This window comes from Bufo bufo, chromosome 6, assembly GCF_905171765.1.
Source record: "Bufo bufo chromosome 6, aBufBuf1.1, whole genome shotgun sequence".
Classification (NCBI taxonomy): Eukaryota; Metazoa; Chordata; class Amphibia; order Anura; family Bufonidae; genus Bufo; species Bufo bufo.
Window position 1 is genome coordinate 102,065,075 of NC_053394.1, and position 144,179 is coordinate 102,209,253.

Below are 144,179 nucleotides of genomic sequence, written 5' to 3' on the forward strand. Positions count from 1 at the left end.
TGGAAAATTTTGGAAATTTCACTGCGGTGCTATCAGAGTATGTGGTGGCTGTGGTGGACTTCCTCCTGAGACGAAATTATTTCATGTTTGATGGAAAATTTTTCCTGCAGACATCGGGGGTGTCGATGGGGGCCAAGTTCTCTCCCTCCATTGCTAATATTTTTATGGCATGGTGGGAGAGAAGCTTTCTCCTCATCGACACCAACCCTTTTTCGGGTCACATAAGGTGGTATGGCCGTTACATCGACGACCTGATCTTTATTTGGTCGGGTAGTGTGGCGGCCATACCACCATTTACTGACTATCTGAATGCATGTGTGAACGGTATCCAATTTACCGTCCAATACAATACTGATAACATCGAGTTCCTGGATCTCAGACTCAGGGGGGACTCCGCCACAGCCTCCATATACACTAGCACATACAGGAAATTAACAGCAGGCAACACACTATTGCATGCACAGTCATGCCATCCCACACATACAATCAGGAATATACCTAAAGGAGAATTAATCAGGGCCAAAAGAAATTGCAGTGATGAATCAACCTACAAAGCGGAGGCCCAAAATATTATAAAAAGATTGACACATAGAGCATATTCGCAAAAAATGATGGAAAAATGCAATAGAGACGTATTAAACATGAATAGAAATCTATTGTTAACCACAAACGCAAAAACAAAGGGTGATAACACTAGAGGGACACCTAATCATGACAGAAAAAATATTTTCGTTACACAATATAGTAAGGAATATTTTCAAATTTGCAACATCGTGAAAAAGCACTTTCCAGTCCTAGCGTGCGACAAAAAATGGGCAGCAATGGCACAAAAAGGCATTAAATGTGCAGCCAAAAAAGCACCTACTATAGCAAGCTCAGTGAGTCCATCCCTTTTCAAAAATGATAAATCCCGTATAACCCAGAGTACCTGGTTGTCTACAAAAGGGAATTATAAGTGTGGTCACTCCGTTTGCACTTGTTGCAAATACATGAAAATCTGTCAAAGTTTTGAATCTACTGTTAATGGCCAGGTTTTTAAAATAAATTCCTTCCTTAATTGCAATACCACACATGCAATCTACTGTATAACATGCATAAAGTGTAGGTTGCAATATGTAGGATGCACAACCAACGCAATTAAAACACGCATCAGAAAACATATATCAGACATACCGCACCATGCGAACCGCAACATATCTGCGGCAAGTCTTCACTTTGCCATGGTACATGGTGGTGATGTCTCTCATATGTCAGTACAAGGTATTGAAAAAGTTAAAAAACCAATAAGAGGTGGTGACAGAAAACGGAAACTTTTAAACAGAGAATCCTATTGGATCTTCCGTTTGGAAAGCCGCCAGCCTCTTGGTTTAAATAAAAGACTGGACCTTATTTTACAGTATTAACTATAAATTCATTTTCCATTTATTTCTCCTTTCTTTCTCCTCCCCACTTTTTTCCTCTATATCTTTTTGAATGTATTGTTTTAATGAACTATATGAAAACGTAACTTTGGTATGTTTTTACCTATGTGCACACCTGTAGTAGGGAGGGGTTGACTCTCAGTCTGATTACTTCAGCTGAATAGCTCTTCCCCTCTCCTCTATAAGAACAACTCACAGTGTATTTGAAATTGTCATGAGTAAGGGCTGAAATTGCATTGTGCCCGAAACATGTAGACTCTGCTTTCTGTACCTGGATTTTACTGATTATTGAATAAAAGCCTTCGGATTGCCACAAATACAAGCTGGACAAAATTCACTTTTTCTTCTTTATCTATGGCATATCCAGAATATAAAATGCATTTTATGTTTTGAATGTGCTATAAACAAAGAAGAATAGAGATGAGCGAATCGAAGTTGACGAAGTGGATTTCGATCCGAATTTAGGAAAAATTTAATTCGCACCGAATCCGAATTTCTTCACACTTCGTGGTAACAAATAGCATTTTTTCCTAAAATGGCTGCTGCACGTGTGAGGACATGAAGCAAGGAACTCTGGGAAATCGGGATCACCCATAATGCCATGCATGCAGCTAATCAGCAGCCAGCCCTGTGATGTCACAGCCCTATAAATAGCCTCAGCCATCTTGGATTCTGCCATTTTCTAGTGTACTTAGTGCAGGGAGAGACGTCAGCAGGCGCTAGGGACAGTGCTTGGAAAAACTTTATTGTGCTAAAAAAAACTATTTACAAGTGCAGGGAAAGATTGTTCAAGGTGTAGGGAAAGGATAGGGCGGAATCATTCCACAGCATTAATGTTGAACAGGGTTCAGTAGGGGAGGTCACAGCCTGGGTAATAGGAACAATCCTATTACACCTTGCTGCACTGACTGGGGATCCAAATTGCCATTATACAGCTCTGTAATTCCAGCAAACCATTGTTATTGGGGTGCAAGTGCCGTTTAATACAACCATTAACAGAATTTATTACAAGGAAATATTTATATGTCTTATTTGCCCTTGTGCGGTGCAGTTATATGTTCTAAAGCATTTTTTGGCTTGTATTAGTGGGGGAAAAAGGGCTTATTAGCGTTGTGTGGTGAAGTACAAAAATTACAGCCTTTTTTGTTGTGTATTAGTGGCAAAAGAAAAATATATTTGCCGTTCATCGGTGTAGTTATATGTTCTAAAGCCCTTTTTGTCGTGTAATAGTGGAAAAATAAAAATATATTTGCCATTCATCGGTGCAGTTATATGTTCTAAAGCCGCCTTTGGCGTGTATTAGTGGGAAAAAAAGGGCTTATTAGCAGTTTTGTGGTGAAGTGAGAAAATTACAGACTTTTTTAGGGTGTTTTAATTTCCTATTTATTTATTTGATCTAACAGTATGTCAGACAGAAGTGCCAGGCCCTGCACAAGGGAGTGGCAGAGGCTTATATGTTTCTGGTGCAGGCACAGGTCGCAGCAGAGAAAGGGGGCGTGGCAGTAGGAGTCGCATCGAGAGGCGTAAACTCCCGGTGTCATCTAGCGGTTGTGTCTTGACCAGCAACCCAGCGGTCCTTGAATGGTTGACTCGGTCATCCACTTCGTCCCAAGTGACATCAGACACCCCCAGCCAAGAGTCGGTGGCTTCATCAGACACAACCCTTAGTGCCCTCACCTGTCCTCAACATGCCTCTGGAGGAGACATCCGCCACTTCCTCCACTAGGCGGGCAAGTAGTGATGAGGAGAGTGGCGTGGGAGCTGGTGTTGCGAGCAGTCAGAGTCCTGACCCAGAGACGGTTGAGGAGGACATCAGTGATGTGCAGACAGTACTCGATGATGATGTAGCTGATCGCACTTGGGAGCCGGGTGACGAAGGGGCTTCCTCATCGGGACAAGAGGGTGGCAGATTGCCCGTGAGGCAGCGGCGGAGCCAGAAAGTCGCTAGTGTGGCCGGGAGTCAGCAGGGTGGCAGCAGTGGGAGGTCGGTAGCCAAACTTGCTCGGGATAGACCACCCGCTTCGCAGGAACCTACCTGCTCGGGAAGAAGCAGTGCACGGGTTCACGGAGACAGCGGCGGTAGCAGTCAGTCAGTGCATAGTGTTGGGGGTAAAATCACCTACTCGGCGGTGTGGCATTTTATTGTTAAGCCGCCAGAGGAGGTGAACATGGCCATATGTAGAATCTGTGGGCAGAAGGTGAAGCGTGGCCAGGGTGCCAATGTTGGCACCACGGCCCTCTGTCAACATATGCAGCGTCACCATAAAGTGGCGTGGGAGAACCGTGGCTCCAATGTGGTGGTCCAGCCTGCCGCAGCAATCGATGCATCACCCAGTGGCACACAGTCGATTTCAGGTAGTCAAGGCTCTACCACCTCAGCCGAAGGGAGATGTCTGTCCTTCCCATCATCTACCGGTCCTGATGCTCCTGCTCCCCGTCCTCCTACTCCTCATCACTCATTCTGTCAGCAAAGATCACCGAAGCGATTGCCAAGAGACAACAGTATGCGTGCACTCATCCAACGGTGCAGAAGCTGAATGTGCTCCTGGCCAAGTTGCTGGTGCTGCAGTCCCTCCCTTTCCAAGTGGTGGACTCTGCACCTTTCAGAGAACTGATGGCTTGTGCCGAGCCGAGGTGGAGAGTCCCAAGCCGTCATTTCTTTGCCAAAAAGACAGTACCAGCCCTGCACACGTATGTAGAACAGAAGGTGGGCCAGTCCTTGAGCCTGTCGGTGTCTCCCAAAGTGCACGGCAGCGCCGATGTGTGGAGCTGTAACTATGAATATATAAAGGAATCCGGCAGCACTACTGTACCCAGAAAACAATTGGGAAACCATGAACAATACCTTTAGTTGCGGTAATAATGGTGCAGGCAGATCGGGATCCTGGCAATTGATCCCAACATCAATGAAAGTACAAAAAATCCGCAGCACTCGTCAATTGTAGCAAATATGGTGTAGGTTTATTCCATAAAAAACAGCAAGATGATGCGACGTTTCGACCGTCCTTGGTCTTTCTCAAGCAATACAGTGAATACAAATCATGTGTCTTATATAGTGCCCAATACACAGGGTAAACCCTCCCCCAGGTGAATCAATACATCCTCATTAGTACATAGTAATAATACGTCACCATACGTAATCATCAATAGACAACTTTCCGGTGCATTATATAATCCATTAGGTTACCTCTCCTATAGGAGTAGTGTCCACTGGGCCTCATTCCCTCTCCGCAAGTTCTTCTAGGACGAACCACACTCGGCATCCCGGAAACTGTGGTGCGCATGCGTCCCCCTCAGTCATCTGCCAGCCAATGAGAAAAATTCCCCAACTGACGTCACCTGTTGTCAATGACGTGGGAGCAGTTTCTGTTCCACGGCATTGCAGTGCGTCCACCTTGTCTCTTGTCAATGACGTGGTTCTCGTCATGGAGACGCGGTCGTTAGCATAAACATCCATGTGACGCACGTGTCGCCCGACTCCTCCCTCTGTTACTATTCAATCGGTTTCCGGACATGTCCTGATGGGTGTAAGTCCTTCCTCCTTAAGTCAAAACACCTCCAATACTTCACTTGGGGTAATTTCTAGACAGAATTCGTTCGAAAATCCCCATATTCACTAAATGTTCAACATGGTTCTTCCAGAGTGATTGCTGTTTTCCTTCAGCCATACACCCCTCTGAAGATACCATATCTCAAACATACCGACCCTTCAGGTAAACAACCCCGTCCCATCCATATTACATGTTGGGGCAGGTGTCTCCTATCAGGATTTCTCTTCAGGTCGTTCAGAGTGTCACGAGGGCCAGCCATGTTTGGTGACAGTAGTCCCCGTGGCACTCCACGTCCATCCATACATACATTATATTCTTCTTTTTAGAGGTAGTAGACCACGGATAGGACTCACCCCCCACTCTGGACACGCCCGTCGACCATATACACTGGACAAACGACTGTATGACATTGGGGACATCAGCATTAAGAGTTGCGGAACAGGGAGAGACCTCAGTGAAGACATCCCTAGGGAGAGATAATAAAATAAAGTGAACAATTAAAAAAAAGTGATTAATTAGTTAAAATCATCACAACATAGTTGGGCACAGTCTTAAGTTACATAAAATAACAAATAAAGGTCCAGTCTACATTTAAGAGGAAGAGATACACAGAATCCCTTATAGGAAGACCCCCAGATTGAAATCTCTATTAAGTCCCCTAGGTTCACGTGTATCAAACCTGTAAATCCATTTTAGCTCTAATTGTTTAAGGAGGGTCTCTCGATCTCCCCCCCTCCGCAGTGATGATATCCCATCTATGACCTGAAACCGGAGTTGCGACAAATTATGTCCCATTTTGTTAAAATGTTCTGGTACTGGGAGATCCAAAGCTTTTTTTCTAATCTTAGACTTCTGTTGTGTGATCCTCTTTTTTATCTCCTGTGTGGTCTCTCCTACATAGAGGAGCCCACACGGACATTGAAGAGTGTAGATGACATAGGATGAACTGCAGGTATAAAACTGTTTGATTTTATATTTTTTCCCAGTATGAGGATGTGCAAACGTTTTTCCTTTTATCATATTGTTACAGTGGCAACATCCTAAACAGGGATAACATCCTACTTGTTTCTGTGTTTGTACGTTTGGAGGTTTATCTGCATGAACCAACCTGTCCCTCACATTAGGGCCTCTCCTGTATGAAAATAGAGGTGGGTTCCTAAACTCTGGGGTATCTGGAAACGCTTGTGTAAGAAGCGTCCAGTTCTTCCTAATCACTGCAGCCACCTGCCTGCTCAACATTGTGTACCTGGAGACAAAGGGGATCCTACTCTGAGTACTTGATTTATCTGTGTTTTTCTCAAGTAATCTCTCCCTTTCCATTCTGTGAGCCCTATCTTGATGTTTATTCGTCAGCTGTTTAGGGTATCCCCGATTCACAAATTTTTTGTTCATTTCCCCCAACCTTATCTCCATAGCTGTAACTATGGTCAGGGACAACACATGTCCTTTACAGCCCACTGGGTAAATGTGGTTCCTGCACAGCCACACCAGCAACTTGGCCAGGTGATGCCGCTTTCGCCTCCTCTGCCTCCTCATCCTACACTGTGTCCTCAGACTCCACTGCAGGGACAATTCACAGTGCCCTTCCAGCATACCACATGTGCAGGGCATGGCGGTGTCACGCTGTTCTGCACTTTGTTTGCCTGGGAGTCACACAGGGGAGGAACTGCTCCGTCCTTCATCAAGAAATCGAATCCTGGCTTTCTCTTCGACAACTGAAAATCGGAACCACGGTGACCGAGAACGGGAAGAACATGGTGTCGGCACTGCGTCAAGGAGGGCTGAGCTATGCGCCCTGCATGGGAAACGTGTTCAATCTGGTTGTCAAGCAGTTCCTGAAGTCTTCCACCCATCTGACAGACATCCTAAAAATAGTCTGGAAACTTTGCATGCACTTCAGCCACTCGTACACCGCAAAGCACACCCTCTTTGAGCTGCAGCGGCAGAACGGCATCACCCAACATAGGCTGATATGTGACATTTCCACCTGTTGGAATTCCGCCCTCCATATGTTGGACTGACTGTCCAACATTATTTGTCAGTTGCCAGGACTACAGGATGAACAATGTCATTCCACTGCTTCATGTCCTAGAACAGATGCTGGTAAATCTGGCTGGTCAGGGGACTGGAGACGTGTTGCCTAGATCTCACGGCCACATGAGACTTGTGAGGGCTGATCTGGAGGAAGAGGAGGACATTGTAGCACAAGGAATGTGTGGTGAAATGGGTGGTTTTTCTACACAGGTGACAGGAGAGGAGGAGCAGGAGCAGTCAGAGGAGCTTCAGGGCAAAGAGTAAGACAAGGCAGAGGACCCAGACACACCGTGGCAGTATGCAGTGGAGATGGAGGCAGGTAGTCCCTCCGAGTCACTTGCACAAATGGCCCGATGCATGCTCACTTGCTTACGTAGTGACAGCCGAATTGTCACCATTCGGCAGAGGGATGACTTCTGGCTCTCCACCTTGTTGGACTCTCGCTACCGTTCCAAAATGGGGGCCTTTTTTACACCCGCTGAGAGGGAGGACAAACTGAACTACTTTAGAGACATCCTATGTTCTGAGGATGCTGGGTGGTGCTCGGCTCCTTCACACTGGACTCATCTCAGGGATATGATTCATCTCAGGTTAATTTGCATATGTATCAAATCTTTTTTTACACAATAAAAGCACACAGATCTATGGGGACTGGATATTGCGGATGGGCTAGCGGCCATCTAGCAAACCATGTCCTCAGCTCTATACACAAAATCCCGGTGACAGGTTACTTTTAAAGTTAATCAAAATGTCATCTGCAACTAAACGGTTCTCTTGAAATGTCCTCCTTTTTAAAGGAAGATAATATGTAAGGTATGTAGCTTTTTATAGTTCTGGTTATGTAATTGCATCAAGTTGAGACAAGCCTCTATCTGCAAAATAGATGAGCAGCATACATATTTCTCCTGTCCTGGTAGCTTGCTAGAATGTAGCAAGATGTTTTTTCTCCACTTGGTTTAGGCCATAGGGTTTTGCCTATGCTACATGCAGTTGCCATCAAAATTATTGAACCCCCATTAAATTTGTTTTATTAGTAAATTTTACAAACTTTCAGCTTCTTGCAAAATAAAATAAGATGAATAAAAAGCAAGAACAATTTAAATAAGTCAGCAAAACTAATATGCATGTTTTTTGCAGTCAATTAAGGATTTTTAACCATCTGCCTTCTCAGGAATCTGGTGGCAGACGTTCATAATTTGCTCTTTCTGCCGCGTCCAGTTTGTATAACCACAGTGTTCCTTTTGAAAACTATGGGTAACATTTATTAAGACCGACATTTTCATTGGTGGTCTTGATTGATTTCCCCTGCGCAATCAAATTTGTGCAGAGGTGCAGGCCACTCATAGATTTGGCGCATCCTCCCGTTGCCCATTCGGCAGACTATCTACCGCAGTTTTCTGTCTTAATTTCCAACAAAAAACTGGCGTGAATGCAGATAAATGTGCGGGCCTACTTCCCCGTCCACTCCCACCCTGACCATGTCCCCTTTTCTCACCACTCATGAGAAGAGGGAAAAGTCACCAAGTTTGCCGCAAATATGGTGTGTGCCAAATTTACGACTTTTTTCTGTCACAAGAGTGGTGAAAATATCATAATGAATGTCCCCCTATGCTTCAAACTGTATATCTAGGAGCATTCAGTGTCTTTTCAATCTTTTTGTATCCTTTTCCTTCTTTGTGCAAGGCAAAGATCTCTTTTTGGGTCTCTCTTGACTTGCCATATTTCCAAACCTCTAGCCAGTCCAGGTATTTGATGCAACTAATGAAGCCCTTGATGAGTTTGTATCAGGTGTGCTCGAGACAACATCTGAACTGCATATGTCTGTTCTTATGAGAGATTCTATTTAGGGGAGTTGAGAATTATTTTGAGACTGCAGTAGTCATCATAAGTGGCATTTTGTGTGGAATTTGGAGAAACCACTTGTGTTCAGCTATGTAAATTGTTCCCGTTTGATTGATTTGTTTATTGCAAACAGCTGAAAGTTTGTAAATTTGGCTAATTAACCTAATTTGTAACAATTGAATAATTTTGCAACTGTACATGTTAGCAAACATTCAGCAACGAGACATATTTGGGATGAGTGGTTTTTCAACTTCTAGATATAAATGTTCCTGCTTACTGATAGCAAATGATATGAATCTGAAACACAAAATATAGTACAAAGTTACATAACTTTTCACTACTCTGTAACTACACTTTATTTACATAAAAGCAAAAAATTCCATTACAGGGGTTATATGAGTGTTTTTCATACCAAACATCACAAGAGGCTGTTTTAAAGTAATTTAGTAATATACAGTGTTTGTAACATAAAAATACTTTTTTATAAATGATGTTTTGCTTCCATATGAGCCCCTCGGTGCTGCTGCTAATCTGTGCTACTGTGGGTGGGCTCTGTACATAATCAGTCTCCTCCTCCTTCTGGCAATGGAGAGTATAGCTCCTTCTCGATTTCTTGCAGAATAAGTCTTTTCAGTTATACTGTCATGTTACTGCAGAGCCTCTACTTCTTTCTGGAAAGCTATGTGTGTCCATCATCACTCCGCTCATTAGTTGGACATGCACATTAATATACACTTTGAACACCAGTTGGCGCCATATTAAATAAGTGAATGTTATAACTCTTCACTGGCTCATTTTAACAGCATGTAAATGAAAGATAATATTTTTTTATAATCCATGTAATGATTTTTTATTTTATTTAAACAGGTATTCTGGGACTTAGAATTGGCTGAAGATATCCTATCCTCAGGTTAGGCCTTCAATATCAGATTGGTGGGGGGCATGCTTTGTAATAAATAAGGTGCAGCCTCGGGCAGTCCGTGCGCCAGCTCCGAGCTGCCATAGATTTCTGTCTTCCATTTGTACTGCCCCCCCCCCCCCCCCTCCATGCACAATTTTCGGAAAAGTGACAAGGGCGGTGTGAAAAATTGCAAAATTTGTCACAAGTGGTGTTTAGAAATACACAAACACTGTTTGCGACTTTTTTTTTTTACGCCAGATGATAAATCTCCCCCTTACTGTTTCCCTGTTATTTCATTAACCTGGTGTTGAAAAATTGTCTGTATATACCTATATGTTTTCATCTAATACATTTTAAGCGTAGGACAGTGTTTCTCAATGTTTGACGCCACGTATCCACTACTGAACCAAATTCTTAATTTTTCAAACTGCAATATTTCTAATTTTTAGATCCTCTCATACTCATTGAAATACTTTGCTATTGCTTTGTTTCCAACGCTTTTATTCATTCTACCCGGTTTCTATGTAGCAGTATAAACAGTAATTCAGAATGTGTTACTCTGTGTTGTCCTTCTTGTCACTCATGTTACCCATGTTGCTGGCAGCTATTATGTGTTTGGTGTGTTCCTGTATTGTACTACATGCTTCTAACTTGCAGCTGCACCCTGTATGCTTGGGAGACTGCCTGCCTTACACACTGAATAGGGGTGGGGAGTCATTCAGTACACATCAGAGCCAGAAAGACCCGTCAGACAGGTGTGAAGTCAGTGGAAATCTGATCACAGACGTGTATCCTGGGACAGTCCTGCCTGTCTGAAGAGTTCTACAGTTGAGAAAGTCACAGAGGAAGACACACAGAAATCATTGAGGGATAATCGCTGAGATAGTAGGGGACAGCGAGATAAACATGTTCACGAAGAAAGGACAAAAGCTACAAAAAAGTAAGTTAATCTCAAAGAAAACAATTTACTGTATGTTATATAAGGAACGGATACATACTCATAGCATAGAAAAGATCAGATAATGTATTGTTTTAGACACGTTTGTAGTTTTTACTAATCCTTTAGCTGATATTTTGTATTAAATGTTCACACCGGTGTAGGTCTTGGGAGATCAAGGATGATTTTCAAGGAGTTGTTGTAGGGTTGATAATAATAACCTGAACTGACACCATTACACAAAATAGTGAAAAGACCAAAAGATCTTTAGAGGTTTTGTGTTATAATTCATTATTTATGATGAATCTTGGATCCTTCTTTTATATAGGAAACAAGACCAGATGTAAAATGAAGGAATGTACAAGAAAATCAAAAATATATATTATGGTAATAGACTTACAAAGTCTACAAAAACACTATACATACTGCTTTGCCCACTTTTTACCACAATAGTTGACAATTTGTATTATAATGTAAATTTTTGAGAAGACCAAACAGAGAGGCACATGGTTTTGTACCTAAGGTAATGTGGAAATATGCACTGATAGGGGCTCTGTTAGGGCTCGCAAATCCAGAGATGCGGAACGGTGTGGAACGGAAGAACGGAACGGAAGACTACGGAAGCACTACGGAGTGCTTTCTGGGGTTCCGTTTCATGCTTCCGCACCGCAAAAAAAAAATAGAACTCACTCTAGCTTTTTGCGGAACAGAAGGATCGCGGACCCATTCAAGTGAATAGGTCTGCGATCCCCATGCGCCTGTCCCACGGATGGTGCCCGTGCACTGCAGAGCGCAATTTGCCGTCCACAGCAAGAGCACGGGCTTCAAACGGTCATGTGAACGAGCCCTTTATGTCACTCACTTTGTATGAATTAGAATATTACTGATGTGTTTAACTGATTCACACATTTAAGAATACAGAAACACGTGTGACTATGTATAGCTGCTTGGTATGCAATAATGTAAGAATGTTAATTGTTATGGTAATAAATTGCTGCGTTCAGCATACTAACAAATAAGGATTGTATATATCCTTAGTACATATTTTACATATTATAACACCTTAGAATCAGCTCAGTATGTCTACCAAGCCTGTTTGGGCCTTAATGACCAAGCCAGATTTTGGAAAACTAACATGTGTCAATTTATCAGAGAATAACTTTGTAAAGGTTTTGCACATCAAAGTATTTCTGACATTGTTTTCTCATAACATATTGTACTTTACTTAGGTAGTAAAATTTTTCCGATAAAATATGTGTATCTTTATTAAAAAACTAAAAATCTATGAAAATTTAAAAAAATTGGCATATTTTCCTTTTTTCAACTGCAATATTTCACATACATACATAAATACTATTCAATATTTTTATTAGAAATATATCCCCACATCTTTATTTTGGCTGCACTTACAAAAAACTTTAACTTTTTTTAAAATTTAGGAGACTTACCATTTTAAAATAAATAAAAACATTTTTGAAGTACATATTTTTCCTGCAACAAGCCAAGTTTGCAGAGGCTTATAAGTATCAGAATATTAGAACCCCCCAAAAGTGATCCCATTTTGAAAACTAGACCCATTAACGTATTCATCTATGGGTGTAATTCGTTTTTTGACCCCCTAGTCTTTTAAAGAAATTAATGCTAAGAAGGTGAAAATAAAAAAAAAATTCATTTTTGCACAAAAGTGTCAATTTAAAGAATGTTTTTTTTTCTACAAAGCACATGAAAATGAAGAAGTACATCCCAAAATGTATCAGCCCATTTCTCCTGTCTTCAGAAATACCCCCATTGTGGCCCTAATCTTATGTCTTGACACACGGCAGGGCCCTAACATAAAGGAGCACCCAGTGACTTTCAGAATGCAAAATTTGCTTGAAAATGGTTTAGACCCCATTGCACACTTGTAATGACACTGAGCTGCCAAAACAATAGAAAACCCCCATAAATGACCCCATTTTGAAAACTAGACCCCCTAAAGTATTCATCTAGGGGTGTAGAGAGCTTGTAGACCCCTAGTTTTTTTCAGAAATTAATGCTAAGCAGGCGAAAAAAATATATTTTTCATTTTTTACACAAAAGTGTCAACTTAAAGACAGATTTTTTTTCTACAGAGCACATGAAAATGAAGAAGTACACCCCAAAATATATCACCCCATTTCTCCTGTCGTCATAAATACCCCATAGTGGCCCTTATCTAATCTCTTGACAAACGGCAGGGCCCTAACATAAAGGAACACCCAGTGGCTTTCAGATAAATTTAAAATGGTTCAGTCCCCATTGCACACTTTTAATGGCATTGAGCTGCCAAAATTATAGAAACCCCCATAAATGACCCTATTTTGAAAACTAGACCCCCTAAGGTATTCATCTAGTGATTTAGTGATCTTTTAGACCCTCTAGTTTTTTTACAGAAATGAATGCTACGCAGGCAAAAAAAATATTTTTTCATTTTTTACACAAAAGTGTCAATTTATTAAAGACAGATTTTTTTTCTACAGAGCACATGAAAATGAAGAAATGTATCACCCCATTTCTCCTGTCTTCAGAAATATCCCCATTGTGGCCCTAATCTTATGTCTTGACACATGGCAGGGCCCAAACATAAAGGAGGTCTTTCAGATAATAAACTGAAAATGGTTCAGGCCCCATTGCACACATGTAATGGCGTTGACCCCATTTTAAAAACTAGATCCCTTAAAGCATGAATGCTAAATTATTATAGGATGATACAATGAGTATGTATGGTTTTATTCAAATTGTTAATAACATTTTCACAGGAAATTGGAGAATTTTTTTTTTTTGATGAGTAACCGTGTTACTGTCTTAGAAATCCGCCTTATCTTTGTGGCGCGTACAGATGAGAAGTGAAGCTGTGCACTTATAAGGGAGGCAGATTTCTAAAAAGGCATTTGCCTGTACTTTTGACTATGTCTCGCCAAACTGAAAAAAAAGGGGGGGGGGGGGATGAACTGTAGTAAAAGGCAACTCCAAGAAAACGGAGCAAAATATCTCCAACTATGTTGCAAATTCCAGTTTGTTCATAAGATACAAGAACACCGATAGGGCTATAATGACAAGCTGGCATTCAAGGACGCTGACTGGTCGTACAACGTCTCTTTAGCCCCATCAATCCCTATATGAGAGACGAATGTGCTAAGTGACGCGGTGCACCATAACAGGCCCCTGCCCAGTAAGGTTGAAACCGCAATGCACACAATCAACCAGTCACCTACAGAATATATAAAAGGACAGTGTCCAGAACCGTCTGTAGGAACAGTAATGGATCACTAATTCCCAAAATTATGTCAATATTTCTAGACGTGTTGTGGGGGGTCCAAAAAAAAAAAGAAATTCTTAATAAAGCCCTTAGTGTACTGGTGAAGAACAACTCAATCATTAGAGATCCTCCAAATAAAAAAATATAATGCCAAAATCATGATACAGTAATGTGAATGGAATTAACAGCTTTGTATGGCAGGACATAGTCATAAAAAATGAAATTAGAAAAATTAAGAAAACAAATCAGAAAAGTTCCAATGTCTGAAAAAAAAATTATCTCCACAACCCATCCCAAAAATAATCCCTCCCTCCATGGAAAGCCCACAAACTAAACAGAAAATGAGAATAAATTGACTTCCTTAAAAGACCCCCCAGCCACCCTTTTTGGTATTAAATAAAATTAATAATTAGCAACTGTATGGTACGTCTCAAAACAGGGTAATTTCACAGGCCTGGTTGTGATGGGCAACTGGGTCAGTAAATTCGGGTGTCCCTCCTCCTTCCATGTTTGCTACACACCCGGCATCGTTTCTGAGGATATGTCTTGCTGGTAGTGGCAGGGACGTGGTGAGGGAAGTGGCGTTCTAAAAGCCTTCGAACAATCTCAGATTCAAAGGCTTGCCCAGGTGCGTGGGACTCAAACAGGACACTCTCAACCACCTTCTCCTGGAACTTTTTAAATAAAACAAAACTATTATAGGTAGCAATCTGAATGAGATAGATTGCTACCTTTTTATACCAGGCCCTGTTTTTTCGCTTCACTGGGTAGGGTTGAAGTGCCTGGTCCGAGAGGTCTACACCTCCCATAAATTTATTGTAGTCTGTCACACAGACCGGTTTGTGCTTGTCAGCAGTAGCCCCCTTCTCCCTAACTGCCACTGTGGTGTCTGCGTGCACGGTGGTGAGCATGTAGACATCCTTCCTGTCCTTTCACTTCACTGCAAGCAGCTGGTCACTTGCAAGGGCGAAGTTGTTACCGCCAGTTCTGTGAGAAGGTCCGGCAGACGTTCTTCTCTACCTCTTGTATGATGTTCTTTGTTTTGGTTTTACTTTCTCATCTCCTTTCCTTCTGCCAGGTGTCACTTATTTAGACTAATCGTCTTCCTTTATATTCCCTCCCATACTGCCTCACTTTGCGGTTTATACTACTTCCTGGATGAAGTGTTCACTGCTGGAGGCTGCTTCTGCTGTTTGCTCAGATAAGTCCTTTACTTTATTGTGTTTCTTTGCTGGCTTGATTCTAGGTGACCCTGACTCCGTCCGTATTAAGTGCAGGGAGCTGGTGGTCGTGTCCCCTCACTATTATAGGGTTTTCAGGTGTCACACAGACTTAGGTACGTGGGCATGCAATCGTCTACCATCGAGACTCTTGCATGTGCATAGCAGTCAGGGAGAGCTCTCAGGGTTTTATAGGGCTCACGTATAAGCTCCTTAGTTTGGGATCAAGTCAGTCGATCATTTATTCATAAGTTCCAGCTATCTGCAAACTTCATGTCACTGCCTATGGTGTGCGCTGTGACACTGTTGCTACACTTGCAGTTGCCCGCGGCAACGTGCTGCTGTGTGTGCATGCGGTGGCAGTGTCTCGGCCTTCTGGGTGATTGCTGTGACATGGTTGCCACGCATGTTGTTGCCTGCGGCAACGTGTAGCTTTCCTTGCTTGTGTGTGCACTTCCCCTTTAAGTGGCTTCCTCCACTTGTCTGGTGTTGGAAGGGTTAACTCCCTTCCTAGTGTTTTAACACTGGGTTTATGTGTGTGTGGGTGTGGCTGCTTGGGCTATTTAGCCTCTGCTGGATGCCTGAAGCTGAGGGGTACTCCAGCTATGGTGTATGCTGGAGTTATCCTCCTGGTCTTCATATGCCATCTGTCCAGTGAGAGACACTCTTGTGCTCATAGAAGATAGTAGATGTTTTTGTGGTGTCTCACGTTATTGCAGCTATGGTGTCCTGCATTCCTATGTGGTTTGTGGTGTGTGCTGTGTCCTTTTATGTTGGTGTGGACATCAGCACTTGTGCACGGGTTCCAGTCAGTGTGTCTGTGTCAGGTAGGTGTGTTACTGGTTTCACTTACCTGCCATCTCCATATGCTGTATGTGTTCCCCTCTCCTTGCAGCCTGGCCTCAGATAGAGACTCCTGTTCCTCCATTACTGGGATGAACAGGTTGTCTCTCCGCTGCTCCTAAGTGAGGGATTACCAGGGCGACTTAGGGTTTCTAGGTATCCTAAGTATGAGTCGTCCTACCATCGGGGTCCGCTCATACAGTGAGGAGTCAGGGAGAGGATTAGGGACGCAGTAGGAGGTGACCTGCTCCCTTATTACTCCTTTTGGCCAGGCTGATCCCCTTTTTCCCTTTGACACCGCACGGTGGGGGGTTTCCCCCACTCCTGCCGTGACACTTCACCTGTGACAGAAGGATGCTCCTTTCTCTAAACGCTTGGACACCAGGGTTGTGGGTATCCCACTCCATTTTTTACGGACTTTCCCACAAGCCCCTGTGTTTGCAGCATGGGCGGATTTATAAAGGGGTATACTAGTGTAAAAATTATTGGTGTACACGTGGTACCCTTCGTGCAGGAATGGATCCCACACAATTTTTTCCCATGTCCCAATATTTTTGGGGCAGCCTGGGAGATTAAGTTGGGAGTCTCTGCCCTCATATACAGATAGACCGCAAGTGTAGCCAGTTGTGCTCTCGCACACCTTATTTAATTTTACCCCATATCTGGCACGCTTGGAGGGAATAAACTGACGGAAGGAAAGGCGGCCTTTAAAACTAAAAAGGGATTCATCGAAGGATAGATTTTTTTCAGGGGTATATAATTTTAAGATTAAATCCATAAGGAGGGAAATAAGGGGCCTCAATTTATTTAGGCGGTCATAGGCTGGGTCAGTTCTGGGGGGGACTTGGGAATTGTCTGAAAAATGCATATACCGTATTAGGGCTTCATAGCAGTTTCGGGACATAACTGCTGCAAACACAGTGGTTGAGTGGACAGTACTCGCAGCCCAATGGGATCGGACAGATGGCTTTTTTACAATGCCCAGGATAAGCCCCAAACTTTTTTTTAATTTCAGGGACACTTGTGGGGGTCCACCGTCTAAGGCTACTTTCACACTCGCGTTTTGGCTTTCCGTTTGTGAGATCCGTCTTGGCCTCTCACAAGCGGTCCAAAACAGATCAGTTTTGCCCTAATGCATTATGAATGGAAAACGATCTGCTCAGAATGCATCAGTTTGCCTCCGATCAGTCTCCATTCCGCTCTGGAGGCGGACACCAAAATGCTGCCTGCAGTGTTTTGCTGTCCGCTTGACAAAACTGAGCCAAATGGATCCGTCCTGGCACACAATGTAAGTCAATGGAGACGGATCCGTTTTCTCTGACATAATCTGGCACAATAGAAAACGGATCGATTCGTCTCCCATTGAATTTCAACGGAGTTCATGACGGATCCGTCTTGGCTATGTTACAAATAATACGAACTGATCCGTTCATGACGGATACACGCGGTTGTATTATTGTAATGGATCAGTTTTTGCAGATCCATGACAGATCCGGCCAAAACGCGAAAGTAGCCTTATATAGATAGACGTGGGCTTTTGTACAGCAAACTGTGTGGCGTACAGATTAGTTTGCTGCACAATTAACTCCAGGACTTTATCGTCCCCAAATAAATGAAAAAAATCATAAGGGGAAAAATTGGTGACGCCCACATTAATTGAAGTAGCAGGAACCCACATAGTAGAATGAATGGGTGGAGAATGAGATGAGGTGGCGACTTCTACCACCAAAGGGCTATGGGGTCTGGGGATGGAAGCGGAACTAGAGTCCCCGCTATCTGAAGATATTTCCGCCTCTGAAGCGGTGTCATATTCAGAGTGGTCAGAACATAGAAATTCATATGCCTGCTCTGCACTGAATAATCTCTGAGCCAGTTTTTTTTATATAAAAAGCTCCGAAAGAAATGAAAATAACTGACCGTCCCTAATAAACTAGTGACGGACTCCTAATGATGGACACCCACTGACCGCCAGTAACAGATGGACACATGGTCCCTAATGAAAATAATTGACCGTCACTAATAGACGCCTAATGACGGACGCATAATGACGAACACCCACTGACTGCCAGTAACAGACCGACACAGGGTCCCTAATGAAAATAATTGACCGTCACTAATAGAAGCCTAATGACGGACGCAGTGGCGTACATAGAGAAGTAAGGGTCTCATAGCAAGGATAAAAACCAGGCCCCCCACACAGGACTGAAGGGTGTCTGCCTAAACCCCTTTCAATGACCCTTGGGCCATTTTTCCCCTGCCTCGATCATTTGCTAAAAGTTGTTTCTTTAGAGGGTAGAGTCCTGACCAAGTTTTCCTCTCCAGTAGAAGAGGAGATGATCCCAACTGGGCCCCTTCTTGCCCTGGCCCCCATAGCAGTCGCATGGTCTGCCGCTATGGTAGTTACGCCCATAGACGGACGCCTAATGACGGACACCCACTGACAAACACCCACTGATGGACACCCACTGACCGTCAGTAACAGACGGACACAGGGTCCCTAATGAAAATAATTGACCGTCACCGACGGACGCCTAATGACGGACACCCACTGACCGCCAGTTACGGATGGCGGTCAGCGCACAACCAGGACAGAAGTCTGATCTCTTTCCTCACAGAACAACTGCACTGAGGAGAGAGAGAAACACAGCCCATGTCCTAGCTGTGTTAGTAAATATAATGGATGTGATCTCTATGATAGGTTTATCATGGAGACCACATGATCAGGGACCATTACTATTGGTCCCTGTTAGTTACTGTGCTGAAGGCAGATCTTCAGCACAGTAACCAGTGCGCATGTCTGCGCCATTTTTATTTTTTTTTACTGGGGGGGTACCTGCCCTTTAATAAATACATTGGAGGCCATATTGCCCCCGATCAGGGTGCTGCAGGACCCGATCAGGGAATAATTACTTATTATCTCTCCTCTCCTGAGGAGAGAGATATACTGCGGGGGCGGCGGCGGCTGGCTTATAGTGTGTGCATGCGCCGGGTCGCCGCCACCATCTTTCTCGAGGGCGGGGGGGGGGGGTGAGGATCGGGACCCAGCTTTCCCTTATGGGGAAGCTGGGGGACCCGATCCCTGCACCGGAGACTTTCTCCCTCCTCTCTTACATGAGAGGAGGGAGAAAGTTTACTGCTGGGAGCTCTGCTGCCGGCATTTTCTCTGATCGCTGTGATACACTGTAACGGTCTCTGATCACTGCCCCGAGCACTCAGCTTCCTCCGGGAGCTGCGGGCACCGGGCTCCAGTGCTTGATTTAAGCGCTAACTTGGGCTGAAGGGCCGCCATAAAAAGGCGGCACTCCAGCCCAAGGCCCCTTAGTGACCGCTGTAAAAAGATGTATGGGTGGTCACTAAGGGGTCACTATTGTGCTCCTGGAGACTTTTAGTGCAGATTTTTTTTTTTAGCACTATATTCCGGATCTGTGCCTCCACACAATCCTGTCTCTGATCTCTATAAACAGTTTTTCCTCCTCATGGCTTGGTTTTTGCTCTGATATGCATTGTCATCTAGGAAGCCTTATATAGACAGGTGTGTATCTTTCCAAATCATGTCTTATCAACTGAATTTACCACAGATGGACCCCAAATCAAAGTGCAGATACATCTCAAAGATGATCAAGAGAAATGGGAGGCCCCAGAGCTTAGTTTCACGTGTGATAGTAAAAGGGTATGGATAGTTATCCCCATGTGAAATTTTTGTTTGGTCTTTGGCAAAAAATCTAAAATTCGGGTTTTCAAATTGCCGTTATGGAGTATTGAGTGCAGACTGATGGAGGAAAACTAGATTTTTTATTTCTTTTTTTATTTTAGTAGAAGGCCGCAACTTAACAAAATGTGAAAAAAAAGTTAAAGTTCCCAAAGACCTGTGTGACACCAAAGAAAAGATCTATGTTTTCACCTGTCATAAAACAAAAATATTTTAGTATTTATTTCCTTCTGTTATATATACACAACATGCAATAAGTGTCCATTGAAGAATCCTGCAAGGCCTGTCTTTAAATATCAGGTACTAACATGAGTCTGGCATATGCTGTCATTTCTACACAATGTTTTTCCAGCTTGAAGTCTAAAGGGCTTGAGGCTAGTGTTGAGTGAACTTGTGTTTTAAGTTCGGCGTCTAAAGTTCGGGTTCGGGTTATTGAAGAATCGCGTTATGGATTCCGCTACTACGGACCAAGTTCTGGTCCGTGGTAGCGGAATCCATAACGCGATTCTTAGATAACCCGAACCCGAACTTTAGACGCCGAACTTAAAACACAAGTTCGCTCAACACTACTTGAGGCATATGGGCTTTCCCTTATAGATCATCCACTATATGTCACAATGGATAGCTGTGATATAAGCGTGGCTCCTGCTCAGAGGACCCAGCTGTTCATTTGGGTGTCACCTTTACAAGATAAAAAACATTAAAAAAGCCCTTGTATATATACACTAAATATACAAAACTAGATATAAATTGTCTACAACTGTATACTTCTCTAGGAATATATATGCACTATTAGATGTTTTGCAATATAGATCTATAAAACAATATTCATCTGGAAATATGACTCTTTAGACAGTATTGCGCTCTAGGGGTATAAATATATAGAAAAAAGTTGGACTGTATAAATAGTAGTCCCCAAATGCCAAATTACAGTGTTAAAATAAATAGAATGTTTGTTAAAACTCCAGTGCTGAATAAATCATCCGGTGCTCCATCGTCAAGAGTCTTTAAATTATGGACAACATATATTGTTTTGCTTTAAATCCTTAGCACAGGTGCATATAATATGTATACTTATAATTCCACCATGTAGCTGCTTTCCAGACAAAAACCGCTCGGTCAGCCTCCTTATTACTGCATATGCAACAGTTCTCCCTTCACATGCACTTACGGTTAGCAGCTGAGGGATCGATATCTCATGCTGGCCGTGGCGTCCCACGTGTCTTTTAGCGTAGAGCGATCTTACCTCAGGTGTTGTATCGGTCGGATCTTGTGCACTGGGGATCGATGGATTCGGCTGTCTACTGTGATGTCTGTGGTCAGCGTACCTCATGGTCTTTGTTGGCAAACCCCCATACATCGACGCCATAATAAATTATAAAATATAAGAAAAAGAACTGAATCGCACATCCTCAATACTATGCTTTTATCTAACTGCTTCTCAGCATAATTAACATTGCTTCTCAGCGCACTATATCGTATACCTACCCCTATGCTACATACTTTACATGAGGCATTAGTATACAATTTGATCAAAAAACATAGGCCCACTCACCGCGACAAGGTTGCCTCTTTGAATGGGACCCTAACCTAAATTTGCCGCAGTGCTGCACAGCGACCACCAATGCCGCAGCACTGCCCCAGCAGGCAGCAGGACCCAGTAGCCAAACAGCGCCCCCATTGTCTGGCAAAGCCACCTTGGCACTGGGCCCCACTAACCCACTAGGACAGCACCAAAGCAACAATGGCCGCCGTGCAGTACTTCACCATGTGAACAGGTGTGGTACTCACCTTATCACATACTATAAGGAACTGAGAGGTAGGAATTTATACCCTTATGCAGACTCCTGCTAATTAAAAGCACCTGGGCGGAATGGGGAGGAGTGCGATCCAGTTCTTTTTCTTATATTTTATATGTATTGTATAATCCATGCTCTTTCCCCCTCTGGTATCAGCGCTGTTTGGCTACTGGGACCTGCTGGGGCGGTGCTGCGGCATTGGTGGTCGCCGTGCAGTGCTGCGCCAAAGTTAGGTTAGGGTCCCATTCAAAGAGGCAACCTTGTTGCGGTGAGTGGGCCTATGTTTTTTGATCAAATTGTATACTAATGCCTCATGTACAGTATGTAGCATAGGGGTAGGTATACGATATATTGCTGAGAAGTGATGTTAATTATGCTGAGAAGCAGTTTGATAAAAGCATAATATTGAGGATGTGCGATCCAGTTCTTTTTCTTATATTTTAAATATATGTTGTCCATTTTAATGTTTTTTATCTTGTAATGGTGACACCCACTAATAAAATTTTTTTTTTTATAATAATCCCCTTCCTCAAGTTGATTCCAGAAATTGAGTGCCAATCCTTTATTATAAAAAGTTAAAATACAACATAGTATATACACCAGGATTTACAAAACTGCTAAATTATCACTGAAAGTGAACAACATGCATATTGGGTAACTGATGTGACATTAAATAAACTGTACAAGCAGCCCTGTGGAAAAATGGTGTCAGCGCATATTGGCAGATTCGGAAGAAGACAGACAGGTCTCCTATCTGCATAGAGTAATTCCTTAAGTGTATGGATTTCTCAGTAGGAAACAGATGTGTTTTCATTAATGTAAATGTTATTTTTGTGCTTTATTTACAAGTTAAGATAAGATTTGTGACCTGATTGAGTTGGGTTATCTGTCATTGCTCTGCACATCTTTGGAGGTAGGAAAAAAAGATGAAAAGAGTCGCACATCTCTTGGGTGTTACTAAACACTGAAAGACCATTGTATTTAATTCATGAGGCTGAAACCTGTTGTAATTCCGTCTTTAGCTACTTCCTGTATCATCATGTACAGCACATGTGCTGAAGCGGTATACTACTACATACACACATACATGAACACCCAGCTAGCTACAAGCAAATGACAATGGCCTGGATTGGAATTAACTCCAATCCTAGTGATTGAACTTCTTTAGCTCTATGATTGGTAGCAATTGTCGTGCTGTCAAAGGTTGGCAGCACTCAACGGTTGTATGTTAAATTGAAGTTCAGTTTGCTAGACTTCATGGTCATTGCTGTGGTGCAGACCCATTTTCATGTGAGGATCTTTGCCCACCTGAGGATCCTTTTGTTCTCTGGTGGGCCAGGTTGACCATAGTTAAATATTTTTAGATAGAAAGGTTTTTTTCTCCCAGGCTGTGAGCTCTGTTATGCGATTGGCCAGCGCTACAGCCTAGGAGAAGGAGACGCCCAGCAGAACCGGCCTACTATAACCAAGTCCCCGAACATACCGGAGGACATAACGGGAGAACGGAGCGGCGCCCAGGGATAATAGTAAGAGCAGTGAGATCCCCGGGCGCCGCTCTACATGTCTGTATACTTAGTTCACAATGTCAGGATCGGTGAAAGGTCCTCTTTAAAGACTGCTGCTACTGTATGTATTTCCAGTTTTACGAGTACACTGTGAAACAACACTTCATGAGGGCCACTACCACTCCTATCCTCTACATTGGATCCTCAAGGTGTCGCTGCATATATTAGTTGCATGTATATTGCAATAATGCTTCATTTGAATATTCCATATTCATTGCATAGTAAGGCCTCCTGCACACGACCTTATGTATTTTGTGGCCCGCAAAAAATAAGGATGACATCTGTGTGTATTTCATATTTTGCGGAACGGAACAGCTGGCCCTTCATAGAACGGTACTATCCTTGTCCGCAATGCGGACAATAATAGGACATGTTCTATTTTTTTACGGAACGGAATGCACACGGAGTAACTTCCTTTTTTTATTGCGGACCCATTGAAGTGAATGGTTCTGCATACGGTCCGCAATAAAAACGGACACGGAAAGAAAATACGTTCGTGTGTAATAGGCCAAATAGTTTTTGTGGGATCATCCCATTAAAATAAAACTCCTAATAGTTGATTAGGGTAAAAATGCAGAAACTCAAGTACTTTTGGCAAATAAACTAAATCTATTCGGATCTAATTGTACTATGTCCTCAGGACAATTTGTGAACATGGCCAGAACAGTTGATGCATCTCAGTTAACACTGTAGATTGTAATTATAACCTGATACTGTAACTATGCACGAAAAGACAATGCGATGTTGAATATTGCACAGTAGGCTATGCCAAGATTAAGCAAATCATGTACCTTTATTCCTGGTAAGAATTAATTCTAGACAATATTACATCAGGAGGTCATTACAATACAATAGTGAGAAGCTGCTGCTACTATACCTACCCCCATCCTATGAACAGAGTAGAAGAAAGCCTTTAAAGTGTTGTCTCGTTAAAGGGATTGTCTGACATAATTACAAATCTCTGACAATCCCTTAAATGGCTTAAACGAGTTGTTTAAAGGTGCTGAACCCGGATATATTTTCTTATTATGCTATTTTGCATAGTACCCACCGCTATAAACCGCCCATGGCTCACTGCTAGGCAGAAGTTTCCGCCTAGCATAGTGTCGTGAAGCCCGATATGTCACCGGCTCACAACAAACAGTGGCTCTAATACATAGTAAGGGAATAGAGAGATGATGACCTATCCTCAGGATAAGTTATAAATAACAGATTGGTGGGGGTCTGACTCCTGGCAACCCGGATTATTTACTATTTGAGGAGGCTGCATTGCTCCAGGGAGCACTGCGGCCTCCTCACAGCTCGCCAAGCACAGCGCTGTCCACTAGATAGTGGCTGTGCTTGGTATTGCAGCTCACTTGAATGGGACTGAGCTGCACCTAGGCCCTGAGCCTAATGAACAAAGACATCACATGCCTGGGAAAAGACCATGGTCCTCACCGGACCCCCACCAATTAGATAATGACCGATCCCAAGGATAGGCTGTCAATATGAAAATTCTGGAAAACCCCTTTAAACTATAAACTGCGGTCGTGCAGTGGTGTATCCCGACACGTCACCGTTGGTGCTTATAAAGCCAAACAGAACAGCACTGGGAAAAGAATTTAGTGTAAAATTCTTTACATTTAATTTTCATTTTAATTATCTCAGTCAACCTCTTTAAGAAAATCCATGTCCATATGTTCTGTATGGGCACAGGGACCTACTTAGGGGCTCAAGGCAGAAAGGGGCGCCAACAGGCACTTTGTCTTGTATATGGTATTTATATACTGGACTAGGGCAGCAAGCTGTATATTTGCCCTGGGGTAAAATATTTGTATGTACATAGAGGGCCTTGCTTGGGACCCCACTCTATGACTCAGAGTGGAGAGATGCTAATCTAGGGCTCATGCATATGAACATATTTTTTGTCCGTGTCCGTTCCATTTTTTTGTGGCCCCATTGAAGTGAATGGTTCTACATACAGGCCACAAAAAATATGTTCGTGTGCATGAGCCCTAAATTAGCATCTCTACACTCTCACTCTGTGTGCGTTCTGTGTCCGTATGTCCTCATATCCAGTCTGCAAAAAAATAAAACATATCCTATTATTGTCCACATTATGGACAAGGATAGAACTGTTCTATTATGGGCCGTCTATTCCATACTGCAAAATGTGGAACGCACATGGACGGGATCCGCAATTTGCGGACCGCAAAACAACAAAGGTTGTGTACATGAGCCCCTAATGATGAATCAGACCCAGACTTGATCCTGTCAATATTAGGCCATTGCTGGGGGCCCCGGAGTCAGATCCATGGCGGGTAACTTTTTTTTAAAGTAAGGATTGTCTTCAATTTTGAGATTCGTAGTTAGTGTCTCACACACACTTATATCAGTTTGTGAACATTTACTCTACATTCACAGACTTAGGCCTCATGCACACAAACGTATTTTCATTCAGTTTTTTTTGCAGATCTTATACGGAACCATTCATTTCAATGGGTCCGCCAAAAAAACGAAGGTACTCCGTTTGCATTCCGTTTCCGTATGTCCGTATTTCCATGTCCTATTATTGTCTGCATTACGGACAAGGAAAGTACTGTTCTATCAGGGGCCAGCTGTTCCGTTCTGCAAAATATGGAATGCACACAGATGTAACATAGTAACATAGTACATAAGGCCGAAAAAAGACATTTGTCCATCCAGTTCGGCCTGTCATCCTGCAAGTTGATCCAGAGGAAGGCAAAAAAAAAAAAAACCCTGTGAGGTAGAAGCCAATTTTCCTCACTTTAGGGGAATAAAAAATTCCTTCCCGACTCCAATCAGGCAATCAGAATAACTCCCTGGATCAACGACCCCTCTCTAGTAGCTATAGCCTGTAATATTATTACACTCCAGAAATACGTCCAGGCCCCTCTTGAATTCCTTTATTGTACTCACCATCACCACCTCCTCAGGCAGAGAGTTCCATAGTCTCACTGCTCTTACCGTAAAGAATCCTTTTCTATTTTCTATGTTTGTGTACAAACCTTCTTTCCTCCAGACGCAGAGGATGTCCCCTCGTCACAGTCACAGTCCTGAGGATAAATAGATGATGGGAGAGATCTCTGTACTGACCCCTGATATATTTATACATAGTTATTAGATCTCCCCTCAGTCGTCTATTTTCTAAAGTGAATAACCCTAATTTTGATAATCTTTCAGGGTACTGTAGTCCACCCATTCTAGTTATTACTTTAGTTGCCCTCCTCTGAACCCTCTCCAACTCTGCTATGTCTGCCTTGTTCACAGGAGCCCAGAACTGTACCCATGTGTGGTCTGACTAATGATTTGTAAAGTGGTAGGACTATGTTCTCATCACGGGCATCTATGCCCCTTTTGATGCAACCCATTATCTTATTGGCCTTGGCAGCAGCCTCCTGACACTGTTTTTTGCAGCTTAGTTTGCTGTTTATTAAAATTCCTAGATCCTTTTTCATGTCAGTGTTACCGAGTGTTTTACCATTTAGTATGTACGGGTGACTTGCATTATTCCTTCCCATGTGCATAACTTTACATTTGTGTTAAACCTCATCTGCCACTTATCTGCCCAAGCCTGCAATCTATCCAGATCCCTCTGTAGTAGTATACTGTCCTCTTCAGTGTTAAAGGGTTTCTACCACCTCATTTTGACCTAATTAGCTCTCAGACACTAGCGATCTGCTAGTGTCTGATCTACCTAACAATGCTATTCTCAGACCTGTGTGTGGATCCGTTTCACTAAAAAACTAACTTTTATTAATATGCTAATGAGCCTCTAGGTGCTATGGGGGCGTCTTTTCAGCACCTAGAGGCTCGGTCTACTCACATTGTATGCCGCCCCGCTCGTCCCTCCAGCCCACCCATCTCCTCTTGAATGCCATCCTCCATCTGAGCCAGCGGACGAATTCTCGCGCCTGCGCCGTGCGCGTCTGTATTCAGCGCAGGCGCAGTGAATGTCTGCCTGCACAGACATCTCGGTCATCGGCGCAGGCGCAGTGGAGATGTCTGTGCAGGGAGCGGTCAGACATTCACTGCGTCTGCGCCGAATACAGACGCGCATGGCGCAGGCGCGAGAATTCGTCCGGTGGCTCAGATGGAGGATGGCATTCAAAAGGAGATGGGCGGGCTGGAGGGACGAGCAGGGCGGCATACAATGTGAGTAGACCGAGCCTCTAGGTGCTGAAAAGACGTCCCCATAGCACCTAGAGGCTCATTAGCATATTAATAAAAGTTCGTTTTTTTGTGAAACTAATCCACACACAGGTCTGAGAATAGCATTGTTAGGTAGATCAGAGACTAGCAGATCGCTAGTGTCTGAGAGCTAATTAGGTCAAAATGAGGTGGTAGAAACCCTTTAATTACTTTACACAGTTTAGTGTCACCTGCGAAAATTGATATTTTACTATGCAAGCCTTCTACAAGATCATTAATAAATATATTGAAGAGAATAAGGCCCAATACTGACCCCTGAAGTACCCCACTAGTGACAGTGACCCAATCTCAGTGTGTACCGTTAATAACCACCCTCTGTTTTCTATCACTCAGCCAGTTACTTACCCACATACAGACGTTTTCTCCCAGTCCGAGCATTCTCATTTTATATACTAACCTTTTATGTGGTACAGTGTCAAATGCTTTGGAGAAGTCCAGAAATACGACATCCATTGATTCGCCGCTGTCAAGTCTAGAACTTACCTCCTCATAGAAACTGATTAAATTAGCTTGGCATGACCGATCCCTCATGAAGCCATTGCTGATATGGCGTTATTTGCTTATTTCCGTTGAGATGCTCTAAGATAGCATCTCTCAGAAAACCTTCAAACAGTTTACCCAAAACTTACCGGCCTATAGTTTCCAGGCTCTGTTTTTGGACCCTTTTTGAATATTGGCACCACATTTGCTATGCGCCAATCTTGTGTATAGAGTCTGCAAATATCAGAAATAAGGGTCTGGCTATGACATTATTGAATTCCCTTAGGATACAGGGGTGTATGCCATCCGATCCTGGTGATTTGTCTATTTTAATCTTTTTATGTCGCTGTTGTACTTCTTCCTGGGTCAGACAGGACACTTTTAATGGGGAATTTATTTTTACATTCTGCATGTCATCTGACCGTTTATTTTCCTCAGTGAATACATTGGAGAAAAAAATATTTAACAGCTTTGCTTTCTCCTCGTCGCTCTCTGCGACTCCCCCTTCATTACTCTTTAAAGGGCCGACACCTTCAGATTTATACTTTTTAACATTTATATAATTGAAGAAAATTTTAGGGTTAGTTTTACTCTCTTTGGCAATTAATCTCTCGGTCTCTAGTTTGGCCGCTTTTATTTGTTTTTTACATGTTCAATTTTTTTCCTTATAGTTTTTCAGTGCTTCCATGCTACCCTCCTGTTTTAGTGTTTTATATGCTTTCTTTTTGTCATTTATTGCTTTCTTTACAGTTCTATTTATCCACATTAGTTTCTTTTTGTTCCTTAACCTTTTATTCCCATACGGTATGTACCTCTCACAATGAGATTTTAGGATGCTTTTAAAGATATCCCATTTTGTGGCTGTATTTTTATTTTTGAGGACTTTGTCCCAGTTAGTTAGGCTTATGGCCTCTTAGTTGGCTAAATTTCGCTTTTTTGAAGTTCGGTATTTTTGTTCCTCCCTGTAGAAACGCTCTTTTGAATTATAATTGGAAGGTTATTACTTTATGGTCACTATTTCCCAGGTGTCTACCAACCTGCACGTCTGTTGTTCTGTCAGGCCTATTGGTTAATACTAAGTGCAGTATGGCTGTCCCTCTAGTCGGGTCCTGAACCGGTTGGGAGAGGTAATTGTCTTTGGTTATTGCCAAGAACCTGTTTCCTTTATGAGATATACAAGTTTCAGTTTCCCAGTCTATATCTGGGTAGTTGAAGTCCCCCATAATAACAACCTCATTATGATCTGCCGCCTTGTCTATCTCATTTAGTAGTAGAATTTCTGTGGACTCTGGTATATTAGGTGGTTTATAGTAAACTCCTATTAGTAATTTATTATTGTTTTTAGCTCCATGTATCTCTACCCACAGTGACTCCACATGTTCATGTCCCTCACTTATATCTTCATGGAGTGTGGGCTTTAGACAAGACTTTACATAAAGGCAGACCCCTCCCCCTCTCCGGTTTAACGATCCTTTCTAAACAGACTGTAACCTTGCACATTAACTGCCCAGTCATAGCTATCATCCAGCCATGTCTCAGTTATTCCCACTATGTCATAGTCCTCCTCACACATCACTAATTCCAGTTTTATTTGTCAGGCTTCTGGCATTAGTATACATACATTTGAGAGGTTTATGAATATTTTTTACCCTACACCTTTCCTTCTGAACTGTATTAGTCCCTCCTTCCATTCCTCCCCCAGTCCCACTACCTTGCCCCCGGTCTCTATCTGCACTATCTTCCCCTCCTATAATGCAATTTCCCTCCCCCAGTCCCTAGTTTAAACACTCCTCCAACCTTCTAGCCATCTTCTTCCCCAACACAGCTGCCCCTTCCCCATTGAGGTGCAACCCTTCCCTACGATAGAGCTTGTAGCCGATAGAGAAGTCGGCCCAGTTCTCCAGGAACCCAAACCCCTCCTTCCTACACAAGTTCTTGAGCCACTTGTTAATCTCCCTAATCTCCCGCTGTCTTTCTTGTGTGGCCCGTGGTACAGGTAGTATTTTGGAAAATACTACCTTTGAGGTCCTTGCCCTAAGCTTTTGACCTAAATCCCTGAAATCATTTTTAAGGACTCTCCACCTACCCCTAACTTTGTCATTGGTTCCGATATGGACCTTGACCGCTGGATATTTTTCGCGGATCCGTTTTTTGCGGACCTCAAAATACATATGGTCATGTGAACAAGCCCTTATATAGATATATATATATAAACAGTACATGTGTGTGTGTGTGTATATAGATATATATATATATATATTATATATATATATTATATATATATATATATATGCCAAAACTTATAAATAGTCTTTTGATAAGAGGTTGACGGACATATTGAGTTCAGACTGGCACTTCCTCCGTGGGAATCTGCAGTCTTAGGCCTCATGCACACAATTTTTTTTTGCGGGGCAACGGAACGGAGCAACGGATGTGGACAGCACATGGAGTGCTGTCCGCATCTTTTGCGGCCCCATTGAAGTGAATGGGTCCGCACCCGAGCCGCAAAAACTGCGGCTCGGATGCGGACCAGAACAACGGTCATGTGCATGAGGCCTTAGGGTACAGCCCCTCGGAGCGGCCATGATCTGGTCGGGTTGTAACCGTGCTGTGGTCAAAAACCACATGGGCAATTAGCCTGCATCTTTCGTTCATTTAACTAACAAAGACAGCACTGTTTAGCCGGTCTTCATTGTTAATGGCCGCACAGTATTGAAGGTGTTGCACGGCCATTAACAATAAAGATCAGCTATATAGCGTGGTCTTCATTATTTAAATGAAAGGAAGCTGCAGCCTAATCGGCGGTGTGGTTCTTGACTGCAGCACGTCCGCTCCGTGTGGCTGAACCCTTAGGGTATGTTCACGAGGAGTTTGTCCACACCAAAATCCACAGCATATCCTATGGCAGAAACCACTGCGCTGTACTGCAATTTCTGCTGTGGGTTTTCATGCAGACTCACACTGAAATGAGCTAAACCGCGAGCAGGCTCTGGGTATGGCTTTGGAAGGGCGTTCGTGCGGTGATTGGACAAACAATAGACCTAGGCATTCTTGGCACAGTCTTGAAAACCTTGTGGCAAAAACCCTTGGCTGCATGAACTGTGGCATGGCCTCCCGGTTCCAGCTTGGATTTAGCCCTGTTTTCGGCACCGAATCCGTGCTATCTAATCCGCATGCAAAAACCTATGTCTGAACATACTCTTCTTCTGTTCTGGACCTGTCGCCTCTCCTGACATGTCAGTTTTAGTAACCACTTGGATCTATGTTTGCCATTCCTACTAGAAGCTTATGAATAATCTGCCACTCGCATCGCTAATTGCATAGGGTCAGACTTTGCAAGGACACACTCCTTATTGTTAAAGCTCAGGTGGACTTTTATTGCAGACTGTTGGCAATTAATTCATACATTTCTAGAAACAATAAGAGAGGAATGGCACAGGACAGAGTCATAAGAACAGATGCTCTAGAATTGGTCTTACAAGAGGAATGCAAGTAGTTACTAACACAGAAATGTTAGGAGAGGTGACAGGTCCTCTTTAAAGAGTACTTGTCACCTCTCCTGAAATGTCCATTTAGTACATAATTGTATTCCACATGTAATGACAATTCCAGAGCATTTATTTTTATGACTCTATTTTGCATCATTCCTCTACTATTCCTATTTGAATTTTGTAGATATATTGCCAGCTGTACGTTACCAGATGGGGGTTTGTCCCTACATACTCTGACACTGCTTAATCAGTGCTGCCAGTGTCAGACTGTGTGGGAGACACCTCTTTAAGACCTCTTTCACACGACCATATGGCTTTTTCGGTGTTTTCCAGTCCGTTTTTCACAGATCCGTTGTTCTGTTTTTTGTTTTTGTTGTGTTTCCTTTCCGTTTATTTCCGTTCCGTTTTTCCGTATGGCATATACAGTAATTACATAGAAAAAATTGGGCTGGGCATAACATTTTCAATAGATGGTTCCGCAAAAACGGAACGGATACGGAAGACATACGGATGCATTTCCGTATGTGTTCAGTTTTTTTTGCGGACCCATTGACTTGAATGGAGCCACAGAACGTGATTTGCGGACAATAATTGGACATGTTCTATCTTTCAACGGAACGGAAACGGAATGCATACGGAGTACAAACGGAATGCATACGTTTTTTTTGCAGAACCATTGAAATGAATTAGCAAATATTATAATGCTTTGATATGGATCTCTGATGCGTGGCAATGAACCCGGCATCTGAGGGGTACAATGACGGGGGAGGCACAATCGCCGTTCCGTCATTTCAGCCACTATTTACAACGTATAGTCTTCCACCTTAGTAATGTGGGAGAAGCACATGCGCTAACACCGCTCTGTGCTCTAATCGGCACTTTAGTAGGTTCAATCTAGTACAGTAGAATAAGAATACATGCACACGAACGTTGTTTGGTTCCGTGTCCGTTCCGTTTTTCGCGGATAGGTTGCGGACCCATTCATTTCAATAGGTCCGCAAAAAAACGCAGACAGCACACCGTGTGCTGTGCGCATCAGTATGTCCGTTCCGTTGCCCCGCCAAAAAAATAGTGCATGCCCTATTTTTTTCTAGTTTGCCGACAAGGATAGGCATTATTACAATGGATCCGCAATAAAAACGAATGCCATATGGAACGCCATCCGTTTTTGTGGATCGCAAAACACATACGGTCGTGTCCATGTAGCCGAAGATGTATGGTAGTTTTCCAAACATCTTTAATGAGAGGATAGAGGAATCCATATATTAGAGCTTATTATAATCATGAAATGGTGGGAAGGATTGCGTGGTTTGGATTCCGTTTTTGTGGATCGCAAAACACATACGGTCGTGTCCATGTAGCCGAAGATGTATGGTAGTTTTCCAAACATCTTTAATGAGAGGATAGAGGAATCCATATATTAGAGCTTATTATAATCATGAAATGGTGGGAAGGATTGCGTGGTTTGGACAGTGGATCAAGAAGAATTTTATTTAGCGCTAAATGTGATCGTCACCCATGTCAGAGGGATTTCAGCAAGATCAGGTCTAGAATACTGAGGGCAGGGGATTGCATGCGAGTAGCAATTGGGTTAAATAAAGCTGTATTGTGAAACTAAACTTCCCCCTATTGTAGTACTAATTGCTACTGCTACAAATGCAAATACTGAAGAAGAGAGTCAGAATCACCTTACTTTGACATCTACAGTTTATCTACAAAACTTTTTTTTTAATTACCACTCTTACAGTGAGGGGACTAGAGGGATCTAAGAGAAGAGGGCAATATTCATCATAAGTTGAAAATATATCACAGAAGAATCTGGTCTAGATCAGCGGCCAAGGAGAGCAGAACACACTTTCACCAAACATGCGAACATATGGCGAAGTCCGCCGGTGCCATATTTTTTTGCATTGTGCCGAACTTTGACCAATGACACATCCATCAGGTGGGACATGACAGCCAATTGAGATGTTTCAGCACATGGACATACCCCCTACCCTATAAATAAACCTGATCTGGCCGCCATTTTACATTCAGTCTTTTGCCAGTGTAGGGAGAGGTTGCTGTGTGGAGCAAGGACAGACTGTTAGAGACACCAAACGCTAGCTAATAGGGCCACAAAAGTCTTTTTAAGGACTGGTATAGGTGTGCTATCGATAGGTGTGACATACTGAGGGGTCTGATATACTTATAATATACTTTCTAACATAGAAAGTATGTTATAGTGCATTTGTATTGTGCAGCAGTTGTGTGCGGTTCTGCTGAGATACCGCAGCTATACAGAGGGACAAATGCTATTGGAACAACTAATTGCAACTGATGTGATACACCAGTTGCCTCCCAAAAAAACTGATTGAGGCAGGGGTGTGATATACCTATAATATACAATATACCTCCTATATAGTGCATTTGTATTTTGCAGCAGTTGTGTGCGGTTCTGCTGAAATACTGCAGCTATACAGAGGGACAAACGCTATTGGAACAACTAATTGCAACTGGTGTGATATAGCAGTTTCCCCCCCAAAAAACGGATTGAGGCACGAGTGTGATATACCTATAATATACTTTCTATATAGTGCATTTGTATTGTCCAGCATTTGTGTGCAGTTCTGCTGAGATACCGCAGCTATACAGAGGGACAAACGCTATTGAAACAACTAATTGCAACTGGTGTGATATACCTGTTGCCCCCAAAATAAATTGAATAAGGAGTTTGATATACCTGCTTCCAGCAAATACTCATTAAGGAGTTCTATATACCTGCTTCCACAAATACTGCTCTTCTATACGGACTTTGTCACAGGGTCATTTTGAAAGTTACAGGCAGAAGAAGAGGCAGGCCGGAGTCTAAGTGGGAAGTTGCAGAAGGTGCGTGCGCAGAGGCGTACAAAGAAATCACTGGGCCCCATAGCAAAAATCTGAATTGGGCCCCTTAACCCCTCCCACTTCCTGACCTGGCTCCTCCCGTGCCACACCCCCATTAAATAAATGTATACATGACCTACAGTTTCCTGGGGGTGACCTGTCACATGGGATATCTGCTGCAGCCTGCAGGTCTCCTTATTTGGGGTGCCCTGTTAATCGGGACATCTGCTAGATTTTTGGGACCTGTCACATGGGACATCAGCCATGATGGTTGGGGGCCGGGGCACTATTTCTGGGGTTCCATGAGTCAGTAGTGGTAAATATCTCTGTGTACATTGTGCTATAATATATTTGGAATTCGGACTAGTCGGCCGGGCCAGGCACTGCTGCAGGGAGTGCAGCCGGCAGTGACACGGCAGGGACGAACGAACGGTACTTCACTTGACTGAGTCTGAGACGAGTGACTTACTTCAAGACTCAAGTTCAGGCCAGCCAGCCAGGGACACAACCGGTGCACTGCTCAGTGCTCACTCACAGTACTACTCACTGCTTCAGAGTTCAGAATCTTCCTCCGGACTCCCTCTCTCTCCTCAGCTCAGGGCAGGCACTGACTCGTCTCTAGTGAAGGGCCGACGGCGAAGTTCGAGCCGATTCTCCCACCCGCCCCCTTGCGCCACTGGCCAATCAGCAGCTGCCTCAACAGAGTTGCCTTGTGCTGATTGGCCAGCGCCACGAGCGCCACATGCAGGCTAGTGTTTGATCCTGATTCCGGCAGACGGTCAGGAGGAGGTCAGGAGGAGGTCGGGGGGGGGGGGGGGGGCGAGGCGATTGCGGAAGATGAGTTGATGTTGGGGCTGGGCCCTGGGGAGAAAAGCAGCCGCATAGCCGGCTGCAGCAGGTCATGAGTGGGCGGGGCCAAATAGTGTGGGCGGGGCCTTCTCTGCGCTACGGGCCCCCCAGTGCCACGGGCCCCATGGCAGTGGCGTGGTCTGCCTCTATGGGCGGTACGCCACTGTGCGTGCGATTACGTCAAAGGACGCACCAGGGTTGGTTTAGTGGCTCACTCAGACTTCCGCTTCTTCACCCTCCTCATCCTCTGTATCAGCCTCCTCACTATCTGCTGTGTGCACCCCCAAAGACACCACCACCACCACCATCATAGCCACTCCACTCAAGTCAGAGGAATTATTTTCCCATCCATTCCCAGACCTTACCGATGCGCAGCCATTCTTGGCATCGGATCAGGAAGAGGAGGTAGCAACGGCCGCCACCCAGCGGTCTGACGACAGTACCCAGATCAGTTCAAGGAGGGTGGTCCCCGCTGTTGCTGCCTACTCCGAGATCTTTAATGTCAGTGGTGGTGAAGGCGACGATGATGACGTGTTGATGGACGTCACGTGGGTGCCCACAAGAAAGGAAGAAAGGGAGTTCAGAGGGAGAGACGGAGAAGCAGATAGGGAGGAGAAGGAGGAGAAGCAGGCAGAACTCGCAGTGCAGAGAAGGCAAAAAGCAGACTGCAAATGTATCTGGAGCGAGCCATCTACCATGCACGGTCATATCTGGCGCTCCCAGGATGCCGGCACATGGTGTGGGCTTTTTTTAATGTGTCAGCTGCTGACAATAGTGTTGTCACCTGCAGCCTGTGCTGTCAACGCATAAGTTGCGGTAAGCCCAACACTCACCTAGGCATGACTGCCTTAAGAAGATACCTGGCCTTCTTAAGGCAGTCGTCCCTGAGAAGGCACCTGGCCTCCCATCACCGAGTCCACTGGGAGCAACGCCGTCAGAACCCACAAAGCCACACTCCCGGCGCTCCACGTCCTGCCTCTTCTCCTCTCTCCTACCATTTGTCCTCCACTCCACCTTCCACTGTGCTGTCGTCGCGTTCATCTGGCAAAAGGCATGCTTCCGTGGCCCAAATGTTGGAACGTAAAAATTTGATGACGCCGGATAACCCTCTTGCCCAACGGCTGACCGCCAGCTTGTCGGAACTGCTAGCCCGCCAACTACTGCCATATAAACTGGTGGACTCGGAGGCCTTTAGAAAATTTGTGGCCATTGGCTCACCGCAATAAAAGGTGCCCAGAAGGGCATCCCAGAGCTATATGGCCATGTTCAGCGGCAAGTGAATGTATCTCTGGCACACAGTGTCGGTGCCAAGATACATCTGACCACAGACACGTGGTCTAGCAAACACGGGCAGAGAAGGTACATAACTTTTACTGCCCACTTGATGAATCTTCTGACAGCTGTCAAGCATGCAACCCGTGGCACCCGTGTGGATTTGGTGTTACCGCCATGGATTGCATGCAGGCCTGCCTCTTCTTCTCCTCTTCCTACTCCATCCATCATCTCCTCCTTGGCTGACTCCTCCTTTTCCACTGCTACCGCCTTTTCCGCTGCACCCCCCCAGCTCTACAGAACCTATTCGACGTGCCAGGTGAGATATTGCCATGCTGTGCTGCAGCTGTTGTGCCTGGAAGCCAAGTGCCACACCAGTCCTGCACTGCTTTCAGCTCTGCAGTCACAGGCCGATCAGTGGCTAACTCAGCTCAATTTGACAGTTGGTAAAGTAGTGTGCGACAACGATGCAAATCTGTTGAGCGCGCTGAAACAGAGCAAAATGACACACGTGCCGTGCTGGCACACGTCCTTAACTTAGTCGTGCAGCGATTCGTTGCCAAATACCCCAGGGTCCAGGACGTCTTGCGGCAGGCCAGGAAAATCTCTGGCCATTTTAGAAGATCTTACACGGCCATGGCTCGCCTTGCTGACGTTCAGCAGGGACACCATTTGCCTGTCAGATGTCTGATTTGTGACTGCCCGACGCGCTGGAACTCCACCTTGTGTATGCTTGATAGGCTGCTCCAGCAGAAACGTGCCATTAACGACTACCTGAACGAACTCTGCAGCAGGACAGGTTCTGGGGAGCTTGTGTGATTTTTCACCGCGCCATTGACTGCTCATGCGTGACGCATGCAGACTTCTGCGGCCATTTGATGAGACCACCAAACTGGTCAGTCGCAGCCAGTGCGCCATCAGTGACATTGTACCTTATGCCTTCTTTCTGGAGTGCGCATTGCATCGTGTCATTGATCAAGCCATCGAGGAGCAGGGAGATGAGGAAGTCGCAATGCTGAATGAATTCCCAGGGGGGCTACTCCATCTGAAACAAGTCAGCAGGAGTCTGAAGAGGAGTCAGAGGAGGATGGTGCCTGGGGGGAGGAGGAGCAAGAAGAGCAGGCTTTAAACTTTTCTGGGATCCTTGGTGTTGTCCGTGGATGGGGGGAGGAGACCGAGGACGACATTCTCCTGGGCGATGAGCAGGAGCCAGGGCGGTCCACCGCTTCCAATTTAGTGCAAATGGGGGCCTTCATGCTCCAGTGTTTGAAGAGGGACCCCCGTATAAAAAGCATAAAGGGCAAGGACCAGTACTGGGTGGCCATCGACAGCCACCCTCCGGATCCAGCCTCAGGGAACACCTAGACCGACAGGTGTCCGACTAGGTTGGGTTAACGGCCGATGTGGACGCTCTGAGAAGTGAGGAACCCCCTGACTACTGGGTGTGCAGGCTTGACTAATGGACAGAGCTGGCACAATTTGCCATGGAACTCCTGGCTTGCTCCTCGTCGAGGGTCCTGTCCAAAAGGACATTCAGCGCAGCAGGGGAGATTGTGCCCGATAAGCACACTCGCCTAGCTCACGACAGTGTGGACTACCTCACATTTCTAAAAATAAATGATCTCGGAAGAATTCAACACCTGTGACGACCACGTTTAATTGAATTTCCTCATGCCAGCCCACACATATCCGCCACCACCCAGAACAAATAATCGTCACTGTCTTGTGTAAATACAGTGGCATAAAAGGCCTTTTCTATCCGGTGAATGCCTAATGTTTGGGACCTCGAAGGAATTCAACACCTGTGACAACCACATGTTATCGAATTTAAACTATTATCATTTGTTTTTTTTTCAAGAGGGGGGAGTTTATTAGCCATGTTTTTAATCCAATTTTATATTTTTTGTTCTTTTAAACATATGTATTTGACATGTATTTGTACTGGCCTGCAGTAAAATTTATATCCAATGACCGTCTAATATGTACCTCCAGCCACATAATCACTTGATGTTTTCTGTTCAGTGAATGAATAATTTCTGGGGCCTGTATTCCACTGGTGTCACGATACTTGTCGAATACTGCTGGAATCCAATGGTAGGGACAAGGCCTGTACACAGGAAACACTGGAGTCTTGAATAGGAGGTTGCAGGACTGAAGGATGTAGCAGAGCCAAGCAAGCGGAGCCGTAACTGGTAGCAATGGTGCAGGACTGAAGGATGCAGCAGAGCCAGACAGGCGTAGCCGTTACCGGTAGCAATGGTGCAGGACTGAAGGATGCAGCAGAGCTAGGCAGGCAGAGCCGTTACCGGTAGAAACGGTGCAGGACTGAAGAATGCAGCAGAGCCGAGGTCAGACGAGCAATGGGTCAGGTGGCACAGGAATGTAGTCATACAATCCGGGTCGGCAACAAGAGGTAGCAGGATCTTCACAAAGTAGCAGGGTAAACCGCAAGTAGGAGGAACAAACCAGAGAGCTAGTTCCAAGCAAGAGGACTGCACGAGCAGAAGCTAAACACAATACTCAAGCAATTAGTAACAGGCTTGAGAGGTTTAAATGTGAAACAGGAAGTAAGATGGCACCCAGCTGAGACACAATCCACCATCTAAACTGAGGGAAAACTTGAGGGCAAGACAATCTGAACTAAACAGACATAGCAGGATGATTCCTGACAACTGTCCTGCAGTAAAATTAATATCCAATGACCGTCTAATATACCTCCTGCCACATAATCACTTGATGTATTCTGTCCGTTGAATGAATAATTTTCGGGGCCTGTAGTCCACTGGCCTGCAGTAAAATTGATATCCATTGACCGTCTAATATACCTCCAGCCACATAATCACTTGATCTTTTATGTACGGTGAATGCATAATTTTTGGGGCCTGTAGTCTACTGGCCTGCAGTAAAATTGATATCCAATGACCGTCTAATATACCTCCTGCCACATAATCACTTGATGTTTTCTGTCCAGTGAATGAATAATTTTTGGGGCCTGTAGTCCACTGGCCTGCAGTAAAATTGATACCCATTGACCGTCTAATATACCTCCGGCCACATATTCACTTGATCTTTTATGTATGGTGAATGCATAATTTTTGGGGCCTGTAATCTAACTGGCCAACAGAAAAATTGTTATACGGTGACCGCCTAATGTACCTCCAGCCACATTATCCAGCAGGCCACATTTTTGACAGTTTCCCTTTAAGATGCATAAAAATGGCCCCTGATTAAAATGCATATTTTTTGTGGGAATTTTTGCCATTGATCCCCCTCTGATATGTCACTGTCCATGTTGTGGGACAATTTGTGCACTTCTTGTAAGATTTGGTGGCTGCAATAATGACCTGAAGGTTTTTCAGGTTCGCCTGCCATTAAAGTGAATAGGGCCCGCCGCGAACCTGCGTTTCACGAACATTTGATTGCATTCGCGCGATCACATTCACGAATCGTCCCGGCCGATGTTCGTCCATCACTATTACATAGTTCCATAGGTTGAAAAAAGAGACAGATCCATGAAGTTCGACCTTGGTGACATACCATAAAATTCAACATGTTTGTGAAAGCATATTAACCTTGCTATTGCCTACAGTGCATAGAAGCTGAATAAACTATGTCTTAATATGCCAATTCAAACAGTTGTTTTTTATGGAGGAGTCCAAGCTATACAATCAGACTGGGGAGTTACCGGCTACTTAGGTCGATTGTTGTTGTTGCTTTTTTAAATTTTATTATTTCATACAAATAAATTAAAAGAGAAAAAAAAAAAAAAGAGAAAGCAAATAATTATGGTTGAGCAAATCGAAGTATCTGAAGTGGACTTTGATTAGAATTTCAGGTAAAATTCGCCGCAAAGCTGAATTTCCTTGTCCTTCGTGGTAACGATTTTTTTTTCCTTGAAATAATAAAAAAACAAAACATACTCACCTCATCCGTTTGAGCACGAAAAGGACGCTGTGGCCATCTTCATTGAAGATCCTGCGCAAAATCTTGTGTGCAGTGACGTATGACTATTGTACAAATAGGGGGAGACCTCGCAGCGCATATAAGACGTTAACTTTTATAGTGACTAATACAATTGGTCCTTTTGACCTAAATACGTCTTTTTTATATATGTGCTGTGTTTTTAAAACGTCACTTTTATTTAGTCCATTATTAATAAAAAAGACACAACTATTTCAGACACTACAGCCTCATTTGCATATATTAACACATCATTGTTCTCAGCAATACGGGCATGTATGAACATGGGACCAACACAGACGCCTTCAGCTACCAAGTGCACAGGCAACAGGTCAGCCAGTGTCATGGGTACAAATCAGCTGACAGATGCCCTTTAATTACTTTGTATAATCTTATATACAATGCAAAAAAATTCTAACTAAATGCAATTCAGCAGATCTATCAATGCATGTAGTTTCTCTATTTAAATGCAACCTTTGCTCTTACTGTGTTTGCATATAGCACTGTGTACACACAAGGTGCCTGCCTCACTGCCTAGCAGATATCCTTTGTATGAGCATTACAGTAGTAAAGATTACTGTAATGGGAGCCTACAATCGTAATATAATTAATGTATGAAATTTGTACATTAAACCATATGACACCTGGTTTAGAATGAAGTTGACTATGTTTTAATACATATGTCAATCTGTCTAAAAACAGGACTAAATATAAATGACTAGCCTTTCGGAATTAATGAGGGAAATGATTTATAGGGCTGCTCACCTTTGTAGTGTCCACTTAAAAATATTTTAAAATTAGTAAATGTCTAATTGAAATATCTTGCGATGATCTTCAGATCTGCAGTGGATACTTGGAACACTAGCACAACAATCATTGACCTACTGTTATTTAGTTTATACGCGATTGTGGCGGAAATTGGATAGTATAAAAAGTTTATAGTCTCATGAATTATCTACCAGTCTTGGCTGATAAACTGATCTTGGATTATATGAAGCTCGGAATATTCATTGCAGATAACTACAAGTGCATATTATGGAACAGTGATGGCCAGTTCGCAGTGTTCGCCAGCGAACACATGCGGGCTGCCATCTTGACAAGTCTGGCGATGCACAGGTAAGCCCTTACCTGTGCCTGTGCCGTGAGCCGGTCTGAAATCAAATGCGGTCACCGGGAGCAGGCAGTTCCGAGAACAGCCGCCGGGGGCCTTCATCGGGCTGTTCTCTGAACTGCCTGCTCCCGGTGACCACATTTGATTTCAGACCGGCTCACGGCACAGGCACAGGTAAGGGCTTACCTGTGCATCGCCGGACTTGTCAAGATGGCAGCCCGCATGTGTTCGCTGGCGAACACTGCGAACTGGCCATCACTGTTATGGAAATGCAGAGTGTGATGGAAGTTCACAGATATGTAAAAATCTCCTTCTCTTTTTAATATACTTCCCTTTCCCCCTCAACATCCACTTGAATGCAAAACATATTTAGCAAGGGATACTTTTAATACTACAAAGTACAAGGTCAAGCTGCTATTGCTGGAGTCAAGTGTGGTTCTCTCCTGTTACTAGGCAAGCTTAGGGGAAAAAATGGCAGTACTACCAGGGCGCTAAGATTTAACCGCACTTTTTTTTAGTATAAAACTAGACATAAACAAAGTGATCGGGTCTTAGTTTAGCTACGCGTTTCACTAACGCTCTGTCGACTTCTTCAGGCTGACCCAGAGGAGTAGCACACATCAGAATTTACACAAAAAAAAAACAGGAAATGACATCATTAGATTGACAGGTTCAGTCCACAGATACATTTAGTAGCATAAATAATTAAAAACTGAATGAAACATTGTGCAAATATATTATATAAAGGCAAAAAAAAAATTTGATAGTATATAAAATTAGACTTCAAAGTGCAGCAATATGCTGTTTTAGTAACAAATTCTAATTAAATAATAAATTATTAAATAAATACATAAAAAAATCATTATTTATAATAGAAAGCTCTGTAAAAATAATTATTTACTCTTCTATAGTGAATATTTATTTATCTTGTGTACTTGTGGTAGGAAGCCTGAATACTACTTATTTAGTATGTTCTATGACTTCATTGAGACCTTCAGGTACCAGGGTCTGCAGGCGAAATATCCAGTAGGATTCTTTATTTACTAATTGTTGGAATGCATTTTTAGTGTTTGGAGGAATCCAGTTGAAGACGGTGAGTTTTAGAACAGATATATTGCGATTGTGCTGTGTGTCAAAATGTCTAGAGACGCTATGGTGTTGTTTTCCGTTACTTATATTGCTTCTATGGTTTTTTTAATCTGGTTCTCATACACTGAGTTGTTCGTCCTACATATTGCAGGTTGCAGGGACACACCAAAAGATAGATAACAAAAGATGAGCCGCAGTCCAAGTGTGTTTTTATTTAAAAATTTTCCCCTGTGATAGATGAAGTAAAATCTGATTGTCCAGGGGAGATGTTCCTGCAGCAGAAACATTTTGTGTTCACATCCGTAATTTTTGATGGTATCCTGAGTATTTGTGGGCATGCTTAGTTTTTTTGTTTTTAAAAAAACCTCACCATACTTGGTGCCAAGATGTTTTTTAAGGTTATGTTTCTTCTGTATGTAATATTTGGTTTCTTTGGTAATATTTTTTTCAGAATGGGGTCATTCAGTGGAATGTTTTTTGGTAATAAAATTATATTTGAATTGATCTTCATTTTTATTTTTATTGATAATTTTTTTGTTCCGTTAGACAGTCATTTTGAGTCAGGAGACAAGTTTTTTATATGCTGTGGATAAAAATTTTGATTGGTATTTTTTCTCTTTAAATCTTTTTTTGTAGGATTTTGGCTTGTTTGGTGAAATCTTCAGTTGTGGTACAATTTTTCCTTATCTGGCAGTATTGTCCGTATGGGATATTCTTCAGCCCTTTGTGGTAATGGCTGCTTTGGAAGGGTAAATATTTGTGTCAACTTGTTTAAATTGTGTTCTGGATCCAATTGTGTTATTGTCGGACCGAAATAGTGTGACATCTAGGAAAACAATTTCATCTCTAGAAAAATTTGGGCGAAAATGGATGCCCCAGGAGTTGCTGTTCAGTTCTTCTACAAAGTCAAGGGCATCTTTTTGTGTGCCTTTCCAAATGATGAACAAATTATCTATGTATCCTTAATAATACACAATGAATGGAGAAAAAGTCGGGGACTGTGCAATGTGTTGTTGTTTAAACCTGCTCATAAAGAGATGGGCATAACTTGGTGCCACTCGCGTGCCCATCACACAGCCCCTTATCTGTTGGTGCAGAGTGTCATTGAATGAAAAAATGTTATTGCAAAGAATAAACTCAATTCCTTTAAGAAGGAAATTAATCTGTTCAATGTTTAGTCTGTTGTGACTGATTAGAGTTTAATCTACTGCTTTTAGTCCTAATTGGTGTGAGATGTTAGAATATAGAGAGGTGACGTCCAGTGTGAAGAAGGAATAACTAGCAGGGAACCCGACTTTGTAGTTCAGTTATTAATTGTGTGGAGTCTTTTAGGTATGTACAGTAGGTAGTTCTAGAACATATTTTTGAAAAAACAGATCTATGTAGTGAGATAAATTGGATGTGATGGACCCTATCCCTGAGATGATGGGTCTGCCAGGTATGCAGGACAAACAACTCGGTGTATGAGAACCAAATAAAAAAAAACATAGAAGCAATATAAGTAATGGAAAACAACACCATAGCGTCTCTAGACATTTTGACACACAGCACAATAGCAATATATCTGTTCTAAAACTCACCGTCTTCAACTGGATTCCTCCAAACACTAGAAATAGATTCCAATAATTAGTAAATAAAGAATCCTACTGGATATTTCGCCTGCAGACCCTGGTACCTGAAGGTCTCAATGAAGTCACAGGACATACTAAATAAGTAGTATTCAGGCTTCCTACCACAAGCACTTACTATAGATGAATACATATTCATTATAGAAGATTAAATAATTATTTTAACAGAGCTTTCTATTATAAATAATGATTTTATGTCAGCCATCTTGATTTTTTTATTTTATTTATTTAATTAAAATAATTTATTATTTTATTAGAATTTGTTACTAAAAGAGTATATTGCTGCACTTTTAAGTCTAATTTTACATATATATATATATATATTTATATACTATCAATTATTTATTTGCCTTTATATAATATATTTGCACAATGTTTCATTCAGCTTTTTATTATTTATGCTACTAAATGTATCTGTGGACTGAACCTGTCAATCAAATGATGTCATTTCCTGTTTTTTTTGTGTAAATTCTGGTAGGCTACTCCTGTGGGTCAGCCTGAAGAAGCCGACGGAGCATTGGTGAAACGCGTAGCTAAACGAAGACCCAATCACTTTGTTTATGTCTAGTTTTATACTAAAATAAAGTGCGGTTAAATCTTAGCGCCCCGGTAGTACTGCCATTTTTCCCCCTAAACCTACCTCTGATCATCGGGACCTATTCTGGATGCGCGCGTGCCTGGCATGCACAACCTGATCTGGTGAGTTGCGATGCCCGACAATTAGGGGCACTCTCCGAAAAACTGTTGACACAGATGGGGCGTGGTCCTTCTCTATTCTCTACTGTTACTAGGAGTCTGTTAGTCTGAAAGAATTCTGCATTTACACTCACCTAAAGAATTATTAGGAACACCTTACTAATACGGTGTTGGACCCCCTTTTGCCTTCAGAACTGCCTTAATTCTACGTGGCATTGATTCAACAAGGTGCTGATAGCATTCTTCAGAAATGTTGGCCCATATTGATAGGATAGCATCTTGCAGTTGATGGAGATTTGAGGGATGCACATCCAGGGCACGAAGCTCCCGTTCCACCACATCCCAAAGATGCTCTATTGGGTTGAGATCTGGTGGGCCATTTTAGTACAGTGAACTCATTGTCATGTTCAAGAAACCATTTTTCCAGTCTTCAACAGTCCAATTTTGGTGAGCTTGTGCAAATTGTAGCCTCTTTTTCCTATTTGTAGTGGAGATGAGTGGTACCCGGTGGGGTCTTCTGCTGTTGTAGCCCATCCACCTCAAGGTTGTGCGTGTTGTGGCTTCACAAATGCTTTGCTGCATACCTCGGTTGTAACGAGTGGTTATTTCAGTCAACGTTGCTCTTCTATCAGCTTGAATCAGTCCGCCCATTCTCCTCTGACCTCTAGCATCAACAAGGCATTTTCACCCACAGGACTGCTGCATACTGGATGTTTTTCCCTTTTCACACCATTCTTTGTAAACCCTAGAAATGGTTGCGCGTGAAAATCCCAGTAACTGAGCAGATTGTGAAATACTCAGACCGGCCCGTCTGGCACCAACAACCATGCCGCGCTCAAAATTGCTTAAATCACCTTTCTTTCCCATTCTGACATTTAGTTTGGAGTTCAGGAGATTGTCTTCACCAGGACCACAACCCTACATGCATTGAAGCAACTGCCATGTGATTGGTTGACTAGATAATCGCATTAATGAGAAATAGAACAGGTGTTCCTAATAATTCTTTAGGTGAGTGTATAGCTGAAATATATAAATATGTAAATATGATAAAATGAGTCAGGTTTCGTTGAAAATTCTGTATATGATCAATCAATGCTGTTTGATAAAGCGTCTGTAACTTACGATTTTTGTGTTTCTATACAGACTGTAAGAAATAACGCAAATATTTCAAAATGGACGACCAACATTTCCGACCACCTGCGCGGACTCTACTGGAATGCACAGATAAACTCTGCAGTACGTATAATCCTGCATACTAATTCACATTACACTCTCTACAGTTGTCATAAAAAAAAGAGCTGAAGCATAGAAGGGGGCGAGTACATCTGTGGTTGAGTCTTATGGGAGCACAGTAGCTAGAACTGTTATGGAGGCGCTGAGTCTGGCTTTCTCATGAGGTCACTTAGCTTCATAGCTCCTCCATAACAGAGCTAGCCAAAGTAAAAGTGCATTCCCCCTCACTTCAAAGAAAAGATCAGGCCCAATTTTTTTTGCTGATTAAAGGGGTTGTCCAGGCTTTTACTATTGATTACTTATTCTCAGGATAGGTCATCAATATCAGATCGTTGGAGGTCCAGCACCAAGCTTCTTAGGATGCCTCCTTTTGGACGGACACAAAGTTCTGCATGCCTGGCTTTTTGTCTTGCCGAAAGCTGGCATTATTCCGGAAAGTAGTCAATGGGGATCCAGCAGCTCCCAACATTATCTGGGGCACCCCGCCGATCAGCTGTATGAGGAGACGGCACACGCAGTGCACACGTGCTGCCTCCCTTCTCTCTTCTTGTACAGCACTGCTGTCTATGGCAAAGACCATAGACTACAGCAGCAGACAGGAAGAGAGACGGGAGGTGGCACGTGCGCGCTGCGTGTGCCGTTTCCTCATACAGCTGATCGGCGGGGTGCCCCAGATAGTGCTGGGAGCTGCTGGATCCCCATTGACTACTTTCCGGCATAATGCCAGCTTTCGGACAGACAAAAAGACGGGCAGGCAGAACTTTTTGTCTGTCCAAAAGGAGGCATCCTAAGAAGCTTGTTACATACTGTCCAGTGTGATGTGCTGCCCTTCCTGGTGGTTGCTACAGGTAGGCAGCATGTACAGTAATCTTTTGAATCAATTTTAAGAGGAGATTCGGAGCTGTATCAGAAAACAAAGCTACTACATAGGCATATTACAAAATGAAATCAGCACAGAATATTGCACCTAATATTGGGCATTTACATTAAAGGGGTTTTCTGGACTGCATCAACATCCATTACAATAATAATTTATAAAGGTAGCGGGAATTTTGTAATGTATTTATTTTACCTTTATTGCTCCTATCTTCTGTTCTGGGCTGTGGTCACATGACCGTGTCCATGCAGCTCTTTCTTAATTCCTGTAATGTTATGTCCATAGGTGGGGCAGTGATAGGGGAGTGTCTATTACTAGGTGGGTGGGAGGAACTATAAACTAGCTGGGTGTAGTTAAGGGCAGTGATAAGGAGATATCTATGTAACTAGCTGGGTGAGAGGAGCTATAAACTAGCTGGGTGCTGTTGGGGCAGTGATGGGGGAGTGGCTACGTAACTAGCTGGTGGGAGGGGCTATAAATTATCTTGGTGTTGTTAGGGGCAGTGATAGGGAAGTTTATATGTAACTAGCGGGGTGGGAGGAGCTATAAACTAGCTGGGAGTTGTTAGGGGCAGTGATAGGGGAGTGTCTATGTAACTAGCGGGGTGGGAGGAGCTATAAACTAGCTGGGAGTTGTTAGGGGCAGTGATAGGGGAGTTTCTATGTAACTAGCGGGGTGGGAGGAGTTATAAACTAGCTGGATGTTGTTAGGGGCAGTGATAGGGCAGTGTCTATGTAACTAGCTGGGTGGGAGGAGCTATAAACTAGCTGGGAGTTGTTAGGGGCAGTGATAGGGGAGTGTCTATGTAACTGATTGGGAGGAGCTATAAACTAGCTTGATGTTGTTAGGGGCAGTGCTGGAGCTGTGGTAGAGAAAGAAGAAGTGCATCATGGGTTTAGTTGGATACAGCAACAGGAAGTGCTACATACAGGATGGAAACAATCAGAATGATTTGGATATACGCTGATAAGGGGTCAGGAGAGTCCACATTTAAAAAAGCATAGGGAAGGTGTTCATGACATGAGCATATGTGTAAAAAACCATGATCCTGGAAAACCCCTTTAATCAATTTATTATCAGAGATTTGGGGTATTTCCTTGAAATGTACAGTATTAGGCTTGAACAGAGAAATCCTTTAGAATGAGTGATACGTCATGGGCAAGTCTGTGGCAGACAAGTGCCTAATGGTATCTGAACTGTACTGACTGATAGAAAGCACACCTTATATATACTTTTGTAAGAAATTATGGTAATTTAATTTAACTTTTCATGTTTCTTTTGCAGTTGTCGAAACGTACCAGTATGAGGTGATCGTGATCCCTGTCTTCCTCATAGGGATTGCTATAATTCTACTTGCCATTATTTTCTGTCTACGATATCGAAGTTTGAAACTGAACAAAAAAAGAGCCCAAGGTAAATACAAGCTCACAGAAAATCTTTTTCTCTAGCCGTGTGCTTCATCTTTTGAATGATGAGCTGGCAGATAGGCTCGGTACTTGGCTGAACACCCGATGACATACAGCCAGATCCATAAATATTGGGACATCAACACAATTCTAACATTTTTTGCTCTACACACCTCCACAATGGATTTAAAAATGAAACGAACAAGATGACTGGAGATGTCTGTGCAGAAAGCGGTCAGACATTCACTGCCCATGCGCCGAATACATACGCTCACAGGGAGGATCGCATTCCGGAGGAGATGGACGGGCTGGAGGGACGCGCTGGGCGGCGGCATTTTGTGAAGGTAGACCGAGCCTCTAGGTGCTAATGACGCCCCCATAGCACCTAGAGGCTCATTAGCATATCAATATAAGTTCTTTTTTTAGCGAAACGGCTGCCCCAAAAGCAATTATATTAGGATGGTTCGGTAGAGCAGACACTAGCGGATCGCTAGTGTCTGAAAGCTAATTATGTGAAAATAAAGTGGTAGAAACCCTTTAAGCTGTAAGTTAGCCTCTTTTAATTGAGTTATATATTCCTCATTATGGTGAGTAACTAATACACCTTGTAATCTCCTAATTGTCTCTGTCAACTGTTGTTCCCTTTGACGGAGTTAAAATCTATAACGGTTGATCTTAGTAAAGTATAAACTCCTTATATGGGCCTTCAATGCATCCCACACATAATGAATATGTGTCAAGCCTACATTGAAGCCTCAGAATTCCTGTATATCCTAGTCAATCTGGCCTTGCTCCCCTATCACATCCAACCAGTGCGGGTTCAATTTGAAGGTTTTACCTGGTGGTGATGGGTCTATCACTCTGAACGAGATCAGGACTGGGGAGTGGTCCGAGATTCCATGAGGTTCATACTTCATTCTCACGATCTGATGACTCAGATCACGACTTGCGAAGGCCAAATCAATACGGGACATTGACCCGTAAGACTGGCTAAAGCAGGAGTAAATATTTTTATTGCCATAGAGGTGGCGCCAGATATCAACCAGCGCCAGCTCACGGCAAATACTACTCAGAGGAGATCCAGACCGACCCTGCCCAGGAGAGACAGAGAAGCGATCCAACTCAGGGTCAGGAACGGCATTAAAATCTCCGGCTACTAATAATGGGCATTGATTTTTTGTAGCAAGGTATTTCGATAGTAGGGAAAAGACAGTTGACTTATATGGTGGAGGGATATAAATAAACGCCAATATAATCTCCTGCCCTTTCCAAAACCCATGCAAGAAAACAAATCTCCCTTCCTTATCAATCATGTTATCTACCGGTAGAAATTCTATCCCTTCATGAATATATACACTAACCCCTCTTGCATAAGAGGAGAAATAAGCATGATATTCCAAGGACGCCCATTTTCTTTTCAATGTATACAGTCTATCTACTGTTGCGTGGGTTTCTAATAGTAGCACAATTGCCGGCAAATGACGAGCCACCAGATCAAATACCACCGTCCTCTTCACTCTGTCTCCCAACCCTCTCACGTTCTAGAATAGAATATTACGTAGCATAGACAGTATGTAAGTAACCTCCCTTTCTCCAATCTCAGAGAGAGAGACATAGACCTAGAAAGCAAGTGACGACAGCCAATCCCACCCTTTCACCCACCCCCTGAGTACCCCCTCCATGATTGATAAGGAATATCATATTACCCATCAACCTCTTCCAATCCACCAAACCTCCCCCCCAGCTCCTTCCCCCTTAGCCTCCCACCTCCTCACATTTTTGTTTATAGCCCCATCGAGTCCAGCCATTGAGCAACCTCCACCTGTGTAGGAAAGAAGCGGACAGAATCATTATGTACCACCCTCAATTTTGCTGGGTATAATATTGAGTAATTGATGTTTGCTGCTGCTAATCTTTTTTTAACCTCAAAAAAGGATCTTCTTTTAATTTGGGTCTCTCGCGAAAAATTCGGGTATATTAATATCAGGTTACCATCAAAATATGTATTCAATACTTCTCTTTTGCGTCTAAGTACCCAGTCCCGGTCTTTTGAGCACACTAATTTCGCCAAAATTGCTCTAGGGGGAGCCCCTGGAGGAGGTTTTTTCGAGGGGATTCTATGGGACCTTTCTACACAAAAGGTAGCTGCATCATGCTCTGGCCCTAAGTTTTCAATCAGCCACTTTTGAATAAAGTTAGCAGGATTATCCTGTTCTGCCCCTTCTGGGAAGCCTACCAGTCGCAGGTTGTATCTACGCGACCTATCCTCCAGATCTATCACTTTCCTTCTGAGCCAAGAGCGATCTTCATCTACCTCTTCTAGTCTCTTTTTTAATAGGCTGTTCTCTAGCGTAGCAGAGTTGACTGCAGATTCCAGTTCCTTCACCTTTAGTCTCAATTTAGTCACCTCATCTCTGATTATCGTGACATCTCCTTGCACTATTGAAAGGGACGAGGCCAACTCTGCCACAGAGGTACTGGTAGAATTTACTACTCCCAGTATATCTGAGAGTTTTTTATTAATACTCTCAAAGCCTTCACTCGTAGCATCTTTTAAAGTACCAAGCTCTGGACGGTCCGTATTGACCACTCCCTGCTCAACCTGTGGGGCACACCTCCCCGGGTTTTGGGTGGTGGAGACTTCAGAAATTTATCTAATCGTGCCTGGGGGCTTCCACCCAGGCCACCTTTCGGGGAAGAGATGTGCTTTAACTGCAGACTGTCAGCTTTAATTTGAGGGTATTTACATCCAAATCAGGTGAACGGTGTAGGAATTACAACAGTTTGCATATGTGCCTCCCACTTGTTAAGGGACCAAAAGTAATGGGACCATTGGCTTCTCAGCTGTTCCATGGCCAGGTGTGTGTTATTCCCTTATTATCCCAATTACAATGAGCAGATAAAAGGTCCAGAGTTCATTTCAAGTGTGCTATTTGCATTTGGTGGACGAGCGAAGAATTATTTCCCTGGTGAAGAAAACACCCTTTACAACAGTTGGCCAGATCAAGAACACTCTCCAGGAGGTAGGTGTATGTGTGTCAAAGTCAACAATCAAGAGAAGACTTCAGAGGGTTCACCACAAGATGTAAACCATTGGTGGGCCTCAAAAACAGGAAGGCCAGATTAGAGTTTGCCAAATGACATCTAAAAAAGCCTTCACAGTTCTGGAACAACATCCTATGGACAGATGAGACCAAGATCAACTTGTACCAGAGTGATGGGAAGAGAAGAGTATGGAGAAGGAAAGGAACTGCTCATGATCCTAAGCATACCACCTCATCAGTGAAGCATGGTGGTGGTAGTGTCATGGCGTGGGCATGTATGGCTGCCAATGGAACTGGTTCTCTTGTATTTATTGATGATGTGACTGCTGACAAAAGCAGCAGGATGAATTCTGAAGTGTTTTGGGCAATATTATCTGCTCATATTCAGCCAAATGCTTCAGAACTCATTGGACGCGCTTCACAGTGCAGATGGACAATGACCCAAAGCATACTGCAAAAGCAACCAAAGAGTTTTTTAAGGGATAGAAGTGGAATGTTATGCAATGGCCAAGTCAATCCCCTGACCTGAATCCGATTGAGCATGCATTTCACTTGCTGAAGACAAAACTGAAGGGAAAATGCCCCAAGAACAAGCAGGAACTGAAGACAGTTGCAGTAGAGGCCTGGCAGAGCATCACCAGGGATGAAACCCAACGTCTGGTGATGTTTATGCGTTCCAGACTTCAGGCTGTAATTGACTGCAAAGTATTAAAAAGTTAAAATGTTTGATTTATGATTATTATTATGTCCTATTACTTTTGGTCCCTTAACAAGTGGGAGTCAAATATGCAAACTGTTGTAATTCCTACACCGTTCACCTGATTTGGATGTAAATACCCTCATAGTCTGCAGTTAAAGCACATCTTGTTCGTTTCATTTCAAATTTATTGTGGTGGTGTAATAGAGCCAAAAATGTTAGAATTGTGTCGATGTCCCAATATTTATGGACCTGACTGTACATAACTGCTGTACAGAGCCTGGCAAACCCATCTTAATTATGGAACATTCTCTCCCCAGAATTTAAATGAGTTCATTATTTATCTCTTCTTTCCTGATACAATGAATGTGTTACTTGTGTATAGAGGAAAAGTACTGGGCCATAATACTCTACAATAACCGAAGACCGCAGGGGGTCAGCAGATAAGACGAAGCAAGTAAAGATGTATCAGAATTGGTCACAACAGTTATATTGAATTTGTTATTTGATATTTTACTTACTATATATTTTTTTGACCTCATACTCATGTCTGTATTATGTCTTCAAATGGAGCTGGAATCCAGCACAGACAAGAGTGGATGGGACCTTACTGTACCTCTGTCTGCCTTCGATTTCATTCAGACTGGCATAATTATGTTTTTTGGTCAGATTCCATATAAAGTGAAAGTGCCATGTTACTTTGGACATGGCATTACAGGGTTATTCTCCCCTACAATTTGTATGCAAAAATAGTTGTCAATAATCTTTATATTATGTCAAATATAATGGGCTTGTCTTCTTGTCATTCACTTTATGTACAATAGTGCCTCAAAAATAAGATACAAGTATATAATCACAGCACAGGAAATGTATTGGTGTTTCTTACATCACTCTTAAAGGGGTATCCCTGCTTTGTGATTGTGATATTGATCTATCCTCAGGATAGGTCATCAATTCCAGATTGGTGGAGGTCTGGCTCTCTGCACACCTGCCGATCAGCTGTTTGAAGGGGCTGCGGTGCCAGTGAGAGCTGTGTCCTCTTCATTGCTTGCCTGCATGCCGTCTACATTGTAGTGGTGCACGGTAATTACAGCTTTCTCTCTCATTCACTTGAATGGGACTAACAGCTGTAATTACCCTGCACCAACACTACAATGTAGACAGCGTGCAGCTAAACGTTGAAGAGGATGCAGCTCTCGCACTAGCGCCGCAGCGCCTTCGATCAGCTGATCTCCGGGTGGGCAGAGAGCCAGACCTCCACCAATCTGGAATTGATTATTTCTCCTGAGGATAGATCACTAATTTCATTAAACCAGAATATGAAGAATAAAACAAAAAATAAAAACGCTTGCATATGATTTGCCAAAAGAGGACCTTTGACCACTCCTGACATGCCTGTTTTAATAGTTACATGCATTCCCCATGCAGTAACAATTCTGGAGAATCTAGTCTTATGGCTCTAAGATGTGCCATTCCTTTATTATTCCTGCTAGAAGTTATGAATGAATTTCTATTATCCTTCAGTAAGGGTACAGAGGGGTGGTAACCAGTTGGGGGGGGGGGGGGTGTACCTGAACAAACTCACTCGATCCAATCAGTGTTGCCATTTTCTGACTGTGCAGGTACACCCCCCCCCCCCCCCTAACTGGTTACCTCCCCTCTGTACCCTTACTGCAGGCTGCTGGCAATTAATTCAGTAATCTGTTCATGGTCTTTTTTATGTTTATTTGCAGCAGAGCAAGACTCCCAGGAGAACTACAAAGGAGGGAACTCCGGGATCAGTTTAGCAGAACTGTCATTGGACTCTGTCTTGAGGACACGAGATCCCAGTCTTTTGGAACTAGAAATCCAGTGTGAGAGGATCAGTGAACCATTCCAGTTGATGGCAGAAGGGAGGTTTGGCCCAATCTACAGGACAGTGCTGAGAGATACAGATGGAAGAGAAGCCAGGGATATTGTTGTCAAACAACTGAAAGGTAGGAGCCAAGGATTTCCCAGAGAATAGAGAATATATATACTGCAGAATTTTATTTATTCATTATAATATAGATGGTGAGATGGAAAAATCTAAATAACTTCACCAAAATGTATTTAAAACATTAATTAATACAATTTATTACAACAGACTTGTGACGCTAAAATGAAAACAAAAAAACTTTATTAATGGTATCTTATTTTTTTTTTAAAAAGGGGAAAGGGATATACTCAACAGTTCTACATATTCTGAACGATAGCACAGTGTAAGGCCTCTTGCACGCGACCGTGTGTCCCCCGTTGCCGCATTGCGGCCCGCATACGGCAGGTCCGCAATACACGGGACACTGGCCGTGTGCAATCCGCATCATGGGTCTGCAAATCCGGAGATGCGGTGCGGAACGGAACCACAGAACGGAAGCACAACGGAGTGCTTCTGTGGTGTTCCGTTCCGTGCTTCTGTTCCTCAAAAAGATAGAACTTGTCCTATCTTTTTGTGGAACGGACCAATCGCAGACCCCATTCAAGTGAATGGGGTCGCGATCCGCATGCGGCTGGCCCACGGTCGGTACCCGTGCATGCGGCTTGCTCGCTTACGGCACGGGCACGGCAGCCCGTTTGTGTGCAAGAGGCCTAAATATAGAGCCCAATTGAAACTGCACCATTAATCAGACTCAAAAACCCCCACACTTGAGTGCTAATCTAACCTGCACCATGTATTATTCGCCATAGCATAATCTTAGGGGACATCCTAAAACATTTAATGTGAAAATGGCTTACTGTAGCTTAAGGCCCCTTGCAGACGAGCGTGTCCGGATAAGGTCCGGATGCGTTGCGGCAAACCCGCGCGAGTGGGTACCCAATTGCAGTCAGTTTTGACTGCGATTGCGTTCCGTTGTTCAGTTTTTATCGCGCGGGTGCAATGTGTTTTGCACGCGCGTGATGAAAAACGGAATGTGGTACCCAGGCCCGAACTTCTTCACAGAAGTTCAGGTTTGGGTTAGGTGTTGTGTAGATTGTATTATTTCCCCTTATAACATGGTTATAAGGGAAAATAATAGCATTCTGAATACAGAATGCATAGTACAATAGGGCTGGAGGGGTTAAAAAAAATTAAAAATAATTTAACTCACCTTAATCCACTTGTTCGCGCAGCCGGCATCTCTTCTGTCTTCTTCTTTGAGGAATAGGGCCTTTGATGACGTCACTGCGCTCATCACATGGTCTATCACATGATCTTTTACCATGGTGATGGAACATGTGACGGACCATGTGATGAGCGCAGTGACGTCATCAAAGGTCCTTTTCCTGTGCACAGCAAAGAAGAAGACAGAAGAGAAGCCGGCTGCGCGATCAAGTGGATTAAGGTGAGTTATATTATTTATTTATTTTTTTAACCCCTCCAGCCATATTGTACTATGCATTCTGTATTAAGAATGCTATTATTTTCCCTTAAATAATAATGATCGGGTCCCCATCCCGATCGTCTCCTAGCAACCGTGCGTGAAAATCGCACTGCATCCGCACTTGCTTGTGGGTGCTTGCGATTTTCACGCAGCCCCATTCACTTCTATGGGGCCTGCGTTGCGTGATAAACGCAGAATATAGAACATGCTGTGATTTTCACGCAACGCACAAGTGATGCGTGAAAATCACCGCTCATGTGCACAGCCCTATAGAAATAAATGGGTCCGAATTCAGTGCGGGTGCAATGCATTCACGTCACGCATTGCACCCGCGCGGAAAACTCGCTCGTGTGAAAGGGGCCTAAATGTACCATAATGTGCCTAAACCTAAATCAATTGCCTTGAAACTTTGCATAACCTAAGATCTCAGCTTCTCAAACCTATTCTGAAAGTTTCATGGATTTTGGCTACCCACAAGGCAAATGAGTGACATTAAGCTTGGTTTTTGGGGAGCTTAATGTGGCTTAACATACAAGGCAAATGAGTGACATTAAGGGGCAAGAATAGGACATGCTCTATCTTTTTTGCGGGGCCGCCCTATTGAAATGAATGAGTCCACACCCGTCCCGCAAAAATTGCAGAACGGATGCGGACCCTGAACTGCTGACGTCTGAATGGACACTAATGCAACAACCGTATTTTCTTTCTGTGTGCGTTCCAATTTTTTTTGCAGCCCGTATGCGGAACCATTCACTTCAATGGGTTCGCGAAAAAAACGGAAATTACTCTGTGTGCATTCCGTTTCCTCATGTCCACAAGTCCCTTCCGTCAAAAAATAGAACATGTCCTATTCTTGTCCATTTTGCGGACAAGGACAGGCATTGTTACAATGGATCCGCAAAAAAAAAACAGATGTAACGCAGATGTCACACGGATGTCATCTGTTTTTGTTTGTGGATCCGTGTTTTGCGGACCCCAAAATACATACAGTCGTGTGCATGAGCCCTAATTATATTTTTACATTCAGGCTTTTTAAACCTCTGTACTGTATAGGAGTTGTAAAAATAATGCTTAAAGGGAACCTGTCAGCGGCAAAAGCCATCCCACACCGCCAGCAGTACCTTTAAGTAGCCGGCAGTGAGTTTCGAATGATGATTTTCTTACTGCATTCTGATGAAGCGAAAAAACAAGGAAACGGAGCTCATAGTACCGTATAAAAATATGATTTTATTGTAACATGATTAAAATATAAAGCAATAAGTAATATGCCGTTAAAAAAGTGAAAAGAAGCAGAAAAAGAACGCCACCCTGGGATAGCACACCTGTCAAATATAAAAGGTAATGATCAATAAAAATGATTATATATGGTACAGTGACTAGCCATTGACCAAAAATACAGCATGGGTAACAGATGATTGCTGAATCAACTGTTACCCATGCTGTATTTTTGGTCAATGTTTGGTCACTGTACCATATATAATCATTTTTATTGATCATTACCTTTTATATTTGACAGGTGTGCTATCCCAGGGTGGCGTTCTTTTTCTGCTTCTTTTCACTTTTTTAACGGCATATTACTTATTGCTTTATATTTTAATCATGTTACAATAAAATCATATTTTTATACGGTACTATGAGCTCCGTTTCCTTGTTTTCTCCGTTTCCTTGTTTCACTCGGGAGCTAGTACCGAGTTACAACTACGGGTGTCCTTTTGGTTGCACCGGGTGGACACTGTTTTCCACTTTTTGCCAATTGGCCACCTTTGGTCTTTATTGTTTTTTCTAATGCATTCTGATGAAGCAGAAGAATTAAAAAAAACGGCAGAAGTATGAAAAACGATCTTTTATCCTCCGTCCGCGCTATTTTCCAGTCAGGCTTGTAGTCAAGAGGGCAGCGGCCTCCTGGCTTCAAGTCAAGGTAACCGCGCCCCCCTCCCTGCCCCTTCTCCTGTGACTGACAGCCGGCTGTCGGGCATAAGCGCTGTCAGTCACAGAGAAGGGACAGGGAAGGGGGCGTGGAAAATAGCGCGGACGGAGGATAAAAGATCGTTTTTCATACTTCTGCCTCATCAGAATGCAGTAAGAAAATCATCATTCGAAACTCACTGCCGGCTACTTGAAGGTACTGCTGGCGGTTCGGGATGGCTTTTGCCGCTGACAGGTTCCCTTTAAACACATTTCTTTACCTGTATATTGTCTACATTTAACATTTTCACCTCCTCCATTTTTCTTCTACCTTTTCTACTGAAGGAACTGCTGAGCCCTGCGAGGTGCGTGATTTCCTGCAAAGGGCAGCATTTCAAGCATGGTTGGGTTCACACTCTAACTTGGTGGAGATTATTGGGTGCTGCACAGAAACAAGGCCATTTTGCATGGTGCTGGAGTGCGTGGAGCCAGGCTCGCTCTTACAGTTTCTCTGGGACTGTCGCAGGGTGAGTAATAATAAAAACTTACACCGTTTGGGAGTGTAGAGTTGTATCTTTGGTTCTTTATTGGATTTTTTATGACCTTTCATTCACTTCTTTGAAACATAAAAATACACACTCAACTGATCTTGGTTTTTATTGCAATGTGCACCGTTTTCCCTGACACAGACACATAGTGCCATTTAATTATGTGCCAGGTCTGCCAGCCTGTGTTGGTTTTTTGGGTTTGCTCCACTTTAATATCCACTATAAGGAAATTGAACAATGCGAATGAAGTTGATCTATGCATCCAAGGGAAACATAGTTGAGTTTTACACAGAAATAAAAAGATAAGGGCATTAATTAAGGATATTTATAATGCCATTTCTGTTTATATTGTGTTTGCAGTACGTTTTGCATGAGCATTGTATGGCACCATGGTAGACTGTCCCAAATGTAAGGGAACACCCATATAAAATGAAAATGGTCACAAGTTGTAAGGGAAGGAGGAAACTAGAGATTAGCAAAGTTTTGAAAAATTAGATTTTCGCTGCTTTGCCAAATTTTTACTTCATCACAAAGCACATTTCTTTGTAAGTAGCGGGAACAATGACGGAGAAACTGCAATTTCGCTTCCCCCCCATCATTGAACCACTGTCTGAGATTAATATTTAGGACTTTCAGGGGTTGATTAGTTAAAAAAAAAAATTTAATTGTACTTATCTTATTTGAGCATGAAGAGGCTGCCGCGGCCATGAGGATCCAGCGCGAAATCTTGCGTGGTGCGTGATGTTTTAACATAGGAGTCAATAGGTTACTCTAACCTGAAGCATACCATTGTTTTCCTCTACCAGTTCTGTGTCAGCACCCCATTTAAATACTGGTTAAATCCAAGATGGCGGCCTTCAAGATGGCTGCCATGTTGATGACATGACCTAACAGGTTTCTCCCCTTCTCTCACAGCTTAAATCAATATCTGCCAAACTGAGTTCATTTTAGGTATTTCCTTAATTGTGTATAAAAATCATTAAGGCTGGGTTCACATGGGCGTGTAGGATTTGCTCAGAATGCGTCCCGGGTGCATTACGGGCGAGTAGGTACGCAATTTCAGTTAGTTTTGACTGTGTTGGCGTTCCATTATTCAGTTTTTATAAAAAACTGAATGTGCTACCCAGACCCGAACTTCTTCACTGAAGTTCATGTGTGGGTTCAAGGTTGTGTAGATGTAATTATTTTCCCTTATAACATGGTTATAAGGGAAAATAATAGCATTCTTAATACAGAATGCTTAGTAAAATAGGGCTGGAGGGGTTAAACCATGGTGATGGATCATGTGACGGACCATGTGATGAGCGCAGTGACGTCACCACAGGTCCTTTTCCTCCTGCACAGCAAAGAAGAAGAAAGAAGAGAAGTCGGGCTGCGCGATTAAGGTGAGTTAAATTATTTTTTATTTATTTTTAACCCCTCCAGACCGATTTTACTAAGCATTCTGTATTAAGAATGCTATTATTTTCCCTTATAACCATGTTATAAGGGAAAATAATAATGATCGCGTCCCCATCCCGATCATCCCCTAGCAACCATGCGTGAAAATCGCACCGCATCCGCACTTGCTTGCGGATGCTTGCGATTTTCACGCAGCCCCATTCACTTCTATGGGGCCTGTGTTGTGTGAAAAACGCACAATATAGAGCATGCTGCGATTTTCACGCAACACACAAGTAATGCGGGAAAATCACCGCTCATGTGCACAGCCCCATAGAAGTGAATGGGTCCGGATTCAGTGCGGGTGTAATGCGTTCACCATACACATTGCACCCGCACGGAAATCTCGCCCATGTGAACCCAGCCTAAGGGCACTGACCAGTTTCTATAAAAGAAAGCGGATTTGAAACAATTTAAGCATTTCTATACAGTAGTTTCAATAACCTTTCTTTAAAAATATAAATCAGCAGCAGTTTGACCACTTGTTATTACTGGGTAAACCTAGAGCAGGTACTGTATGTATTTGCCCTTTAGCGGTCTCTTCAGGAGAAATGTGGCAATACATGCTGAACATTCTTATAAATGGTTGCCTATGTATTACATAGGTGCACTGCGTCCGCCAGAATGGGAGCTGCTTTTACAAAGTAGCTCTCCATTTTTCACATACATGGGGTCCTGATTGGAGGGACATCATTCTTTGACATCCCTATGCTCTAATAGGGAATAACGACAGGGTTTCTCATGGTAAGGTAACCCTTTGAACTTTAATTTCAGTTTTCATGAATCAATGTTCTATAAGATATTTTCATTCCTAGTAAAAACTCCATTAAGATGCTATAAACCAGCAACTAATCAGGTTGGATGTATTTAATTTGGATGTATATCTGGGATTACGAAAAAAGGTTCCTTTTTTTTTAGGAAGGTTAGCACACCTGTCCAAGGGTTGTGTCTCATATTGTAGGGCGGCTCCACTGAAATCAATGTGGCTGAGTTACGAAACAAAGCACACAAACTGTGGACGGGCGTGACATTTTTCCCCATGCAGCTTAATTCACTAACATTTTCTTTGAATCCCCATGTTATGCACTGCCCCCTTAATCCCTGCACTAACACTGGGTTCAGACCTGAGCGTATTTGATATGCGTGTTTAACGCGCGTTTTTGTGCGCATTTTTGTGCGCATTTTTGTCCATAGTCAACGCGCGTATCACGCGTGTTTGTGTGATTGATAGCAGTGTCCTATGGCCGCAAACACGCGACAAAACGCCCCAAAGAAGCTCAAGAACTTGTTTATGCGTCGGGCGTTTTTCAGCGCGTTCGAACGCGCTGTAAAACGCGAAAATGTGAACCAGTCCCATAGGGAAGCATTGGTTTGCATCGGTTATGCGTTTTACAGCGCTTTCGAACGCGCTGTAAAACGCGCAAGTGTGAACTTGGGGTTAGTGTATCACAGTGTTTAGGTTTTGTCTGGAGCAATGTTCCCCAACCTGTGACTCTCCAACTGTTGCAAAACTACAACTACCATCATTTCCTTTGGGAGCTTGTTGTTTTGCAAAACATGGAGAGTCAGAGGTTGAAGATCACTGGCCTGGAGTGTTCCTTTAAGTAAACTCATTGGGGCAAATTAACATTGAAAACGAAACCAGAATTCTGGCTTAAAGGGGTTGTCCAGCTTTGGAACTGTTTAACTAGTGGCAGCAGTTGAAAAATTCATACCCATCTGCTCCCCACCAGTGATGGCCAGTTCGCCGTGTTCAACTGCAAACACATGCGGGCTGCTATCTTAACTCACAAGTCCGGCGAGGCACAGGTAAGCCCTTACCTGTGCCTGCGCCGCGAGCCGGTCTGAAACAAATGCGGTCCCCTGGAGCAGGCAGTTTCTGCTCATTGGTCTTACGCAGGCATGGGATTCAGCCAGTTCCTTCCAGTTCTCCAGATACGGGTGTTAAAATTACAGCCAATAGACATTGGGTGGAGTTAGAGGTGTGGGCCAACGCTGAAAAAAACTTAGACTTTTTAAAAGTTGGGAAGTATGTGTGTGTAGGGTATGTGTGTGTAGGGTATATATATATATATATATGGTGTATTTATGTATGTGTACCATGTATATAGTGTATTTATGTGTATGTGTGTTTCATATATATGGTGTATGTATATATGTGTCGTGATGCCGCGTGTCCACCATTGAGTAGGGAACCTGTTGTTAAAAATTTGAATCCCACCCCTGGTCTTACGGTCCTGTAGACTTCCGGCCAGGGACACGTCACCACTGAGGCTAGTCATTGGTTGCAGCTGCACGTGTGACCCCATCCGTCCAGAAGTTTAAGCGATGGGGAGCAGGTGAGTATGATTTTTTATTTTTTCGACAGATTCAATATGCTGCTGCCACCAGAAGCCGGACAACTCATTTAAAGTGAACCAAAAAGTGGCACACATACCAACATTTATTATCAGTTTTAGACATCTTTGCACCTTGATAGAGACTTTTTTTTAAAGTGTCTAGAAAAGGGCTTTAATTTTTGCTTTGCACCAGTTTTTGGGACAAAATAATGGTGTAAATAAAGTAAGTCAGCCTTGAGACAGGATTAGTAAATCTGTCCCGATCTGTACAGATAAGATACTATAGATACAGAGATCTGTAATACAATGTGCACAGACTGGAATGACTGGAGATACAAGGAAGTTAGTCCTTAGTGGGGAAATTCCCTTTGTAGCTGAAATCACAACGTACAGAATGTACGACATGCCTTCCCCAACAGATACTTGGTCACAATACTTGTTTAGCGACTAAACCTATTATTTATGGTAGTGAAAAAGTGTCATTTTATTTAACAGGATTTGGTGCCAATGGATGGAATACTTTATGATCTCACCGAGTGCCAAGTTTACACAATAGCACTACAGATCCTGGCAGCACTGGTATGTCTGGTATATTCTAACACAGATTCCCTTTACTGCATTTATTTGTACGTCATGTTGTATATGCAATATGCATCATCAAGTGAGGCTTTGTTCTCATTGACGTCTCAGTTTTCATTTTTCCCTTTCATTTTTTAAAGGGAACGTGTCCTATATATTTGTGTTTACTAATTAAAACCATATAGTGACACAGATAATTTTTTTCTAATCTGTTTTTAATTTGCTGAATAGGTGAATAGGAGGGAGTTGTCCCATTGAAGTGAATAGTATGGCGGAGTTGTAATCACACCTGCTCACCACTGCAGTGGCGACAGTGAGGAGGTAAACAATGAAGAGAAGGCAGCACTTGTACGAGAGCTGCTTTATCTTTAAACTGCTGATCAACGGGAGTGCCGTGAGTCGGAGCCTCGCCGATTTGACATTGATAACCTATCCTGAGGATAGGTCTTCAATATAAAAAAAGCAGACAAGGCTTTTAACTTCCAAGCAGACAAGGGAGCTGTCCCATTGATGTGAATGGTATGGCGGAGTTTTAATTACACCTGCTCACCACTGTGGTGGCGACGGTGAGCAAGTAAATAATGAAGAGAAGGCAGCACTTGTACGAGCGCTGCTTTCTCTTCAAATAGATGATCGTCGGGGGTGCCAGGAGTCTGAGCCTCTCCGATCTGACATTGATGACCTATCCTGAAGACAGGTCATCAATATAAAAAAAAGCCCGGACAACCCGCTTTAATTTCCAAGCAGACAAATTGATATGGTAGCATTTGCAAGCACACTAGAGATGGCCATAGATGGTGGGATCATCTATTTTGCAAAGTTGGCATATATGAAAGTTGGTTACATATTATATGCGGTGAACTTCAAGGATACTCTATTGTCACTAACTTTTCTTTCTTTCTGATTCAGGAATTCCTACATGAACGGAAACTATTGCATGGAGATGTTGCAGCCCGAAATGTTCTCATCCAGCGCAATTTCACCACAAAATTGACTGGACTGGGTGGAGCTTGTGATATGCGCTTAAGAGGGAACTTTCCTATTCGACGTCCTGCTCCATTGAAATGGCTGTCTCCTGAACGTCTCCTTTACTTGCCTGTTACAGAGAAATCTGATGTGTAAGTACACCTGAATATCTTACTGCGTGAGTTACAGCGAGTCTGTCACCAGGAAATTCACTGATACACCAGACACAATGCCTTTTAGGACTAGCTTAGCTGAATGTAATGATATCTTTCACTTGATGATCCATTGCTTCTTTCTGGAGAAAAAGTGCTTTTAAGTCATAGGTAAATGAGCAGTTAAAGGGGTTTTCTGTCTTTACCTGCCCTAGCAGTTGTTTTTCAGCACCGTGCTCCTGCCTACACTTGCCCTATGGGCGGGACACTTGCCTTTGATTGACAGTTTGGCCTAGCACCATTCTGGCATGGCCTTATAGGCACACACTGAAGGCAGACTTTGGGACTTCACTGGATCCCCGGCGTTCGAGTACAGATATCAGCACCCCACTGTCAAATTCTAGGGGATGCACAGGGCTGACAGAGGGAGCCCCCTCCTTTTGAAATCACTTAGATCAGGGGTGCACAACCTGCAGCACGGAGGCCACATGCAGCCCTTGATACCATTCTGTGTGGCCCCCAATCAGTGGAGTACATAGAGAAGTAAGGGCCCCAAAGCAAGGATCAAACCAGGCTCCCCACATGGGACAGAAGGTTTCCTGCCTAAACCCTTTTCAATGATCCTTGCGCCATTTTTCCACTGCTTCATTTGCTAAAAGTTGTTTCTTTAGAGTAGAGTCCTGACCAAGTTTTCACCTCCATTAGAAGAGGAGATAATCCCAACTAAGACTGGGCCCCCTCTTGCCCTGTGTCCCATAGCAGTCGCATGGTCTGCTGCTATGGTAGTTACGCCCCTGCCCCCAATCATGATGAATTATTTACATAAATCACATCAGCTGTTGTATCCTACAAAGCACATCCCCACCTGGTGAAAAAAAATATGAGACTTGAGAAAGGCTCTTGTATAGAGCCGAAACATTGCCTTGCCATATGGGTGAATAAAGTCTTTTTATTTTTTGTTACAATTTTGGAGTGCTGCCCACTTTTTATACCTTGCATATTGGGTGAGCTTTTTCCCATTGGGCTGTGCACCCAAGGTGGTTTATTATATATTTTTTTGCCGGTGCTGCTTTTTTCCCCTTATCTACACATATATATGTTTAAATAAAATTTAGCCTCTGTAGAGCACCCGAGCATCGGGAAGTGTTCTACTCGAGCACCAGAGCACACAAGCACTTTGGTGCTCGACCAACACTAGTCGGGACCCAACCCTATCCTGCGCCTGGGAAAATGTGTTAATAGTAGATGGCGAACCACAACAACCTAGGGCAGAGTCAGTGTTTCCCCCTTTTGTGGTTCATCAGGATATGTTGTATCGGGTAAACCAACTACTGGGTGAGCCTATTGAACAGTTGGTGGTCCCCAAGGCTTATTGCAAGCTTGAGTTAGATCTAGCCCACCAACACGTTCTCGGGGGTCACCTGGGGCTGCAGAAAACTCAGGATCGTATTCTACAGCAGTTTTACTGGCCCAGCATATTCAAAGAAGTGGAAGAGTTTTGTAAGTCTTGCCTGACCTGCCAGATAACTAGCCCCCAGCCACATTACCGTAGTCCCCTAGTACCTCTCTCGATTATCGAAGTACAGTTTGACCGAATAGCTATGGACCTCATAGGCCCAGTACCAAAGTCCACCAGAGGGCATCAACACATCTTAGTCATTCTAGACTACGCCACTCGGTATCCGTTAACTCATAGCTAAGGAGTTAACGGATAGTGATGAGCAGCATAGGCAATATTCGAATTTGCGATATTTCTCAAATTTTTGTCCGAACATTAGCCATAAATTCTCAAATTCGAGAATTCGTGATCTCTAGTCATTGTTTACTTGATTGCGAAAAATCGGCAATGCAATATATTCGTGATAAATTCGCGATTAGAATATTCAACACTATTCGTGAATACGAATATATAGCACTATATTCTAAATAGTCAAAATTTTCGAAGTGGCGATATTCGCGATTCGAATATTCGCGCTCAACACTATTAATGGAGATGTTTTCCTGAGTAGGACTACCTAAAGAGGTTATGACCGACCAAGGGACCCCTTTTATCTCCAAGGTGATGAGGGACCTCTGTAAGTTGCTGCACATAAAACAACTACGGATGTCCGTTTACCATCCGCAAATGGACGGTCTGGTAGAACGGTTTAACCAAACATTAAAAAATATGTTGAAAAAGGTAGTGTCTAAAGATGGGAAGGACTTGGACGTCCTTCTCCCCTATCTCATGTTTATAGTGCGAGAAGTACCCCAGGCCTCTACTGGGTTCTCACCCTGCGAACTGCTATATGGCAGACACCCTTGCGGTCTCTTGGACTTGGCCAAAGAGGCGTGGGAACAACAACCCACTCCACATTAAAGTGTCATTGAGTACGTTACCCAGATGCAAGATCGGATAGAGGCAGCTCAGCGAGTCCAGAGTCGGGTCTATAATCGGCAGGCTCGAGTCCGGATCTTTACCCGGGTGATCGTGTTTTGTTTCTGGTGCCGACCGTGGACAGTAAGTTCCTGGCTAGGTAGCAGGGGCCCTATGAGGTACTCAAGAAAATTGGAGATGTAAACTACAAGGTACACCAGCCAGGGCGGCGAAAGCCGGTGCAGGTTTACCATGTGAATTTACTCAAACTGATAGTGAAGATAGGGAAAACTGTACAGAAGACAGCCCGCAGCCGGGTTTTCTAGGACAAGAAGTACCGGCCCCTCTGTCTGATGCAAGAGAGGCGGCTGCCACAGTAAAAATTGCTGACAGCCTCTCCTCTAAACAGATTCAGGAGGCCAGGGAGTTCGTTAGTCGGAACATGGATGTGTTCTCGGACCTCCCTGGACGCACTTCCATAATTCAGCATGACATTGTCACTGAGCCTCAGGCAAAAGTCAGATTTAACACCATATTGGGTACCCGAGGCTCGGCGACAAGCCATATCGGCGGAGGTGCAGCTAATGTTGCAGCTAGTGAGTGGGCCAGTCCTATAGTATTGATACCCAAGCCGGACGGGACGTCGCGGTTTTGTAACGACTTTCGAAAACTTAACGAGGTTTCCAAATTCGATGCGTATCCCATGCCACGTGTAGATGAGCTCATCGAGAGGTCAGGACAAGCCCAGTATTTTTCTGTTTTGGACCTCACAAAAGGGTACTGCAGGTGCCCTTAACGGAGGCTGCTAAATAGAAAACTGCCTTCATCACGCCTGAGGGGCTGTATCAATATAAGGTCTTACCCTAATGGACATTGTGCTTCGTCCACATCGTTGGTACGCTTTGGCTTACCTGGACGATATTGTCATCCACAGTACCGACTGGGAAAGTCACCTACCCAAAGTGCAGGCTGTAGTGGACTCCCTTCGGAAAGCTGGCTTAACCACTAACCCAAAAAAATGTGCAATAGGGTTAGAAGAGACTAAGTACCTGGGGCATGTCATTGGGCGCGGAGTCATCAAACCCCAAGTGAACAAAATAGAGACGATACAGAATTGGCTCCAATCTGTCACCACTAGGCAAATAAAGTCATTCCTGGGAATAGTGGGCTATTACATGAGGTTTGTTCCCAACTTTGCTTCTCTAGCCGCACACTGACAGGGCTCTTGAAGGGACGAAAATCAGTGATGGTTCGCTGGGATGATCGGGCGGAAGAGGCTTTTGCCGCTTTGAAGTCGACCCTGTGTGGGTCACCGGTTTTGGTGATGCCCGACTTCAAGAGGGAGTTTGTGGTACAAACGGATGCCTCCGAAGTAGGCCCTGGTGCTGTACTGTCTCAGGAAGTCAACGGGGAGGAGCATCCCATTGTCTTCCCAAGCTTCTACTCACCTCCTCATAAAAACAAATCAGGTTAGTCTGAAAACTTCTGTCCTTGGTAAACCCATGTTGGTTATCACTTATAATATTATTTACAGTCACATCCTCCTGTATATACTCCCTTAAGAGTCCTTCAAACATTTTTCCCACAACAGAAGTTAAACTAACTGGTCTATAATTACCTGTGGAGGACCTAGTTCCTTTTTTTTTAATATGGGCACCACATTTGCCTTGCACCAATCACTTGGCACTGTACCAGTTCCTAGAGAATCTTTAAAAATTATAAACAGGGGCACCAAAATGATTGAACTGAGCTCTTTAAGAACTCTTGGGTGTAATCCATCTGGACCTGGAGCCTTGTTCACAGTTACTTTATTTAATTTAGCTTCGACCATATCTACAGTTAACCAATATATACTGGATGTACTAACAGCCCCAACAGCACAGATATCAGCTCCTTTCTATTCTTTTGTATATACAGAGCTAAAAAAACCATTTAGTAACTCTGCCTTTTCCTTATCTTCAGTGAATAACCCCCATTTACCATTATTTAGGGTGCCCATCTGCTCAGACCTTGGTTTTCTAGCATTTATATATTTAAAGAATTTTTCGGGATTAGTTTTGCTCTCTTTTGCCACTTTCTGTTCGTTTTGTATTTTTGCAAATTTTATCTCCTTTTTACAGATTTTGTTGAGCCCTTTGTAAACTTCAAAGACTACATCTGACCCCACAGATTTGTATTTTTTAAATGCCCTTTTTTGTCATTTATAGCCCTTTTTACAGTAGCTGTAAGCCATGGGGGGTTTAATTTTAGCCATTTATACTTGTTACCTGAAGGAATAAAAAAATTTGTGCAATTACTCAATGTTGATTTGAAGCTCTACCATTTATTCTCAGTATTATTATGTGACAGTAGCTGCTCCTAGTCTATGCCCTGAAATGCTGCCCTCAACCCAGGGAAATTAGCCTTTTTAAAATTCAATGTTTTTGCTCTGCCTGACAGAGTTTGCTTCTTATAGTATAGGGGGAATATAATTATATTGTGGTCACTATTACCTAGTGTTTCACGAACAGTAACATTTCCAACAAGCTCTGCATCCTTAGAAATCACTAGATCCAACAGAGCATTGCCCCTAGTGGGAGCTTCTACAAACTGGACCATAAAGTGGTCCTGCAGCAAATTTGAGAAATGTTCTCCCCTTTGCAGTTGAGGCAGAACCATGACCCCAGTCAATGTCTGGGAAGTTAAAATCTCCCATTATGACCACTGTATTTGGTTATACAGTTGAGCTTCTATCTCCTCTGTGATGTTAGGGGGTCTATAGATTACACCAAGTAATATTTTTTCAGTGTTTATATCCCTTTGAACTTCCACCCATAAGGTTTCAACATCCTCACCATCCGCACCCACAATTGCCTCTTTCACACTTGTCTTCAGATCACTCCTCATATGCAGGCACATGTCACCACCTTTTCTATTGACTCTGTCTTTTCTAAATAGTGTAAAACCCTCAATATTAACATCCCAGTCATCCGAAGAGTCCAACCATGTCTCAGCCACACCAACTACATCTATGTGTTCTTCTAGTACTATAGCCTCCAGCTCCCCCATTTTGCTAGGTAGACTTCTGGCATTTGTGAAAATACATTTTAAATTACTATTACCTGTAAAGTAAATATCCATGATTTTTTTTGGTTACCTATGTAACAGGTTCTATTTTTCATCAGTGTAAAGGTTTCCCCAGTCTTCTCCCTACTTTCCTCACTAACCCCAGCCCCCACTTAACCCCACTGTCTCCTCCTATATCCCACTCTCTATCTACACTATCTACCCCCTTATTAGTATGACCCCCCCACCCACCCCCGAGATCCTTGTTTAAATGCTCCTTAAGCCTTCCCATTAAGGTGCAGCCCATCCTTACTGTAGAGCCTATAACCGACCGAGAAGTCGGCCCAGTTCTCCATGAACCCAAACCCTTCCTTCCTGCACCAGCTTCTGAGCCACTTATTTAACTCCCTAAGCTCCTGTTGTCTCTCTGGTGACGCTCGTGGCACTGGTAGTATTTTTGAAAACACTACCTTGGAGGTCCTGGACTTGAGCTTCTCTCCTAGTTCACTAAAATCATTTTTAAGGACCTTCCATCTCCCCCTGACTTTATCATTGGTGCCAATGTGTACCATGACCGCCGGGTCTTCCCCAGCCCCACCCAGCAATCTGTCAATCCAATCCGCAATATGTCGAACCTGCCGAAAACAAACACACTGTTCGGCATTCACAGTCTCGGCGACAGATGACCCTGTCTGTCCTCCAAATTAGTCCCCTACTACCAGCATCTGTCTGAGTTTGATTTAGACTCTGTCTGCTGTAATTGGAAAACTTTCTGCAACTTTGTTGCTCCTTGACTTAAACTCAGTTTTTTAAACTCCACTTATTCAGAAGCCCACTTAGTGCAGCAAGCCCAGTAATGACATATACTGTATTTTCAATATGCCATAAATACAGTATTTCTGTTGGTAATATCCCTTTACATTTTTTTTTGGCCCTTGTCATTGGTTCAGTCTGGCAATGAGGCCCCCACCCTGAAAATGCTGTGCACCCCTGACTTAGATGCTATTGGCTATGGCATCTAAAGGGACAAATGACCAGGATCGGCCATTAAAGCAGGAGTCACATAAAAAGGCAGCAGCCTAGCCTAAGTCCCCTTAGTGACCGCTATAAAAAAGTGTTATTCACAAAGGGGTTAAATACCACCTCTTAGTGATAAACCATGGCAAATATTAAAATATCACAACACTTTAATGCAAAGCCTTATCTTTGTGCTGACGTTTGCTGTTGACATGCATAACAATAACATGAATTTGATAATGCAAGGATGTGATTTTTCCAGGAAAGTTAGCGATCTTTCCAAGAAAGAGCATGACTAATATGAATAACAATTACTGCTTCCTTGTTCATCTACTTTACAAACCATCCTACTCAAACTGAGGATCCATGAGCATTGTAATCTGAAGGTAGCATCAGGTCAACTAGAACATAAGATGCTCGTGCTTAGTGGAGTCCCTGGCTCTATCTCATATCCTAATGACCGGATAGCGCATTGATGGATAAATAATAGAGTCTGGTGACCAAACTGATTGAGGCATGCACAGTTGTGCAGTGAATGGTGGGAACAGGGGTGTAATTAAAAAAGGCTGGGCCCCATAGAAAATACTTTAATGGGGTTCCCCAAGCAGCCTCCCATAATCCTCCCTTCCACTGCTAATCCAGACCCTCCCACACTCATCATACAACCCCTCACTCACTCAGTCATGTAAAAATATTTAAAAAAAAGGCTAACTAGTGCCGGTCAGGTGGAGGAGGCAAGAGATCACATTATAATATGCACCGCTTTATGGTATTTCAGGCCTGACTGTTGGTTCTGCCGTCCATTACGGCCCGGGCTTCGCCAGCCAGTACGTACACACACAGCAGGGTACCTCCTAACTTTTGAAAAGCCAAAGGAGGGAGAACAGTAGTGGTGTGCTATGCGCTCCAGAGCCAATTTTATACTAAGCCTATAACTCTGCCCAATGCCTATCTGTGTCCCCACACAGTAGTTATCCCCCTTAGTGTCCATGTCACAGAACAATGCACCCTTAGTGCCCCCTTCACAGTAGTTATGCCCTCTTGGTGCCTACACTCATGAGAATGACCCCTAAGTGTCCCCACACAGTAGTTATCCCCCCATAGTGCCCAGGTCATAGTACAATGCTCCCTTAGTACCTCCTTCACAGCAGTTATGCACTCTTAGTGCCTCCACTCATGAGAATGACCTCTTAGTGCCCCCACTCATGAGAATGACCTCTTAGTGCCCCCACACAGAAGTTATGCTCCCTTTGTTCCCTCATACAATAGTTATTCCCCCTTAGTGCCCCCACACAGTAAATGTCCCCTTAGTATACAAACACAGTAGAATGCGCTCTCACTGCCCCTACACATTAGTTTGCTTTCCTTATAGTAGTGCTGGCTCCTTAGTGCTCCCCTTACAATAGTGCTGCCTTCTTAATGTCCCCCTTATGGTAGTGATGCCACCTTGGTGCCCCCTTACAGTAGTGAAGCCCCATTTTACCAATGAAGGGAGCACATCCCAGCCTCCCCAGCAGCAGGCATAATGCAGTGACATAATCGCGCCTGCTGAGCTGAGCAGGAGAGCACACAGGTCGGGCATGATCTCCTGATGGCTTCCTGATTCACCATTGTAGCCAACTGTATCTGAGTCCTCAGGGCGCAGATACAGTTGAAACTGGAATATGCTGCAGCCCTCCCAGAACGGTGGGGCAGCTGCTGAAATCCTCCCATCCAGGAATGATGGGAGGTTTCAGCAAGTCCTGGGGCGTAATGAATGACACACACAGCAGCCAGGCATGTAGCAGCCACCCATGGGTGGGACCAAAGTTTCTGGATTATTTTCACCGTATTATTTAAACATGGACAAACAATAATTTTGAAGATCTGAATGGACACATTTTTTTAAGCCGAATATATTAACAAGTAAAATAAGTTATAAAATATGTTGTGCTGTTGGGGATTCTCCTTTTGTTTTATCAGGCAGTGTTTTGGGTTAAAAAAAGAAAGCTCTGTGAGATAAAGCAAACCAAAATCAAGACACAGGGTTAGATTAGCCCACCAGAATACCAAACAATCTTTTGGTGGATCCAGGCCATGACATAATAATAACCCCTAATCAGGGGCGTAGCTAGAACTGACTGGGCCCCACAGCAAAATTTTGTATGGGGCCCCCCCCCATGACTATCCTAGCATCATATGTATGTATATGTAAGGGAGGGTTCACATCACATTTTTGCCTTCCGTTTGATGTATACGTTGGAAAAAAGGGATACAAAAGCGCAGCACACTTTGCTTTTGTATCCTGCAAAGTCTGTTAAAATAAACGTATACGTTAACGTATAATTATTTATTTATTTTTATTTTTTACAATGGGACTCTATGGTGACAGATGCCACTGTATGGTGTCAGTTTGAGGCATTTGTTAACATATACATTTTATGTATACATTAGACGAATGGCAAAACGTGATGTGAAACCGGCCTTAGTGTGCCATGATAGTGCCAAGTGCCAAGCACTAGAGGCAGAGAAGGGAGGCTGCAAAGTACTGCATGCTATAGTACAGAAGGCTGGCAGAGTGCACAGCTTGGTCCTGGTGATCAGTGGTGTGGACTGTATTCTACAAGGCTCACTCCACAGTATCATGTACTAGAATCTACAGTAAATACTGTAAAGATATTAGCCCTACCCCCGAATATTAATAGATTTAGTGACTATATAATCACCAACATATAGAGACTAAATAATACCACCATATTGGATAATAGCTCATACCATGACTGGATAACAAAACACTGTAACGTTATAGCTCCATATCATGACTGGATAACACCACCATACAGTGACTGAATAACCGCCATACAATGACTGAATAACACTGCCGTACAGTGACTGGATAACACCGTCATACAGTGACTGGATAACAGCACCACACAATGACTGGATAACAGCGCCATACAATGACTGGATAACACCGCCATACAGTGACTGGATAATACCACCGTACAGTGACTGGATAACACTGCCATACAGTGACTGGATAGCACCGCCATACAGTGACTGGATAACACTGCCATACAATGACCGGATTATGCCGCCATACAGTGACTGGATAAAAGGGTATATGCTCCTGTAATGTGTCTCCTACAGGGTATTATAATGGGGCATAGAGCAGGGTATAGGGCACAGTACAGGGCAGGGGGCACAGTACAGTATAAGGGGCACAGCATAGGGGGAACAGTACAGGGCGGGGGACACAGTGCAGCATGGGGGAACACAGTACAAGGTAGGGGGCACAGAACAGCATAGCGGGCACAGTACAGGGTAGGGGGCACACAGTGCAGCATAGGGGGCACAGTACAGGGCAGGGGGCACAATACAGCATCGGGGGTACAGTGCAGCATAAGGGGTACAGTACAGGGCAGGGGGCACAAAACAGCATGGGGGTACGGTACAGGGCAGGGGGCACACACATTACAGCATAGGGGGCACAGTGCAGCATAGGGGGCAGAATACAGCGCATAGGGGGCATAGTACTGGGCAGGGGGCACAGACTCACCATTGTTGATCAGGCTGGCAGTGAGTCTGAAGGTCGGCAGCATTGGCTGGCAGGCAGGCTGCAGGGATGCTGGAGGTCAGCTGGCACTACAAGTGCAGCGGGTGGGCAGGTAAGAGAGACAGGTGGGCAGGCATGCGGATGGTCACATCCAGGCCCTGCACTTACTATTATATCTGGGCGCCGCTTCATTTGCCCGCTGTGGCCCCCGTTACCATCTCCCGCGCTGTATGATAATTACTACTATCGGAGCAGGGAGGAGGAGACTGCCCTGTTTCTCAATGGTCGTTCCTTCTCCCTGGCTGTAGCACTGTCCAATCGCAGCGCAGAGTGTCACAGCCAGGGAGAAAAAAAACCTCACCTTCTCCCTGGCTGTGACGCTCTGCGCTGCGATTGGACAGTGCTACAGCCAGGGAGAAGGAACGACCATTGAGAAACAGGGCAGTCTCCTCCTCCCTGCTCCGATAGTAGTAATTATCATACAGCGCGGGAGACGGTAACGGGGGCCACAGCGGGCAAATGGAGCGGCGCCCAGATATAATAGTAAGTGCAGGGAGCCGCACTACATGTCCTGATACTTAGTTAACAAAGTCCGGACCCATGATAGGTCCTAGTCTTTAAATAATCTGACTGACACGCTGCAGGGCTGCCTGGGCCCCGAAGCAGCCGCTTCCTCTGCTTCCCTGGTAGTTACGCCACTGCCCCTAATACAAAATGTCTCAAAGGTCCACTTGAAGCCAATTGTTTGTCATTAGGGTGTATTTCAGCTGATTCATAAATAACTTGCAATCTTATTTTTATAGAAGTTTCACCTGTTTTTATTAGCAGATAAAATATGCTTATGTTAGTATTTTTGCTTTGCATTGTCCTTTAAACCTCCATACACACTGCACCATTCTTCTGTAATAATATCCCTCCTTACATGTCTTTCAGATGGTCCTTTGGAATTCTGCTTTATGAGATGATAACTTTGGGTAAGGATGGCTTTTCTATATATATTTTTTCTTTAAAAATGCACTGATTTGTAAATTATTAATAGAAAGATATTTTAAAACAAAAAACATGATCATCTATGTTGCACTGGATGTGTTTCCAGTACTGGGGGGCATCTAGTGATATAAATCCTAGATATGGATGTATACAAGTACTCATACAAAGAAAAACATTTCTACTTTTGGATTTTGAGGGTGAGTTGAATGCAGAATTTATATCTTTGCCTGGTAATGTGTAAAATCAGCAGCAAAATCCAAATAAAACTCATGAGAGATATAGAATGTTACACATTTTCCCTCATTTACACTATGGTAACTGATGTCACCTGGTAATTGAGGTAACCATACCCTAGAATGGAAGCTCCAGACTTATTGTTGAAAAACTATGGAAGTCAGTGGAGGAACCCGAGCATTAAACCAGGCACCCCCTGCTCTGAAGAGGGAAGGGTGTCTGGGTTATAGGAAAAGGGAAGAAATTGATGGAAACACCACTGAAATGGTTCGGGAACAGCATGGGGAGGATGTCTGGATGCATCTTGGACTCCCAGGTCGCTGCTGGGAACGATGTTGTCCGAGTAGTACGCCACTTTTACAGACTGACAATAATACGCACCAAACCGAAGATAAAATCGATTTTGGAGGAAAAATTGTTAGGAAACATTCTTTCCTGCCAAAAATTGCAAGGAAGAGGCACTCCGATACAACCTGTATATCACATAAAGGAGGGCCTCATTCACATTGTGGTACAATTGTTCAGGTAGTGGGACTCCTACACTCATAAAGCCTATGCACTAAGGGAAAGGGCTGCCAAAAATTACAAGGAACCTGCGCTCCAATACACCATTTATTACACATAAAGGAGGGCATCATACACACCCTTGAAAAATTATAACTGATGGCCTGCTGGTGGCCCTCAAAAACATTAGGAGCAAGGGCCTGCTGGTGACCCTCTAAAACATTAGGGGCGAGGGCCTGCTGCTGATCTGACCATCTAAAACATTAGGGGTGAAGGCCTGCTGCCGAGCTGACCATCTAAAAAATTTTGTGGGCGAGAACCTGCTTCCAAGCTGACCATCAAAAAAAATTTGTGGGCGAGGGCCTGCTGCCGAGCTGACCATCTAAAAAATTCAGTGGACGAGGGCCTGCTGCCGAGCTGACCATCTAAAAAAATTTGTGTGAGAGGGCCTGCTGCCGAGCTGACCATCTAAAACAGGCATCCTCAAACTGCGGCCCTCCAGCTGTTGCAAAACTACAACTCCCAGCATGCCCGAACAGCCTACAGGTATCAGCCTACAGCAGGGCATTGTGGGAGTTGTAGTTTTACAACAGCTCGAGGGCCGCAGTTTGAGGATGTGTGATCTAAAACATTATGGGCGAGGGCCTGCTGCCGAGCTGACCATTTAAAACATTATGGGCGAGGGCCAGCTGCCGAGGTGACCAGCTAAAAAATGTTGTGGGCGAGGACCTGCTGCCAAGCTGACCATCTAAAAAACATCATGGGTGAGGGCCCGCTGCTGAGCTGACCCTCTAAAACATTAGGATCGAGGGAAGCCTAATAAGCATGTTGATATGATGGAAGAGGAGGAGAAGGATGAGAAAAGGGAGATTGAACCATATACCCTTTTTAGTGTTGGAAGGGGTGCATGGGAATACAGTGTATTCAATACACCATAAAAGCCATATTTAGAGTGCCTTTATGTTCAACCGCTTTCCTCTGGTGGACTAGAGAAATCAGGGGCAACCCAGGCCTTGTTCATTTTTATAAGAGTCAACCGGTCAGCATTTTCAGTTGACAGAGGGATGCGCTTATCAGTTATTATGCCCTCAGCAGCACTAAATACACGCTCAGACAAAACGCTGGTGGTGGGGCAGGCCAGCACCTACATGGTGAAGCTCGCAAGTTCGTGCCACGTGTCCAGCTTGGACACCCAATAGTTGTAAGGCACACAGGGATCACTGAGGACGCTGACAGTCTGCTACGTATTCCTTCACCATCTTCCAAGTTTTTTCCCTCCTTGTGACACTAGGCTGTGCATCAGGTTGAGGGTGCGGGCGGGGTGTAATAAAACTGTGCCAGGCCTTGGAGAGTGTTGCCCTGTCTCTGTTGGAACTGCTGTGTTTTCCCCTCGTCTCCCCTCCTCGGGGCCAAGGAATTACGTACTCTGCAGCCAGCGTTGTCAGCTGGAAATTTTTGGAGCAAGTTTTCCACAAGGAACTTCTGGTATTGCACCATTTTGATCATCCTTTCCACCACAGGAATGAGAGATGAGAGGTTCTCTTTGTATTGGGGGTCGAGAAGGGTGAACAACCAGTAATCGTGTTGGCCACAATGCGTACAACGCGAGGTTCACGGGAAAAGTAGCCTAACATAAAGTCAGCCATGTGTGCCAGAGTCCCAACAGACAAGACTTCGCTGTCCTAAATGGGGGATGACTCTCAATCTCCTCATCCTCATCTTCTGCCCATCCATGTTGAACAAATGGAATAAAACTTCCATGGGTAGTACACTCTGTAGCAGAGGCAACCGTCTCCTGCTCCTCCTCATCATCATCCAATTCGCGCTGAGAAGACGAACTGAGGGTGGTCTGGCTATCACCCTGTTTACTTTCTCCCCCCATTTCCACCTCTTCCACATGAAAAGCGTCCGCCTTAATTGTGAGCAGCGAGCGTTTGAGTAGACACAGAAGTGGGATGGTTACGCTGATAATAGCGTTATCTCCGCTCACCATCTGTGTTGATTTCTCAAAGTTGTGTAAAACCTCACAGAGGTCAGACATCAATGACCACTCGTCGATTGTGAAGAGTGGAAGCTGACTGGAAAGGGGACAAGTCGACGACCATGTTGCAGCTGGTATTCCACTACTGCCCTCTGCTGCTCATAAATCCTGGCCAACATGTGGAACGTCGAGTTCCAGCGCGTGCTCACGTCGTACAACAGTCGGTGAGCTTGCAATTGCAAGCGCTGCTGCAGCATTGCCGGACCGGCGGAAACTGTTGATGACTTGCGGAAATGGGCACACACGCGGCACACCTTCCCCAGTAGCTCAGGCAAATTGGGGTAGGTTTTGAGAAACCGCTGAACCACTAGGTTGAACACATGGGCTAGGCATGGTATGTGTGTGAGCTTGCCGAGCTCCAAAGCCGCCACCAAGTTCTCGCCATTATCGGACACAACCATGCCTGGTTGTAGATTGAGTGGCGAAAGTCACAGCTCAGTCTGGTCCCTTATCCCCTGCCACAGCTCTGCGACGGTTTGCTATTTGTCACCTAAGCAGATCAGTTTAATCACGGCCTGTTGCCGTTTCGCCACTGCAGTGCTACACTGCTTCCAGCTACTGACTGATGGCTGACTGGTGCTGCAAGATGATAATTCTGAGGTGGAAGTGGAGGAGGAGGCAGAGGAGGAGAAGGGGGAGTTGCGGCCACTAACATAGGTGCACGGGAAACCCTGATGGAAGTAGGGCCCGCAATCCTTGGCGTCGGTAGCACCTGTGCCATCCCAGGGTACGACTCGCTCCCGGCCTCCACAACATTAACCCAGTGTGCCATCAGGGAAATGTGGCGTCCCTGGTCAAAAGCACTTGTCCCTGTGTCAGTCGTAAAGTGCACCTTTCCAATAACTGCGTTGGTCAGGGCACGGGTGATGTTACGGGACACATGCTGGTGTAAAGCTGGGACTGCACACCGTGAAAAATATTGGCGGTTGGGGACAGAGAACCGCAGGACAGCCGCCGCCATCAGGCTGTGGAAAACCTCAGTGTCCACAAGCCTAAATGGCAACATTTCCAGGGCCAGCAATTCAGAAAGGTGCGCATTTAGTGCTATGGTCTGTGGGTGGGTGGCTGGGTATTTGCGCTTTCGTTCAAAGGCCTGAGGCATAGACATCTGTACGCTGCGCTGGGACACAGAAGTGGATGTGCTAGCTGATGGTGCTTGCGAAGGTCCAGGTGCATGGTGGGAGGTATCCGGGCCTGCGTCTTGGACTGGGGATTGGCCAGCACGTAACACAGGGGAAGAGGAGTCAGTGGTGTGACCCGCAGACACTGGTTGTGGACCCAGGCGTTCGGCCCACCTATTTGGGTGCTTTGATGCCATGTGGTGGTGGATCATACTGGTGGTGGTGAGGTTGCTAGTGTTCACGCCCCTGCTCATTTTGGTACGGCACAGGTTGCAAATGACAATTCTTGTATCGTCCGCACTTTCCTCAAAAAAGTGCCAGACTGCGGAACACCTACCCATTGGCAAGGGAGATTTACGCAAGGGGGTGCTCTGAGTAACAATTGTGGGTCTGTTTGGTGTGGCCCGCCTTCTCCCTTTTGCCATCCCACTGACTCTTCCAGCCTGTTGCGGTGTTGCGGAACCCTCCCAATCCGTACTGTTGTCCTTGCTCGGCTTGCCACCTTCCCAGGTTGAGTCAGTGACTTCATCGTTCACCACCTCCTCTTCCACTTCCTCACTCTGCTCATCCTCCTGACTTGTTGACCTAACAACAACCTCAGTTATTGACAACTGTGTCTCATTCTCATCATGAACCTCTTGAGACACTAATTGCGGTTGACTTATTGGCAACTGTATCTCATCATCATCATCCACCTCGTGAAACACTAATTGCCGTTCCCCACCGTCATCTTCTTCTGACTGTGGATGCTCCAGAATTTGGGAATCAGGGCACAAGATCTTCTCATGTCCTTCTTCAAGCGGGCTGTGGGATCACTTGTTTGGGATCACTTGTTTGCCAAGACTCTCTATGGTGGCTGGAAGGAGGATCAGGGTGAGGGTTCTGTTGACCAGACTCTTGGCTACGGAGACTGGACTTTGTGGAAGACAGGGTGGTGCTTAACCGACTGGAAGCATTATCTGCTGAAATCCAACCGACCACCTGGTTGCATTGGTCTGACTTCGAGAGTGGTGTCCTGCGCCGCCCTGCAAACTGGGACATAAAGCTAGGTATCGTGGATAAGTGTGTTTCTTATGCTCTGGCAGCAGGCACAGTTTCACTGTGCCCAGGGCCACAGCCTCTGCATGCACCATCAGCAGCACGGCCACTTCCCCGTCCCTTACTGCTCGCCTTGTGCATATTAAATATGTATATATGCTTGCAAGTATGTCACACGTACAGTAGCGCAGGTTTTGTAAGTGTATGCGCAAATAAAGTACATGGAATGTCACCGATATTTTTAGGATGCTCACACGTTAAACAGGAGGTATAGCGCAAGTAATGTCGCTGTCACCACCGCCTAATAAAAAATTACATTGAATGAATGTCACTGATATTTAGGCTAATAAAAAATGACACTGAATTAATGTCACTGCTATTTAGGATGGCCAAACGTTTTACAGGAGATGTAACACAGGTAATGTCGGTGCCACCAGCAGCAAAAAAAATTGACTGAATGTCACTGATATTTTGGATACGCAAACGTTATACAGGAGATGTAGCACAGGTAATGTAACTGTCTGCAGCGGACACCATCTACAGAAAAAGTACACTGGATGTCACAGATATTTTTAGGCTGCGCACACGTTAGACAGGAGATGTAGCGCAGATAATGTCGCTGCCAGATACAACTATAGTCCTTAAAAAGACTTTTGGGTCTCTAACAAGTTTTAGAAATTTAGTGCAGGTTGTGCTAAAAATATATATTGCTGCCACAACAACAATAGGCCTTAAAAGGACTTTTGGGTCTATAACAAGTATAAAAGCTAAAATATTCCTATTTCACTCCCTACACTGTCTCTCCAGCTCTCCCTGACTAAGACTGAGCCGAACACGTGTCATCGGGTGCTATATAGCACCCGATGACTCGTTCCGGCCATCCAATCACTGTAATGCCAGTAGCCAACATGGCTACGGCATTACAGTGAATGGCAGTACATACCCGCACGTTTATTGGCTGTGTAGAAGCCAACAAACGTGCAGGGAGGAGACTCGAGCATCGCGCTTGAGCTCGAGTAAAATTAGTGTTTGGCCGAGCATGCTCGCCCAATACTAATAGCTACCTAAAAAGTTTAATAAATTTGCAAATACTGTACTTTTAGCATCTTGCACCCTTTTAAAGTTATTATAGGTGTTGTCTTATATTCACATAGCTAGCTGCTTTTAAATTTCTAGTGGCTATCCTTAAAAACAGGCAGCAGTTTAGCTCCACCTGCTGTAAGACAGATGGCCTTACAGTTTAACCGGGCTACCTACCATTTAAGCTTGCATAGTGTCCTTACAGTGCCCCAGAGGATCACTACTAAAGAGTTAAAGGGTGCCATTGGTGCCATATCGCTAGGTGTCAGTTGACTAGTGTCAGATAGGTGTGGGTACCAACTCTGGGACCCACATGTATCTCTAGAACAGGGCCACCAAAGTGAAGGACAGTGCACTGCAGAAGTGAGGCTACCCTCCATTCACATCTATGGGAGTGCCGAGCAGTGCTCTGCTATTTCCGGAACTCGCAAAGAGGTGAATTGAGGAGCTACGTAGTCTAATTGTATTGTCAGAGAGTCTGGTCTAGGCAGCTGAAGTGTGAGGAGCTGCATGGGTCTGTGTAGTGTGTGACTTACCACAAGGATCCTCCATTCCTATATGTTGTGGACAAGTGGCAAATCTCTGACAGAAAGAGAACAGATATTCACAGACTGATAGGGACAGTGCATGATCGCAAAGGTGACACACACCTATGGTTTTGGACTCTGCTGCTTGTGGAGAGGGTATATTGCTTTGGCACCCACAACTCTTTGGAGACAGATTGGCCAACCAATCTAAGAGCTACACCCCTCAGCCTGGGAATTATGGCAAGAGTTCATGAGAATGGAATTGCATACCTTTGGTCGATTTGGGAAGTTGTCTGGATTTATTAGAGAGAGACTCAGAGATATCTATCATACACCCTGCTTTCCCATACCCAGACTTGTGTGTGTGTATTTGGAGAGATTGACCTTATCATCACAAGTGTTATTCGCCAAGAACACCTCAGTAACGTTTGTTGGCCTTGTTACTTTACACTGACCTCCTTATTGGCTTGCACCCAACATCTGAACTGCCTTTACTTCGAGGGAGTCCTGCTTTTTATCCATCTACCTAGGATTAAGGGCACCCAACATAACATCAGACAGGAGCCTCAAAAAGTCCAGGGTGCGACCTCCATTCATTGCACTGCTCCAGTGTGGCGTGAGGACCGCCATTGTGAAATTCTACATTTAACTTTATAGATGAATGCATAAAAATATATAAATAATGGGATTCAAACAGTAGATCTATAAATAAATCATAATTAAAGTGGTGACGAGGGTACTTGTCAATGTATGTAGATTTTACTGTAATTGCAAAATGTTGTAAATTGATTCTTAAAATTATTTCTTTTATAGCCAAAGTTATTTTTAGTCCATACAATACCTAAGAGAGTAAAATATAACAGCAACTTTTACATTTATCATATAAAAGTCTCTAAACCTTAGTCTAAACAGTATTGTGCTCTGTTCTAGGTGCTCCTCCTTACCCTGGGGTTCCTCCTTCTAATATCTTGCAGCACTTACAACGTGGTAACAGCATGAAGAGACCCCCCAGCTGCAAGCAGCAATTGTAAGAATCGCTTTTTATCTTTATCTGTGGCCTTCATGAACCTTGCCATATAATGTGAGCTTCTTTACTACATATCCACATCAATAGACTATTATATGTAAATGAGACATCATGCAGTTATAATACGGACATGTGTTGTATAAATCCAAAATATAATGCCCATAGCCTGCTTTGGCCCACAATATACCTCTGTGGCCTTTCAATTTTACATGGAGGCATACAGATTCCCCTTTTCGATGATGCAACAGGTCCATAACATAAACCTTATTGGCAGGGGCGTCGTTAGGTCAAAACATTCGGGGCTTGAGCCCCGGATGTTTTGACCAGTGCCCCGAATGTTATGCTGGCAGTCATTTCCACACAATCTCCTGCACAGCCTGGAGCCTGACTCCTCCCACTCATGTGACTGATCATGTGCTCCTGACATCATAAAAAGGTCCTTTTGCCCACTAGGAACTATCATCTCCTGAGGTAGGACATGTGAATGGAGCATTTCTAGGTGCATGTTTTGGCTGTATTCTGCCCCCTGCCCTGTACTGTACCCCCTATGCTGCACTGTGTATACCCCCTGCCCTGTACTGTACCCCCTATGCTGTCTTTTGCCCCCTGTACTGTGCACCCCATGCTGTATTCTGCCCCCTGCCCTATGCTGCACTGTGTGTGCCTCCTGCCCTGTACTGTACTCCCTACAATGCACTGTGCCCTCCATGCTGCATTGTACCCCCTATGCTGCACTGTGCACCCCCCCTTGCCCTGTACTGTACCCCATATACTATACTGTGCCCTGTACATTGCAGCCTCCCTTTTCTGTCTCTAGTGCTTGCCACTTGGCACTATCATGGCACACTAAGGTCGGTTTCACATCACGTTTTGCCATTCGTCTATTGCAGGGGTAGGCAACCTACGGCACCCCAGCTGTTGTGAAACTACAACTCCCAGCATGCATTATTGCTCTGCTCTTCTCATAACTCCCATAGAAATTAATGGAACATGCTGGGAATTGGGGTTTCGCAACCACTGGAGTGCCGAAGGTTTCTGACCCCTGGTAATGTATACATAAAATGTATAGGTTAACAGGTGACTCAGACTGACACCATCAAAAAAAATTATACGTTAATGTACACGTTTCTTTTTTTAACAGACTTTGCAGGATACAAAAGCGTAGTGTGCTGCGCTGTTGTATCCCATTTTCCAACGTAAACATCAAACGGATGGCAAAAATGTGATGTGAACTCTCCCTTAATATGCACATATAGGATGCCAGGATAGTCATGGAGAGGGGGGCCCCATAAAATTTTTTGCTGTGGGGCCCAGTCAGTTCTAGCTACACCCCTGGCTGGCAGGGCCGGCCGCTCTGACTCTCCTGCACTGCGCAGCCCCGCCATCCTAATCCGTATCCTGCAGTAACTGAACTTTAAAACAGCGCTTATGATCTCATTACTAGCTTACACACTCAGCTCCGGAAGCATGCAGCGCGGGCGGCGCTCGCTCACTGACGTCACGCGCCTGCTCCTCCCAATAGGCGACGCAGGCGCGTGACGTCAGAGAGTGAGCGCCGCCCGCACTGCCTGTTACTGGAGCTGAGTGAAGATAGTCAAGATAGTAATGAGATGAGCGCTGATTTAAAGTTCAGTTACTGCAGGATACGGATTACTGAGAGGATGATCTGTAGGGTTGCCCAGGCGGCTAGGCCCTTCACAGTAGTTATTAACCCCTTTCAGCAGTCCTCACTTCACTGAAGGGGGGACTGCTGAAAGGGGTTAATAACTACTGTGAAGGGAGGACTGCTGAAAGGGGTTAATAACTACTGTGAAGGCCCATGGGGGCGTGGCTTCATGGGGTGGGCGCGTGCCTTCACAGGGGCGTGATACAATGGGCTTGTGCCCCGGATGTTTTCAGACCCTAGCAACGCCCCTGCTTATTGGACTCTGTGTGCCACAATACAGGGTCCCTGCTTGTGGCAATGCTGTGTAAATGAACAGCACAGTTGCGGAAATATTTGGCAGTTCTATACTATTTTAAAGGGGTTATCCCATGATTGATGTAAAAAATTAAAATCACACATAATTTAGTACAGGACAACCTCTTCCTAAGAAAGCTAGAGACAGCCCTGTACCTCACATGGCTCCAGAGATCTCTACATTCAGTGCTCCAATTGCTCTGCTGGATTTATTTCAAACCTGCAGCTTAGGGGGCATGCACTTTCTCAGGGGCTTGACCTTTCTGCTGCATCTGGTGGAATTTGAAGGATGGAACTGGGCATGTTTTTCCATGTCAGTGAGTAGGACAGTGAAATTAGAAAAAGAGAAAACAACAGGTGGTGCAATACACATTTTATTGAAAAACTCTGCGGCTATATTACATTTCTAATTACATGCAATTACAAAAGTATTCATATCCAGGTGCTGGTTTGAAAAATGTAGAATATTTTTCGTGGGACAACCCCATTAATATAGCTTCATTGACATCTCGTTACTTGCCTTCTAGCTGGCATTTAGCTGCATAATAAGAATAGACTAGCTTCACTCAATATCTCCCTTATTAAAATCAGTATACAGTCAGGTCCATAAATATTGGAACATCAATACAATTCTAACATTTTTGGCTCTATACACCACCACAATGGATTTGAAATTAAACAAACAAGATGTGCTTTAACTGCAGATAGTCAGCTTTAATTTGAGGGTATGTACCTCTAAATCAGGTGAACAGTGTAGGAATTACAACAGTTTGCATATGTGCCTCCCACTTGTTGAGGGACCAAAAATGATGGGACAAATGGCTTCTCAGCTGTTCCATGGCCAGGTGTGTGTTATTCCCTCATTATCCCAATTACAATGAGCAGATAAAAGGTTCAGAGTTCATTTCAAGTGTGCTATTTGCATTTGGAATCTGTTGCTGTCAACTCTCAAGATGAAATCCAAAGATATGTCACTATCAGTGAAGCAAGCCATCATTAGGCTGAAAAAAAAAACAAAAAAACCCATCAGAGAGATAGCAAAAACATTAGACGTGGCCAAAACAACTGTTTGGAACATTCTTAAAAAGAAGGAACACAGCGGTGAGCTCAGCAACACCAAAAGACCCGGAAGACCACAGAAAACAACTGTGATGGATGACCGAAGAATTCTTTCCCTGGTGAAGAAAACACCCTTCACAACAGTTGGCCAGATCAAGAACACTCTCCAAGAGGAAAGTGTATGTATGTCAAAGTCAACAATCAAGAGAAGACTTCACCAGAGTGAGTACAGAGGGTTCACCACTAGATGTAAACCATTGGTGAGCCTCAACAACAGAAAGTCCAGATTATAGTTTGCCAAACGACATCTAAAAAAGCCTTTACAGTTCTGGAATAACATCCTATGGACAGATGAGACCAAGATCAACTTGTACCAGAGTGAAGGGAAGAGAAGAGTATGGAGAAGGAAAGGAACTGCTCATGATCCTAAGCATACCACCTCATCAATGAAGCATGGTGGTGTTAGTGTCATGGCGTGGGCATGTATGGCTGCCAATGGAACTGGTTCTCTTGTATTTATTGATGATGTGACTACTGACAAAAGCAGCAGGATGAATTCTGAAGTGTTTCGGGCAATATTATCTGCTCATATTCAGCCAAATGCTTCAGAACTCATTGGACGCGCTTCACAGTGCAGATGGACAATGACCCAAAGCATACTGCAAAAGCAACCAAAGAGTTTTTTAAGGGAAAGAAGTGGAATGTTATGCAATGGCCAAGTCAATCCCCTGACCTGAATCCGATTAAGCATGCCTTTCACTTACTGAAGACAAAACTAAAGGGAAAATGCCCCAAGAACAAGCAGGAACTGAAGACAGTTGCAGTAGAGGCCTGGCAGAGCATCACCAGGAATGAAACCCAGTGTCTGGTGATGTCTATGCGTCAGGCTGTAATTGACCGCAGAGGATTTGCAACCAAGTATTAAAAAGTGAAAGTTTGATTTATGATTATTAGTCTGTCCCATTACTTTTGGTCCCTTAACAAGTGCGAGGCACATATGCAAACTGTTGTAATTCCTACACCGTTCACCTGATTTGGATATAGATACCCTTAGCTGACAGTCTGCAGTTAAAGCACATCTTGTTCGTTTCATTTGAAATCCATTGTGATGGTGTATAGAGCCAAAAATGTTAGAATTGTGTCGATGTCCCAATATTTATGGACCTGACTGTATCTATCTGTCTGTCTATCTATCTAACATATGCATGTAATACAATTAATCTCTTTACAGATACAATATTATGAAGGCATGCTGGACCTGGAAGATGGGGGCCCGGATTTCTGTTCCAGAACTGAAAAAAAGACTACAAGTTGGCAAGAAATCTTCTGATGATAGGACAGTGCTGCAGATCCCTGAGCTGGTCATACCAGAGCTGTATGTAGAAGTGGCAGGGACAGAAGCTTTGAAAATGGAGAACGATTACACTATCTTCTAACAGCAAAGTCTTAGAAGAGTTATCCAAATTAATATTTTTGACTCTATAACTTATTTATGGAGACACAGGAAGACTTCTTTTTAAATGAAGGTTTTATTTTTTTCTCATTCGAGGACAATCTATGAGAGACAAGCACAGAAGGACAGCGATCCGATCATAGGAATGTTACATTAACATTTTTATACCTTGTCAATGGTCTCACTCACTGTGAAGAAATCACTAACCTGTATTCGTGAATTACCTTGAGAGAAAAACACCCATACAATCTCTATTAACAGACTTTCCTATTTAAAGAGATATTCAGGGAAAAATCTGAAAATAATCCCTTTGACCCAGAGGGAAGACACCCAACTAATTCCCATGGTAATAGATGCCTGGTCCCTGCTGTTCCAGAGGTTCATTGAGTCTTCGTACAGGTGGCACTTTCAGAATGGTGGCACGTTCTGAGCTCTTCTTGTACAGGTTCCTTGAGGGCTCATGACAACCACTATTCAAGACCAAAATGTGCCTTCATGAAGAACCCCAGTAATCTCTGGAAGATTGTTACCATGTAAGCATAACTATGGGACTGTGGTGGACAAAAAGCAGGGCTTTTGGGCAAAACCAGCAATTTTTCTAAAGGATCTATATAACAATACATATATACATTCTGGTCTGTTTAACCATAATTAGTTTGGCTTCAGGACTTCAAAGCTGTTAACCATTTACTGCGAAATGAATTCTTTCTAATCTTGATTGATCCATGCAGTTACTAATCAGGAGTAAGATCTTTTGGACCTCTTTTATGCATCTGTTTGGTTGAAAAGTTCTATGTTATTTATTTAGGTGCGTGAAATTTTAAAAGTAAAACTAGACCAGGTATTTGCAATGTACTCTATATATCTTCCTGAGGTACATTATAGGGGTTATCTGAGAATTTCATATTGATTGCCTATCCTCAAGATTGGCAGGGGTCCGTCTCCCAGCACCCCTGCTGATCAGCTGTTTGAAGAGGCCGGCGCTGTGCTTGGTATTGCAGCTCTGGCCCATTCACTTAAATGGGACTGAGCTGCGCCTAGACCACTTGACCAATGTATGGTGACATCACTAACCTAGGAAGATCCATAAGTTGAGGCCTCTTCGAACAGATGTTTGGCAGGGGTCCCGATTGTCAGACCAGTGCCATTGTTATGTTAATGACCTATCCTGATGATAGGTCATCAGTATCAAATGTCATCAGGGCAATGTGATATGTATTTATAGATGGAAAAAGAGGGTTTAAAATTATTTTGAAATACTATTTTCATGTATCTTTGGAAACAGAACTCATGAAGTTCTGGACATAGGTGGGTCCACCTAAGAGTTTTTTTTCCTCTTTAAGTCATGTGTTGGGGAAGAAACATGAAAGGAAGTGGCACAATATGTCAACTTTATTGCCTTCAGGAATATTAGGAGTATGTTGCTAAACTGAAAGAACTGCACAAATGGCAGACCTCATATACAGTGGTCCCTCAAATTACAATAATAATTGTTTCACAATGTAATTTGAAAGCATTGTGACTAGAACTCTATGGAAAACTAGTTACTGGTTTCAAAGCTCCAAAATGTCAACCCTTAATAAAAATAAAATAAAAAAAGGGATGACTAATACAGATAGATCTAGAGAGAAGACAGGAGCTTCTACAGGGTTATGTGCAGTACACAGAACATACCAGAAAAATAAAATAGAGTAAACCTCACCTGCTGAAGCAGCTACTACTGTCACAGATAACGAGCAGTATAGAGCATGTAGTACCACACTGTACTAAAGAGGACGCTACTAGACAACCAATCACTGCATGTGCTTCAGTAATACAGGTGTTGACTAGATCTTTCAGTCACATGTGCCTCCAATCAGCAGTGTCTGCAACATTCTACGTTGAACATGGTTTCAAGTCACGAAGACCCAGGAAAGACCATTGTATGTTGGAAAATATTGTATTTTAACCTGAGGCCGTTATAACCTGAGGGACCACCAATTATTGTTAAAAAAAAGTCTAGAAGCAATTGCTCTCCACCTGCTATTTGTTGATGACCGCATTGTCTAAGTTTGTTCAGCTTTTTACAATTTGCATATAGAACTATTCTATGTAAGCTGAGACGCTTTCCAAACATTGTAAATCTATCTGCTATGAATCCCAAGTTACATCTATTATGGCTTCCACTGATCTCCATAACCTCTAGTATGCTGCTTTTATTTTACTTGAAGGTCTTTACAGGAGATTTGAAGATCTGTGTCACAAAAATGGATCTTAGATTCTAATAAGGCTGAGTTTACATTTCAGTTATTTGGTCAGTTATTTCCATCAGTGATTGTGAGCCAAAACCAGGTGCCAGTCAAAAACTCACAGGAGCAGATCTTTCCATTATACCTTTTCTGAGTAGGCTTCACTACTGGTTTTGATTAACAATAACTGATGGAAATAACTGATGAAATTACTAAAGCGTGAACTCAGCCTAAGAGGCATTAAAAATGAATCAGTGCTCAGTTTTGAAACAATAACTGCTATAAATGTTATAACACAAGGAACACTAACCATTATAAGTTATTGGATATGATGTACAAAATGGAGACTATAATGTAGACTGTTACTTAGGATCCGTACAAGTAACGCAATGTATTAAATTATTAATTGGTTTATATAGATTAATCATATATGTTAACTATATTAATTGTGATAGTATTGAAACATGGACAAACATTTTAAACAGGTTTTCTGGGACCCAGCAGGTCCTGCAAACCCACCTTAATTACGTATAACAAGCCTGTAAGAGAATGTTTATAATAGGTCTACCGTTCTGAAGTTGCCTGGATAGGCCTCCCAGGACCCTAGTTACATGATCTTCTAAAAATTCACCTTCCGCAACATTACATCCTTTACCAACTTTCTGGCCTGGATTATGGATGGGGCATAGTCCCACTGTGGTTGGGTCCAGAACTACTCTCCTTGAATTCATCTCATCTGTATATGTGCCAGGGAGAGGAATAGTTCTGGGCCCCATTCACATGGGGACATTCTGTCCCTAGCCCACACCAGAAAACTCATAACAGACATTACTGTATGTCAGTGGAAGCTGGATTTTGAGAAGAAGAACAACACATGACTAGGTTCCCGGGAGGTGGATCCACACAATTTTGGAACAGTAAACATATTACAAACTTTCTTCTATAGAAGTGTTATGTGTAATGCCTCTCACATCTTTGTGATTCATGGATATGTGTTGTACGTGTTCTCCACGGACAGCACACGTTACCATTTATCTTAATGTGTGTATTCACACATCAGTGTTTTAGCACGTTCCTTGGTTTTAGCACAGAAGCATGCTTTTGTTTGTCCATGCTCACTGAGCCATCACGACTATTATAGTCTATGGGTCCATGAAAAACATGGACGCAACACGTATGCAATTCGTGTTTCATCTGTGTTTCACGGACCATTAGTAGGAGATGTCATGAAAATTAATCTTCAGCTGTGCAGTGTCAGTGAAACACTAATGACACACGTATACCAAAAAAGCGGACACACAGACTAAACACAGATCCACGGATGAATCACTAACCACCCTATCACGGATTTTATTACGGACATGGACGTGTGAATGAGATATCATTAAGACCAGTTTGCTGGACCTGCTGGGTCCTGGAATTATTCCTGGAGATTAAGTGCTAGTAACTAAAGACGTTATTGGTTCCTCACGTCCTTCCTATCCTTTAGTAACAATGTTGTTGGTTTTCTGGAAGCGGGCAAACAATGAATGACATTCAGGAAATAGCATGATATAGGCTTCAGGGAGAAAATAGCAATTAAGACACACTTGAAAAGCATAATTATACTTAATAATAACAACACATGAAAAATGTTACAACACAGATACCTCCACTTTTGTCAAGAGGAGCAGTTGTTGACATCAGGGCTCATTCGTGGTCTATATATAGAGATCATTTTGTAAAATTTGTGGAACAACTTTATAATGCTAATATATAAATCTCAGGTTAATGAACATGTTGAATGAACATGTGGAGAAGAAACTTGCACATTCTTATGTATAACATACGTTCTCTATTTAATAGATTTTAATATGTTTTGTTTGGTTAGGTTTACAGTTAATAGTTTTTATTTCTAGTGTCGTATTTTATTTTGTTCACAAAGTAGCATTAAAATTTTGAATAACATTTGGACGATTTATTTCTGACTGGCTCATTGTCTGTACAGAATTTGATCTGGGGATTAGCAGTCTAGGAAGATTAATTCTTATACCAGGTACTGTTCAGTAATTTGCCGGAAAAAAGTACTAAACCTCCCAGAAGCAACGTTTCATAGAGAATTATGTAACAGAAGTTTAGCCAGGTTGTACGTGATATGCCTGCCAACAAACTGTTGGGGTTGATTAATTTTATATATACAGGGTGGGCCATTTATATGGATACACCTTAATAAAATGGGAATGGTTGGTGATATTAACTTCCTGTTTGTGGCACATTAGTATATGTGAGGGGGGAAACTTTTCAAGATAAGTGGTGACCATGGCGGCCATTTTGAAGTCAGACATTTTGAATCCAACTTTTGTTTTTTCAATAGGAAGAGGGTCATGTGACACATCAAACTTATTGGGAATTTCACAAGAAAAACAATGGTGTGCTTGGTTTTAACGTAACTTTATTCTTTCATGAGTTATTTACAAGTTTCTGACCACTTATAAAATGTGTTCAATGTGCTGCCCATTGTGTTAGATTGTCAATGCAACCCTCTTCTCCCACTCTTCACACACTGATAGTAACACCGCAGGAGAAATGCTAGCACAGACTTCCAGTATCCGTAGTTTCATCTCATATCTTCACAGCATAGACAATTGCCTTCAGATGACCCAAAAGATAAAAGTCTAAGGGGGACAGATCGGGAGACCTTGGGGCCATTCAACTGGCCCACGACGACCAATCCACTTTCTAGGAAACTGTTCATCTAGGAATGCTCGGACCTGACACCCATAATGTGGTGGTGCACCATCTTGCTGGAAAAACTCAGGGAACGTGCCAGCTTCAGTGCATAAAGAGGGAAACACATCATCATGTAGCAATTTCGCATATCCAGTGGCCTTGAGGTTTCCATTGATGAAGAATGGCCCCACTATCTTTGTACCCCATATACCACACCATACCATCAATTTTTTTGTTCCAACAGTCTTGGAGGGATCTATCCAATGTGGGTTAGTGTCAAACCAATAGCGGTGGTTTTGTTTGTTAACTTCACCATTCACATAAAAGTTTGCCTCATCACTGAACAAAATCTTCTGCGTAAACTGAGGGTCCTGTTCCAATTTTTGTTTTGCCCATTCTGCAAATTCAGTGCGCCGATCTGGGTCATCCTCGTTGAGATGCTGCAGTAGCTGGAGTTTGTAAGGGTGCCATTTTTGAGTAGCTAATATCCGCCGAAGGGATGTTCGACTAATGCCACTCTCCAGTGACATGCGGCGAGTGCTACACTGTGAGCTCTTGCTGAATGAAGCTAGGACAGCCACTGATGTTTCTTCATTAGAGACAGATTTCATGCGTCCACATTTTGGCAAATCCAACACTGAACCAGTTTCACGAAACTTAGCAAGCAGTTTGCTAACTGTAGCATGGGAGATGGGTGGTCTCGTAGGGTGTCTTGCATTGAAATCTGCTGCAATGACCCGGTTACTGCGTTCACCAGACATCAACACAATTTCTATCCGCTACTCACGTGTTGACCTCGGCGACATGTCAATGGCTGTAAACAAAGAGAAACTTGTAAATAACTCATGAAAGAATAAAGTTACGTTAAAACCAAGCACACCATTGTTTTTCGTGTGAAATTTCCAATAAGTTTGATGTGTCACATGACCCTCTTCGTATTGAAAAAACAAAAGTTGGATTCAAAATGTCCGACTTCAAAATGGCCACCATGGTCACCACCCATCCAAGTTTCCCCCCCTCACATATACTAATGTGCCACAAACAGGAAGTTAATATCACCAACCATTCCCATTTTATTAAGGTGTATCCATATAAATGGCCCACCCTGTATATATATATATATATATATATATATATATATATGTATATGTTCCTGAACAGGATAAAAAAGCATTACTCACCACACAGATTCTCTGCTACGCCCGTTTTCCAATACTGGGTCCCTGCTGGTTTCTGCTTCCTGTTCATTCATGACAAACAGGAAAGGACCTATCAGCCAATTGCTGGCAGAGGCAGGTCACTGCTCAGACCAGTGATTGGTGACCTGTGTGGAAAGAGAGACCAGGAGGCAGATATGGGACCGGGAGCAAGCTGGGGATGTGAGTATGAGTGCATTACAGTATTTTCCACTATTCTGTGCCAGTTTTTTTTTTATTCCACTTTAATTTTTATTTCTTACAATAGAAAATTCTAACATTTCATTGACCTGTGCAACAGACTAGAAATGAGCGAATCGATTCATAAGAATCAATTCATCTCATCAAGTTGAGTTCTGCACCTGCAACAGGGTGTCCCCGAAGCTGAGGAGACTCGCCCTGCTGCTTGATTGACAGGGTTGAACATCTCGGCCAGCCCTGACAATCTTGTTCCTGCAACACTGTTCAGAGTTATGGCACAAGTGCAGAGGCTCTGCGTCCACTACTGGAGCAGGGACCTCGTGTGCATCACTACACTTCTGGGTTGCAGTGCAAGAAGTCACTGCTTCAGTAGCGGAAGCAGAGCTTGGGCACTTGCACGCTACTCGGAGCAGCGGGACTGTTGAGATAGTCAGGGTTGGCCCAGATGTCCGACCCGCTCAATCAGGTAGCAAGGGGAGTATCCTCATCTTTGGGGACACCCTGTTGCAGGTGCAGAACTCTGCTTGATGAAATGAATCGATTCTTATGAACAGAATTGCTCAATCTACAACAGACCCAAACACTTAGAACTTTAACACTTAGCTGTAACTACATTTCTTTACTTGTTTTCTGAGTAGTATGTTTTGTACTCACAGTACGTTTAGTAGTGCTCATTTAATATTCTGACAGGTTTGCATTACAAATCTTCCTAGTCGTTAATTAACTTGCTAATGTGGTAGTTCTGGGTAATTGGTTGACAGGAATCCATAAGGAAGATTTATATGCCAAAACATGTAGAGGGGCTTAACACGAAATCAAGTCTTGTAGATTATGCTGTGATATATGATTTACCCAGTAATGTAAAGTCTCAAGTCAGTGCTAAAAAGTACTATTGAGCCCTGAAAATAGCTTATGTAGGTTCAAAGGAACATTAAACATATAAGATGTACAAAAAATAAGAAAATATAATTCTACCCATATGCAGGTTTTCCATAATTGAAGGTGATAAATGATAGGGGAAGGCCCAACTGCTAGACCCCCATCAGTTACTATAAAGAGGGTCATGAAAACATCATTCCTCCTTACTGCAAAAATGACTGCAGTAAGGAAGAGTTTGAATTGAGTGGCAGTCAGGTTTGCAGTAAGGAGGAATGATGTTCTCATGGCCCCCTTTATAATAATTGGTGTGTGGGGGGGGGGGGTCTAGCAGCTGTAGTACAGCTAGTACAGCACTCAGCTATTCCTATCAGTTCCTTAGACAATGAATGGAGTGGCAGCCACCACTTCAAACTCCTCCTCACTATGGTCTTACATTGAGAAGAAATGGGGGATTGGGACCCCATTCAAGTAATCATGGTGGTTCCAATGGTTCCAGCTATAAGACATGAATTATTTAAGGCTAGGTTCACATCTGTAGTTCCAGCAGGATTTAACTTCACAGAATCCAGCAAAAAAAAAAAAGATGAAATATTGCTGCGTTTTGGCAGAATGTCGGTTTGGTATACACATGAGAAACCTATCGGACCTCATTATATTGAATGGGATTTGTCGGGTGCCTGTGGTATTCTGTGGATAGTTGGTAAGTATAATTTGTAAAAATGAAAAGGATCAGCGGGAGATTAAGCCCTGGGTTCTCTGCAGGATTTCTACAAGCCTGTTTATTTCTTATTTACTTATATCAGTCATTTCTAAGTTTTGTGTTACTTTTTACATAAAATACCATTGGAAATATTATGTAAGTCTTGTACATAGTCAGTATGTAAACTTGTAGACATAATAATAGAAAACCAATCTTGTCTTATATTTTCTAACCTCCAGTTGAAAAATGTTGTATGTCACATGGTTGGTTGCTATGGATACATCACTTTTATGCGCTTTTTAAAATGAAATTCCCAATTTAGATCTCATGCACATGGTCCACAGTAAAAAGATCCAGAAGACAGTGACCATACACTAAGGCTCCTTTCACACGGGCGAGTTTTCCGCACGGGTGCAATGCGTGAGGTGAACGCATTGTACCCGCACTGAATCCGGACCCATTCATTTCTATGGGGCTGTGCACATGAGCGGTGATTTTCACGCATCACTTGTGTGTTGCGTGAAAATCGCAGCATGCTCTATATTGTGTGTTTTTCACACACACAACACAGGCCCCATAGAAGTGAATGGGGCTGCGTGAAAATCGCAAGTGTGGATGCGGTGCAATTTTCACGCATGGTTGCTAAGTGACGATCGGGATGGAGACCTGATCTTTAGTATTTTCCCTTATAACATGGTTATAAGGGAAAATAATAGCATTCTTAATACAGAATGCTAAGTAAATTAGGGATGGAGGGGCTAAAAAAATAAAATAAAAATTAAACTCACCTTATCCACTTGTTCGTGCAGCCTGGCTTCTCTTCTTTCTTCTCCTTTGAGGACCTGGGAGAAAAGGACCTTTGGTGACGTCACTGCGCTCATCACATGGTCCATCACATGATCCATCACCATGGTGATGGACCATGTGATGAGTGCAGTGATGTCACCAAAGGTCCTTTGTCTCCCAGGTCCACAAAGAAGAAGAAAGAAGAGAAGCCGTGCTGCGCAAACAAGTGGATAGGTGAGTAAAAAAACATTTTTTAACCTCTCCATCCCTAATTTACTTAGCATTCTGTATTAAGAATGCTATTATTTTCCCTTATAACCATGTTATAAGGGAAAATAATAACATTTACACAACACCAATCCCAAACCCGAACTTCTGTGAAGAAGTCCGGGTCTGGGTACCAAACATGCCGATTTTTCTCACGGGTGTGCAAAATGCATTAAAACGCTTTGCACTCACGCAGAAAAATCTTGCATTTTCCTGCAACGCACCCGCATCCTATCCGGCCCTCACACGTGACGCCCATGTGAAAGAGGCCTAAGGAGTGATGCAGCATGGTGGTTGGTACTGTTGCCTTGCAGCATAGTTTGTATGTTCTTGTTTGCAAAGTTTTCCACCCTTATTCCAAAATCATACAGATACATAGACTGCCTCTGAAATTTGTCCTGGTGTGTTTGTGTCTGAGAAAGGCAAAATTAGATTGTGTGTTCAGTTTTTTTTACAGGGATTTATGTTAATAGAAACATCCTGTGCACAGTCTGTGGAATATGCTGTTACTATATTAGCAGCAATTTTGTACCTTTTGTGTACCTTTAATTTTATACAGAAGTTTTATTCTAATTTCTTACTGTAAAATATTGTGCCGTGCCATGTAAATGACATTTTATTGTCTTAAAGAGGCACCATACTGCGGCACGCAGGGTGCTTACAGGTCCGTAAGGTTGAACCATTGTGCAGCAGAAGAATCAGCGCATACTAATGTATAAAAATGTCACTAATCTCTTTGCTAAAAGTGTTTTTTTTTAAGAATATTTTTAGTTACAGAAAGAGTATTTCTCTAATGTCACCATGAGACAGCTGTCAGGCCCTTATCATCAGAAAACTCCTTTTGCTCTTGAAGTTGCAAAAAATAAATCATATCAAGTTTTTTTTTTAAATGGATCCTTTAATGAAATGGTTGGATTGATACCTGGCCGACAACTCAGTCTACAGCACAACATTTGACTCTATAGTTATGCCACTTAGTCCAGCAGCACCCACCATTTCACATGTCACATTCTAGATTTATGAGGACTTTTAAAACATGAAGTGTGTGAGATGCATTAACCACAAGCATTAGTCGACTCTAGGAAAGAAGTGGTGTGAATGCTTTACTTAGTGCCTGGAATGAACATGAATTAATTAGGGAGGGATTCGTAGAGGACGGGATGGGATTTTCCTGACCATAAAACTCATGGGATACTATTTCCAGAAGTTTCTGTGACATTCTCTTGGTTTGTTCTTTTTGCGTGCTCTGATAACTGGTAGCAGCCATTTTTCATTCATCTGTGATCCTTTGATTTCCATTTTTACTGTTCTCATCGTTCTCTGTCATCATCTAGTCTAAAGATGCCTCATATGGCTTCTGAGATTATTGCCTTTGTACTATCAGTATCTGGCTGGGTTTTGGTTAGCTCTACTCTACCCACTGATTACTGGAAAGTCTCTAGTATTGATGGCACAGTCATCACCACTGCAACCTTCTGGTCCAACCTTTGGAAAACATGTGTTACCGACTCAACAGGGGTGTCCAACTGCAAGGACTTTCCTTCTATGTTGGCCTTAGAAGGTAAGGATACAGTGGATTTAAAGCATTTAAAGAAAAAAACTATAAGTACTGCATACATCTAGTTGGGTGTGTTTGCTAATTTTGTAATAGTTGTTGAAGGACTTATTTCTGGTCTTCACTTCATTTGTAGTGCTACTGATTGATATGAAAGGCATTACTTATGACAACAATGTGTCCCCTATCCACAGGGTAGGGGTTAAGTGTTTGATTGGCACAGTTCTGATTTCTGGGGCCCCAGTGGTCAGACCCTGCTGATCAGACACTTATTCCATGTATACGGGGAAAAGTTATTGTCATAGGACAATGCTGTTACCTATTGAGTAGTGGCTGCAGGGCAAAGATTGCATACAACCTTGTGTATTCCTTTGGACTGCAGCTGTGACCGGACAACTATCTAATATGCATGGGATCTCCTGACTCCCGACCAAGATGTCAGGAGAAAGAAGGCTCAAACTGTTGGATTTCAACATGCTCTATCCTTTGGTTCTTACAGGAGATAAACCTCCACCATAGGTGTCTGGCAGTAGCTCACTCCCTTTCGCCCCATTGAAAACACATGCACAAGTTAGCAAGCATGCACAAGTATGAGGAGGTCAGGAGGACTATCTGTCGGCCAAACAAGTTTTTAGCCAATAGCTTACAGTACTATACTGTAGGTTTGTGCTCATTAACTTCATTAGCACTGGCTACTGATGTAAATGATTCTTTGCTTAGTATCTTGCGTCAGATTTCGAGTAAGCAAAGTTTCAGAGCAGTGCCAAAGGGGTGTAAGTACTCTGCGCACCTCTTTCATTCTAGAAATCAGTAGTGGCCTGAGAGCGAAGGCTTTACCAATTTGAGCCTCTCACAGGTATCACATATCAAAAGATCATTCTGATTGTATTTCCCCAAAAGTGGTTGGAAAAATACCATTGGTATGCAGCATTTGGGTGTATTCCCTAGACTTCTTTCCAGGATGCTTTAAGATTATAAGATTTTAAACTCCGACACTGCTTTAAAGGGAACCTGTCACCGGGATTTTGTATATAGAGCTGAGGACATGGGCTGCTAGATGGCCGCTAGCACATCCGCAATACCCAGTCCCCATAGCTCTGTGTGCTTTTATTGTGTAAAAAAAAACGATTTGATACATATGCAAATTAACCTGAGATGAGTGCTGTACGTGAGATGAGTCAGGGACAGGACTCATCTCAGCTAAATTTGCATATGTATCAAATCGTTTTTTTTTTTTTTAACAAAACCACACAGAGCTATGGGGAGTATTCCGCCCGGGTGCAATGCGTGACGTGAATGCATTGCACCCGCACTGAATCCTGACCCATTTATTTCAATGGGGATGTGTACATGAGCGATGTTTTTCACGCATCACTTGTGTGTTGCATAAAAATCGCAGCATGCTCTATATTGTGCATTTTTCACGCAATGCAGGCCCTATAGAAATGAATGGGGCTGCGTGAAAATCGCATCGCATCCACAAGCAAGTGCGGATGCGGTGCGATTTTCACGCATGGTTGCTAGGAGATGATGTAACTAAATAGTGATGAGCAACCCCGGACCCCATTAAAGTAAATTCACTGTATTATTTTCCCTTCTAACATGGTTATAAGGGAAAATAATAGCATTCTTACTACAGAATGGTAACTAAAATGTCCATTGAGGGGGTTAAAAAAAAAATAAAAAAACTCACCTCATCCTCTTGATCGCGCAGCCGGAATCGTCTTCTTTCTTCTTCCTGCAGGAAGCGCAGGTCCTGCAAGAAGAAGAAAGAAGACGATACCGGCTGCGCGATCAAGAGGATGAGGTGAGTTTTTTTTTTTTATTTATTAACCCCTCAATTGACATTTTAGTTCCCATTCTGTAGTAAGAATGCTATTATTTTCCCTTATAACCATGTTAGAAGGGAAAATAATACAATCAACAGAACACCTAACCCAAACTTCAGTGAAGAAGTCCGGGTTCGGGTCTGGGTGCCACATTCAGTTTTTTCTCATGCGCGTGCAAAACGCATTGCACTCGTGTGGAAAAAACGAAACAACGGAAAGCAATCGCAGACAAAACTGACTGAAATTGCGTGCCTATTCGCGCGGGTTTCCCGCAATGCACCCTGAACGCATCCCGCCCTCACCCGTGACGCCCGTGTGAAAGAGGCCTTACTGTAAAATAGATTGCATGTAAGGGATAATTTCCTATGGCTTTAAAAATAAGCAATGGGCCTACTGTTCTTGTACAGGGTCCCTCTTATATCTGCCCAAAAAAATTAAAGAGGCACCAAGTTGACAGGTGGGCAAGTACGAGGGCAAGTACGAGGGGTTGACTCAAGTAAATGGGGCCAGAAATACCTTAAATTCGTCAATATAATGTTCTACACTTTGATATTTGGTTCTGCAGTAGAACCAAATACCACAGTGCAGTACAATATACTGTCCTAGCGCAACCAAATACCACAGTGCAGTACAATATACTGTCCTAGCGCAACCAAATACCACAGTGCAGTACAATATACTGCCCTCAGTTATGTACCCAGGTGGAGGCCGTGTGGGGGGATTGGGTGGCCCACTGGGCATCTGCCTTCCGGGAACTTTCCCAGTGGGGTCCATGGCCAGTCCACTCCTGATGCTAAGACTGTGACAGTTGTAGAAAATCCAGACCTGGTGGATTTTGTGCCACAGGAAGGAAGTTCCATGCAACACTTACCCCATTGACTTATATATATACGTTGCATGCAACTGACCTGTGACTTGGCTATGTTTTTACAGCCAAATTATAGCTCTAGAATAGTGGCACGACAGAAAGTTGCAGACAAGTCATATTTTTTTGTTGTGTGCCTTTTGAACTACTTGCTGTCACACGACACATGTTGCTGTGCAACCCCAGTCTAAATGGGTATCCATATTGGCAAATAATAGCATATAACTAGTACATGTCTTCACTTTATGATGGGTTAGGGTCTCAGTTCTGGTACCCTGGCTAACCCTGAGAAGGAAAGGGCCAGAGCATTGATTTAGCATTTCGTGCCCTTTAAAGTTTTCCCTGACCACCTGCTTTGCAAGGGAGGCCAGGAGACCCCGGTCACTTGCTGCAGTCTCTTACACAGTGGTCGGCTGGGAGAGCTGCTGTGCAGGGAAAACAGTGAAGGGAATGCAGAGCTAAACTAGTGCTGTCACCTCTTTGTTCTCAGGATCGATGGTGGTTCTAGGTTGGATCATCCCTGATCATAATGTGATGGGATATCCTAGCGATCTACCATATATTTATAATCTTTCATGTTTATTGCATTTTTTGTTTTATTGACTTGTGTTATGCACTTGATTATTTTTGTATTTTTATGGCACCAATGTTTTAATGGCACATTAAGATAAATAAGAAAAATAAGTAAATAATTTATTGGGGATGCAGGAACCTGGCCCTGTCACTCAAGAACAATACGGGGGACCTGCAGCAGATGCTAAGTAAAAAAAAGTATCCTTACATGCAGTGGAGCTAGCACTACAAGGCATTGTGCCTTGTTCAACAGTGACTTTTCTGGTGACAACAACTTCCCTTTAAAAGCATTAGTACTTCAGTCTCTCTATAACATTCACCTTTTTAGCATTTAGCCAGGAAAGTTGGTGTCTGGCAGACTAAAATATGAGCCTATAAGTTATCCTAAGTTTGTATTGAGGCCAGTGAATATCCAGGTGGCCTGACATCAAGGACTCTACGTTGTAGGCTATCCGTAAATTGTGGTCTATTTCTTCGCCACCAGTGGTATAGACAGTAAAAGGGCATATATAAAGAGGTGTAGCGGATAGTAAACGACATTGTTTTCTGTATGGACATTGTATAAAAGATTTTTGTAGTGGTATTCACCTAATGGGTAACTCTAAGCTTCCTTGTTGTCACAGAAAATGGAACAGAAGCCTCACAACTTGCATAACAGGGGTTCAGGGGGTCTGTGAGGGGTCAAATGGCTCGCCAACTGATGGTGGGACATCTCCCTATATATGCTCAGCATTACATCACAAATTTTAATTAATTTGACAAGTCTTGATTATCTCCATCTTTGTGGCTTGACTTCTACCTTATCATCGATCATGGTTAAGTTTGGAACAAAGTAGGCAAAGCGATATATAAGTGAGCAAAATAAATTAAACTGTAGTTCTTCTTCGACCACATAAATAAACATTAGGTACCAATAGAATTATTAATTGAATGGATCATTTATTTATGAAATTATGCAAGATGCAATCTAGGTAAATAATGCTTCTGTTCTAGAGACCCAAAACTTAATGAGGCATTAAAAGAGCTTGTTAATGGATAACTCCTGAATACATTCCGGTTTGTTCATCTTCCTACTGTTCATACCCCACATGATTACTGGAGCCATAATCAGTTTAGTGGAAGAAGGAGGAATCCACAAAGAAAAAAAAAATATGAAAACATGTATATTAGTAATTATACATTACAGTTTGCTCACTAAAGTAAAATATAATGGACCTTATAGCCAAGTGATAAAATTAATTCATTGGGATCTGACTTGCCAGTTTAGCTTTGAGGCTATGGACACCTGTAAGAGGGTTAAAAACAGCCTTGTCCATCTTACAAACATATATGCTTTGCAGTTACAGTCTGTTGACCCTGTTACAATTTCAATACCACTCTATAATTTTATTTATTTTTACTTACTGATATAGCGCTGACATATTTCATAGCGCTTTACAGACAGCATCATGCTGCCCCCAATGGGGCTCACAATCTAAGTTCCCTATCAGTATGTGCAGTGAGCCGGTCCCCAGGGGCTCCACTAGTTCCAGGTTTAGGATGCCGAGCGGTGGTATGGCTATGAGGGGTGTCATGGTGCTCCTACCTGGATATGGCGCTCCGAGCTCAGGCCGCATAGCAACTACACAAAGTTCATAATTGGTAGGAAGTGAAATGAGTAAGGTCCAGACACTGATGCAAGTTGAGTTGATTTACTCAATACTGGCATAAACGGGTAGCAGCTCATACAGAACCACAGCAGCTCTTGGCTCCAGCAGCTTTTAGGGTGCACTGGCAGGTGAACTGGGTTCTGTCCTCTATTACCGCTGTGCTGAACTCTCCCTCTTGTCTGGTATCTTGTAGGGGGCCTCTTCCATCTAGGCTACATGCCACTGATAGTAGGTTCAGTACCCGGTGGCTTCTGACCACACTTTCATACACACTCGGGTCTCAGTTGTGATTCTTACAACCCCTGGGTTAAGGCTGACTTCACTCTAGCTGCAGATTGCCTTTATTGCTCCCTGTTGGGCTTCTAGGCCAGGACTGCACTGCACTAATTCTCTAGCCTCTGGCTAGGACTAAAACTCAGACTCAACTAACTCTTAACAGGCAAGACACCCCTCCCCTTGGAAGATCTGGGCAAGCCCACTCCTCCAAGGAGGGGGAAGGAATGTAATAGTTAGTTCCATTCTACCTATAGCTGCTGGTAAACCAGACACAGTGCATGAAATATAACAGTTACATAGCACTTTCTGAACAGACCAGGAAACAAAAGGCATGGAGGTGTCAACATTGGTTAGGTATTAGAGACAGTAGCAGGGTAGTGCCCGCTCTGGGGTACTACATATGTCTTTGGAGTGTGGGAGGAAACCCATGCAAAAAAGAACATACAAACTCCAGGCAAATGTTATCCTTGCTCGGATTCGAAGCAAGGATCCTAGCAGTGCTAACCACTGAGCCACCAAACTGAACTCAGTTATGAGCGAGCACCAAAGTATTCGAGTATTCGGCCCGAACACATTGCTATATTCGTGTGCTCGGCCGAGCACCCGAGTATAATGGAAGTCAATGGAAGACAATCAGGCACTCCCTGCTTGTAAATTTTCCATGCAAAAGGCTACACTAATAAGGTTGTCATAAGACTCAGTCTAATATTCTTGTCAGAAGACTATGAAACCAATAGATGGCGCTATTGAGTAATGAACAGCGCCCTCTATTGGTTTCATAGTCTTCTGACAAGAATATTTGTCTTGTCATAAGACTGTGAAACCAACAGAGGGCGCTGTTCATAACTCAATAGCGCCATCTATTGGTTTTCATAGTCTTATGACAAACAAGGCAGATTCTGCTCATTTGCATGTCTTTCCCATATGCCCATGTTTATGCAAATGAGTTTTTACATGACAAAACTGTATAGAAAGGTTATTGAATATTATGTTAGGACAATCGGAAAACATTTTGTCACCCTAATGATATTGATCTAGGTGTGCAGGTCCACCCAAGCCATCCAACAGATGCAAAATAACTTTGAGGTTTACTGGTTCTCAGTCAGATGAGAGCTGGATTGGAATATCTTATAGTGCACAAGGCTGCCATTGTAAGGTATGCTGACTAAGCCTGTCATCTGTCTCATGGATAGATGGATGGCTTGCACATACATGGCTTTTGGCATAAAGCCTTTGTGTGGTTGTCTATTGTATGTCGTACATAATAGGAGTCTAAGTCGCATCCAGCTATCCTCTTAATGCTGTTTCCAAACCATTTTGATGGGGTTTCCATCAATTTCTAACCTTTTTTTATGAACCAGACACCTTCTTCTCTTCTGAGCAGGGGGTGCCTGGGGTTCTCCCATTGACTTCCATTGTATTAAATTGTATTCAAGCGTCCAAATTATTCGGCCGAGTACTCGGATCTGCCGAGCATAGCGATGCTCGAGCCGAACAGCAGTTCGGCCAAACATGCTCGCTCATCACTATGAACTCTATGTTAACTGTAGGTAGCTACATGTACAGTATGTGACTGAACTCTGCAGGACATGCCAGTATGCACCTACTGCTACCTCATTATATCTCTTTGCACTTGTGTGCCATGTATGATACACCGTATGACATTCTATGTGATATATGCGCCATGTAATGTGCTGTTGATGTGCCTTACGCCAAAACTGTAGGTGAAACACCCTGCACTGTGGCCATGTTAAAGGGCATCTATCAGCAGATTGGTACCTATGAACCTGGCTGACCTGTTACATGTGCACTTGGCAGCTTAGGACCTCTGTGTTAGTCCCATGTTCATGTGCCCACATTGCTGAGAAAAATTATGCTTCAATATATGTAAACGAGCCTCTAGGAGCTGCAACTCTCTGCAACTGCCGCTGCCTCTGATTCACAGGACCTGAGGTGATGACATTTTCACTGCCTGCCCCGTCAATCATGGTGCAGAGGGCCCAAAAACTCAAAATTTGCATAAACTGTTTGACAACTTTTTAATCTTCACTCCACATGTTCAGTGTTTTCCTAAAACCTTATCTGCATTTCAGGCTACATCCAAGCTTGCCGAGGTTTGCTAATAGCCGCTGTAAGCCTGGGATTTTTTGGCTCAATATTTGCTCTTGTTGGCATGAAGTGCACAAAGATTGGAGGCTCGGATGACACTAAAGCAAAACTCACCTGTTTCTCTGGCTTGCTATTTATCTTGAGTGGTAAGTGCACTTGTAAAACACACCGCATGGATTCTGACAAGAATGTATTTACACAGTAACCACTCTGGACTTGCCACAGCGTTTTACAGGATTAGGCAAGTGGATGAGATCTGCATTGTAAATTGCCTGCGGTTTTGATTTTAAAAAGGGTACCTGTAGCTTACATTATATTTTCATAGTGATAGTTCCCTTTAAGATAAATTAAATTAAATTATGATAAATGGGAAAAAATGTGCATTTTAGATATTTTTTAAAACTTTTTTTAAAAAAAATTTCCTTTTTTTTAGGGGACTTGAACCTATGATCATTTATTCACTTTTTGCTATACACTGTAATACATCTGTTAGTAGGGTTTAAAGGGAGCAGAGATGTAGCAGGCCTTCAGTGGGCCATGACAACCAATCTGCAATTGTGATGCAGGGGCCAGTTGGAGGACAGAGGGAGCCCACTTACTCTGTCTAACAGCTCAGATACTGTAGTCGCTGTTAAACGCAGCATCTGAAGAGTTAAAGAGTCAGGAGCCCACAACATCTGAGGGAGTAAATGACTGTGGTAAATGACTGTGGTCAGAGCTAGCGAGTTTAATGCAAGAAACTTGCTGTGTTTGGCAATCTGGAATCTATTGAATTATACCAACATAATGCTGTCAGTATAATTCTATAGATTCAAGGTCTCACGGGGGCACACAGCATTATAAAAAATATATATATATATATATTTGCTTGTTTTAGCAATAGTATAGACTTTGTGTGTGTACAATATACAAACATACACACTTTTTTCCTTTTTTATTTAAAAAAATATATAAAAGTTTTGTCTTGAAATCTTTTGTAACAGAAAAAAAATGATAAGAAAAAAAATATATACATTTACAGTATATCTGTCCTCTAATGGCACAAAAGAAAGGTCTAAGATGTCCTATGAAAAAATAATATCAACTACATGTAGGTTGGCTCAAAAATGTATTAGTTTTTTGCAGTTAGATAGGCTCATTGCTAAAACTGAAAAATTGGTCTGGTAAAAAAGTGGTTAAAGGGGTTATCCCACAAAATGTTATTCCACAAAAAGTATGCAATGAATACAGGGGCGGACTGGGAATTCAAAGTGGCCCTGGAAAAAATACTAAAAGTGGCCCCGTTTTGTAGTTACCACCCCAACAGAGCCAAATACCACAGTCCATCACAAAATACTGCAGCAGCACAAAATACATCCCCAAAAACTTCCACTGGCCGGCCGCGAGGAGGGCCCAGGAGGCCACATGGGCATTGGCCCACCAAGAAATGTCTCTGTAAGTTCTATAGCCAGTCCGTCCCTGAATGAATAGATCATCACAAATTAAGTATAATTGCAGCATATATGCAATAAAAATATTATTTGTTTTTCTTATGTGCATTACATTTCTTCTCCCTGGTAGTTGCTGCTATATGGTTTTCCGCTGTCTAGGGAGAGATATAGCTATATCTATGAATTTAAAAGAAGGGATGAATGAATGAATGAATGAAAAGTGTCTGGACGTAGTCACCTGCTTCTCTATTACACCACTACACCAGCACTGAGGAGAAGGAAGCAGGGAAGCTTCTGAACGTGTCATTCCATGTCTAAATGCTGGATAAGGTGGACCAGAAGGATCAACAGCAGCGCTGACCGCAGTATATGGGAGGTTTGCGCTCCCTCACCTCATCCATCGGGTCCCCGCGCTGCTGTGGCGGGGACTCGATGGTTGCCATGGCAGCCCCAAGCCATTCCAAGGCTTGGGGCCCTGCATGTACGAAGGCCTAAGATCAGCCCCCTCTGCTCCCCCCACGAGACACAGATCCGCTAAATAAGGATACTGTCCATGTGCGACCCGCATTTTTTTTGCAGTCCCATTGATTTCTATGGATTTCAGGTCTGCATTATGTGGACCAGAATAGGACATGTGTTTTTTTTTTTGTTTTTTTTTTGCAGATCTGACATACGGATACAGAAAACACCTGGACTTCATCAGTGTGCTTTCCACATCCATATATCAGTACAGCAAAAAATAGAACATGTCTTATTCTGGTCCTCATAATGTAGATCTAAAACCCATAGAACCCAATGGCTCTGGAAAAAAATGCACATCTCACACAGGCAGTATCCTTATTTAGCAGATCTGCTACTTGGAGAAAGCAGAACAGATACGATCCTGTGCATGAGGCCTAACCCTATCTTTTTTGGTCCTGACTGCTGAAGGGTTTATCTTGGGCCATCGTATGTGATACACGTGAGATAAGACCATGATCAGCCTGGGAAACACGGTCCGCGTGTCGCCACATCTCCCAGGCCGACCGCACTCTCCTGACCGAACTGACGATATGACAGTAATGTATGAAACAGCCAGTCTCTTATCTGGTCGGGGAGCCGAGGTTGGCCTGGAAATTGTGGCTGACACATAGACTGAGACATGGATTCCTGGGCCGATCACAGTAGTTTGCATGATCCCTATCACTCATACTGAGCCGCCATAACAGTTACATCCACAGTGCCCCCATAACAGTAACATCCACAGTGTCCCCATAACAGTGACATCTAGAGCACCCACATAACAGTGACATCCACAGATCCCCCATAACAGTAACATCCACAGTGCCCCCATAACAGTGACCTCCACAGTGTCCCATAACAGTGACATCCACAGTGCCCCATAACCGTGACATTCACAGTGCCCCCATAACAGTGACCTCCACAGTGGCCCATAACAGGGACAATCACAGTTCCCCCATAAAAGTGACCTCCACAATGCCCCCATAACAGTGACATCCACAGTGATCCCATAACAGTGACCTCCACAGTGCCTCCATAACAGTGACATCCACAGTGCACCCATAACAATGATATCTAGAGTGCCCTATAACAGTGACATCCAGAGTGCCCCATAACAGTAACATTCACAGTGCCCCATGTGCCATCCACAATGCCCCGAGTGACATCCAGTGTCCGTCCACAGTGCCCCATGTGACATCCAGTGTGCCATCCACAGTGCCCCCATGTGCCATCCAGTGTCCCAATGTACCATCCACAGTGCCCCATATGACATCCACAGTGCCCCATGTGCCACCCAGTGCCCCATGTGCCACCCAGTGTGCCCCACGTGTCATCCACTGTGCCCCATGTGCCATCCTCAGTGCCCAAGTGACATCCAGTGCCACAATGTGCCATCTACATTGCCCCAATGTGCCATACACAGTGCCCCAGTGACATCCAGTGCCCCCATATGCCATCTACATTGCCCCAATCTGCCAACCACAGTTCCACAGTGACCTCCAGTGCCCCCATGTGCCATCAATAGTGCTCCCTTTGCCATCCACAGTGCCCCATTTGCCATCTACAGTGCCCTATGTGCCATCAATAGTGCTCCCATTGCCCCCATCGCCATCCATAGTGCCCCCATGTGCCATCCACAGTGCCCCAGTGGCATCTAGTGCCCCTATGTGCCATAAACAGTGCTCCCATTGCCATCTACAGTGCCCCCCCAATGTGCCAGTCAGTGCCCCCAGTGAGATCCACAACATAGCAATCAGCCACTGTGGATGATCGCTATGCTGTCACTCCTGCACAGCGCTTACATCTTACTGTGCAGGAGTCAGTACAGGCTTCATATAGAAGCCTGTACACTGCAGAGAGCAGCCGGCAATCCTGCGCATGCGCACTAGCATTCTGCGGTACTTTCATAACTTTATTCTTCAAGATAAAAAGTGTTGCGCGGTTCACAGGCCCATATATTCAGAGAACGCCAAGTTGATGCACATTCACTCAAGCGCGACATTTTGGGGGTCACGCCTCCTTACTCATGCGTGAAGATCAGGTGTAAACAGCAGCTTTAAATATACAATGATATGGGCGTGCGCTGTTTCTAACTTCTATTCTAAAAACAATTAATTAGTTACACAGGTGATCCTATTACAAAAATACTTTAAAATTACAAATGTCATTTAACGCCTTCGGTTTTAATATTTCCATTTTTGTAATCCACCTAGTTTCATGCTGCAATAATTTACGTTTATTCTCCTCAGGAGTCATTCCGGGTTTAATATACTCTAGTATCACCCATTTTATTTCATTCCATTTATGTTGTCTTTCCAGACAGTGTTGCAACAATGTGGTCTCTTGGTACCTATTTTTTTCTTTTTCTTCTTTTTTGCTAACTGTGGATTCCATATATCTCTTTATGTTTGACTTATGTTCGTTAAGTCTTATTCGTATCTCTCTTTGTCTGTCCTATGTACCACATGTTGCATGGGCATCTCAGGCCATAGATGACATTCTTGATCATACATGTAGTATAGTGGTACATTGGAATCTCATATCCCTTTCTGGGGTGATTAATGGTATGTCCTTTTAAAATTTGATTACAATGCATGAAGGATAGGCATGAAAATGTGCCTTTTTTCTGTGTGGCGAGAATGGATTGTCGATCTTTCTTTTCTTTCTCTCTTAATCAATTTATTGCCTTTTGTTCGTCCTTTTTGAAATGTAAAATTAGGTTTTGATTTAAAAAATCTCCCATATTTCCTATTTATTGATAGTAGAGTTGAGCGGACACCTGGAAGTTCGGGTTCGGCCGAACTTCGCAAAAAAGTTCGAGTTCGGGACCCGAACTTGACCACGAACCCCATTGAAGTCAATGGGGACCCGAACTTTGGAGCACTAAAATGGCTCTAAAAAAGTCATGGAAAGGGCTAGAGGGCTGCAAAAGGCAGCAAAATGTGGTTAAAGGGAGTCTGTCATCACAGTTTCACCTTTTTAACCTTTCCCATAGCTTTCTAGCAGCATTACAGTTGATAAAAACGTTACCTTTATAAGCAATCGAAGCAATAAAACTGGCAAAAATCATCTTAGTAGGATATGCAAATGAGGGCTTGCAAGTGCCCAGGGGCAGCGTCAACCTCGCAGGTGCCCAGGCAGCTGTGCCTTATCGTCGCTTCCCCCCGCCCAGTCTTTCCCTCTGCCCGCCCATCTTCTTACTACTTCTCTCGCCGAGATCCCGCGCCTGCGCGCTGAGTCCGTCGGCCGGCGCATGCGCACTGCGATGTCCATTCCTGGTACGGCATCACAGTAATTAATGCGCATGGCCGGCTAACTCGCCGTTAGCCGGCGCATGCGCATTAATTACTGTGATGCCGTACCAGGAATGGACATCGCAGTGCACACGCGCCGGCCGACTGACTCATTTATTGATAGTAGAGTTGAGCGGACACCTGGACCGTTGTGCACGTCTGATCTGCAACTACAGGAAACGTTTGGTTGAAGTTATTGCTGCCAAAGGAGGTTCAACCAGTTATTAAATCCAAGGGTTCACATACTTTTTCCACCTGCACTGTGAATGTTTTCATGGTGTGTTCAATAAAAACATGGTAACATTTAATTCTTTGTGTGTTATTAGTTTAAGCAGACTGTGATTGTGTATTGTTGTGACTTAGATGAAGATCAGATCACATTTTATGACCAATTTGTGCAGAAATCCATATCATTCCAAAGGGTTCACATACTTTTTCTTGCAACTGTACATGTAGCATAGTGGAACATAGGGATTTCATATACATTTCTGGGGTGATTAATGGTATGTCCTTTTAAAATTTGATTACAATGCATGCAGGATAGGCATGAAAATGTGCCCTTTTTCTGTGTGGTGAGAACGGATAGTTGAGCATTAAAATGTTTTGAACGGGAAAAAAATGTAGTAGCTAAACCGGACACGTCCCCCTTAAATGAACTACCTCTATATTTGAAGAGAGGCGGCACATTTGATCCGGACGTGCCATGCGATATGTTAAAATCTTTTGAACAAGCTGTGATTAGTGAAGTTATATTGAAATGGTCCGGGTGCCAAGAAGTAAAAATAATTGCACAAAAGAAGAGATGATAGCTTTGGAGGCGTTGCAAAAAGATACATCAATTGTTATAAAAAGAGCTGATAAGGGAGGAGCAATCGTGGTTATGAACCGGGAAGCATATATGGTAGAGGCACATAAACAACTGAATGACGAAAATACTTATAAAAAACTTAAGAGCAACCCTACCAATATATTTATGAAAGAGTTAAAAGTATTATTAATTGATTACAGCAATGCTGGTATCATTAATGAAAAACCCGCAAACGCACTGTTGTGTGAACATCCTAAAGTGCTGATACTACATTTGCTTCCTAAAATTCTGAAATATCAAACAAATCCTCCAGGGCGCCCCATTTTTTCATGTATGGGTTCTCTCTTGGAACCTATATCAATCTACATAGATTCCATTCTACAAAAACAAGTTAAGAAATTAAATAGATGCCTTTTAGATACTACAGATTTTCTATTGAGACTAGAAAAAGAAACTAGCGAAGGAGTGACATATTTATGCACCCTCGATGTACAGAGCCTTTATACCAATATTCCACAGCAGGAAGGTCTTCAATGTGTCAGAGAAATACTTATGCAGGATGCAACAATGGATAACAGAACTATACAAAGAGCCAGACTGGGGGGGCATAGCCTTTAGGGGAGGCGAACATGACGGGGGGCTGGTTTGAGGGAGCCCCCAGGGAAGCTGATTGGCTAGTTTAGGTGATGGGGGGCGTGGAGCAAGGGGTTAAATAGGTGAGGGTCTGGGGAAGAAGGAGGCCATTTTATGGTGAAACGGAGCTGTGCACATCGGTACTCACCATGGTCGTTGATTCGCTCATCGCTCATCTCAGGACGGCTGCAGCTGCTCGGGGACCCGGCTGGCTTCAAGAGCAGGTCCAGCAGCTGCTCAGAGGGGCGGCTGAGGCACCCAGCCAACCCGGCCGCGGCGGTCCAGGCCGCTGGCGCGCCTCAGCCCATTACTTGCCTCCCCTCGGGCTCAGCGCCGAAGACGAAACCCTGCTTCCCAGGACCCTTCACGCCTGCAGGCGCCGGGTGCAGCTCCTGCCCGTGCGCCCAGGCGTGGAAGGAATCCGGCCAGTAGGCGGAGCCCACGTGCAGGCCACAGGAGGCCTCTTCAGCAGCCCAGCAGCGCCACCTTGTGTTCAGGACCAGGTACGGCGGGCCCTCTCCAGGATCTGGAAGTGGATGAGGCCCCTCAGCTTGACCAGTATCCCAGAGCGCACGGGGCTGCTGCGGACCACGGCAGCAGGCCCTCGTCGGCCAGGCAAGTTGACGAAGAAGGTTTAGCCGCGCAAGAGGTATCCAGGGAAGATCCGGAAGATTACGTCCCTGGTCCCAGCCCGTCCAGGGGACATCTGTGGGAATTCGCTGTGCCAGGACCATCGCAGAGGACCGAGCGTCGGAATTCAGGACCTTCGGCTGACGGGGTCACAGCACCCAGGCAGCCAGGTTAGACACCATGGGGACCTTTATGTCAGTTAGTGTCTGGGGGAATTGGGGGGCCCTAATCAGACTTAAGTAAGGGGCTGGGCCAGTTTTTGGGGTGTTTAGTGGGGTTGTTAGCGAATTTGGGGGTGGCGGGAAATCCTGCATTGCCGTTGGGGGGCCTGGGGGGGGCATCGGCGGGTCGGTAACATCAGGGCCATTGCCAGCGTGGGGCATGGGGGTGGCCACGGGGGGGCCGCCAGCTTCGGGGACATCCACGATGGTTTCAAGGGGTACTTCGGCGTCGGTGCAAACGCAGGCAGGCGGGTCCGAACAGGAGGATATAATGAGGTTAGACGATAGGGCAAAGGGTGAAGTCTATGTTTTGAGGGCCCGTTGGGGGCACATTTGAAGCAGGAGGTTAGGGAGCACATCTGGAAAGGGGAGTATGTGGACATATTTTCCCTTCTCCCTTTGGACAAATTCAATTTGGATAGGGCGCGAAAGGATGAGAGCAAGAGGGAGGACGAGGAGAAGCGTAGGTACCGACTGATACCGCGGACGTTCCCTAACTGGTTGCAGGCGTTCGCAATATTGGCCAGTGTGATAGGGGAAAAAGCGCCGGAGTGCTGCTCCGCGCTTTTTTATTACCTGGATGCCATCGGGGAAGCTTACTGTGTATATGGGGGTATGGCCTGGCTGCGTTACGACGAGCAGTTTAGGCAGCCGAAGGCGGTACGCCCTAATATAAAATGGGACCACAAAGACATCGCTTTGTGGCTAAAAGTGACGGTGCCGATTAGGTCAGGCCAGCCCTTTCGGAGCGAATCAGGGGCGGGGGGACAATACGGATTCACGGCAGCATCCGTGAAGAGATTGTGCTTTCTATTCAATGAAGGGGGGTGTAAATTTGGAGCTAAGTGCAAATTCAAGCACGAATGTTCCAATTGTGGTGGATCCCATGGAGCCACGCAGTGTTTTAGAGGGGCCAAGCAGAGGGGGAGCGAGGGTTCTGGAAAAGGGGGAGACACTGGTGCGTCTGCAAAAGATGGACCGGTTTCTCGCTAGATATCCGGATAGGGGGGCTGCACAATTGTTGCGGGAAGGTTTTTTGGTGGGATTTAAAATTTTGTTTATTCCATCTGGGCCTGTGCTGCTTAGAAAGAACTTGCAGTCGGCAAGGGAGCACCCAGATGTAGTTAAAAAAAAGTTGGAAAAGGAAGTTTGACTGGGAAGGATGGCTGGCCCGTTTTTGGAACCACCTTTGCAGAACTTGCGTTTGTCGCCACTGGGGGTGGTCCCAAAGAAGGAGGCGAATATGTTTTGCCTGATTCAACATCTATCCTTTCCAAAGGGATTGTCGGTCAACGACGGTATTGACCCGACCCTGTGTTCGGTAGTCTATACCTCGTTTGATGCAGCAGTGAAGTGGGTTAAGAAGTTCGGGAGGGGGGCATTGATGGCAAAAACGGACATCGAGTCAGCATTTAGACTGTTGCCGGTGCATCCGGATAGCCTGCATTTGTTGGGATGTTTTTGGGAGGGTAAATTTTTCGTTGATCGTTGTTTACCAATAGGGTGTTCTTTATCATGTGCGTATTTCGAGAAGTTCAGCTCTTTTCTAGAATGGACAGTAGTGGATTCCTCCGGATGTGAATCAATTATTCACTATCTGGACAATTTCTTATGTGTTGGCCCCCCGGGATCCAGGGTGTGCTCTTTACTGTTGCACACGATGGAGGCGTTGTTTAATTCCTTCGGGGTTCCCCTAGCGGCAGAAAAAATGGTGGGACCGACCACGGAATTGAGCTTCCTGGGCATAGTGATTGACTCAGTGAGGATAGAATTTAGGCTGCCCATGGACAAGGTTGAGGACCTGGAAAAGGAAGTGGACAGGGTGCGGCGACTGCAAAAAATACAATTGCGAAACCTACAGTCACTCCTGGGAAAGCTCAATTTCGCTTGTCGGATCATTCCCATGGGTAGAATATTTAGTAGGCGTTTGGCGGCGGCAACGGCTGGTGTGGCGGCACCGCACCACTACATTAGGCTAGGAAAAGAGCTGAGGGCAGATCTGCAAGTTTGGGCATCGTTTCTGGAATGTTATAATGGCAGGGAAATGTTTATGGGTGATGTGGTGGAGACCTTTTGATTTCGACCTTTTTTCCGACGCTGCGGGGGGAGGCGGTTATGGGGTCTACTGTGGGGGTCAATGGTGTGCGGGAGGTTGGCCGGATACCTAGGTGGAGAGAGGCTGGGTCAAGAATTTAGCGTTAATGGAACTGTTCCCCATTGTAGTGGCGGTAATGCTATGGGGGAGGGATTTTAGGAACAAGAAGGTCCGTTTCCACTGTGACAACATGGGGGTAGTACAGGCAATTAACGGGTTGTCGGCTTCTTCACCGTTAGTGGTGCGCCTATTACAGAGGCTAGTCTTGGAGTGTTTGTCACTCAATGCTTGGGTGGTAGCAGTGCACGTACCAGGAGTCGACAACTGTATTGCTGATGCTCTCTCTCGTTCACAGTCAGAGTGTTTCCGCCAGCTGGCCCCAGAGGCAGAGGAACGCAGGCTGGACTGCCCGATTTGCCTGTGGGAACTCCTGGAGACACCGTAGCGGGTCTCAGACGGGCTTCACTCGCACCCAGTACGTGGGAAACATACAATAGGGCATGGCAATGCTGGGAAGAATGGAAGACCACGTTGGGTGTTGAGACAGATGACTTTGAAATTCCCATGCTGTTGTTCATTGGGCATTGTAGAGAGGAGGGGTGGTCTATCTCTAGAATTAATAGTTGCGTTTCGGGTTTGGCTTTCGGTTTTCGCCTCAGGAATTTGCCGGACGTCACCAAGTCTTTTCTGGTGGTGAGGGCTTTAAAGAGTTGGCGGCGTTCTCAGTCGGGGGAGGATGATCGTAGGCCAGTGTCTTTTGCTTTGCTTTTAAGGTTGCGGGAGCAATTAGTCGACGTCTGTGCCTCGCCGTGGGAGTTGCGTTTGTTTAGGTTGGCTTTTTCACTGGCATTTTTCGGGCATTGCGTTTGGGCAAATTGGTTTGTCCGTCGGTTAAGAGACAGGGAGGCCTATTCAGGGATGATGTGGACCTCTTTCCGGATAGGGCGGAATTTCGTATTAGAAGATCAAAAACTCATGGGGAGGGAAGAGGTTGCAAAATTGTTCTTTTTGCGGTCCTGGGTTGTTCAATGTGTCCGGTATACTGCTTGAGGGAGTACGGGGTGGAGGTGAAGGGGACAATTTTCCCTCTCTTGGTGCATGCGGACGGGTCTTTCCTTTACCGTTTCCAATTCACAGCGGTCTTCAAACGGTGTCTAGGGCAGTTGGGCATAGAGCTAGCGGGTTACTCTAGCCACTCCTTTAGAAATGGGGCAGCGACGGAGGCGGCTAGACGGGGGCTGGGGCAGGACGTAATAAAGCATAACGGGAGGTGGGAATCGATTCGTTTTAGATCATATATACGTCCAGATCGATTGTGATACTGCGTTTTACTTTGTTTCATCCCGTATGGTATGCTTCTTTGATCTTATTATTTCATTACAGATTCGGACCCAGCGCTAATCTGGATAATGGGTCACTCGTACGTTTTCTGGGGAGCCATCCGGGCAGCGGTTCGGCCGGATGGTCAACAGTTGGGGTTTAATCGGTCGTTAGCGCTGGTAAGATGGTTGGGGCGTAAGGGAATGGTTTGGGGGGTGTTGCCTGAGGACCACAAGTTTGTTAGGTTGGACAGTGCGCCGAATGTGTTGGTGTTGCACGTGGGGGGCAACGATTTGGGAGTGCGGCCGTTGAGGGAATTAGTGAAGGATGTTAAGTTTGACTTACTCCGGATGTGGCTGTTGTTCCCGGGTTTAATTTCCGTTTGGTCGGACATCGTTCCCCGCAAAGTGTGGAGGGGAGCACGATCTGTGGAAGGGATCAATAAGGCTAGGATAAAAGCTAACCGGGCCATAGGGCGGTTCATGGCAAGGAATGGGGCAGTGGTAGTAAGGCATACCGAACTGGAGAAAAGAGACGGGGCTTTTTGGTGGTCTGACGGCATTCACTTGAGCTCAGTGGGGATAGACATGTGGTGTCTGGCGATACAGGAGGGCATAGAGACAGCTCTACGGATGTGGAGGGACGCACAGGCTTAAGGGGTCAAGCATGTGCGTTCATGGCGGTGGGAGGTCCTTGAAGTTAGAGAGATTCAGGTGACGAGGATGGGAGGGCTCCACGGTTGGGGCTGGACTCCTATGGCTGGTGGTTGGTTGTGGTGGAATTTGGGCGAGCCGTCAGTGGTGCCTCCGAGCTGGCGCTTAACGGCTGGGGGCAAGTCGGCTCAAAGATACTGGCGAAAATTCCTAGGTTTGGGGCTTCCAGGACCTCCCCCGTGTTACTCAGGGATATGTTGGGAATAAGTTGGATATAGCTTAAGGTTATGTTTTGTGGAAAATAAAAGGTTATTTATTTATGTATGTGTTTGTAATAAAACGGCTGCTGTGGCCGATATAATCCAACTTGGTGTCCGTGTCTTATTGGGGTTCTTACAAGGCCAGCTTATGGGGATTGGGCTGGGGGGAGTCAGGGGTTAGTAAGTGATGGATCAAGGAGGGCGAGCGGAGAATAATCAATACCCTGTCAAGGCTTTCTTATAACTCTCTTGGAATTTGTTCTAACTCAAAATTACTTAAGATTTGACGACATACATTATTTGCAGCTGCAGGGGACTTCGATGGGTCCTTCACAGCACCAAGTTTTGCAAATATGGCTATGTATGAAAAAATTTTTTATTTTTGGTCCAGGAAAGTTGCAAACTACGTCCACATAGCTATGCTATGTGGACAATATTTTCCTATTATGGAAAGATACAGAACAATCCCTTTTGACATTCATTGATTATCTGAACACATCTCATGAATTTATCAAATTCCAGCTACACTATCATCCCACTACCATACAATTCTTAGACGTGGAAATCACAAAAGATGATGATGGGGGTTTTAATACTACATTATAGTCAAAACCTACTAACCGAAACAATATATTACTCTACCCAAGCCATCACGCCCAACTTACCTTCAGAGGCATACCAAAGAGTCAGTTAATACAAGCAAAACGTATAACCAAAACAAATTTTGACTACACAAGACAAAAAAATGTGTTTACAAATAATAATATAAAAAAATAAGTCGATCAAATTCCAAGAGAAACTCAAAAGATCGCCCAGTATATATAGGCACCTATGATTGCCATGCAACATTGATTAAAAAAACTATTAATAAATATTGGAATATATTACATGATAGGAAATATGGGAGACTTTTTAAATCAAAACCTAATTTACATATCGAAAAGGACGAACAATAGGCAATAAATTGATTAAAGGGGTTGTCCAAGTTCTTTTTTTTATTCTCTTTATGTTTCTAACTAGGCAAATGTAACAGCTTTCCAATTAACTCACTATCTCCAATGGCTGGTTTCTCAGATTTCACTGAGGGTCCCATGACCTGTGATGTCAGCTTCTCTCCCTGCTCTGATAATGTTCCTGCACAAAGCCTGAGAAATCTGTACACAACACACTGTGCTGGCCACGCCCCCTGCACTGCCAGCTGCTGCTTATTGCTCTCTCCCAGGATTCTTACCCCATTCAGCTGCACAGACTCAGGGCTGAAGTGTTTACTGTGTAGCTGCAGGCAGTGAGGAAACAAATGCTGGGCACAGAAGCTGAAAGAGAAGTTCTGCAGAGCATTGCAGGTAGAGGAAAGATCCTGTGTATATTAGCAGTGTCATTGTACAGCTAGGATTTGTAGTTCTATACAAACAACATGCTGCTAAGTCTCCCAGCAGGCAGACATGTCACTCAGGGCAGCACTTGTATTCACTCCCTTAGCAGTGTCATTATACAGCTGGGACTTGTAGTCCTACACATACAACATGCTGCAGAGTCTCCCAGCAGGCAGACATGTCACTCAGGACAGACTTATTTACTCCCTTTGCCGAGCAGGGGGAGGGGCAGTGATTGTTTTTATTGCAGGTAAACAAAGGGCCAGAAGAGAACCAGGGAAATGAGGAAATAGATATTTTTTTGCCTAAAACTTGCTTAGCTTAGTTATATACAGTGGCGGAAATAATTATTTGACCCCTCACTGATTTTGTAAGTTTGTCCAATGACAAAGAAATGAAAAGTCTCAGAACAGTATCATTTCAATGGTAGGTTTATTGTAACAGTGGCAGATAGCACATCAAAAGGAAAATCGAAAAAATAACTTTAAATAAAAGATAGCAACTGATTTGCATTTCATTGAGTGAAATAAGTATTTGAACCCTCTAACAAAAAAAGACTTAATACTTGGTGGAAAAACCCTTGTTTGCAAGCACAGAGGTCAAACGTTTCTTGTAATTGATGACCAAGTTTGCGCACATTTTAGGAGGAATGTTGGTCCACTCCTCTTTGCAGATCATCTCTAAATCCCTAAGGTTTCGAGGCTGTCTCTGTGCAACTCTGAGCTTGAGCTCCCTCCATAGGTTTTCGATTGGATTAAGGTCCGGAGACTGACTAGGCCACTCCATGACCTTAATGTGCTTCTTCTTGAGCCACTCCTTTGTTGCCTTTGCTGTATGTTTTGGGTCATTGTCGTGCTGGAACACCCATCCACGACCCATTTTCAGTTTCCTGGCAGAGGGAAGGAGGTTGTCGCTCAGGATTTCACGATACATGGCTCCGTCCATTTTCCCGTTTATGCGAATAAGTTGTCCTGTGCCCTTAGCAGAAAAACACCCCCAAAGCAAAATGTTTCCACCCCCATGCTTGACGGTGGGGACGGTGTTTTGGGGGTCATAGGCAGCATTTTTCTTCCTCCAAACACAGCGAGTTGAGTTAATGCCAAAGAGCTCTATTTTGGTCTCATCAGACCACAGCACCTTCTCCCAGTCACTCTCTGAATCATTCAGGTGTTCATTGGCAAACTTCAGACGGGCCTGCACATGTGCCTTCCTGAGCAGGGGGACCTTGCGAGCCCTGCAGGATTTTAATCCATTGCGGTGTAATGTGTTTCCAATGGTTTTCTTGGTGACTGTGGTCCCTGCTAATTTGAGGTCATTAACTAACTCCTCCCGTGTAGTTCTAGGATGCTTTTTCACCTTTCTCAGAACCATTGACACCCCACGAGGTGAGATCTTGCGTGGAGCCCCAGAGCGAGGTCGATTGATGGTCATTTTGTGCTCCTTCCATTTTCGAACAATCGCACCAACAGTTGTCACCTTCTCTCCCAGCTTCTTGCTAATGGTTTTGTAGCCCATTCCAGCCTTGTGCAGGTCTACAATTTTGTCTCTGACATCCTTGGACAGCTCTTTGGTCTTTCCCATGTTGGAGAGTTTGGAGTCTGCTTGATTGATTGATTCTGTGGACAGGTGTCTTTTATACAGGTGACTAGTTAAGACAGGTGTCCTTAATGAGGGTGACTAATTGAGTAGAAGTGTCTAACCACTCTGTGGGAGCCAGAACTCTTAATGGTTGGTAGGGGTTCAAATACTTATTTCACTCAATGAAATGCAAATCAGTTGCTATCTTTTATTTAAAGTTATTTTTTCGATTTTCCTTTTGATGTGCTATCTGCCACTGTTACAATAAACCTACCATTGAAATGATACTGTTCTGAGACTTTTCATTTCTTTGTCATTGGACAAACTTACAAAATCAGTGAGGGGTCAAATAATTATTTCCGCCACTGTATCACTGACCATCAGATTTACAGTGCCATATCTTTTTTTTCCATAACTCGGACAACCCCTTTAAGGGAGAGATAAAAATACAAAAGAAAGATCGACAATCCATTCTCGCCACACAGAAAAAGGACACATTTTCATGCCTATCCTCCTATTTGGTCGTGCACTCCTGTGGCCTGTTTTGCGTCATGGGCTGATTTTAATTAGCATGAGTACATAGTTGGCTCAGCATGCATGCTGGAATTTGTAGTCCCTGGATTCATTGGAGGTCATTTTGGCACCATAGAGATAGAACCAAAAGGGGCCCAGCATGCATGTGGGACCTACACTTCCTGAATTTCATGGTCGCTGTTATGGCACCCAACAGGTGAGGTTTAGTGTTAGGACCCGTCTTATAGAGATCGCCTTGGCGTGCGGCAGACGGGCTCAAATAATTTTGTACAAAATGTATTTGCTAAGCATCTCTAATTTATTAGCATAGCATTGGCAATACAATATACCTTTGTACTTTATTTGGTTTGTAGAGTGCTGTTGCACTATGTGTTCTATATGTATTTTCAGCCATAGCAACGTGCACCTGCGCATTGGGATGTGCTGATCCCCCCTTCTTTTTTTTGTTTTATCCTTCATGCATTGTAATCAAATTTTAAAAGAAACACCAAAAAACTAGGATGCTATTTGTATAAAAATAATAATACATTTTATTAAGTTACATAGAACAATAAATATCAGTGTTAGTCAAAAGGGATAGGACATGAAGAAACGAGCCTCTAGAATCAAATTTTAAAAGGACATACCATTAATCACCCCAGAAAGGGATATGAAATTCCTATGTACCACTATGCTACATGTATGACCAAGAACGTCATCTATGGCCTGAGATGCCCATGCAACATTAAGTACATAGGACAGACAAAGAGAGTGATATGAATAAGACTTAACGAACATAAGTCAAACATAAAGAGATATATGGAATCCGCAGCTAGCAAAAAAGAAAAAAATAGGTACCAAGAGACCTCATTAGCGCAACACTGTCATGAAAGACAACATAAATGGAATGAAATAAAATGGGTGATACTAGAGTATATTAAACCCGGAATGACTCCTGAGGAGAATAAACGTAAATTATTACAGCATGAAACTAGGTGGATTACAAAAATGGAAACATTGAAACCGAAGGGGTTAAATGACATTTGTAATTTTAAAGTATTCTTGTAATAGGGTCACCTGTGTAACTAATTAATTGTTTGTAGAATAGAAGTTAGAAACAGAGCACGCCCATATCATTGTATATTTAACCCCTTCCCGACTGCAATCTGTTTATATACGTGATATTTGCACATGCCCCATGCAGCTATCACGTCTATAAACGTCAAACCAGCTCTTTAATCCAAGCGCTGCAAAAGTGCTTGGATTAAAGCTTCTGCCCCTGCACTGCTGCTGTCACGGACAGCATACAGTGCAGTAATGCCGGCAAGGGACCAATCAGAGTGGTCCCTTGCCGACAATCGATCCGATTGGTTAGTCTGTGCAGACTAACCAATCGGATCGCGGCAGTGAAAAAATGCCGGTTTCAGGCTCGGATCTGCGCTCTGCCCGCTCAAAACTGGGTGCTATACCTAGAGTCTGACCATGGTTTCCAGTTTTGAAGGAATTTGTCATACCCACCTCCTCCCATAGCTATGATTCTTTCGTATGTATACGAGGTATTAAGTAACGCTGTTAATTCAGAGATATCTGGTATGTCTTGGGTTTTCCATTTACGCAGCAGTAATAATTTCGCTGATATTAAAAATATACAATGAATGGCCCTTAAGCGAACCGGTAAAGCGTCAATGCCTATCATTAGCAGGACCAATTGTGGTGACCAGGCTGCTCCATGGGGAACAATTTCAGCCAATAAATCTTTACAATGCGACCAGTATGTTTGTATCTTAGAGAATTGCCACAGAGTGTGATATAGGGTACCCCTCCCTCCACATCCTCTCCAGCATCTGTCTGAGGCTGAGTCATACATAATTGCCAGTTTATCTGGCGTGTAATACCACCTTAAAACTGTTTTAATCGCAGATTCTACATGAGATACGCATTTCAAATGTTTGTGTATCACTCTTAGGGCCTGCAGCCATTCCTTTTCAGAAATAGACAGGTTCATGTCTCTCTCCCACGCCACCATCAAATGTGATCGTTTAAAGGACCCCGGGTGCAGAATAGCGTTATATAGGGACTTAATGCCTTTTTGATTACTGGAAATATATAGTTTTGCTAATTTGTCCATTTTTACTCCGGATGGCTGCAGGCCTTGCAGTAAGTGACGAAGCTGGAGATATTTGAAAAACTCCTGGTTAGAAATGTGAAATTTATCTCTAATCCATTGGAATGTCTGCAGTACCCCCTGTCTCATCAAGTCTCCCACATTTTTTATACCTGCTAACACCCAGTTTGACAGATCTGTTTGGGGAAGCAATGCACATATTGTAGAGAAGGGGATAGAATCTGTTGTAAGAGAAGAGTCTGCATCCGCTAAAACATGAAATCTGGACCACGCTTTCAAAGATGCTAGCACCGTCGGGCCTAGCTGTGTGGGGATGGGTATTTTCCAGAAAGGCAAGCTTAATAGACCCTCCAAAGAATATGGAGCAGCTTGGGAAGCTTCAAGCTGAACCCAAGGTAGGTTTTGGGAAGTTTTTGTCCACCCTTTTAGCATGGAGACTAATGACGTAATGTAGTACAACTTTAAATCTGGCAACGCTAGCCCTCCCATGTTACGTTCCCGTGTCATAATTTCTCTGGCTATTCTAGGATGTTTTTTGTTCCAAACGTATTTAGATAAAATTGAATGCGCTCTAGAGAAAAACCTGTCTGGGACGGGAATTGGCAGGGTGCGATATAAGTATAGGAACTTGGGCAGGACAAACATTTTAAAAGTGGCAATTTTTCCTATCCATGAGGTGTCATGCTTGGCAAAGTCTGAGAGTTCCTTCTCTGTGGATTGTAATAAAGCGTCGTAATTTTGAGTGTAAAGCAATTTTTGGGAGGGATCTTATTCTTCTGGACATGATGTAATAAACCCAGGAGGCGTCTTGTGTTGTAATAAGTCTGCCTGGTCGGGACGAAACCTGCTTGGTCTACATGTATGATTGAAGGGAGGATTTTGGCTAAACGAGTGGCCAATATTTTCGCATAAATTTTTACATCCTGGTTTAGCAGGGATATTGGTCTAAAGTTTTGGGGCCTGTCTGGTTCTTTGCCCGGTTTAGGTAAAGTTATTATTAGGGCTTGTACATTTTCCTTTGGCAGGGAGCCTTGGGTCATGGCCATTTGGCAGAAGTCTTTTAAATAGGGGCTGATGATCTGTTTAAATTCTTTAAAATAGTGGCTTGCAAAGCCATCTGGGCCAGGCGCCTTGTCTTTCGGAAGAGACGTAATCACCCTTTCTACCTCCTCGGTTTCAATTGGAGAATTAATACCTACAAGTTGGGAACTATCTAGTGTGGGCAGTTGCAGGGATTGGAGATATTGATTGACTTGGTCATTAAGCTCCCCTGAAGTAGGTTGGGCATTTCGTAAATTATACAGGTCCGCATAATAAGCTTTAAATCCATTGGCTATGTCTATTGGAGAGTAGACCTTCTCCTGCGTGTGTGGGTGGAGAATGTGAGGTATCCTATTTTTTGTGCATCGGGCTTTAAAACGTGAGGCCAGCAATTTACCTGCCTTGTTATCCTGTGAATAATAAGACGCCTTTGATTTTCTATGCATTTTTTCAAAAGCGGAAAGCATGTACCCTCTCAACTCCTGTCTGAGGCATCTGATTTCCTCGGCCAAAAGCGGAGATGGATTCGTTTTGTTACTTGTTTCTGTAAGTCTTAAACGGGTTAAAATGTCTGACATCTTGGCTTCCATATGTTTTTTCCTGATTGCCCCCTGTTGTATAAAGGATCCCCTAACGACTGCTTTGTGGGCATTCCACAAGGTTACCGGGTCCGTGTGTGGGGATTCATTTAGCTGGAAGAACTCCTTCACGTCTGTCTCTATTTTTTCCCTATATTGGGGGTCAGATAATAAAAATGGGCTACTTCTCCATATATATGTCTGGGGTGAGCTAGCTTTTTCTGATAATGTAAGAGTTATAGCAGCGTGATCCGACCATTTAATAGTTTCTAGGGAAGAGGTTTGAGCATATGGAAGAAGTGCTCTATCCACGAGAAACATATCCAACCTGGAGTACACATTGTGTACCCCAGAATGAAATGTATAATCTCTAGCGGATGTGTGGTGTATACGCCAAACATCATACAGTTCCTCTCTCCAGAAAGTATCCGCCAGGGAAGGGGAAGCCCTTGTTGTAGGCGAGGATGTGTCAACCATAGGGTCTGAGGTTAAGTTAAAATCTCCACAAATCACTAGTTTCCCCTGTTGTTGTTTTTTGACCACCTTCAATACTTTATGGAAGAAGTGCAGTTGACCCTTATTAGGTGCATATAGGGATACTATTGTGAATACCATGTTATTCAGTGTACACACCAATATAACAAATCTCCCCAAAGGGTCTATATGATCAGCTATATGTTTAAACGCTACTGAGTTTTTTACCGCTAACATGACCCCCCTGGATTTAGAGTGAAAGTGTGATTGGAATATGTGGGGAAACAGTGGATGCTTCAATCTAAACGCATCCTTGTGAAACAAATGTGTTTCCTGAATTCCCAGAATGTCACATTTCAACAATTTGGCTTCTTTCCACATATGGGACCTACGCATAGGACTATTTAAGCCATTAGCATTTAAGCTAGCAAAAGTTATTACCATTATATATCAGAATAAACAACAATTGCATAGTAGTAGGTAATAAAAGAGATTTCAAACACAGGACGACTCCCAGCGAGGACGTCCGTGTCTTCCTAGCAAAGGTAGCACTTTTGGATACAGGCATGTCATTAACATCAAATAACTGGTTCCCCCAAAAACATAGGAGGTGAGGTATTAATAACAATTCAACCGTAAACATAGAGAGCCTGATAAGACTCCTTAATAAAGTAGGGCAAATGTCCTGTCTGCAACCTAGGACAACAAATTGTGTTAGGACGACACAACCTGTACTGACGTACAGCACCTGCATGGCGAGAATCACTCGCCCTGGAAGAAGTTAGGTTCAGCGAACTCTCGACCAGTCTTTCCGGACTTTAGCAGGAGCCTGGCGGGTAGCTTCCACGATTCTGCTGGCAGTTATATTCCAACTACGCAATAGCGCCAGCCCCTCTTCCACCGTTTTGACGGCATGGATTTCTCCACCATGGTGGATCAACAGGCGTACCGGGAAACCCCACCTGTAAGGTATATCCCCATTTCTGAGAGCTAAGGTGATTGGTAAAAAGGCTCTTCTCAAGCGCAGGGTAGCTGCTGACAGATCTGCAAACAAGAGTACCTTGTGGAATGGTGCAGGAAGGCCTCCGTTTTTTCTCGCCGCCGCCAGCAGTTGTTCTTTGATTTTAAAGAAGTGTACTCTGGCTAACACGTCACGAGGTACCGATTCTTCTAGGTGGCGCGGGCGCGGAACACGATGTGCTCTGTCTATTTCTAGATCTCTTTCGTGACAGTCCGGTAGTACCGCTTTCAGTAGAGACCGTACATACTCAGGAATATCTTTGGGGGACACCGACTCTGGGATCCCGCGCAATTTTATGTTGTTGCGCCTGCTTCTGTCTTCAAGGTCGGCCATTTTGGCCTTAATGCTCTCAACCTCTGCTTCCAGATCTGCATGTGCGTCGATTAATGCATTATGCGAGGTAGCAAAGTCCCCAAACTTGTTTTCAAGGTGGTCCGTCCGGGCCCCTAGGTCATCAATATCTGAGCGTAGAGGAGCTATAATGGACTTTATATCCAGCAACATAGAGCGCCTTTGTAGGATAAGCATTTCCCTCATAACAGTGTCTGTCAGGGCGGTATTCGATACTTGTAACGCTTGCAGCGCCACTTCCCCATCATTTTCTGGGGTTGATTGTGCGTGCTTGGTGGCCTCCTGTGGAGGTGTAGAAGTCGCCCCCCAGCTGGTCTGAGACCAAGGAGTGTCCTGGTGGTTCGAGGCGGGATCCTTCTCCGCTCTGCTGGGTGTATGCGTCCGGCTCACCTGGTTATATGAGTCGTCCCGGCTTGCGGTGTCCTCCGGTCCCCTGCGTGCGTGCGAGTCCCCTACTTCCAGCTCGATCTGGGAATGGAGCGCCGAATCTGACAGCGATCTCCGCAGGTTAGTAGTGGGGGAGGTCAACGGCACGTCTGCAATCACCGCGCGCTTTCCAGAAGGGGCCATATCGCTTCCGGCGCCATCTTGGATTTCCCCGGCGTCTCTAGAGAAGTAAAACTTCGTGAGTTTCGGCTGTTTAGCTGCCTTTTTTTTCCGGCCCGTCATGGCTATAGGGGGTACTCCCTTACGCCGATGCTGTGATATGATTTTGCTGATCTCTGAGTTCGCTTTAAGTCGCTTTATCTGGCGCTAGTACGGGAGCTCAGGCTCTATGCGCCCATCCGCCTAGGCAGCCAGACCACGCCTGTAAAATCAGTTTTGAGTAACTTGAGGGGTGTAGTTTCTACAATGGGGTCATTTATGGGGGTATCCACTATGTAGACCCCACAAAGTGACTTCAGACCTGAACTGGTCCTTAAAAAGTAGGTTTTGGAAATTTTCTTAAAAATTTTAAGAATTGCTTCTAAACTTCTAAGCCTTCTAAAGTCCTAAAAAAATAAAATGACATTTCCAAAATGATGCCAACATAAAGTAGACATATGGGGAATGTTAAGTAATAAATATTTTATTAGGTATGACTGACTTTCTGTTTTAGAAGCAGAGAAATTGAAATTTGGAAAATTGTGAATTTTTCAAAATTTTTGGTAAATTTGGGATTTTTTCATAAATATAAGGTGAAATATTTTGAATCAAATAAATGACTATCATGAAGTACAATGTGTCACGAGAAAACAATCTCAGAATGGCTTGGATAAGTAAAAGTGTTCCAAAGCTATTACCACATAAACTGATGCATGTCAGATTTGTAAATTTTGACCTGGACACTAGGGCATCAATGACCCTTGGTCATGAAAGGGTTAAAGCTGCTGGTTACACCTGCTCTTCACGCATGAGTAAGGGGGCGTGACCCCCGAAACGTCGCGCTTGAGTGAATGTGCATCAACTTGGCGTTCTCTGAATATATGGGCCTGCGAGCCACGCAACACTTTTTATCTTGAAGAATAAAGTTATAAAAGTACCAATGGTTCTTCAGAAGTGTGAATAATATTCTTCTCACCTATCAAAATATACTCTAAGTGATATATGGCTGAATAATATACAAAGGCTCTGGATTATAATACATACTTTAAAGGGTACCTGTCACCTCCACTATGCTACCCTCACTGAACGTTTCTAAATGTTCATTGTGTTACCCTAAACATATAAATTACACTTTTAATTTCATTTGCAGACAAATTCAATAAGTATTCCGCATTTTTGTACTTCCTGCCTTTTATGCAAATTAACATAAGAGTCATATCTTGTGTGACCAGAGAAGAGTCATATTTTCAAGCTCTGACTCATCTCAGGGTAATTTGCATATGTATCAAATCGGTTTTTTACACAATAAAAGCACACAGAGCTATGGGGACTGGGTATTGCGGATGTGCTAGCGGCCATCTAGCAGCCCATGTCCTCAGCTCTATACCCAAAATCCAGGTGACAGGTTCCCTTTAACTCAAGACTTTTAAGAATTCCTTGTTAAATGGAGGCAAAACTTCACTTCCAAGAATCATAATAGGTTGTTATATAGGCACTATAGACATTTTATTCATTGTGACAATTTCCGCCCAGATTTGCAGTAGATCCTGACAGATCCTAGCAAATGCCATTAGGACCCATGAACACATTACACTAGAAAATATGTTGTCACATGTTTTAATGGTCATGGTCCCATAGAATGTTGTGGGAGTTAAAGTATAATTAGAATATGAGTTTTTGAAAAAGTTCGATACAGACCCGAATCGGTTTGGGCCAAACCAAAGTTGCTCCAATTGCTCCTCTAACCTCCTAGGACTCATTATTATTTTATGATTTTTTCCCCCTCCCCTAGCTCTGGAACGCAATGACAGCAATAGTAAATGATGTCTGAGTGACACTGACATACATAGCTATGGGTAAACGCACATTTGACAGTGTTATCATTAGTGATGAGCAGCATAGGCAATATTCGAATTTGCTAATTTTTGGCCGAATATTCACCATAAATTTGCAAATTCGAGAATTCTTGATCTCCAGTCATTGTTTACTTGATTGCGAAAATCGACAATGTAATATATTAGCGATAAATTCGCGATTAGAATATTCAACACTATTCGCGAATACGAATATATAGCACTATATTCTAAATATTCGCAAACACTAGTTATCGTACAGCATTTTTAAAAAGACACCACGCTGGCACATGTCTCATGAATAAAATATTTGGGGAACGTGACGGTTGGCGAGTGGCATTATTGGCATAATGCAGGCGGCATCAGCCGTACACAACGTTGTGGTTAGAAAGTGGCATAAGTGGCATGATGCAGACCGCAGCATTGCCTTGACTGTTATAAAATGTCGGTATTGACGCAGTAATCACATACATGTATGCCGCGCTTCAAAGAAATTCAGCCCTCTCCCCCCAAAGATTTTTTACATTTCAACTGTGTGAAAAATGATTACACGGAAACTGACCCTCAGGCATTAGTGGCAGTGGCATGATGCAGGTGCCAGCATTGCCTTGACTGGGAGAAAGTGTCGGTATTGACACAGTAATCACGTATATTTATGCTGTGCCTTAAAGAAATGTAACCAGCACCCACATTTTTTTTTTATAGATTTCAACCATGTTGAAAGTGAGTACACGGACACTGACCCTCAGGCATTAGCGGCAGTGGCATGATGCAGGCCTCAGCATTAGTGATGGACGAACATCTGCCGGGACGGTTCGCGAATGCGATCAAATGTTTTGTGAACCGCAAGTTAGCGGCGGGTCCCATTCATTTTAATGGCAGGCGAACCTGAAAAACCTTCACCTCATATTTGCAGCCAAGAAATAATTACTAGAAGTGCACAAATAGTCCCACAACATGGACAGTGACATACTAGATGTATTATTCAAATTTGCGATCTCCATTCATTATTTCTTTCAATGCGAAATATCGGCAATATAATTTTCACGTACGCGCATGCGCAAATGCACTAAACAGTACCCAAATGCACTATAAAGAAAGTATATTGGTATATAACACCCTGCTTCAATCAGTTTTTTTGGGGGACAACTGGTATATCACATCAGTAGAAATTATTTGTTCCAATAACGCTTGTCCCTCTATATACCTGCAGAACCGCACACAACTGCCGCACAATACAAATGCACTATAATATACTTTCTAACATAGAAAGTATATTATAACATTGTACAAGGAAGGCAATCCATTAGAATATACATAAAGATAAAACGTAACCTTTAATAATGTTACTATGAGGGTCCATTCACATGTCCGTAAGTGTTTTGCGGATCCGCAAAACACGGACACCGGCAATGTGCATTCCGCAATTTGCGGACCGCACATCACCGGTACTATAATAGAAAATGCCTAATCTTGTCTGCAATTGCGGACAAGAATAGGACATGTTCTATTTTTTTGCTGAAACGGATGCGGAGGTGTGGATCCGCAAATGCGGATGCGGACAGCACATTCAGGCCCTATTGAAAATGAATGGGTCTGCACCCATTTCGCAAAATTGCGGAATTGATACGGACCCATTTTGTGGACGTGTCAATGGAAAATATATCCCTCAAAATGAAAATAAATTAAATCATTAAAGTTAAGCAAAAAGCATAGATGTGGTAGGCAATAACAAGTGCTCGGCGGCACTAAATCAGATGCTCGGCGGCACCAAATCAGAAACCATATGTCCTACCACAAAAAAAGCAAAAAAGATCTATCCCTGGGCTAGATAATATTGTGGTATTCAAAGACAGGGTAGGCAAAGAACTGTCCCTGATATTGCCCTACAGCAGGGTGCTATTCTGGCCCTGATAGCCTAACCACAGACCACCCACCCTGATAAGAACGACCCCGTCCGGAACCTTACCCGGGGCGAACCGCAAGGCCATCTCTAGTGTTTAATTAAATTGAAAGCACCCCCCTAAAAAAATAAAAATAAATTGCGCCTGTTAAGAAACTGAAATTATGTAAACGGATGACTGAGGCTTGATGCTCAATTTCAACTTAACGCACACAGGTATATTGCTGCCTCACCATGGGTATTGCTGTAGTAGTGACCTATATAATGTTGTTTAATTGGAACCCCAGCCCGAAAAAAAAAAATTCAATTGCGACCGTGTGGAAAATAAAAATATTTAAATGAACAACTGGCTTGATGCTCAATTTCAACTACTGTTGCACCGTGGGTATTGCTGCAGTAATTATATTGAACCCCACAAAAAAAAGATTTCTGTGAAAATGAGAAAACAAAATGAAAGTATTTGCTTGCAGGTAGTTGCTTTTAAGGTGCACCTACTCTTCTGATAGCAGGTACAGCCACATGTTCTGTCTCCTCTTTTCCTGTTTGTCACCTGCTTCAACACACACAATTCTTCTGTGGAATCCTAGCTCAGTTCGATCTGAACTGGTTCGCTTATCCTTAAAAAGGACCTTTTACCGGTCCTGACATGATCATATAAATCGCTGGCAAGTTAGGGCATACTGATGACATGTGATATTGCTGATTATTTTTTCTATGCGCTGCTCCATTCGCCAGCTGTGCCCCCCGTTCTGGTTTCCCGCCTAGTATGTAAATTCATACCATCGGTACAGGGAGGAGAAGACGGCCATGTTTCTCAAGATGCGTCTCCTTCTCCCTGGCTGTGAGCTATCCAATTGCAGCAGAGAGTATCATAGCCAGAGAGAAGGTGAGATTTTTTTTTTCCCAGGCTGTGAGGAGACTCACCTTGAGAAATAGGGCCGTCTCCTCCTCCCCGTACTGATGGTATGAATTTACATACTAGACGGGAAACCAGAACGGGGGGCACACCATCAATATGTCCTACCCTGCCAGCTATTTATATGATAATGTCCGGACCGGGGAAAGGTCCTCTTTAAATCTGAGCACAGTCATGTGTATGAGGCATCATTATGAGTCTGTCAGGTTGATACATTATTCCAAGCAATAAAAAACTGGCGGTGTGAACAGACACTTAGGATAGAAGTACAAAAGACGAAGCTATAAGTTCCCTCTCACATCTGTTCTAGGTCTCTGTGCTATGACTGGAGTGTCCCTGTATGCAAACAAAATAACCTCAGAATTCTTTGATCCAACATTCCTGGAGCAAAAGTAAGTAATAGAGTAATAAAACCGATAAAGGCATCCACATTATTGAGTAAATATATATGTATACAGTACAGACCAAAAGTTTGGACACACCTTCTCATTCAAAGAGTTTTCTTTATTTTCATGACTATGAAGGCATCAAAACTATGAATTAACACATGTGGAATTATATACATAACAAACAAGTGTGAAACAACTGAAAATATGTCATATTCTAGACATAGGCTTTGCACACTCTTGGCATTCTCTTGATGAGCTTCAAGAGGTAGTCCCCTGAAATGGTCTTCCAACAGTCTTGAAGGAGTTCCCAGAGATGCTTAGCACTTGTTGGCCCTTTTGCCTTCACACTGCGGTCCAGCTCACCCCAAACCATCTCGATTGGGTTCAGGTCCCTGGCGCAGCACCCCATCACTCTCCTTCATGGTCAAATAGCCCTTACTTTCAATGTTTTCCCAATTTTTCGGCTGACTGACTGACCTTAATTTCTTAAAGCAATGATGGCCACTCGTTTTTCTTTACTTAGCTGCTTTCTTCTTGCCATAATACAAATTCTAACAGTCTATTCAGTAGGACTATCTGCTGTGTATCCACCTGACTTCTCCTCAACGCAACTGATGGTCCCAACCCCATTTATAAGGCAAGAAATCCCACTTAATAAACCTGACAGGGCACACCTGTGAAGTGAAAACCATTTCAGGGGACTACCACTTGAAGCTCATCAAGAGAATGCCAAGAGTGTGCAAAGCAGTAATCAAAGCAAAATGCGGCTACTTTGAAGAACCTAGAATATGACATATTTTCAGTTGTTTCACACTTGTTTGTTATGTATATAATTCCACATGTGTTAATTCATAGTTTTGATGCCTTCAGTGTGAATCTACAATTTTCATAGTCATGAAAATAAAGAAAACTCTTTGAATGAGAAGGTGTGTCCAAACTTTTGGTCTGTACTGTATATATATATATATATATATATATATATCTTATATCAGTTTTTCGATAACAGGTATGAACTAGGTGCTGCGCTGTTCATTGGATGGGCAGGATCGTCTCTTACCGTCATTGGAGGCGCTATTCTTTGCCTCTCTTTGAACGACAGTATCAAAAAAGCCAGGTAAGAAAAAATATGGTATGTCATCTCAATGCCTTTAAATGTTCATTAGACTATTACATCAGTGCATCAACAACCTCAGCAAACAGATTCACTTTTCTACAAATATAATACTTTTCTAAAATTGTCTGACTGTCCAATGTGTATCGAGGCATCAAGACTTTTCCCCAACAGTAGATGGCAGGGAAAGAAGGACTGGACATGTTGGATTTCAATATTTATGATCCTTTGTTTCTTGTGAGATAAGCAGAGGAGTCTGGCAGCAGTTTAGTCCCTTCTCTCCACTGAAAACACGTATTCTAAGCCTATAATCTTTCATGCGATAACCATGTATGTAAGGCATTTCAGTTATTTTTAATATAGTATAAGGACAGAGAATTGCTATAGAGAGTCTGTCTTCAACATTCTGCTGAGAGCTGCAGATACCTGTGTGTGACAAGTCAGATAGGCAGGATGATGGACAGTTGTACTTAGTCAGGGACTGAGGTAGTAACAAGACGCAGGCTGGAAGCCCCTGTATGTTACACAAAGGAATCTTCAGCAGTCAGTAGAACTGAAGACTGAAGACAGTCTCCTTAGCAATGCTCAGAGCATTGCTAAGAAGATACCTTACATTAGATGCTAAGCAGCCAATAAACGTGCAGGTAAGTCCTGCCCTCACTGTAATGCCAGTAGCTATGTTGGCTACTGGCATTACATTGATTGGCTGACCGGAACGCGTCATCGGGTGCCATATAGCAACCGATGACGCGTGTTCGGCTCATTCGAAGTCAGAGAGAGCTGAGCATAGGAAGGGACAGACAGTGTAGGGAGTGTAATTTAATATTATTTCTGTACAAAAACGTTTCAGAGACCCAAAAGTCCTTTTAAGGACTATTGTGTGTGACAGGAGCAATATATGTTTGTAGCGCAACCTGCGCTAAATTGCTCAGTGTTAGAGAGAGCTGTGCATAGGAAGGGACAGATAGTGTAGGGAGTGTAATAGGAAGATTTTTATACAAAAAACTTTTCAGAGACCCAAAAGTCCTTTTAAGGACTATTGTATGTGACAGCAGCAATATATATTTTTAGCGCATCCTGCGCAAAATACCGTGTAATAGGCCTCTGGGGACAGTTAAATTATCCACACCACATCTCCAGTTTAAAGTGTGCTCATCCCTAAAATATCAGTGACATCCAGTGCACTTTTTCCGTAGACTGTGTCCGCTGCAGACACTTAAATTATCCGCGCCACATCTCCTGTTTAACCACCTCCGGACTGCCTAACGCAGGATCGCGTTCCGGAGGTGGCAGCGCTGCGCAGAGTCACGCATATACGCTTCATCTCGCGAGACGCGAGATTTCCTGTGAACGCGCGCACACAGGATCGGAAGGTAAGCGAGTGGATCTCCAGCCTGCCAGCGGCGATCGTTCGCTGGCAGGCTGGAGATGTGATTTTTTTAACCCCTAACAGGTATATTAGATGCTGTTTTGATAACAGCGTCTAATATACCTGCTACCTGGTCCTCTGGTGGTCCCTTTTGTTTGGATCGACCACCAGAGGACACAGGTAGCTCAGTAATATGTAGCACCAAGCACCACACTACACTACACCCCCCCCGTCACTTATTAACCCTTGATCACCCCCCTGTCATTAATCACCCCCCTGTCATTGATCACCCCCCTGTAAGGCTCCATTCAGACGTCCGTATGATTTTTACGGATCCACTGATACATGGATCGGATCCGCAAAACACATACGGACGTCTGAATGGAGCCGTACAGGGGGGTGATCAATGACGGGGGTGATCACCCCATATAGACTCCCTGATCACCCCCCTGTCATTGATCACCCCCCTGTCATTGATCACCCCCCTGTAAGGCTGCATTCAGATGTCCGTATGTTTTTTACGGATCCACGGATACATGGATCGGATCCGCAAAACACATACAGACGTCTGAATGGAGCCTTACAGGGGGGTGATCAATGACAGGGGGTGATCACCCCATATAGACTCCCTGATCACCCTCATGTCATTGATCACCCCCTTGTAAGGCTCCATTCAGACGTCCGTATGATTTTTACGGATCCACTGATACATGGATCGGATCCTCAAAACACATACGGACGTCTGAATGGAGCCTTACAGGGGGGTGATCAATGACAGGGGGTGATCACCCCATATAGACTCCCTGATCACCCTCATGTCATTGATCACCCCCTTGTAAGGCTCCATTCAGACGTCCGTATGATTTTTACGGATCCACTGATACATGGATCGGATCCTCAAAACACATACGGACGTCTGAATGGAGCCTTACAGGGGGGTGATCAATGACAGGGGGTGATCACCCCATATAGACTCCCTTATCACCCCCCTGTCATTGATCACCCCCCTGTCATTGATCACCCCCCTGTAAGGCTGCATTCAGATGTCCGTATGTTTTTTACGGATCCACGGATACATGTGCCCAACTTCTCCTGAATACGGCGATACCACATGTGTGTGACACTTTTTTGCAGCCTAGGTGGGCAAAGGGGCCCACATTCCAAAGAGCACCTTTCGGATTTCACAGGTCATTTACCTACTTACCACACATTAGGGCCCCTAGAATGCCAGGGCAGTATAACTACCCCACAAGTGACCCCATTTTGGAAAGAAGACACCCCAAGGTATTCCATGAGGGGCATGGCAAGTTCCTAGAATTTTTTATTTTTTGTCACAAGTTAGCGGAAAATGATGATTTTTTATTTATTTTTTCTTACAAAGTCTCATATTCCACTAACTTGTGACAAAAAATAAAAACTTCCATGAACTCCCTATGCCCATCACAAAATACCGTGGGGTGTCTTCTTTCCAAAATGGGGTCACTTGTGGGGTAGTTATACTGCCCTGGCATTTTAGGGGCCGAATGCGTGAGAAGTGGTTTGAAATCAAAATCTGTAAAAAATGGCCGGTGAAATCTGAAAGGTGCTCTTTGGAATGTGGGCCCCTTTGCCCACCTAGGCTGCAAAAAAGTGTCACACATCTGGTATCCCCGTACTCAGGAGAAGTTGGGCAATGTGTTTTGGGGTGTCTTTTTACATATACCCATGCTGGGTGAGAGAAATATCTTGGCAAAAGAAAACTTTTCCCATTTTTTTATACAAAGTTGTCATTTGACCGAGATATTTATCTCACCCAGCATGGGTATATGTAAAATGACACCCCAAAACACATTGCCCAACTTCTCCTGAGTACGGCAATACCAGATGTGTGACACTTTTTTTTAGCCTAGGTGGGCAAAGGGGCCCACATTCCAAAGAGCACCTTTCGGATTTCACGGGCCATTTTTTACAGATTTTGATTTCAAACTACTTTGCAGGCATTTGGGCCCCTAAAATGCCAGGGCAGTATAACTACCCCACAAGTGACCACATTTTGGAAAGAAGACACCCCAAGGTATTTCGTGATGGGCATAGTGAGTTCATGGAAGTTTTTATTTTTTGTCACAAGTTAGTGGAATATGAGACTTTGTAAGAAAAAAAATAAAATAAAAATAATCATCATTTTCCGCTAACTTGTGACAAAAAATAAAAAATTCTAGGAACTCGCCATGCCCCTCACGGAATACCTTGGGGTGTCTTCTTTCCAAAATGGGGTCACTTGTGGGGTAGTTATACTGCCCTGGCATTCTAGGGGCCCTAATGTGTGGTAAGTAGTTTGAAATCAAAATCTGTAAAAAATGGCTGGTGAAATCCGAAAGGTGCTCTTTGGAATGTGGGCCCCTTTGCCCACCTAGGCTGCAAAAGTGTCACACATGTGGTATCTCCGTACTCAGGAGAAGTTGGGCAATGTGTTTTGGGGTGTCATTTTAAATATACCCATGCTGGGTAAGAGAAATATCTTGGCAAAAGACAACTTTTCCCATTTTTTTTATACAAAGTTGGCATTTGACCAAGATATTTATCTCACCCAGCATGGGTATATGTAAAATGACACCCCAAAACATATTGCCCAACTTCTCCTGAGTACGGAGATACCACATGTGTGACACTTTTTTGCAGCCTAATTGGGCAAAGGGGCCCACATTCCAAAGAGCACCTTTCGGATTTCACAGGACATTTTTTACACATTTTGATTTCAAACTACTTCGCACGCATTAGGGCCCCTAGAATGCCAGGGCAGTATAACTTCCCCACAAGTGACGCCATTTTGGAAAGAAGACACCCCAAGGTATTCGCTGATGGGCATAGTGAGTTCATAGAAGTTTTTATTTTTTGTCACAAGTTAGTGGAATATGAGACTTTGTAAGAAAAAAAAAATCATCATTTTCCGCTAACTTGTGACAAAAAATAAAAAGTTCTATGAACTCACTATGCCCATCAGCGAATACCTTAGGGTGTCTACTTTCCGAAATGGGGTCATTTGTGGGGTGTTTGTACTGTCTGGCCATTGTAGAACCTCAGGAAACATGACAGGTGCTCAGAAAGTCAGAGCTGCTTCAAAAAGCGGAAATTCACATTTTTGTACCATAGTTTGTAAACGCTATAACTTTTACCCAAACCATTTTTTTTTTTTACCCAAACATTTTTTTTTTATCAAAGACATGTAGAACAATAAATTTAGAGAAAAATTTATATATGGATGTCGTTTTTTTTGCAAAATTTTACAACTGAAAGTGAAAAATGTCATTTTTTTGCAAAAAAATTGTTAAATTTCGATTAATAACAAAAAAAGTAAAAATGTCAGCAGCAATGAAATACCACCAAATGAAAGCTCTATTAGTGAGAAGAAAAGGAGGTATAATTCATTTGGGTGGTAAGTTGCATGACCGAGCAATAAACGGTGAAAGTAGGGTAGGTCAGAAGTGTAAAAAGTGGCCTGGTCATTAAGGGTGTTTAAGCTAGGGGGGCTGAAGTGGTTAAAATGTGCACATCCCTAAAATATCAGTGACATTCAGTAGACGGTATCCGCTTCTGACAGTGACCTTACCAGACCCACATCTGCTGTGTAACGTGTGCGCTCAAAAAATTTTCTGTGACATAAAATAGAATTTTTCAATAGACGGTTTCCTCTTCTGACAGTGACCTGACCAAGCCCACACATGCTGCGTAACGTGTGTGCTTCAAATAGTGCGTTTTATAGGGCGAAAAATATGTCATATTACAAAAATGTTTAAAGGGAGTCTGTCACCAGATTTTGACCTTACAGACCACTTACATAGCGCTCTAGCATAGCGGTCTATGATTCTAATGGTACCTTTGATGTTTTCTTGTGAAGTTCCCCCAAGGCAAAAACTGACTTTTATTCATATGTAAATTAGGGCTTGCAAGTGCCCAGGGGCGGCGTTCACCTCGTTGGTGCCCAGGCTGTTCCGCCTCTTTTCGTCATATCCCCGCCCCAGCCTCTTCCTCTGCCCGCCCCACTCTTCCTTTGCGTCCTCCTTCTCTGCAGCGAGATCTCGTGCCTGCGCTATCCATAGCTTTGCCGCACTGCGATGCCCATTGTGTGCACGACATCGCAGTAGCTACTGCGCATGCGCCGGCCAACGGCGAGAAACAACGGCGAGGAGGCGGACCAGAGACACCCACAATGGGCATCGCAGTGCGCATGCCCAGGCCAAGCAATGGAAAGCGCAGGCACGGGATCTCGCTGCAAAGAACTTGAGAAGGAGGACGCAAAGGAAGAGCGGGGCGGGCAAAGGAAGAGGCTGGGGCGGGGATATGACGAAAAGAGGGAGAACAGCCTGGGCACAAACGAGGTGAACGCCGCCCCTGGGCACATGCGAGCCCTAATTTACATATGAATAAAAGTCATTTTTTGCCTTGGGGGAACTTCACAAGAAAACATCAAAGGTACCATTAGAATCATAGACTGCTATATAAATGGTCTATAAGGTCAAAATCTGGTGACAGACTCCCTTTAACATCCCTGTCCCTACACTATATTAAAAATATACTAAAACTACAGTTATGTTTCAAGAACATCCTTTGTGTAGTAGTGAACATGGCTATGGTGATTACTAGTGTTGAACGAAGTGAAGCATTCAAAGCAGAATTCGGTTCGAAGTTTAGGAAAACTTTGATTCACAACTGATCCGAATTTCCTTGCGCTTCGTGGTAGCGAATCAGTGCCGGCTGCACGTGTTACAAAGTGAAAGTAAGAAGCCCAGGAATGTGAGATCCCCCATAATGCCGTGCAGACAGCCAATCCGCAGATAGCCATGCACTGTGATGTCACAGCCCAATAAAACCTTCTTCCCGTGCGGTCTCAGCCATTGTCCTGTGAGCTGAGCATAGTGGGAGACGGGGGGCCAAGTCTTAATGATGACCATCCTCATCTTTTGCTGTCTATACTTCTTCGAAATCATACTTCAAAGCCTCCATGTCCTAGAAAAGTCAGCAAGATGCAGAGAGAGGAGGAGCTGGATGTTGTTGATGACATATTCTCATTAATATTAGAGGATGTGGAAAAGGAGGAAAAGCAGATGGCAGAAGAAGGGCTCCTACCTGTAGGGCAGGAGAGCAGCGGGGTTGGAGAATGCCAGAGCTGATTTATAGTGATTCGTGACAAATTAATTCATAACAAATAAAATTTCTTGGCTAACTTCGGAGAAGTTGCCAAATCAAACTTTTCAAAACTTCACTCATCTCTAGTCATTTCACACAAGAATTCATCTTTACATCCTCTAGACTTCTCTTCATTTAGTTTATGTGGCAGCAAGTAGATGTTCAAAGCTACCATCGCCATCCATACTAAAGTTTATATTCGAGTTCTCTATCGGAAATCTCCATGACTGCTGAGAATCCACAGAATCCACTAATTGCGAATAATGTTCTCCAAACTTACCCAAATTCACTTTATTGCACTGCAATTTGCTGCAGATTTTTAAAGTGGAATCTCCTCTGGTACTCTGCAGCAAATATGCCACGTTTAACTTTACATTTACTGTCATGGGTCAATGCTTATGGACAGGCAGTTATCTTCACAGGGGGGGGGGAATGAAATTTTTTGAAAAATCTATGTGTGCATTACTTAGTTTTCATTTCCCTCAATTTTTATTTTTATGTTTTTCAGAGTAAGTTATTCTTACAATGGAGCAAAGTCTGTAAGATCTGCACATACAAGCCGCCATGATCAGAACAACAACCGTAATGGACAGAGAGGAACACCAAGAAATTTTGACAAGAATGCCTATGTGTGACCGTTTCTACGTAACGGACAATTGCCTCTTGTCTGTCAGATGCATGTTCTGCACAACCCTAGCTTTTCCCAAAGAGAAGAATATTTCTTAAAAGATTTAACATCCCATTGTGACCTCATTGTAAAGTGATGTCTATTTTTCGGACAAGTAGCAGCCCAAGTGTCAAAGATACTGAAGACATGCAATATCTAATATCCTCACTATAAGGGTCAATTCACACGTCCGTATGTGTTTTGCGGATCCGCAAAACACGAACACCGGCAATGTGCGTTCAGCATTTTGCGGACCGCACATCGCCGGCACTCTCATAGAAAATGCCTTTCCTTGTCCGCAATTGCGGACAAGAATAGGACATGTTCTATTTTTAGGTGGAATGGAAGTGCGGATCCGCAAATGCGGATGCGGACAGCACATTCCGGCCCCATTGAAAGTAAATGGGTCTGCACCTGTTCCGCAAAATTGCGGAATGGATGCGGACCCATTTTGCGGACGTGTGAATGGAACCTAAGGCTTCTTTCACACCTACGGCTGGGTGTTCTGGCTGGCAGGTCCGGCAGACAATGTCGTTTTTGTCCAGCAGATTCTCTGCATACTTGCCGGGTCACAGCCAGATCTCTGCTGGAAAGTATTATAGTCAATGGGGTCCTGCAGGAAGCCGGCGGTATCTGGCAGTGCCAGATCTGGAGAACTCTGGCAGGCTGTTTTCTTCCAGAACAGCCTGATGAAGTTCCCTGCCGCAAATGTGAAACTAGCCTTATACATCCCCCTTTCTGTATATAGAAGACTGCAATGATCCAATCAAGATGTCACAATGTCAGATTTAGCACCCTGTATAGGAAGCCAGCACTGCATACACCCAACACAGCTTCGTTATGAGACCTACTAATTGTAATGTTTTCAATGTGAATATTAAAATGTATTTTCATTAATGAAAATCAAGTAACTTGTTTATTAACAAAATATAATACAAATGAAAGTTGATTGTGAAATTTTGCACTAAATGCAGCATCTAAAACAAACTCCACATCTGTGTATAAAATGCAGACATAGCGGTGGCAGGAAACAGTGCAGGCAATGGGAGGAATTTATCAAAAGCTGTATGAAAATGGCGTATAAAAGACACTAAGTTTTGCGCACAAACAACAATTTTCATTTTTCTGCTGCCCTTGGCACTTGTAGGTAGGGTTTAGCAGGAGGGGTGAGGCCTCTTGTGGTCAGACAGATTTATTTTAGGTTATGCTAGAAACTGACATAAACAATAGCTCAAATCTACGCCAGCCTATAACTTGATTTTATTGAAAATGGACTGGCAGATACTGTACCAACTTTGTAAAGAGGCCTGTGCCACTTAATACATTAAGTGCATCTACAGTGAACCAGCAGATCACTGCTAATAGTTAATAGTTTTTTTAAGAGTTAAATATTCTGATTTAATGTTAAAAGCATGTATTTCTTTATGCACGCTGGTTGGGTATGGACAACAAATAATTAACACTGACAGTGTTAGCCTAGTTACCAGGGTGATGAACTGGTTCCACCCCCTGGCTAATAGGAGATGTTAGCTGAACAAAGGTCAAGACCAACATCTGTGAGCTCCTGCATAGGCCCAAAGAGAAGCCTCATCCAGGAAACACCATTCCTGAGACTGAAAAGTTGCCAGAGAACAACTTGATAGACTATACCTGAGGGAAAGAGAACAGACATTCATAGAAGGTCTAAAACTATCAAGGCCATGCTGGATTCAGACAGTAAGGCACCACACATTTATGGAAAGATTTAGCTGCTTCTGGATATAATATATTACTTCTGCCCCCACCACACTTTGAGATGGCTTGGCCATCTGGATCTAATGTCTGCACCCTGCAACTGGGAATTGCAGAACGAGTTAATGAGAATGGAATTGCATGCCTCTGTTTATTTGGGAAGATTGCTGATCACTCTTCTATCTATGCACATTAAAGCTTCTTTGGAAGAAGTATTCTCAATTCTGATACCCTTTCTGGCGTGAAGGTCTCACAGGAGAACTGGCATGTGCTCCCTATCTCCTCTCTGTCTGGACTCAAAACCCTCTCCTGGCAGGAAGTAGGACCAGCCTAATCCTACAAAGAGGGAAGAAACAGGGTGGTTAGTCCTGTTCCTGCCAACCATTGCCAGCCATAACCTCTTCTGCTGAAATACATGGCAGAACATAAAACATAATATAACAATACATAACAGGTCTGGGTTACTGCACTGCTGTTGTGAAATGCTGCAAATTATGTGGAATTCCAGGGCAGAAAATTAGCAGGATATATGCCCTATGTAGACATACCCTAAAGGTAATTTTGGTACTTATAGAAGTTTTTTGAACAACTTACCTCTAACAAGGAGCTTAACGGCAAAATTCACAACAGGTGTTTGATCCATAAATCGCCAAATAAATTTCCTGGTTCAATTAGAATTAGTATTGAAACAGTCCTCCTCATCATGCTGTTCACAGAAAGTCATAGAAGTGGATGTCTTTTGGCCACATCCCAAACTGATGACCACTTCATTGTGAACAATGCCCTGCGTAACCGGATGATGAATGCCACACAACTCCAGGCACATTTAAGGTAGGTGAGAGGCACCCAAGTGTCACGTCAGACCATTCGAAACCGTTTACATCAGCGTGGTTTGCGTGCTAGACGACATGCAATGGTACCTGACCACACCACCAGGCACAGGCATCATTGTCTTGCGTGGGCCAGGGAGCATCTATGCTGGAGGAGGGAACGTTCACTGATAAAAGTCCATTCACGCTGAGCAGAAATTATGGCTGCCAACGATGTCGGAAACATCAAGGAGAGCGCTATGCTTCAGCCACTGTTGTCACCAGACAAGCCTTTGGTGGTGGTGGTGTTACAGTGTGGGCAGGTGCGTCTAGGCAATACAGAACTGCCCTACACTTTGTGAATGCTACAGTGACAAGCCCATACTACTTGAATAACATTATTAATCCAGTCACTGTGCCTCTGCATGAACAACACAAGCCTAATTTCATCTTCATGGACAACAATGCGCCAGATCATCGAGGTCGCATCATCAGGGAACGGCTACTGGAGACTGGGGTACCTCAAATGGAGTGGCCTGCATTTTCTCCAGACCTGAATCCCATTGAAAACCTATGGGATCAGCTGAGTCGCCGTGTAGAGGCTCGTAACTCTGTACCCTAGAACCTCAATGACCTGAGGGCCACCCTTCAGGAAGAGTGGGATGCCATGCCTCAGCAGACAATAAGTCGACTTGTGAACAGCATGAGACTTCGTTGTCAAGCTGTAATTAATGCTCAAGGCCACATGACAAGTTAATGAGACATTGACATTTTTTGTGGGGGTATACCCACTACTGGTGTTGGCTTTTGTTTCAATAAATTGTTTGAGATGAGGAAATCACCATTGCATGCTTCTACTCAAATTCCCTACTTTCATGATATCATATCACTGTAGCATGAACTTTTTATGTTTTTCATAAATTTCACCCAACAGTCAAATATCACTAACTTTTTAGTAGTGTATATATATATATATATATATATCTCAACAAAGAGAATCGGTACAACATGTTTACCTAATAAAGTTAAATTTTTATTGTGACATAAAACAAACATACAAACATACATGTAGAGCCCATACAGTGTGCCTCTAGAGGCAGTTCACAATGCATTCACTGGTAGCAGATCTAAATTGTTCGAAATCCTCCTGAAGAAGCATTAAGCGAAACGTACGTCGGGGAGTACGCCGCACAGAGACAGCTCACACGCACGCCACTGGATATCGGGTAGGTGAAGGATTTAGATCGGTCTGATATACACGGCTTTAGTGCCTGATGATTAATGATTTGAGTAGTCACGATCATAGCATATATATGCAACCTATGCCTGCCTGCATACACACCTATACCTGTTTTAAATTGGAGAAAGGAATGATCACAGGGCTCGATATAGCTTCAAATAATACATGCTGATCCAGGCCCTGCACTCATAACACCCTCCATGTGAATGCAGGCATCCAAAGAATTTAGATCTGCTACCAGTGAATGCATTGTGAACTTCCTCTAGAGGCACACTGTATGGGCTCTACATGTATGTTTGTTTTATGTCACAATAAAAATTTAACTTTATTAGGTAAACATGTTGTACCGATTCTCTTTGTTGAAACATATTAAGGAGGTACACCCTTGTTAACGCAAGGCTGTTTCGATCCAGTTGAAATATATATATATATATATATATATACACACACACACACACACACATACACAGTGGATATAAAAAGTCTACACACCCCTGTTAAAATGTCAGGTTTCTGTGATGTAAAAAAATGAGACAAAGATAAATAATTTCAGAACTTTTTCCACCTTTAATGTGACCTATAAACTGTACAACTCAATTGAAAAACAAACTGAAATCTTTTAGGTAGAGAGAAGAAAAAATATACAAATAAAATAATATGGTTGCATAAGTGTGCACACCCTTAAACTAATACTTTGTTGAAGCACCTTTTGCCCACTCTTCTTTGCAAAAACACTCCAAATCTGTCATATTGCGAGGGCATCTCCTGTGCACAGCCCTCTTCAGATCACCCCACAGATTTCAATCTGATTCAGGTCTTGGCTCTGGCTGGGACATTCCAAAACTTTAATCTTCTTCTGGTGAACCCATTCCTTTGTTGATTTGGATGTATGCTTTGGGTCGTTGTCATGCTGAAAGATGAAGTTCCTCTTCATGTTCAGCTTTCAAGCAGAAACATAGAAACATAGAATGTGTCGGCAGATAAGAACCATTTGGCCCATCTAGTCTGCCCAATATACTGAATACTATGAATAGCCCCTGGCCCTATCTTATATGAAGGATGGCCTTATGCCTATCCCATGCATGCTTAAACTCCTTCACTGTATTTGCAGCTACCACTTCTGCAGGAAGGCTATTCCATGCATTCACTACTCTCTCAGTAAAGTAATACTTCCTGATATTACTTTTAAACCATTGCCCCTCTAATTGAAAACTATGTCCTCTTGTAGCAGTTTTTCTTCTTTTAAATATTATCTCCTCTTTCACCTTGTTGATTCCCTTTATGTATTTAAAAGTTTCTATCATATCCCCTCTGTCTCGTCTTTCTTCCAAGCTATACATGTTAAGGTCCTTTAATATTTCCTGGTAAGTTTTATCCTGCAATCCATGTACCAGTTTAGTAGCTCTTCTCTGAAC

The 144,179-nt window shown here is 43.5% G+C and overlaps 2 protein-coding genes across 3 annotated transcripts; both read left to right on the forward strand.

Annotated features, from left to right (window-relative positions):
* Positions 1-10,523: 10,523 nt before the first annotated feature.
* Positions 10,524-87,287, forward strand: STYK1 (serine/threonine/tyrosine kinase 1). Of its 2 annotated transcripts, XM_040437728.1 has the most exons (11): positions 10,524-10,689; positions 43,068-43,160; positions 45,899-45,991; positions 48,150-48,278; positions 53,746-53,988; positions 57,643-57,824; positions 62,120-62,203; positions 63,113-63,321; positions 74,208-74,248; positions 81,740-81,836; positions 86,087-87,287. In XM_040437728.1, exons 3-11 carry the CDS (start codon positions 45,928-45,930, stop codon positions 86,289-86,291), a joined length of 1,254 nt encoding a protein of 417 aa, XP_040293662.1. In that variant the 5' UTR covers positions 10,524-10,689; positions 43,068-43,160; positions 45,899-45,927; the 3' UTR covers positions 86,292-87,287. The 2 variants fall into 2 exon arrangements, with proteins under 2 accessions (XP_040293662.1, XP_040293663.1); XM_040437729.1 differs by lacking the exon at positions 43,068-43,160.
* Positions 87,288-96,505: 9,218 nt separating this feature from the next.
* Positions 96,506-139,278, forward strand: LOC121004293 (claudin-10-like). Its single transcript, XM_040436457.1, has 5 exons — positions 96,506-96,835; positions 104,115-104,276; positions 130,596-130,677; positions 131,681-131,788; positions 138,826-139,278. Exons 1-5 carry the CDS (start codon positions 96,616-96,618, stop codon positions 138,950-138,952), a joined length of 699 nt encoding a protein of 232 aa, XP_040292391.1. The 5' UTR covers positions 96,506-96,615; the 3' UTR covers positions 138,953-139,278.
* The last annotated feature ends 4,901 nt before the right edge of the window (positions 139,279-144,179 follow it).

What these genes read in the sequence shown, in the direction of transcription:
- STYK1 (XM_040437728.1), top strand. Translation starts at nt 45,928, where the DNA reads ATGGACGACCAACATTTCCGACCACCTGCGCGGACTCTACTGGAATGC. An exon ending in TACAGATCCTGGCAGCACTG is followed by an intron (nt 62,204 to 63,112) that starts GTATGTCTGGTA and finishes TTTCTGATTCAG; the next exon opens with GAATTCCTACATGAACGGAA. An exon ending in TTATGAGATGATAACTTTGG is followed by an intron (nt 74,249 to 81,739) that starts GTAAGGATGGCT and finishes GCTCTGTTCTAG; the next exon opens with GTGCTCCTCCTTACCCTGGG.
- LOC121004293 (XM_040436457.1), top strand. Translation starts at nt 96,616, where the DNA reads ATGCCTCATATGGCTTCTGAGATTATTGCCTTTGTACTATCAGTATCT. An exon ending in CCAACATTCCTGGAGCAAAA is followed by an intron (nt 130,678 to 131,680) that starts GTAAGTAATAGA and finishes TTTCGATAACAG; the next exon opens with GTATGAACTAGGTGCTGCGC. An exon ending in GACAGTATCAAAAAAGCCAG is followed by an intron (nt 131,789 to 138,825) that starts GTAAGAAAAAAT and finishes TATGTTTTTCAG; the next exon opens with AGTAAGTTATTCTTACAATG.